General features: G+C 46.8%; 2 protein-coding genes and 1 long non-coding RNA gene across 4 annotated transcripts in view; 1 reads left to right on the top strand and 2 right to left on the bottom strand.

Annotated features, from left to right (window-relative positions):
- Positions 1-29,027: 29,027 nt before the first annotated feature.
- On the bottom strand, positions 29,028-34,387 carry LOC120837725. Of its 2 annotated transcripts, none has more exons than XR_005714969.1 (6): positions 34,364-34,387; positions 29,711-29,769; positions 29,529-29,587; positions 29,374-29,409; positions 29,179-29,237; positions 29,028-29,057 (listed from the first exon to the last, which is right to left on the bottom strand). It is a non-coding gene; the product is annotated as an uncharacterized LOC120837725 (long non-coding RNA). The 2 variants fall into 2 exon arrangements; XR_006077631.1 differs by lacking the exon at positions 34,364-34,387 and adding an exon at positions 31,918-31,995.
- Positions 34,388-44,961: 10,574 nt separating this feature from the next.
- On the bottom strand, positions 44,962-127,892 carry LOC115327354 (ficolin-1-like). Its single transcript, XM_040207280.1, has 5 exons — positions 127,664-127,892; positions 122,536-122,669; positions 118,775-118,880; positions 88,776-88,952; positions 44,962-45,269 (listed from the first exon to the last, which is right to left on the bottom strand). The coding sequence occupies exons 1-5, from the start codon at positions 127,890-127,892 to the stop codon at positions 44,962-44,964; spliced, it is 954 nt and encodes a 317-aa protein (XP_040063214.1).
- Positions 127,893-139,176: 11,284 nt separating this feature from the next.
- Positions 139,177-144,179, top strand: part of LOC115327355 — a 20,081-nt gene continuing 15,078 nt past the window's right edge. Inside the window, exons 1-2 of the mRNA XM_040207287.1 lie at positions 139,177-139,221; positions 139,666-139,681. Coding sequence (XP_040063221.1) covers positions 139,177-139,221; positions 139,666-139,681 — 61 coding nt within the window. The remainder of the gene's footprint in view (positions 139,222-139,665; positions 139,682-144,179) is intronic.

The raw sequence follows: 144,179 nt of genomic DNA, 5'->3' as shown, positions 1-144,179 counted from the left end.
CACAGACAGCAATCTTCTATATGTGCTAGCAGTGAGTAACCTTTTTTTGCTTTCGAATTTCTTTTTCCAGTGACTTTGGCGGGTTGCTCGTTCGCTCGCTTGACGAAGCAGTTTAAAAGTGCATTCAAATACTTGTTGACGTAGGTGTCCGTAGGTTGACGTAGGAAGCAGAAGAAAGATTTTTCACCACATCGCACAAACTTGTTCTGGCAATGGTAGGCACCACATTGCACAAACTTGTTCTTGAATGCGGCCGGTTGATCAACATACGATGACCCGTAGCAGACGTGCCGGCCGGAGTACACAAAAAAAAAATTCGAACAAAAATGGGTAACGAGCTTACACTTCTTAATATATTTAATAAATATCAAAAAGCACGTATGACGATTTTGGATTAGAAACTCAATCGGAGGCGAAAATAGGAGGTAATCGCAGACGACAGTGGAAGAAAACAACAACAACAACAGCAAAGTTGCAGACGGCCCTCAAAATGCCCGGGCCTAGCGCAGACGAACCGGGGGTAGTATGCGCCGAAGCGAAGGAAAGGGAGTAAAAACTAAGCCAAACAAAGCAAGGATACGCGATTGTTTACACGTCGGGCAAAAAAAGAAAAAGCAAGCAAAAAATATACACAGCAACATATAAGCAGGAGGAAGAAATAACGCGGCAGAGTGGCGTCGCCTCAAAAATATAAAAGAAAGAAGACTCAAAAATGGAAAGAGTGGAGACGGTTCAACGGGTGTTCGCCTTTATCGTAGAAGTAAAGAAGCAGCGAAGCAGAAGATGTTGGTCGTCCCCGCGCTAACAATCGGAATTTGTGCACTGTAAATAACGTGACTGAAATCATCTTTTTTCGCGGGGCTAGCTACGACGCTCTCCCCTTCTTTCTTTGCAAGCGCGAGAAGTCTGCTTTTTTCGTAACTCCGCTTTTGTTAATCTATAATCGCGTCAGATATGCATATGCACAACGCCTTCTTTCGGAGCATACAGACATCGCCGTAGCGTACGTGGTTCGAAATTGACTTCTGCTTTTTCATCCTGAGACGATCTTAGCGGGATTAGCCAGCTCGCCTGTTCGACGAAACAGTTATAAGCAAGACGCTCACGAAAAATGGGAATTGTAACGACAAAACGAATTGACTGATAAGAACAATAAAGCTGAAACGAAGCTATGTTCTGAGATGTTTGTACATTTCCCTTTTTCACGAAACAGCGCGAAGACATACATTCGTGTTTTGCTTGGCTTACATAAGTTGTGACAGAATGTTTTCTTCGGGAGAACCCCGAAATTGCACCCAGAATGCTGTAATATCTTTCCCACGCGAAGAGAATGTCCTTCACTCATGAGCTGGCACCTATTTTTTAACTTTCAAAGCAGCGAACGTCCGTGACAATTTTTTTTCATTGGTCACCTCGCACGGAGATAGGCAAAACCAATGCATTTTGGAGAATTTGTCTGCCAGCGGAGACTCCGAGCTCGCCAGGGGCGCTGCAATCACTTTTCGCCCGTTTTCCGCGGGAGTTGCCAGTATTGGCTTCCACGGTAATTGGCCTAAGCATGGGGAAGGAGTTGTCCAGGCTTTGACACGTTTCAAGGCGCGCGAGCTCGCAGCTTAGCAGTCGACCGAACACGCTAGTGAGGGCAGTCGGGACGAAAAGCACAATGGGTCAACTACTTCTGACTCCATCGAGATCCCTGAAGTGATTGAAGTTGCGCCCAGAGAGAGCAGTGACAGTGGGAGTGATCCGGCTGAGGATCAGGAACAAGTAGATAGACCAACTTTGGAGGAAGAGGGAAATTTTCTCTCGCCTCACTCATCGAGTTTTCAGAGCCTGGTGGAGGTGGACAGAGACACTTTAGCGGCCGAACAGGCGAGTGACCCCACCCTGAGCAACATGACAAACCACACTCAAAGGGAGGGAGTGGCTAAGCGGAACGTTTCGTTCCACACTCGTTCTGGCGTGGTTTACCGACAGTACAGGGATCGCAAAGGGGTCAGTTATGATCAGCTAGTAGTTCCGACAAAGTATCTCAGGGACCTTCTCTGTCTTTCGCATGGTAGCTCTTGGTCGTGTCACTTAGGCGTAAACAAAACCAAGGCACGATTGCTACAGGAATTTTACTGGCCGGGTTGTTTCAAGGAGGTGGAAGAGTTTGTGCGCTCGTGCGATGCCTGTCAACGCGTTGGAAAGCCAACTGACAAGCAAAAGGCGCCACTGAAGCTAGTACCACTAATCACCAAACCGTTCCGACGTCTGGTGATTGACGTCGTGGGACCTCTTCCGGTGACCGATTCAGGATACCGGTACATCTTGACCATGCTTTGCCCCGCGACTAAGTTTCCGGAAGCAATTCCCTTAAAAGAGCTTAGTTCCGCCGGGGTAGTTGACGCGCTTCTGTCGGTGTTTGCTCGGATAGGATTTCTGGCAGAGGTGCAAAGTGACCAAGGGAGCGTTTTTACTAGCGCCCTGACCACGACCTTTCTAGGAAAATGCGGCATTCGCGTAGTGCACAGCTCGGTTTACCACCCTCAGAGCAACAGCGTTGAAAAATGGCACTCAGTTCTCAAACGCGTTCTACGCGCGCTCTGTTACGAGCATAAGAAAGACTGGGAAGCCTGTCTGCCTGCTACGATGTTTGCTCTGCGGACGGTCCCGCATGAAACTACTGGGTTTAGTCCCGCTGAGCTGGTGTACGGGCGATCCCTGAGGTCTCCCCTCCGAATGTTACGTGAGGCATGGGAAGGCGAGGGCGAGCAGGTGACGGTAGTGGCCTACGTTTTAGAGCTCCTTGATCGCATGCACAGCACTAGAGAGTTAGTAGAGGCTAACATGAAAGCCGCGCAGACGAAAGCCAAACTCTATTACGACAGAACAGCCAGACGTCGCACGTTTGCCGTAGGGGACGCGGTCATGCTGCTCAGGCCCACTAAGAAGAATAAACTAGAAGTTCAGGGGGGGGGGGGGGGGGGGGCAGCTGAGGTAGTTGGAAAGTTGTCTGACACGAACTATGCGGTGAAGATGCCTGGCCGGCGTAGGGAAGCCAGGATATTTCACAGCAACTTAATGAAACCATACCGACAACGGGAGGCAGTAGTCAACCTAGCTCTAAACATGCCCGAAGAAGTCGAAGCAGACTTTCCCGCGGTCGGTAACGAGCCAGAAGGTGAGTCTCCCCAGCCAATGCTGGAGAGGGTAGAACGCGAGACGGAGTTAGATCCAACACAGGTAGCCGAACTCCACGCGCTGGTTAATGAGTTTCGTGACTGTTTTGCGGATAAACCAGGGAGAACCAGCCTACCCAAGCAGCACATAAACGTGAAGAAAACGTCGAAAGAACGTCGAAGACGTCTGTAACGTGACGTCGTAAGACGTCGAAGGTCCGGACGTTACCTTCCTTCGACGTCGATGAAACCTTTAAATGTCCGCGAGAAAAGGTGCACAAAAGGTCGAGGGGACGTTCCAAATGACGTTTGTTGCACGTCTCAGTGGGCCGTTGCGTCCTCTCTCGACGTTTATGATACGTGTGTTTACGACATCTGGACTGCCAACGACGTTCACAGAACGTCGAGAAAAGTTTCCAAATTACGTTCCCTAGCCGTCGTGGGAAAACGTTGTGCCCCCCCCCCCCCCTAAAAAAAAGTAATTTTTTAGTATTATTGCGAAGGCAAGTTGCTATCATGCAAGTACGAAGGAAGTAACTAAAACACAGGTTTGGTACGAACTGTTTATTTGAGCATTTTCAGACACGAGATGCAATACGGAGCGCCTCCAAAAGACGTCCCTGGATGTGCCAGCCTCAAAAGTATAAAAGAACAAACAAATTCACGCAAATAAATAAACATGAGACGATGTCACGCAGCACGGAATGTTCCACCGCTTACCTCTTTCTGCTCCATCGCACATAGCTGGTACTCTCGCTGCGTGCGCGGGAATGGTTTCAGAAGGGGGATTCCGTCCGCTGGGCGCTCTTGATTGGGATCGTCGAAGGCGTCTGAAGGGTCTTGATCCGAGACTGGACTTGACGCGCCGTTCTGTGCACCGCCACTTGTTTTCTGGGGGGCGTCATTCATATCCTCAAAGGCACCTTCATCCGAGCAGTAGTACGATTCAATGTGTGAAAAAGGTCCTCGAGTCGTGACTGAATACGACGGCTTTTTTGGCAATCACCGACTTCTTCATAGGGGCAACTTGAACGACTCATCCAACCGCAGCACTTACACTGTATGCGGACTCGAAAAAAAAATCACGCCGACACAGCAGCCTGCCTCGTAGACCCGTAGACGTGGCGGCCGGTGCTAGTGACTGGCTTTCGGAAAAAGCTGGACCGGGTCCCAGAGCTGTTCTCTCTGGGCGAATTCGAAGAGCAGAACATTCAATGAAATATTTTGGGAACGACTGAGAAAATACGTGCACCCGGAACTTCAGCTTGTCAATTGTTCGTCGTCGCTATCTTCCCCCACTTTTCTCTCGCCCTCTTCTTGCCGAGTTTCCCGACGCATCGCATGGGGCTCTATGGGGCTGCCACTGGCATCTCCTCTGCTTACCTTTCCCCCTCTCTCTCGCGCCGTGCCGGCTGTTTTTTTTCTTCTTTTTTTCTTCCTTTTTTGTGTTTTTTTTTCCCGGCACGTAGGTGCGGACTGAACTTGAACGCTTTTTGGACCCTCATCTGGGCCATTCAGGTTTCCACAAACCGTTGACAGTATCCACCAGATTTCGTCATTGCCGGGCATTTTAGTTTTTTTTTTTTTAGTCAACTCCAAAAATGCGCAAGCGTGCAGTGAAGTTGTGCTCTGATTAGTGTGTGCTGGCATGTGATTTTCGTTTCGGTACGTCACCACTGGCAACGAAAGCCAGATCTGTACTGACAGTCACGTGACAAGACTTTGCGCCCCGATCTACCGAAAACGCTAAGGCGCTGGAAGTTGGTCTTGTGGATGAACTGTGATGTTGATGCGAATTGTTTGGTAGTGCGCAGGTGAGCATGGGTTAGAAAATACGAAGAGAAAATGACGAACCTTAAAACAATCTCGGGTGGTCGCGGAGCAGTATGGATGCTCCTAGGAAAGGATGCAGGCCTGAAATCACCTGGAGAGGGGATTGTTTAGCGGCGCCCCTGAGGCGCGTGCCAGGGCCCAGGACCCATGGAAGACGACAACGCGCGTGCAAAAAGCAAATTGGGTTATGGGGATATTTATACAGCGTGTACTTGGTCAGCCATTAAAAGTTGCGACGAGTCACTCGCTGTAGATGAGCAATTTAGCCAGTGCAGTACAACCGCTAGCCTGGGGTCTTTAACGTGCACCACGTTGTAGTGATACGAAAGGCAAGAATTGCACTATTCGATCAGTTTTAGACGCTCCGTCCCCTAGTCGCAAAAAAAACCCGTAACAATATTTTAAACAAACCAAATTTATAACAAGCACATCTAAAACAAATCATATTCCCAACATGCTTTCAGATTATTTGTTTTTCTTCCGTGTACATTGAGTTTTGTAAATGCCCTCCCTGGCGTCATCGATGTGCAATCAATAGCATTTTGAAATATGCAAATTAATGTATAAATATTTAAATTCCTCAACCTCTCAAAAATTAAGTTTTGTTTGCGGCTCTTGAGCACTGTCACCTTGACCACAGTGATTCTGCGGCTGAAGATGGAGCTGCAAAATCTAAAAACGTCGAACAAAACTTGAGTGATCGACGTTGCCAGCACGTCTTGTATGACGTTTACGACATTTAGCTGTGAACGCGACGTCGCTGAAACGTCACTAACGTGGTAATAATGTAATGTCATCCTGGACCTTATTTTAACTTCAAAGAAACGTGAGTGTTCGACGTTGCTAAAACGTCTTGTCTTGACGTCGTGGCGACGATGACGACGTTAAAGTTGAAACGTGACGTCGCCAGCACGTCACGGACAGGACGACAGAGGAACGTCATTTATGAACTTCAGTTCAACGTCAAAGAAACGTGAGCGTTGGACGTTGTGAGAACGTCGTGCATCGACGTCGTGGGAACGTTGACGACGTTTGAGTTGAAATGCAACGTCGTCACAACGTCACTGATTGGACTCTAATGAAACGTTATATAAGGACGTCACCTCAACATCGAAAAAACGTGATCGAAGTCATGCGGGACGTCACGGACGTCCGGGACTTTTTCTCGACGTTTCCACGACGTTTTGTGCTGCCTGGGTAGTGGAGCATGACATCGAATTAACGACCGATACTCCGATCCGTTCCAGACCTTATCGCGTCTCTCCTAGGCAGAGAGAAATCCTAGATCAGAAAATAAAGCGAATGCTGGAGCTAGGGGTCATTGTACCAGCGGAGAGCGACTACACCTCCCCGGTAATCCTGGCAGAGACTCCTGGGAAAGGTCCTAGACCCTGTGTGGACTATCGAAAACTAAACGCCATAACGCGGGACCAGACTTACCCAATCCCTAATATTGAGGAAAGAGTCGAACAGGTAAGCAGAGCAAGGTTTCTGTCAACTTTAGACTTAACTAGAGGTTACTGGCAAGTCCCCCTAACGGAGCGGGCAAGCCAGTACGCGTCTTTCATCACTCCGATGGGAACTTTTCGGCCAGTAGTGTTAAGCTTTGGCTTAAAAAACGCTCCATTTTGCTTCTCCCATCTCATGAACCGGGTATTGCAAGGGCTGGAAACTTTTGCTCTTCCTTACCTCGATAACATTGTTGTGTTTTCTGAGAGTTGGGAGGAGCACGTGACAAATCTGAAGGAGGTTTTGAATCGCCTGCGCGACGCCGGATTGACCATAAAAGCGGAAAAATGTCAGCTAGGCCGAGCCGAAGTTAACTACCTGGGCCATATCGTAGGAAGAGGATACCGACGGCCGTCTAAGCTCAAAATCGCAGCTGTAGAAGAGTACCCGAAGCCACTAACCAAGACGGACATAAGATCATTCTTGGGTTTAACGGGATACTACCAACACTACATCCGAGGCTACTCCCAGATCGCTAGTCCGCTGACAGACGCTCTTCGAAAATCTGAACCTTTGCGGGTGGTGTGGAGTGATGCGAAGGAAGACGCCTTTCGTTCACTCCAGAGATAACTGTTGAGCCAGCCGATTCTTCGGTCGCCGGATTACAGCCGTCCTTTCATAGTGCAGTGTGACGCGAGCGACCGGGGCATGGGGGCCGTGTTAAGCCAGAGGGAGGACGATGGGAAGGAGCACCTTGTCTTATACGTTAGCCGAAAACTTTCTACCAGAGAAGAGTCCTACAGCGCCTCGGAAAAGGAGTGTGCATGCCTGGTTTGGGCGGCCGGAAAGTTGGATTGCTATCTGGCAGGTACGCGCTTCACTTTCGAGACAGACCACTGCCCACTCACGTGGCTCCAAAATATGTCCGCAAAGATGGATGGAGCTTAGCTCTACAGCGGTATAATTTTGAAGTTAAGTACCGAAAAGGCAAGCTAAACGGGAATGCGAATGGGCTTAGCAGAGGCTTTGTCGCGTAGGTTGAAATTCTTGATAATGTTGCCTTTTTCTTCTATTAGTATTTTTTTTTTTGCGTGTGTAATATGGTTCGATGTCAGCCTGATTTGGATAAAAAGCATCATCACATGACTTTCTTTGGGATCAAAATTGAATGAGTTAATCGCCTGCTTTCCGAGGCGGTATATCCTTCTGACCTTTACATTTGGTTGCGTGGTGTATATTTTCTAGATATTTTGACGTATCAGTTACGGGGTTGAGTGTATTCACATTAGTGGTCTTAATTGTTTGTCTTCGCTACGTGGTAAATTTCACTGGTGGAGTGTTGGGCACTGGCTGGGGTTACGGCTTCGGCTTTTTTGCGGGTTCTGTTATGCCTTCGACAGGTCTTCACCCACGTCTGCTCCACCCGGGGCAGTTCTTCGTTCGCCAACCAAGCCTACGGAGGAAGCGGAACTTCCTGGACTCTTCGGAGAGCAGCGGTGACTGCAACCCCTTCGAGTCCACTACCTGGCGGCGGAGGAGCTGTTATGAATGGCCCCCGGACCAGACCCTCTCGATCTAAACTACCCGGCACTGGGGAACCCCCTTGAGAATCGTCGCCATATGGTTCCGGTCAGTTGAGATTGAGCCCGGAAACGAAGCGAGCGGCGACAAAGGGATGGCTTTCGACGGAGGACCACCGTGTTGATGCCGCCACACCTAGGCGTGAAGCTGAGCCAGACCCTTACTTCTGGCGGGGATTACACTGGCCCGAAACAGGGTCACCCGACGCAGGAACCGGGGACTATTGTGCGAAGATTCCGGATGACGGTGCGCCAGCTGCGGGACCTCCGTGAGGGTGTGTTCAGCACGGATCGTCTTCGGACGCCACTTGCGGTTGTTCCGGCCCAACCCTTTTCGTGCCACAAAGCCGCCTAATGGAGAGATCGGCACATCCTCGGCCAGCGTCGTCTCCCAGGCGGAGAGTGGACCCTTTGTTGTCGCCTCCTCGGCGCGGCATTCGAGGGCGGGAGTGACTCGGCGCCGGGATGTGATGTCCGGCCGCTACTACGCTGGGGGCTTGTGCGTGCTAGTGGGCGGGGCCTGACCAGTTGGGGAACGGCGTCCTGGCCTAGAGACGTAGGGAAGGGGGACCTTATAAAAAGAGCGGTTTTACGCGCTCTCGGTGTGTTCTCACGGTGTTCTCATGCCGTACGGCAGACTGTACATAGAATGTAAATAAACAGTTTGAGAAGAGACACCCTGGCTCGCTACCAACTCTGCCCGATCTCCTGGGCGACGCATGGCTCCAGCGGAGATCGACTACATGGACAAGTCCCGAGTCACAACAAGACCCATGATGGAGATAAAGTCAAGTATATAACTGCCTTTCTTCGCGACATGGTGGCTAATCGAAGAATTAGTGTTTGTCTCCCAGCCAATACAAGGGACATTGAATAATAGTTTGTGAGGAATGAACATGTTAGCTGCGTCTCCAAGCCCGAAAAGGCAGTCATTAAACTCATTTCGACTAATGTATTGAGGGAAATAAAAAGCGCTTATAAGCATACGCTCTCTATCATCGCATTTCAATTCTCCCCACATTTATTCTGAATATGTATCAAGATCGGAACGCCTGCTAGAATCAAGTAACTTATTTAAGGCAATCAACACTCCCCCCCCCCCTCCCCCTCCCCCCCAGTTTTTCTTCCTGAAGACAATTCGCGATCAGTACGATGCGCCACATAATCGGAACAAAAATACTTTTCATACGTAGTTTCGGTACATATTCAGGTCTCGGTAATACAAAATATTGTTTTGTTTTTGTTTAAGACATATTTTAATGATTTTTAAACCATCTTGACCTCAGGTGGAACATGAGGGGTAAGAGATGGGGAGTACGATGATGATTAAATGCTTACACATAGGGCCGGATACCGGCTTTTCGGGTGAACTTTGGGAGAGAGTCTATCACGATCTTCCTGTGCTGCGTGTCGCCCCATGATCGCGTCCCCTCTACAAAATATTTGGGCCGATGGCGAGTAGGGAGGTATTAAATGTTGGCCCGCCTTGAGCGTCAGTGACTCTGAACTCCCAGAGAATATGTGTTGTAGTTACTGGATTCTTACGCATGCATCGAGTGCAGTCACCGGTGAAAACCGACCCGGGTCCATCGGGGTGTCGGACTCGCCTGGTTCTGTCCAGCTTAGCCTGCGGGCAGACGTTACTGCCGTGTTTGTGCTGATCTGGCGCAGGATAACACCGTCGCTGCCTCTGTATTCAGCGGGTAGTTTGCCATTTGGATCTTAAGGGACCAGATCTGTCAGTGTCTCGCACCTCCTTGTCCTTCCCAGGGGCAGGAACTCGTCGGGGTCGAAAGATAGGACATCATTTTTCGCCTCCTTGACTTTGTTCCTGCCGATCCTGGTCTGGTCTCGCAGGCACAGCTTCAAGCGCCGTTCTGGCAGCATTGTCGACCTATTCGTTGCCATATATGCCGGAGTGCCCCGGCACCCATCCAATCCGAAGGACCCGTCCTCCTCCAACTTGTTGGCCGAATTCTCGCAGCTGTCGGACGATGTTGCTATAGGTGGCGACGTTTTCTCATTCTGTGTGTGCCTCGCTACTGTCAGTGAAGACCCACACGTGCTTGTAGATTGCTTCTGTTTTGTTGCAGTGTGTGACCGCGTGTCTGGCTCCTGTTGGTATCGCTTGTAGCTCGGCTCCTTTGAGGCTACATTCACCGTGTAGTACTTGGCTGTATGTCGTCTAGGAGTTTAACATGAACTATCCAATGGCTCCTTTTCTGTTTCCTAGCAGTAAAGCATCTGTGTATACGTATAGGTTGGTGAGATATCTGCTGTACTTCGGAAGAAAGTCGATGTTGTCCATGGATATGTGGAACCGCTGCTCTTCGTGATCCTTCCCCATATAGCGAGCCAGCGGGGCAAAAAAAGTGAGCTGCATAATTGTGCTCTTGGTTTTGTAATGACGACCACCATAAAAAAAAGAAACATGCTGAAATTAAAAAAAGCAATCGCCAGCGAATGTTCACCGTCGTCGGACGACAATGTCCAACGGTAATAATCTTTTTCTTTATTCTCTTTTTCCGGAATGCTTCTTTCTAATTTTTCACAAAAACAGAGCTGGGACGAGACATTTCACAGGAATGCGTCCCCGATTAAAATGCATCTTTGTTGAAAATGTGAGCGTTCTACGTGCGAGCGCCCCATCTTCCAGTTTATTTTACATCGACATTATAGATCGATGCAACCGTGTAGCTGCTACTAACAATTGGATCAGATTGTGTCAACATCTCATTGCTTTGTGACAGGAATTTTGCATGATGTATGGACACATGGTAAGGATAACAAACCTTCTATAAATAGTACAATCTTTTTAATTTTTTTTATTTTAGTTTTTCATCGCCCCCCCCCCCCCCTTCCCACCCCTTTGATTCGGCCGCTAGCCCTCCCACGTAAAATACAAAACCGGGGTCGCTGCTACAAGTACCTAGCCAAGTTTCACAATGGCTGGATGGGCGATAGCTGCGTTTTTTTTATTATGGGGTGGTAGCTGGTGTCACCTACTTGTTGTAACGAGTATACCCCCCTTTTCCCCCTTTTCGGTAACGTCCCCCCTTTTCGGGAACGTTTCGTGGAAACGTTCCCGAAAAGGCAAGACGCAAGAAGGCGCGCTACTGGGTTATCGTGACGCAGCGCGGCATACATATTAGCTTAGGAAACACTTTTGTTACTCGTGATACAGATATTAGGTAAAGTAACACTAAATTAATCCTTGTTCGGAAAACTTCGAAATGTTTGGCTGTCTGAAGTGTAGACAAGCCTCTTTGAAATTTCCTTCGAAGTTCGAAAAAGGACGACGAAGTTCAGTTCGATCAGGAAGAAGTGACCAGTGAAAGGCGGGCGGTACACCGGCGGCATGGTTGGCCAGCATGTAAGAACTGTATATAGCACCATCATAAATTTAAAACCGTGTAATTCGGCTTCAGAGAAAATAGATTTATTACGAAATTTCCCAAGCATCGAGGAGAATGCTTTGAGTTTAATTCCACGCTCCGCGCGCGCCGACCTTGTTCGTATAAAAGATTCGAAGTAAATCATCATCATACGGTTTTGACGAAGGCGCGAGCAAGGCAAAGTTTGTTTTAGGCTTTTGCTTTAGAACAGTTATCACTGCAAATGCCAGCGCGTGCAGGGCACTACACTCGTAGAAAGCTCTTTGGTGCTTGAGTATTTTAGCAAAAAGGTGAATTGGGACGCTGTCTCCTTCTGCGTGCTATCAAGGGCCGAGCAAACTTGAAAAGCGTTCAAACCAGGTTGGTGATAAACCGGACGGATCTTTTTTTCCAGATTCTGAAGGGATGTCATAAGATAGATATTTCTAAATATATTACGATACCCAAGCCTATGCTGCAAAGAACAAAACAAAATCGCTGTATCCAGCCGTAGTGCTCAACAGATTGTGTTAAGTACAGGGTGTCACAAAAGAAAATTTACACGTTCTTTTTTACTGCAAAAATAAACTATGCATCGCCGAACGCTCATTCTCCGCCCAAAAGGAGCGCAAGAGGTCACAACCAGATGCCAAATTTTCAGCCCGATCCGAATCCTTAATCAAAAGTTAAAAGTGATTTTCTGAAAATTGCAATGGGAAAATGGCGGCCGACGGAGTTTTCAACCACTTGGGGTTCTATGGCACCAGAAACTGAAAACGGGCAAAAATGGGCTCCGTTTTCTCGTTGAAAGTTTCAGAAAATCACTTATAACTTTTGATTAAGTTATCGGATCGGGCAGAAACTTTGGCATCTGGTTGTGACTTAGAAGTCACAACCGGAGAATGGGCGTTCGGCGATGCCTAGTTTATTTTTGCGGTAAAAAAGACCGTGTAAATTTGCTTCTGACACCCTGTACTCATTTTTCGTTTGATGCACTGATGAATGGAACAAGCTACCGTCCTCTGTTGTTAACTCGAAAGATGTGTTGTTCGCCAAAGAACTAAATATTTTCTATGCCTCAAATAAATACCCTCATTGGATTTTGTATTCAATTTTCTACCATTCCTGCCCTGGCCTAACGGCTGGCAGAAACAATAGATAAAAATACAAAAAAACTGTCCACCATATGTTGTACCGCAGAGAACGCTAGAAGCGCGAGCTCATAGCGTTGGGTGCAGCTCTTAACGCACGAGAGCTTGTGCCGCCGAGATGTGCCCTCGAGCGAGGAGCTCGCGTTTGATAGACTTTCTTGCTGTACATCATAAGGTGAAACAGAGTATACACGCTTTCAGGCAGCTGTGCATGGGCGCCGCCATAACCGACCTTCAGTTTGTGTTCTCTCTCATTCCGTTCACTTCACTTCATCATTACCAAAGCAGGGAAGGTTATTGCCATTTAATACCCCTGTCAGACGGGCTAGTTTAGTGTCACTACAAGCGAGTGCACTTCAACCTGACGAAACACACTCCAAGTGTGTTGGGGCTACACGGGAAAACTTAGTGTCACTCCAAAATGATGGCAATGACGATGGGTAAGTAATGGGCACGCAAAATATTACAGTGCATACGCATTCTTTCATAAATAGTTTCGTCGTCTCATTATAAACACGTTACCATACATTGTTGCGCTAAGTCACAAGTTATAATCCAAATTTAAATCCAACTTGATCATTACGATCAGCCATTACAAGCCAGTGATAAACGTCCGCACGCCGGTTTCACCTTATAATGTACCGAAGGAAAGGCTACAAGCGCGAGCTCCTTGCTGAGGGCACATCCCGGCGGCACAAGCTCTCGTGCGTTAAGAGTAGCTCCCAACGCTATGAGCTCGCGCTTCTAGCCTTGTCTGTGGTACAATATAAGGTGAAACGGAGTATACACCTTTGCAAGTGGCACGGCCACTCGATTAGGACTCCCCTTGGGAGCGGCCTGCCGTATGCCTCACTCCGCCGGTGAGAGCGATAGTTCTACTTTACCCCGCAGCGCCAGCCGTGGCGCTCGTTATCGGTGAAAGATAGAGTTCCTTTCGGGGGAGCCTAACGAGGAACTCTACACTTCGTTTCACGTTAGTATGTACTTGTTAGCCGCGCATGTTAAAAGCGCGAGATAGTTACTTCGAAGGAAGCCTCGGCGGCTGCATGAGTGCTCGTGCAGCGAGTGCTCCAGTCAAGGCAGTAAAGGCTAGCCGCTCGCGCTAGCACAGCGTTCGCGGTTAGTCCATGCTAAGGTAAGACGAAATAGAGTGAGAGAGGAGCAGTACGCCCGGCCCGGCCCAGTGTGGCTATTTACATTTTTTTTTTCGTGAAGCCGCGAGTCTCAATTGAAACGAGTGCCAGATTGCGTGAATGATGTGACAAATCTGTGTAGAATAAAAGCACATGATTCTTTCTGCGAAAAGCTCACTCAGCTGCAGGCTGCGCGTTAAAGCTCCATTCTGCTGGCAGTATGAGCGAATTGTCGTTTTCTTGTTCCCGTAGGTGTTGCCCCGTTTCTATTACCACTTTAATATAGGAGTTATAGTTGGATACAGCTAGGCCGTGTGATTTCCGGTTTTAACTGATGCTCGAGCACGCGCGAGCTGTGCCATTTATTCATCTGTGAAGGACAATATAAAATCGGATTCCGCGTGCGTAACTTCAGCATTATAAACTTCATTGTTCACAAAAACAGACCAAGGGAGTCATTTAGTTCACAAGCGGAGTACCTTTCGGGAAAGAGGCTTTCGCGAAAGCCTCAATATATTCTCTAGTGGGCTGTTCAGGTCACCAGCCCAGTTTGCCAAAAATGTCTGAGGAGTTTTCTGAGAAAGAGCTCGCAGAGCTCTTCGCTGTGGTAGGGGTCTCGGCAGTTAACACACCACATCAGCGGGCACTCCATAAGGTGTGGAACCACAGCGCTCGAGAGGACCTTGCAAATCCTTCCACAACCACGAATCTCTCCCGACTGTAGAGCCCTCTCGACAAAGGTGCAGACGAGCTTGCACAGCCAGACAGCTTCAGGTCGTGGATAGCTGAGTCCTCCTTGGTCAAGGCTAAACATGGACAGATATGCTCCGTCATATGATGCATTTCCGTTAAGTTGCGCTTGCATTCAGGACACGTCACCTGCAAAGTTTAGCGGGTTCTACACATTAGCCTTCCTTGCTTTCACTGAGAAATTCTTATTGCTTTGCTAGGTTGAATGTTTCAGCTAATTACTTTGAAATTACGACAATTTCTACAAATAAAAATGGTCACCTTTTGTTCGCAAACGAAGGCCAAGTAGCCAGCCATTTTAGTCAGTGGTGCGAACTCAAGTTCGGAAGAGACTTTATTGTACTTCATCAACTGCAGGATTTCCTGTTTCACGAGTGGAGTTGGCACATTTAATCGCCGCCTGGCACTCAGAACTAGAACGCGCATTTACATTTCCGGCAGCTTCCAAAATGCCAACACAAACCACACACGCAAGCGCAGAGTGACACTACGATATTTTCGCCGAGCACAGCGGTGCATAGGTGGGAGGAAACCGAGTTTTGCTGCCTTCTGCAACCGCGGCAGCGCCTCGGTATCGGCGAAGCCAATGACAGGCAGATATTAGACCGCGATGCCCCCTCCGCTAAGCGTTCCGCAACGAAGAAGTTGCTACTGCGCCTGCGCTCCGATAGCCTTCACTGTGGAGTTCCCGCTATCGTAGCGGGTTGCGGAGGGCCTTGCGGGACGGCGAGAACAATCTACGAAAACCCCCTATTCTATCTGGGTAGCGGAGCGAGAGGTTGGGCGCCTTCTCTATACTCCGTTTCACCTTATGTTGTACCGCAGCGAAGGCTGGAAGCGCGAGCTCATAGCGTTGACAGCTGCCCTTACACTCTAAGAAAGGAGGGGAGTTCGAGGGAGTTAGACGGCGTGACAACACCCACAGCGTGCGCTAGCACCCCTTCGGAAGGAATATCCTCTCTCAAATAGAAGGAGCGAGCAAGGGGAAAGAGAATAGGGTGCTACAAGAGTCTCCTGGGGATTCGAAAGGATTATGGGAAGGGGAAGCCTGCCCTCGGGCCAAGCTTCCTTTGCGAAGGGGTAACGTGGATGACTAGCCTTGAGAAAGTTAAATCCAATCCTGGAGTTTATGCTTTTACTTTACTTCTTTTTTTCTTTTTTGCTTCACAGATCCTTTGATATAGTTAACCTTCCCTTTTCCTTCGTTTTTCTTTTTTTACGTTTTCCTATTTACTTCCAAGTTCAAAAAGTTACCTGACTGTTTCATAGAGGGCGCTGGCGGGCAGGTCAACGCAGAGGGTCAACGTAGAGTTCTTGTATACACGATTGCAAGCTGGGCGACTGGCCGCCGCCATGTCTCTGCTAGAGCAGGCACGCCCGTGCGATTACGAGCTTGCCAAAGCTACGTTCACCCGCGCGTTGCACGCGCTTGCACGCATGGGGCACCACTTGTGGCGCCATGCTTGCAATTGTCTATAGGGTCCCTACGGGAGCCAGAGTTGCACGTTCATGCATGGCATGTGGATACAGCTCCTCACGTGACTGAATTCGGCGAATAGCAGCGCCGCGCGTTCGAGGCGCGCTCAAAAGCCAGGGAACGTACGCCGGGGCGCGTGCAACGTCTACTTTGCTGCACGACACTTGATACGGCTCCTCACGTGATCGGATCTCGGCGAATAGCGGCGAGGGCGGCACGCGCCACGTGGAATCAAACGCGCAACTCTGGCTCTTGTAGGGAGCCTATACAGGAACTCTAGATCGACAGACCGACACACCATGCCGTGGCTTACATTTTGCGAGATCGAGTTTTTACAAGCTTACGGTTGAGCATGTAACCTTCAAAGGAGGTTTAGATTGGTCTTGTTTACGCTTCTGATACAAATGTCTTTGTCGCTGGTCTCATCCGGTAAGATAGAGGACACAAACCAATGTGAGACAATCTGGGTAGCTAAAACGAAAATAAAAATATCTCGCCATTAATTTGTTTAGCGGTGGGAGACACTGAAAGTTGCATTCCGGTGACAACCAATTTAGTCAGCTGCACGCGCTGGCGACCGAAAAACTTTTAACTTAGGAAATATATAGCAAAAAGATAAAATCGTGGAGAAAGCGTGAAGACAGCATTTATTCTAGATTTGAAGTTCCGCGGGCACGACGTTTTTGCGAACTCTCGAAGCTTACCCGATATTAATTTATGCCGCGTTTTATATATCGTACAAATAAATTGTGAAATAAAAAGCCCGCGACCATACTCATTCAGAGCACAACTTTTCACAAAGTTTTTGTTACCTATACCTCGCCCAACCGAAGTTATTAGTGCTGAGGAGTCAGGACATTGTCGGAATTTTTCACTTGGTATGATGACCCTCTCTGTTCGCGTTAGGATATTTTAGGGTAAAAACTTCTGGGAGCCATCCTTTTTTTATTTTGTCAGTTTGAGAAGTTTCTTGACTGCTTCATGTACGGCGCTGGCGCACTGCCTGGTGGGCCGAGACGCCATTCCGTAAATTACATTTTGTGTGTTCCAGTTTCGACAAGCTTACGGCCCTGGCGTAAACTGCGAGCGGATTTTAGGTCGTTTTCGTTTATTATGTCCCTGTTATACGAGGGTTCCGACCGAATAGAGGTAACGTTACAACGTGAGACGGGCTGGGCGGTGGATCGAAAACAAGAATATTTAAAGGGGCAATGGAATGGTTTTAATGCTGAAGGAATTCGCAGCTTGTAATTTTTGTATCGTTTATCTTAAAAAAAAAAAAAAAAGATAGAAATCACGTTTATTTTTTAAAATAAATATCCCGATTCCGTTTCGTAAAATGCAAAGCAAAAAACGGCAATATCTCGGGTCTTTAAACCACGCGCGGCGGCTGGAGTGACGGATATTTGGGTACATCTGGGTGAGTTTTCGCGACGCCATCTGCATGAGGCGCACAAAACCATTCTCTATGATGCTGTGGTGAAAGAATGCGAACACACACACGTTCAGACACAAAAGGGACGATGAAAGGGGGCTCGACCTTAAAAAGACTATTTACAGAACCCAGACACACAGGTTAAACCTGTGCTCCTGCTTTTATGCGAATGACTTTGGTGTGTCTATTTCCGCTTTCAAGTCCAACAGGATGGCGCCATCCCACGCGGGTACGAATGAGTGCAAAAGGGTCATCTTGAAAAATCAGTTTGTTGGAACAGTGTCGTGTATGAAATATGTGTTTCGCTTGCAGGTCTACGCATGTAGGTCAAACATAAAGACGCATTAACGAGAGATTAAATGAGCATAAAAGGAATGCCAAGACCCATACAACGACCTCTGAAATAGCTAAACGTGTTCGTGAGTAACTCTGAAGTTGTGGTTGGGGCCCTTTTTAGGGAATAAAATGTACAAAATGCAGAACATGACCTTTTTTTTTTTTTTTTTTTTTTTTTGCAGGGTTGTGTTTTTGTATTTTGCTTCACGATTCCGGGGTCTGTAAGGGATTGTCTCTCTAAGTTTTCGATGTGTCACGGTTAGAAAATTGGCTTACAACGTGTTGTACTAGGTTTAGGGTTTCATGACGCAAGTTATCGGGATGGGGCGCGGCATGGGCAGCACAGGGAGGGCGCTCGTGAACGATAGAAGGTGGCCTGCAGGCGGACATTCCCCAAGAGAAACAAAGCTCCCGAGCCCCGCAAGTTCACTTTTCCCCTCTTCTCTGGCGTTCATGTCCGCCCATCGTCTTTTCTGCGTCCCGATTCATATTATAACGTTAACAGAACGCCCTTCCACATTTCGCGTTAGTGCGACGACCGGCTATTCACATGCTTGTTTTACAGCAATCTAGGAATCTCACGCATTCATCGAAAGTTCGAAACACATGCTCCAAAAACAAAACCAAAACAGCACCGTGATTAAGTTTAACAAATTCAGTTTATGTTTTCGGGTGTTTGCGGCAATGCACTCTATTTGACGTACATGTCACAAACTCAAAGGTATGTACATATCTTCTGTGAGGAGGTCTACAAGTCAAAAGTTGTTCTGGATTGAAACTGTTCCTACTGTAGACGGATATTTTTGCCACCGCAGTGCGGAAGCTAACGTGGGCTCTTAACGTTCATCATGCAAAAATAATAAATTTTGCCATGAAACGATACTGAATTTAAAGATTAAGCACTTCAAAAAAGAATGCTGACAGAAGTATGTGAACTTCATGCTCTCATGCAATGCCTCTGAACTGTGCGTTTCTTTCTTTTTTTTTTTTGTATAGTTTTAAAAGCACAAGCGAACTCCTCTTGCAGTCGCTCTTACGCAAAGCTTGCTGACGCAGTTTCGGGAAACCACGACGTTGATATACCACGGGTATACCTTCTGAACTGTCGTGACTGATATTTGAATGGGGTTCATGTGTTGGACTCGAGCACTGCGTTGGCACTGCACTTAGGCTTAGCCGCAATTGATGCCTTGCGGGACATTCAAATTTTGGCTCGAGCTCAATCACTGCAGTGACCGCCGGAACAGCCAAATGTACGAAGTGGGGAGTGCGTACGGAGTGCGGAGTGCGGCGCGTGCACCGTTCATTGACAACCGCTGCGCATTGCTGTAATGGTCATTCGCGGCACATCATCTGCAAGAAATACATAGGGCAGGCGAGCTGGTTGGAAAAGAACATGCTGTATTTGTAAACCCTAAGACGGAGAGAATTGAAAAAAAAATAGACAACACAGCTCATTGCCTCAAACTTGTGGCCGTTTTTTCTGTTCAAAGTGCAAGAGCAAGTTGTTTTTATTAAATATTTTCTGCGACTACTCGTGCGCGGCCAGAAGTGCTAAGTGTTTGATAGGTTATAAACTGGAGGTATCTGACGATAGTGGAGAACAGTTTTATTGTCCCTTTATCGCACTCCTGTACGATGATAATCCGAATCCAATGGGGCAGTGGCCGGGATCTAAATCCGTAATTCTACAAAAATTCACAACCTTTTTTCCCATTATATAAGCAATATTACGACTTAAAGTGAGAAGCTAAAAATAATTTTAAAAACTTCCATAAATATTCGTTTCTCGAAACGAAAGCTTTTTTTTTTTTTATATACATAAGACGTGGATACAGGACGTCAGAACAAGTCTGGTCAATGTTTTATTAATTGCTCTGCTCTCCCATAAAATCACGATGGAGAATACAGAGCGCGGCCTAAAGAAGACGAAGTAATTACGAAAACTAACGTCAAGGTGATCTCTCCCGAGGCTCTGAAATGTTTTCGCTGAAGCTTTCCCAGCGTACGCTCACAATGGAGGCAGGTGCGCCAGCACCCGGCCGCTTCTTATAATCCCTTACGTCCTCCAACCCGATTTCGCTAAGCTAGGGGAAGGACGGACTCGACAGGTTTGTTGTTCCCTTCTGCCCTTGGATGAGCATTGACTTTCCTCTAAACTCCGGTTCACAGCCGTGTCATCCCGTACCCTTATGGCGTCACCGGCGACGTGGTACGGCTACGGGTGTTGTAAAAAAAGAAAAAAAAAGTTATAAAAAATAAAAAAGCAGCAACTAGAGGTTCAGGGCGAGGGAAAAGTACGCTGGGGAGGGGGAAGCAGGCGGAATGGTGGATGGAAGGGATGTTCCTTCCTCTCCGCTCCAGCAATCCGTCTGCTTCCTCCTCCCGTCCTACCTTCAACGGCGTGCACCAGTGTCACTTGTTCGTGACTTCCAAGACATCTACAAAAATTATCGTTGTTGGTGGCAGTCGAACAGAGAAAGGAGTGCCCCAAGTGTTTTTAGAATCGGCCCTCAAGGTGTTTGTCAACGAGACTGATGATTCAGGTAAGATGTGGTTCTTCATATTTCTCTTATTACAAATTGCTTAGAGCGCACTGGTTCCGTCAAATTATATTTAAGGCCATCGGAATAGTCTGCTGTCGACTGGTGTTATAGTCGAATAATTCGTGCTAGAAAACAAAAGTCGCATAGTCAATGGCTTGCCGAAATTGGCGAGCTCATGTTGTAAGCAGAAATATTCTCGGAATATTTATTTAAGTTCCAAAATGTTAAATACCGAAATATCGACATAGATATTGACTTGTCTAGAAAATTCTTGCCTAAATAAAAATACTACAAAATGAAAGAGCTCTCAGGGGAAATTCAGTAAACCATTCATGTATTAGTCTTTCAAAGCATCTCAATCGCTTGGTTACAAGTAGGGCTAAACGTCGGTAAAAAAACATGTTAGCACGATTAAATTTTTTCTCTTATTCACTTAACTAATTGATTAATCGGTTTCGTTTATTACCATGAATAATAGGCTAAAAAAGTCAAAATGGGATATTTTGCTTCCGCTGAATATTGTTATAAATGGCGCAATATACAATTCAGGACTTTAAATCAACCTTGATGTGTAGTTGAAATCAGCCAAAAGGCATTCACACTCCCAATTTATTACTCCAGCCGCGGAGGCAAAGAGGTTCTTTCATATTCTCCGGCAATAGCGAACTGCTTTGATTATGCGCTAAACGGACTCTCGCCAGGCGCTGAACGTTACTGGGACACGTATAACTTCCACTTGCATTACGGCGAAGACGTGTTTATCGTTGGTGATCTGTTCAGGACTTTGAGGGAATGCGAAGAGATTGTTGTTTTATTCACTAGGTAGTAGGGTAATTGTTTTATCTATGCTTAACATCTACTATATTCAACCTTTTACGCTTCTTCAGATTTATACTAATTATTTCCAAGAAAAATATTAATTTCAGACAATCATTTTTGTTTCCACAGATTCTCAACAAATTTGAGCAGAGCAGTGATAAGGTGCCTTATGAAAGCCTCACTGTATTTTTCGAGCCAAAGTCCTAGCAGATCCTTGAACTGACATGGAGAAGGTGGGCTCACGAAGGACGCCTCGCTATTCCTCAGACATGCGCAGCTGGAGCAGAATATTGGGGAGGAGGACAGACCGTTACGCCCCAAGCGGTTAACTTATCAACTACACGGATGGGGACAACAAATACAATGACGCAGCGCTCGGCCGACACAACCGAACGCGGCGTCAGCGTTCGACTGGAGTTCGTGTTCTCCGGCGAGGGGGAGGAGGGGCTCTTTTGTTTCCACGACGGCCTGCATGAACAATGCAGCATGCACGATCCCAGCTTAGCACAAAAGCCGAAGTGGGTCAAGCTTGCATTCTCAGAAGATAGATCCGTCGCTTCGTCGATTGTTAGTATTTTTTACATTAAACTGTGCCCCGCGCTCTATTGTAGAAGATGACATGGCCATGCCTATAAGGCCTGTTGGCATGTGTACAGGCCTTGTGTTGAGTAAACACCGAGCGTGGGGAAAATAAACGGGTCAGAGCGCCCCCTATAGTTCGATCTCCTGCCCAATAGCTAAAGCCACCGATCAAGAAAACCTACCCATCACAAAAATGCAGCGAAACTCGTGTCGATGTTCTCACAGAATACGCGGTGGGTTAATCACTTTGATCTACAGAGCTCTTCAAGCGAATGACGCAGCTCATAACACTGTTTACATCGAAAACGCGATCTGCGCAGGACAATATTTTTTTTTTCCTGTGCGTACCTGGCGGGGTTCCTTACGAGTCCTGACAAATTACGAAGTTAAACTGGCCCAGTTTTCTAGCTTAGTACATGACCAAGTCGTGTGCGACGTTTCGAGAATTGGCGTTGCACTAATTGGGTCCAAATTGAGCTAAATTCATATTCGAATTATATGCATCCCCTAAACATGTGCCCGCTTCGTACTAGGCACATGAAGGTCATATGTATGTTAAAATAATTTAAACACTACCTGTTCACTTCATCTTGTGATATGTGAGCATTTGGTGAAAGGCCTCAACAGTCTATGCAAAGTTAATGGCTGCGAACATCGAAATCATTACGTGACATTAAAAGAAAAATTATGCACTCACACAGCATACGGAAGCAGGCAATCTCTGATTATTTAACTTTCAGGGCGCCGAAAATACACAAGGACGAGATACAAGAAAGGAGACGTGAACAAGGCGCACTCGCAACTAGCGTTTATGAAAAAAACACTCTCTTATATACTCATGGAAAACAACACAGTCATACTACACAGTCATACTACACAGTCATACTACGTCCGGTGTAGCCCCCTTCGTAGAAAAGTGTGCTCTTTTGGCGATAGTGACACAGACGTGTCACTAATGCAGTCCTTGCCCTTTTCTTTTATTTCGAAGGCCTCGTGCAGCTCCCTCGATATCCGATCAGCGTATCTGGCCAAAAGAGCACACTTTTCTGATCGGATATCGAGGAAGCTGCACGAGGCCTTCGAAATAAAAGAAAAGGGCAAGGACTGCGTTAGTGACACGTCTGTGTCACTATCGCCAAAAGAGCACACTTTTCTACGAAGGGGGCTACACCGGACGTAGTATGACTGTGTATTATGACTGTGTAGTATGACTGTGTTGTTTTCCATGAGTATATAAGAGAGTGGTTTTTTCATAAACGCTAGTTGCGAGTGCGCCTTGTTCACGTCTCCTTTCTTGTATCTCGTCCTTGTGTATTTTCGGCGCCCTGAAAGTTATCATGAACCAACTAGCCCAGATTGCCATTCTGATTATTTGAATATGAAAAATAATAGAACGTATAATCATGACCCATGTTTGCATACTTTTTTTAAGTGCGGTACTTTATTATATTGCAGGTTCCAGGAGAAAGATAAACTCATCTGACGGTCCTATTCTCTACAGATGACGCCTTCTATCCTGCAGCTGTCCAAGTCCAGGTGGAGGACCTTTCGGTGGATGTTGGCGACGTCATCCATGGCTTCAGCCTCATAATTTATTGAACTTTGGATATTCAATATGCAACGGGGATCAAGTCCGCCTTGGCTCTCTTTGAACGTACGATCGGGCTGAAAGAAACACCACTGGAAAAGGTTGCCCTGAAGCTTCTTGGCAGGCTACAAGCTTTTAGTAATTATTTTTTAAGCTTTTGACCTGTATCAAGTTTTTGATTTTACAATAAAAACGTGGTTGACAATATTGTTGGCTGACATGACTGGCAGGACTTTTTTCAAATGTCTGGATTGTGTGTTTCTAGAAGTTTTCAGTTAAATTTTGATGCCGGCACGTTGCCCGTGGGTATTATTCTCTTATCCCTGAAACCTCCTCAAAGTGCCTCTTTAAGGAACTTGACACGCAAAGAATTCAGAACTCTCTCGTATGACAGCTGGCCTTAGGAATCATCGCCACTCCGGCACACCTGAACAAGCCAGTTAGCTGAGTTTCGGGGTCTGAAAAAGTGCCTTCACTATTTGGAGCTCCGCGAGACCCATGGTGTACAAAAGCGGCCCCAAAAGTGGGGAGTCGCGGAAAACCTCGAAGGTTGTGTATAGTGTCTGACAACACTCGCAATTAGGGGGATCACGCGAGTCTCTAGGTATAAAAACGGGCACCACAAAGCACCCAATTTAGGGGCGATCAAGTGATTCCCTGAGAGTTGTAAGCGGTACTAAATAATGCCTGGATTTACGGGTGTCACATGAGTACCTGGGTGTCACAAAAGGCGCCAAAAAGCACCCTATTTAGAAGGGATTCGTTGACTCCCTGAGAGTTGAAAATGGTTTCATATAATTCCTCTAATTAGCAGTGTAATATAAGTACCCGAATGTAACAGAGGGCGCGAAACAGCACCCGAAGTAAGGGGTGTCGGTTGAGGCCCGTGGACTTTGAGGGGGGTGCTAAGTGATCCCGTATATCTGGGGAGTACTTGAATTCCCCAACTTGAGAGGATACCGCAAACACCCCAGGGGAGTCACATATGGGACACGGTCTAACTCCCCTGAGGGGAGTACCCGTATACACCCTTTTTTCTTAGAGTGTACTGCACGAGAGCTTGTGCCGCCGAGATCTGCCCCAGAGCAAGTAGCTCGCGCTTACAGCCTTTCCTGCGGTACAACATAATGTGAAACAGTATAGCTTTCAGCTCACAAGACCGCTCACTAGAGTGCCTTCATACACACGCGCGTTTTTGCTTGAGTGGTGACATCTCAGCCATTTTCACGCCCAATCGTTTTTTTATGCATTTTGAAGTGCGCGCACTACGGTGTTACTCAGCTCGAGCGCGCAGCTTTGGCTAATGCATAGACGCCATTTTATCACCCAAGTCACGCAGCAAGTGCACGAGAGCGTCACGCGCTGGCATATTCGTGCAACAATGGATGTCTTCACCCTGAGACAGACAGACATGTAGGCACCCTACCGCTCACCGATGTGCAGCGCGCCCACGGAAAATGGGAGAAGTTCTCCTCTCACGCGCGCTCTTTTGTTTTCGGAAAGACATCGGCAGGCCGCACCAACAGGGAGATCGAGGGGCCGTGCAAGTGGGATCCCGGCTAAACCTCGAACCGCGCGCCAAGGTGAGGCGGACCTCCTCTCCAGCCAGGACGTTCGCTGGTTGTCGTACAATGTTGCCAAGCGTCTCTCGCCGAAGCGTACACCACTGAGCGCAGAAGGAAATTAAAAAAAAAAAAATTATAAAACGTACACGTGTCGTCTTCGACAGCGAAATAGCAAGGACAATTAAATAAAATGCTTAAACCGGTAACAAATCAAAAATTTTCAAAAACATCTAAAGTCTCAAGGCGCTCTCTTCAGAATGCGCCAAAAGTCGCATGGCCTTTGCATCAATTACACTCTAAAAAAAAGGGGTGTAGTACTTACACCCAGTGGGGTGTATGTGACTTGTCCCATATACGACACCCCATGGGTATATATGCGACACCCCAAAAAGGGGTGCATGCATGCACCTCATTTTGAGGTGCACATGTGCACCTCAGCGGGTGCATAAGACACACCCCACCCCGGGGTGTACATATATTCCGTTTCTCACTTACTGGGAATAATGATACACCCCATTTTTAGGTGTACATATATTCCGTTTCTCACTAGCTGGGAATACTGATACACCCCATGCTTAGGTGTACGTGTATTCCGTTTCTCACTTACTGGGAATACCGATACACCCCATTCTTAGGTGTACGTATATTCCGTTTCTCACTTACTGGGAATACTGATACACCCCTCTTTTAAGTGCACGTATATTCCGTTTATCACTTACTGGGAATACTCATACACTCCATTCTTAGGTGTACATATATTCCATTTCTCACTTACTGGGAATACTGATACACCCCATTCTTAGGTGCACAGATATTCCGTTTCTTACTTACTGGGAATGCAGTTGCACCCCATTCTTAGGTGTACTTTTATACCGTTTTCCACACCCTTCTCACTTACTGGAAACCGATAATCCCCACTCTTAGGTGTACATGTGCGAAGTCAACAAAACTAACACTAGAACATTTTCCATCAAATTGACAGGAAATGTCTTTGCAGCTCTTTTCCAAGCTTTTAACCGTCAAACGACTCTGTTTTGTGTCATTTTCATGTCCCATTTGTCAACCCGAAAACAATTAAGCTGCCAATCCCACATTCTATCGTAATTTCATTATATGGCCTGGCATCATTTTGACGTCCTAACCTTCAACCTGAAATACAATTGAGAGCTTTTGTGTCACTCCTGCAAATATAACATTGTCAGGATCATGCAATATTTTATAAAATAAGCTACGAAAATTGGTATCTGTTCCTACATATTTATTGCTCATAAACACTGGGTGAAACATATACTGCAAAAATACACATTGAATGCCTGCACCAGAAACGTCGCTTGTTTCCTTTCTTCTTCTTTTTGCATGTCTTATTTTTTAGTCTTGTGCCTTGGGTGTTGACCACCAAAAAGAGCCATGGAGCATTCCTGAAAAGCAAAACCCAGTTGTACACCATGATTAGATACATATAGGACACTGTCAAGGCCCCACACGTACCTTACTTAATGAGCATTACCAAAAACCAGGAACTCAGCCAACTTCATAAATATTTTGCACACCATTGAAGAATAGTGGGGTGAAAAGTTTACCACTTTAGATACAGGTGCAAGGCTGGAAAACCGAAAACACAGATAAAAAGCATGTGTTTTTAATATACTTAAACAACTGATTTTGGCGGTTTTCAACAATGCCAGCCTGTTTCTTATTGCAACTGTGTTTATTTTTTACTAATAAAATGCACAATTAGCCGAAAAATGCCATAAGCAACCTTGTACTCAGTGGCGGCTAACCAGATAAACGAATGCCAACATCAGAGGTGTCCTAATGCAAGCTTCCTTTAACAAAATTTTGGACCATCTAAAACAGTGCTCTCAAACACATTTGAGTGTAGAGGCCAGATAGCCCACCCCCAAAAGATCGAGGGCTTCTGTAAAATAGGGGGGTCAAGAAATTTGTCAAAGGCACCTTGCGCTCTCCACATTTTGTAACTTGCAATCTTCACAGTGACATTTTTAGGCGTGATTCATTTGTAGTGCTCCCCTTATCCCTTTCCTGATGCAATCACAAGAATTAAAGTGGTACTGCCGCCAACATACTGGCATTTTGTAAGAGGACAAGAGAACAAGTACACTGTTGTTGCTGTTGCTTATTTCACTCAGGATATATTCAAGCTCAACATGTCTCGAAAGAATGCCTTTTGCTTTTCTGAGAATTTCTGATAGCACCAGTCTGAGCGAATACTTGTAATTTAATGGTGATATTTTCTGAGGGCGAGAATCCAGAGTTCATGAATTTATCTTTGGTGGTTGCTTCTGACAAGCGAGAGTTCATGCATTTGAAGTGCATCCTTGGGCAAAGAGCTCGTGGTTGCAGCCTACCAGCGGAATTGTCGTGCAGGTGCTAAATACTAAAAAAAAGACGGGAAGGAAAAATAGAGACTAAACACTTGAAAAATAAAAACGAAACTACATTAACTATGTGGATATGTTATAAGGGCATAGCTACGTTTCCAGCGTAAATGAATAGACCGATCCCACCAAGCGTTCCATGCATGCGTGACGCCGCCATAACTGTAGTTCGTAGGAGGCAGACTCTAGTTCACGCGACAGCTCATGCTGCCTCGTGGTCTGCTCGCGCAAACCTCCAGCATGGTTGTCGCGCGTGTAGAAAGACTACAGCTCCCACGATGCATATCGGCAGCGGTGGCGTACTCAACCCACTGGTGAGATCGGTCTATTAGCGACATATTATAATGCATGCCATTTGTTATGCTCGTTATGAGAACGGGAGCTTGCAGCTGGTTTCCTGTGGGCCGTGTTCAAGCAAGTCGCGAGCTGCGCCTTCAAGCACTGAGCAGATTATCTTTACCCAGTTATCTATTGCCTGCCAGTGCATCATAATCTGTACAATGGTAAATATATTCCGAGTCACTACTTGCGCTCAGCACAGGCTAAGGCAATGCCCGAAGAGGGGAAAGGGCAAGCGCTAGAAAGGCGGATGAGGAGAGTAACCTCCTCTCCTATCTAACATTCGTAGTGCTTTTCCCCTCTCCCCCAGCCCTGCCCTCCCCTCCCATATGCCTTCCTAGTGCTCGCCTCTTCTCTCTTCGCATGGCCGTTTCATTCACGCCCTAAACTCGTCGAACACAAAGTTGGAGCCGAAAGTTCGCGGAGTGCTCTGATTGGACGCTGACGAAAAAAAAACGCGAATCATCGTCGGCATAGTCCAATCGGAGCGCTCCGTAAACTTCGACCCCAACTTTCTGTTTGACGAGTTTAGGGCCCCTGCACTACACACAACTAGTGACACGGAGTATGATTGAAGGACGGTACACTCACAGATGTTCACTTGAAGAGTTCGCAACTTCGGTGCAATGCCACTGGTTGCACTTTTTTATCGCACTTCAGATGGGTTGATTTGCCCGAAGTACCTGGAAAATAATAAGAATGGTAGAATAAATTAATGTGCCATAAACCAGGGCTGGGCAGACACACTCCAAAAAGTATTCGGGAATACTGAGATACATTTGTTTTAAGGCCAAAAATACAGATACTGAGATACATTGTCTTTTATGCAATGCTATATCCCCGAGACACTTCTGCGAAACTGGTGAAAAAGTATTCAGGAATACAGATACAATGTGTAGTTGTATCTGTATTGTAGGGGGTGTAGTTCGTGGGGAATATGTACGGTCAGTGGCGTTCCAACTTGTTTTCGAGACAGGAAAGGGGGGGGGGGGGGGGGGAGTGCTCTTGGTATCCCTTGGGCGCTGCCGGCCAGTCTTTAACCTGCCTTGTGGCGGCTGTTTTAGGGGGGTCGCAGGGGGGGGGGGGGGACAACACATGCCTTGCGCCCCCCTTGGCCCCTCCCCCCACACCGGTTGGTATGCCCATGCGAATGGTATCTATGCTTTGCTCCTTTTTTGTGCCATTTTATATGCTGTCCTTCTTACTTCGAACTCTATCATTAATGCCGCTAAAGAAAACATGTCGCCCCCGTTGAATCAAATAGTTACAAAATGGTAAAGACTGCGTACCATGCCTGACGAAAGGCGTCTGCCAAAATTAAACCTGTTTTGCGTTGAGGGCAGCCTGTGCATCAGAGATTTGAGTCATCAGTACATGTAATCTAACCAAGTACCAAGCCTAATCACACAATATAAGGGTAGCAGACTGACAAGTAAAGAAGAAAAAAAAGACAGGGTCCACCGGATAGTCAATTGCTCACCTTGCCAGACGGTGCCTCGGGACTATTGCGGCATCTGCTAGGTGCAGAGCTTCTGGTCTGTGCATCAGAGAATAGGCATTAGCAAACATGATCTATCCAAGCACCAAGCCTAGTTTCACAAGATACGCTAACAACCTGAGAAAAAGAAAAACAGTCTGCAGCATAGTTGATTGCTTACCTTGCCAGACAGAGCCTCGGGACTATGGTAGCGTCTGTGCTACAAGCAGAGCCTCTCGCCTGTGCATTAGATTACTCATTAGTATACGTGATCTAGACAAGCACCTAGCCTAGTCACACAATTTTACTTAGCAGCCTGACAAGTAAAGAAGAATAAAAAAAGAAAATAGGGTCCGCAGGGTAGTGAATTGCTTACCTTGCCAGAACGTGCCTCGGGACAATGATGGCATCACTGCTAAGTGCAAATAGTCATTAGTAAACGTGACCTAGCTAGGCACCAAGCCCAATTTCACAATACATGCATTACAAAAAAAAAAAAAAAAAAACAGTGCAGGATAGTTGGCTGCTTACCTACCCAGAAAGGGCATCGGGACTATGGTAGCGACTGTGCTACAAGCAGAGCCTCTCGCCTGTGCAGTAGAGATGAAAGTCATTAGTACACGTGATCTAAGCAAGCACTTAGCCTAATTTCACAATATATGCTTAACAATTTGACAAGAAAACAAAAATCAGCAGGCTAGTTGATCGCTTACCTTGCCAGACGGTGCCTCGAGACTATGGCGACATCTGTGCTAGCAGCAGAGCTTCACTCCTGTGCGTTAGAGATTCGAGTCATTAGTACACGTGATCTAACCAAGCATCTTATGTTATCCCACACTTCACAGGTGCGTGAGATGACTTCCCTATTGAAAATCGCTCTGATGGGACTTCAGGATTTTTTTAAAGGGTGTGAAAGGGACTTCAGGAATTTCTGAGATGTTTGACGGGGGCACCGATATTTCCTGGTGGGTTCACTGGCCCCGTCAGAGGCTCTCCTGAAATGTCTAAAGTCCCCTTTACGATGCCTTGAAATGTTTGAAAGCCTGTCAAGAACTTTTCTAATGGGGTCGTAAAAACCTTCAGGCCTCTTGTGGAAAAAACACATTTCGCAGAATTAATGAACATAGCTGCTTATTGTACGCTACGGGGGAAAAAATAAGTATTTGGAGAATGCCGATCGTGTGTGAGTACGGTCAGATTTTTATTACCGCTCTTCTATCAAATACGAGTGGGCTCCTGGACCCGTCTGTCACTGTCCGGGTGTTCGGTCGCGAAAGAGCTACTGAGGGCGACCGCCCATGTGGAGAATTGACCAGCCGCGGGCCGAGTGGTGTTGGCCGATCGGCGTTTTGAGGCGAACGCAATCTTGTCCGCTCAAGGCGAAATACGTGCAACCATGTAAAAAAAAAAAAAAAACAAGAAAAAAAAAAAGAACAAGCCGAGAGCAGTGCGCGCTTTCCAGAAACAGGGACGCACGCGGGAGCGACTCGTTCCGGGAACCGGTCTTCCACGGGGGACTGTCCCCAAAAAGCAATCGCCTCTCTCCTCCCGGCGATGGGGAGAGGGTGCAGGGCTGCCAGGCCAGCGGTCGGGGGGAGGAGGGTGGTGTGTGCAAGCGGGGGAGGCCATAGCCATTTTCTCTCTGCTCGTGTGCGGTTCCGGTTACCCACGAGCCTGGATGTTTGGAGCGGACCAATTTCCTCCAGGAAGGTGAGCATGCATGGTTTTGAGGGCTCGCCCCTTGGTCTGTTTTGATCCGTGCAGTTTCTTTCTTGGTACCGCAGGTGAACCATAGTTCGGCGCAGGCCGCCTTCAGCACCGCTCGGGCGCCTTTGTGTTCAGCGCATTCAAGGAGATGGTGGCCGGTGTCGGCTTACTCGCTGCAAAGCCTGGCAGTCGGGGGTCAGCGTCCCACCGCATGTTGTGCCTGCGCACCGGGATTATGGCACTGTGGGTGTTGAGACAGTGGATGACGGCCGCTGTCCGGACTTGTTCCTTGCGCCTCTTCGTCCGTCCGACTTCAGACCAGCGAGCGAAACATACGCCGAAGACTCCGACGCGATGTCATCATGGACGAAACCGTGACTGTGCTCGGGATTTCTCAACGGCGGCGGGTGCTGCTTACGAGTTTGTGGTTTTCGCTAAACGTGCTTACTGAGACTGTGTATGTGTCCGTGAGGTGTACCTGCTCGGTTTTATTAGCTGAACTACCGTACATCAGGAATATACCCAGCGGCATTGTGAGTACTTTGAAAGGTATTTTTCTTTGTGATAAGGATGTCAGTTGTCCCTGTTTGATGTGATCCCTTTCGTGTACAGCTCCTTGCGCCGGATTTGAACAAGCGTTGCTTTTTGAGTTATAATATGCATGTAAAACTAAATGTAGGCAATAAATTTTCAGTGTTTTGACCTGCATTTTTGTCTATGGTTCACAGTCATTTGGGCGTCTAAAGGGTTGATGGGCTAAAGGGCCTGACGGGTTAAAGGGCTGTGGGGCTAAAGGGTTTTTCTATGGGGTATCCTTGAAGGGTTTTTCTGTGGGGTATTTTTGAAGGGCTTTGAAGGCCTGTGAGGTCCCATAATCCTTCAAGGCTGACGGGCCCTTTAGAAATATTTTCAATAGGGTTGCAGACTACAAGCACAAGGAGACACTCGCGTTTTTGAACCATTAACACTGCGACGCCTAATTGTTGCTGTAGTGTGACAAAGTGTATGCTTCACAAATGAAAAATGCAATAAAACGTGTAGTCTAATTTTACAAATTTTGCCCAAGAAAGAGTTTGACAAGTAGGGTACCAACATGACAATTCAAAGCTAGCCAAACTCGAGGTTCACAAAAGTTAGCATCCGTGGGTACAGCCACTGCACATGTTTCCGAATAGAGCTCTCAAAGTAACGCCAAACTGAGCACCACACACACCGAAGCTGGTGAATGCTGTCCTAGAGTTCCTGCATAGGCTCTCTACGGGAGTCAGAGTTGCGCGTCTGTTATCCACACGCTGACACGCCGCTATTCGCCTAGATCCGATCATGTGAGGAGCAAAATCCAAATACTGTGCAGGAAAGCCGCCGATACGGCCGTTTCGCCGAAGTTGCAATCTCCGCAGCGTACGTTCCCCTGCTTTTGTCTCCTCCTCCTTTCCTGTTTTTCAGGAAAGGACAAGGAGCACGTTGCTATTCGCCCAATCCAGTGAGATGAGGAGCAGAATTTCGTCCCCTGCAGGAAAGCCGGTGCTCCGGGGTGAAAGCGCAGCTCTGACTCAGGGTTGTCAGGTTGGGCTATAAACAGCCCAATTGGGCTACTCAGTTTTGTAATAGGCGGGAAAATCTGGTGGTTGGCTATTAAGCTATTTCATACCCGATATTCAACAATTTTCAAAGCCTTAAACATGATATTTCTGCGCCAGGTAGAGAAAAACAATCAACTCAAGAGGTTAGGAAAGGAAAATATCCAAATCACAAGCGTGCAAATACAATATGTGGACCCTCATTGGTGTTGGTTGCGGAGGTGCAATATTGTTTTTCTGAAGTTTTTTGGCACGATTTAATACCGCAGGCAGGGGTGGATGCACGTGTTTCCAGAAGGAGGGAGTAAGAGGAGTGGGGGCAGCTTAACGGATGTTTGAGAACCCCCTTCTTTCGCTGCACTAAAATATACATGGGGACGCTTTATCCTCTTATTGCCTTCTTCTGCAAATAATTGTCTTATGTCATGTATCATGTTACCCGTGTTCCAAAGAGATGTAAATACCTTGTATGAAATTTTGTGTTGGGCTATTGTTATAGCCCGACATTTGGCTATTCTTGGGCACAATATCAGGAAATTTTGACGGGTTAATCTGCAAATACCTGGCAACCCCGCTCTGGCTACCGTAGGGGGCCTACGCAGGAACTCCATGCTGCCCTAGAGTTCCTGCAGAGGCAGCCTACGGGAGTCAGGAGTTGCGCGTTCATCCCAGTAGCTCCGGCTGTCCTGCACTTCAAGTCTGCTCCTCACGTGACTGAATTCGGGGAATAGCGGCCGCCGCGCTCTACCTCCTCATTTCCTAGAAAGCAGGACAGGAGAGGCAAAAGCGGGGGTATGCACACCGCACACGTGATCGGATATCGGCAAATAGCGGCGCGGCGGCACGTGGAAACCAGACGCGCAACTCTGGCTGGAGCCTATCATCTCAATGCTGCACTAGAGTACCAGTTCCTGTATAGGCTCTCTACGGGAGCCAGAGTTGCGCGTCTATTTTCTACGTGCCGCCGCGCCGCTATTTGCCGAGATCCGACCACGTACCGTGCAAGAAAGTAACGTTGCACGCGCCCCGCCGTACGCACCCCTGCTTTTGAGCGCGCCGCGCGCCTCGTCGGTTCGAGAGTCAATGGTTCTAGTACCATCTCCCTCTTCGAGGTGGCCGAGCAGGGAGGGAATATGGTTTCGTTGTGTTGACCTCGGGGGCGGAAGATTACGCACGATGGGGACAAAGGCGAGTTTGGGGGACCAGTATCTAGGTCACAGCGCCTCAATGGTTGAACAGGATGTAGCTGACGTTTTGGGTGTGGAACGGGTGGGAGAGGCCTTGGGCGCGCGTTATTTTCTCGACACTTAGCCTCGTGTCGAGGTGGCAGCACATATTCGCCAAGAGGTCCAAAAGTCGCGTGAGGAGCTGGATCAACATGCCGTGCAGGAAAGACGGCGCTACGAAGATGAACGCGCAACTCTGACTCCCAAGGGAACCTATAAAAGAACTCTAACTGCCTTGTCCCGAAGCGCCACCTTAGTTCCATCATCCCCACTGAAAATCGCATTGCATAACCATACGTGCGAGCGAAGCCGGTAACAAGCGCGAGCATGTTGCTCTGCAATCGAACTACGTTTCACCGACAGATTGTTTTATAGATACGCGATGATTCATCGCCAGAATGCTTCATCGACAGCACAAAACTACCTTTTTTTCTGTAAGACGCTGCCTCACACTGTTGCCACAAAGCGGATAGTACGTGCAGGATACACCCGCGACGAAATGTCCCTACAACGCTAAATCCGCGTAACGACTGTCGATGGAACGGTAGTGTCGACGAATGAGAGTCCATGAAACATCTGTCCACAAAAAGTGTTTTTTTTGGCGAAACGATAGAGACCCGTTGTTCTGAATGACGCCAGCTCTACACGCAAGAATAATGTCTCGAAGCTGCGATGTCGTGCTCGTTTGTACACTCAGAGAACCGGGCACCGCCACCGCGCACACATGCCACAAATACAAAAGCGAAGAAACTCTGACATAAACAGGAGAAAAAGGAAAGCACGTCCCCAGCTAGCAGGCCCCATGCCTCGCAAAACGCAGCATCCAACGAGTGCATGTAAACGGCAGACTTACCTTTATCGGGCGGGCACATCTTGGCTTGTGACTGCAGTGCAGCTACGTGCAAAGCATCGCTTCGTGAACACGATCCGCTTTGTCCAACCACCTTCTAAAAAACGCGCAATTCAAAATAGCGCGAACGAACAAAGGCGATGTCACCCGCCAGCCGAAGCAAAAGTATGGCCGCCGAAGAACACCGAGATGGAATGCAGGAGGTGAGGAGGTCAAGTCTCCTAGCAACACGAAGACCAGATAACGCGCGAAACGCGATCGCTATCGCTATAGGTTGTCAGTCGGATGACGTGTAACCAGTGACTGCTAATCAGGACGCGCGCTCTACCCTATTACTGCTCGCATTTTGTTAGTTTTCTTGCGCTCTCTCGATAGCACTCCCTCTCACCTTTTTGAAAAAGGAAAGGGGGGGTGTAATGGTGCACCTGGCAACACCCTCGCCTCGCCCGCCGATTCCTTTGGGAGAGGAGGATTCGCATGATGGGAGTGCGGTTACGCTCGCCGGGTGTCTCCAGTCGAAGGGGGGTGTAAGGGTGCGCGATACACCCACATACACCCTTTTTTTCTGAGAGTGACGATGGTTGCGCTCGCGGCAGCTCTGGCTTCCACAACATGCAGGAACAGAGGCGGCGATCGTTTTAAAGTCAGCTCCAACCCTGAAAGATGCCCCGTCCTACAATATGTGACGCTACGATTCTTTGTGGATACCTCCTCCTGCGTTCCGAGACAGTAAGTGTGCCGCTAACTTAAGCCATCGGCGATGCAGCAAACGGCACCATCTTGTCATCGCGCATCCCAATGACGTGCCCCTGGCGCACCCCAGCATAGCGGAAACGGTACGGGGCGCCAGTATCGCTCAAAATGGCAGCGCACAGGAGCCTTTCTTGCAAACGTGTATAAATCGAAACGAGCAGAAGTAGGGATTGAACCCAGGATTCCAGGGTTCTGCAGCGCGAGCTTTCGCTCCGCGTGCTCCGAGCTGTTGTGCGTGAGCCCACTTGGCCACTCGCACGGTGGCCACTCGCCACAACGAAACATCATGGAGCGTGTGGAGGACGAGCTGGGGTGCTATGTTGCGCTTTTTGGACTCCCAGGAGACTAAGGAGAAGGAAGTGACGTCAACGACACAGCAAACGCAGATTGGGTGTTGATTTCGTTTTCTTCTGTCAACATCCAATCTGCGTTTGCTGTGTCGTTGACGTCACTTCCTTCTCCCTAGTATCCTAGAGTCCAAAAAGCGCAACATAGCACCCCTGGAGGGCGATATCCGCGATGTTGGACAGGGGAAGCACGTGACTGGGGTACTTTTCTCCGTCAGAGCCCAACGCCTTTCAGATGAGAGACAGCTGGACCTGGATGCCGACGCACAGGCAAGAATTTCAAGTGACATCGATCAGCAGCTACAGGCCAATGCCTTCACAATAGCCACTCGCATGACCGACAACCTACCCGTGATCAGTCGAGAACGGTGGACTTTCCAGAAGAACGAACGGTGGTTCGAAGACACCTTGGCCCATTTGGGAGAGTTCCATTTCAAGCAACCCTTTCGCGTCTCTCCTGCCATCTTCAGATTCCTGGTGGAGTCTCGCAGGTGCCTCCTGGCCGTCGCTGGCCGTCGCGCAGGGGTCAAGGCTGGAAACTAGATTAGCCGCTTGTTTTTCTACAATGTACTACTTTCCTGCCAACAGAAAACAAGTGCGCATCTAATATTACTCCTATAAAAATAATACTAATTTTACGCAGCGATAATTTCTTCTATTATTTTTACTCCTTGATTACTGCTATCGAGATTACACGCTCGGTTTACCGGAACCAGCGTGATGTGCTCCCCGAACTCACTTCATTAATGAAAATACAGTTAGGGCGCAGGCGAGCTGGTGTAAGTTTACCATTTTTACCACCTGAGACTGGGTGGAAGATACACGACGACGTCTCAAATGAAGTCTCAATGAAGTGACGACGTCACTTATTGGAAGTGTGTTCTTCGGGCAGGGCTGGGGATTGAGCTCAGGATCACTGGGTTCTCCAGCGCGCGCTTTCTCTCCACGTACTCCGATCAGGTGGGCGCTAGCCCACTCGGCCACCGATACCCTTTAATAAAGACACGTTAAAAAAAGACTTTTACAATTCTCTGTAATGCAGAATGGGAGCGCAGCTCTTGAGAGGAGGGAGGAAGGGTACGAAGGGGAGGGTATGCCAGCTGCTCCCCCTCCGAACATCCTATCCTCCTCTCCTATTCCCATCCCACTTAGCGTAAAAAATTCGCTAAATTTTCCGCTAAATTTAGCCGGGAAATTTTCCCGCTGAATTGACGTGTGACGTCACATGACACGTCATCTGAAATTTTAAATGTGACGTCAAACGGGTAAAATGTTTCCTCTAAATTTAGCGGAAACATTTTCCGCCAAACTTAGCAAAAACTTTTACCGCAAAATCTGGCGGGAAAGGTTTACCCTCGTGACGTCACACCTGACGACGCATGTGACGTCACGTGTGACGTCATTTTAGGAAACAGCCTTTAATGCAACGCGCGGTTACGCCGACGCCGCTTAACTCGGAAAGGGGGGCCTGGGGGCTGTGCTCTAAAACAACGTTGCTTTAATGAACGATTTTTACGCCAATTGGATAATTCTGATCGATCATCACAAGCCAATATGAAGACGAAGCACATCCAACTTTGGCGTTCCGCTTCGTTCTACGGAAGCCTACGAGGAGGCCCTGACACAGCCTAATCAGATCATAATTATCGCGTTGTCTCGAATAATTACATGCTGAAGCAAAAGTAGACTCTATCATTCTCTGCTAACCAAGACAGCCGTAAATGACTGACTTTGTCGTCGTCTTTTATCAATTCACCGCTGCGCTAATCTTGATTCAGGTAAGCCTAAACTCCAAGTCCACCCCATTACTTTTTTTGCAATGCCACTATTCTACTCGCTCGTGGAAATGGAGCGTGCTGGTTAAGTTACGGTGTTTGTGGAGAACTACATAGAGGACGAAAACAGGACGACACGTTTTTCCAACTGGCAGCATACATTTATTTTGACGCCCGTCACCAAACGCGACAGTCACCGCGCAGAGTTGGAGGGGTTGAGGAGGACAGGGAAGGAAGGGAGGGTGGGGGTGGAGAGAAGATGGAGATGGAGGGAAAGAGAAACATGTTTCTTAGCCCGCAGCGCACGCCTCGCCCCCATCTTGAGTGAGATCTACTTGTTCTTCGTGGATAGGCGGGTTTCCGAGGCCCTCACAACTCTCGCCCAGGGCACATCCGTCTTCCGATATGTAGATGACTATCTTATCGTTCACCAAGCCACCTCAGACCCTAAAAATATTGAGCAGATATTCTCAAATAATTCGTTCGGTCTCAAATTTACCAGCGAGGCCCCCACACAGAACGGACTACAGTTCTTGGATCTTCGCCTTCACCCCTCGGATTACGGCATTTGCTGGTCCTTCCAGCAAAGATCATGCAAACCAGTGATTCCCTTCCACAGTAACCATTCAATAAACGTCAAAAGCGGAATCGTTCAAAACCTCCTGACCTCATCCCGATCCAAGTCATGCTCTCACCTAATCTCGACGAGCTGCACCCTACAGCTCACCCGCCTCGTCAAAGCGGGCTACCCAAAAGACTTACTTGAGACCCGATTAAAACGCATTATGACAGCCCAGGCCACCGGCACACAACCTAAGAGCAGGCCACGCGCATCCCGCTTCGCGTGCATTCCACACGTGCACAACGTCTCCCACAGAATCAAATCGTTAGCACTCCGACATGACACGCAGGTGTTCTTTTCATGTCGCCTCAGGCTCTCCTCGCTCTGCAGGAAGGTTAACAACCCAACCGCCCCAAAGTCGTGCCCCAAAAAACACGCTACCAAGTTCGTTCCTTGTAGACAGGCCAGCGTCTACTCGATCCCGCTCGGGTGCGGCGCGCAATACATCGGCCAGACAGGCCGATGTCTAAACGACCGCCTGAGGGAGCACGCCAACGAGGTAAAACAGGCGGCTTCCAACCCATCCCTCCACTCCCTGCACCCAATGGACTTCTTCCAAAACCGACGCGCCCCATCGCGGCGAAATACCACGCAGTGCACTCTGGGAACTAGTTGGCCACTCAGTTTCGGTTTCGACTGAGCAGCTTCATCTCATGCTATCACGCCGCGACAGAACGCGCTGCTTGCGTTTTCGATTATCTGACTTTTCACGTACGTACAATACACTCATACTCGAGCGATACAAAACGAAGACCGGGGCACTTTCCTTGGTTCCCGAAACACCGGATATTGTGCGTGCGTATGCGAACGTAGTAAGTCGTGGCTTAGTCAGCTCACCCCACGAGTGCATCTTTGAGCTCAATGTCAGTAATCCCGTCTAGTACTAGTGAACTACAACTGAAATTTGTTCGTCTGGAGCCTTACACGCATTTTGTTTGCCAAACGTCCGCTTCTTGTTACTTCATTGGGCGAGAAGCAAGCCGCATCCTCACAGGGTATCAAAGTTGAGGCCAGCGTTTACGCATTAACTTTCAAGGAAACGCAATAAATTCGACCTCACTTGCACAAAAGTTACTATGATGTCTTCCTCGTGTCATCATATATCTCCCACTCAAATTTTATGCTGATAGAAGATTAACTTTTCGCAAACGCTGAGATCGGCTAGCTACGACGGAGGCCCTAACAAGCGTCCCCTACTAATCGCTAAGCCTTTTTGGACGAGCTTTTACTGACGCCCGAGATCTGTGCCGGGAACGGTATGTCTGAAATTATCTCGGCATACTCAGGCAGGAAGAAAGCAAACACATAACAAATATTATGGCCATTAGCAACCGTCAAATGCGCTTTGAATTCGTTCGAGCACTTGTCTGAAGAATGTCGCACCGTGCGCCGGGCGGGCATGAACCCCAATGCGATGCGCATAGGGGTTCATGCCCGTCTGACGCACTTCCGGTGAATGGAGCGACATTATTCACACAAGTGCTCGACTTTTGCATTCTTAAAACGGTCTGTATGCGCGAATGTGCCTATATGATTGCAGGATAACTTTATGCGCTTACGCGATGTTGAATATTAGTGAAATGCAAGCGGGTGGGGACTTCACTTCGTGCAGTGCTGTGGGTCAGTAGAGATAAGAGATAAGAAGTGTGTTAAAATTGAGCTTTTCAATGGCACCTCCGAGTTTTACCTCACATACTCAGGCACATTAAGAAAAATAGTAATTGCAAAAAGAAATATTTCGTCTATGGACGCACGAAGCAAACAAACTTCCTGATCAACAACACTAATGTAAAGGCGCGAGCTCGATGTATGTTTGCTACAGCTTGTTGATTCGTACACAAGCAAGATCCCCGAGCACCCGAGCTTCACAGCGTCGAGACTCCCAGCACTGGCTCGTCCACATATACCTCGATTGGAGCGCTAACAGGAAGGCTCAAGTACAAAAATACAACAAGCATGTGTTAAGAACTCGGGCTTGTGCTAAAGCTTCGAGGTCTGGCCATTTAGGTTAGTTTAGAGACCACAAATGACGCTCTCGGGACCAGAAAACAATCTCTTGTCGACGTGTCGATCGAAACCGAAACCTTGCCACCCTCCTCCCTGGCCAACTAGTTCCCAGAGTGCAACGCGCGCCGTGTTACATGCAGGGCTTTATGGAAGTAGTCTATTGCCCAGCACGTCGGCTCTTGCCCCTCCTGCGAACCAGAGTTTTCGGCCACCAGGACAGTGGGCACACACAGGTCAAGATACGGCCGCGAGATTATCGAAGCCTTCGCTATGCGCCATTCACCGCAAAACATCGGGTCCCCATCGCTTTGTCTCTCCGACGCCGACGTTTCCTTTCTGCGTCCGGAAATGCGACAAACGTAGGCGCCTTTGAAGTAGGGTCGCCCTTCCCTCCTCAAGGTCACTTCCCTTATTATCCCCCCCCCCCCCCTTTTTTTAACTTCGGCGTGCGCTGCCGGCTAAGAAACATGTTTCTCTTTCCCTCCATCTCCATCTTCTCTCCACCCCCACCCTCCCTTCCTTCCCTGTCCTCCTCAACCCCTCCAACTCTGCGCGGTGACTGTCGCGTTTGGTGACGGGCGTCATAATAAATGTATGCTGCCAGTTGGAGAAACGTGTCGTCCTGTTTTCGTCCTCTATGTTGTTCTCCACAAACACCGCCACTCTTCTACATGTCGTCTTTTTCACGAATTTCTTTTTCTTTATAAAATAAAACTTACGCCACGCTTTTAGTTTCTGTGTTGTTATGTTTTACTGTTGAAACACTCCTACTGATTCCACGCGCTCGATCGAGCGAAGTGAGTTCGTCAAACTCACTCCAAGCCAAGTGTGTTCCTCAGGAAGGAGCCGTGTGGCACACTACAGAAATGACACTAAGGGCGAAGTGCACTAGAGTGCCTTCATACACACGCGCGCTTTTGCTTGAGTGGTGACATCTCGGCCATTTTTCCGCCCAATCGTTCTTTCTATGCATTTTGAAGTGCGCGCAATCCGGTATCACTCAGCACGAGCGCGTAGCTTTGGCTAACGCATAGACGCCATTTTACCGCCCAAGTCACGCACCAAGTGCGCGAGAACGTCACGCGCTGGCACATTCAGGGTAACAATGGATGTCTTCACCCTGAGACAGACAGACATGTAGGCACTCTAAAGTGCACTCGCTTGTAGTGACACTAAACTAGCCCGTCTGACAGGGGTATAAGTGTTACTGTTTCCTTGTCCCCAGCATAGGCCCTTGTGGAAACTCGTCAACGCCCGCTTCAGTGGCTCGGCATCTCGATACGACAAGAGAAGGTCGGCTATGGCGGTTCAATCTGGCGCGTGTTGAAAGCGTCTATAGAGTATTTCAAAGATGTTGCCATGCCCACAATAACCGCGACCATTTAGGCGTAGGTTTAGCAAGAGTCGAAAGACTATCTCAAAAGTTTGGCAATGTCATTGCTCATGCTTCGCGATTTAAGTGAGGTAAGGAAAAGCGAACGCCTCCTGCACCATTCATAGCTGACTAACGCGCCCGATATTACTGCTACTACGACATATTAGTTCCAAAGCGAGCGACGCTCGCTCGCAGGGGCGCCGTCATGTTTTCCCGCCATCCTTGCTCTGCCGGTCGCGTGACCTAAAATCCCCCCTCGTAGAGAAATGCGGTTAACTTTTTACCGCGGTTAAAGTTAACCGGCTTCGAGGCAAACGGGCCTACAGATTACAAAAAAACATCGCGCGTATTCAATGGCGGCCACAGCTGTGTCTGCGACTGCTGCGCGCCTGCTGACGGCCAGCTCCCACAGCCCTTCGGCAACGTCAGTTCCGCACCATCAAGACTGCCTGTCTTAGCAGCCTTTAATGTGAGCTCGTTCTGAGCATGCGCTCTAAGCATCGCGCTCAAATATGGCGTCCACTGAATACCCCTACACTAATTAGCAAAATATTTGACCAAAATTCACTCATAAACTTTTTAAGTAGTGAAATAAACACAGTGTTTCAATTAGAAACTTGCTGAGAATCATAATAAAAAAAATCCTAAATCAACTCATCTCTAGAGAGATGTAACACAGTTACAGGGCATTTTACGGCGCTAAAAAAAAGGTGAAATTTTGACGCGTTTGTAGACATTGGGTTTCTTGTCATCTGAGCGAGGGTTCTGGTTCGGAGCATTACCGAGCGCACCTCGTGTATAGACTAACTAAACTCTGTGACGTCATGCCACTGCGGTGGCGCTGCTGTCGGTGTTGAGCGTGCGCACACGCCGTAGTCAAAAGTTTAATTTCGATTTAACATTCGTATATGATTTTTTTTTTCTGGGACAATGTTATCTGCGTTCTTGGGGATTCTAGGGCAGGCCCTAGAATCCCCACTTGGGGAATGTTATCTGGGTTCTTGGGTTAATTATATTATTGGATAAATACCGAGTAATTATTGCCAGGTGCATCCCACTTTTTTTATTCGATGTTAGCGTAAGTGGCTGATACTTTTACGCCGAAGCTAAATATTAGAATAAAAAAGTGGACGAGAAGGTTTTTTAATATTATTTTGTTTTAAATTTTTCATTATTGTTTTTACAACTTTCTCATTTGTCAAAAACGGGCTAAAATGAGATTTTAGGAAATTCATCGTGCACCTCTATATTTCAATACCATACTACGCAGTGTAACGTTCTCATATCAGTATCGGAGGGAAAAATAAGATGAACGCGGTGATATTTACTCGGTCATTAAATAATTAAGCCATGACGATATTAGCTCGCATATGAAGATGTAGTTTTAGATTTCTTCTAATGAATTAAAAACTGCTTTGAACTCATTCATAGAATGCACCATAGGACATTTTTTTTTTCGGAGAAGTGCACATGAATGGATTAGCCTTTTTGCTGTCTTCTGTCTTCTCGCCAACTTCGCATTTTTTAGAGCGCAGCTCTTAGGGGCCCGTTTCCGGCTTGAGCGGCGTCGGCGTCGCCGTCGGCGTCGCCGTTGGCGTCGCCGTTGGCGTCGCCGTTGGCGTAACCGCGAGGTCACGTGACCCCCCCCCCCGAGGTCACGAGACCCAACCAGGTCACGTGACCCCCCGAGGTCACGTGACCCCCCAGTGGTCACGCGACCTCCTGAAGTCACGTGACACCCTTGAGGTCACGTGACCCCCTGAAGTCACGTGACCCCCTTGAGCTCAAGTGACCCCCTGGTCACGTGACCCCCTGGTCACGTGACCCCCTTGAGGTCACGTGACCTCAAGGAGTCACCTATCCCTCAGTACGCTTCCATCTTCCTCCTCAAGAGCTGCGCTCTAACGGGCGTTACAGGGAATTGTAAACGGCTTTCTTTTTTTTTCTCTCGGTTCCCCAGAGCTTCTTTTTCGGGTAACTGTCAATTTGTGAATTTGATTGCTGGTGAGCTTGCCGATTTGTTGTTTTCTTGTGAATTTTCTGTAAAGTCATTATTTTTATACCTAAAGTCATTTGAACTTTTTTTCGAATCATAGACATATTTTCATTGTATACTTTATATTTTATATGTATTTTTTGTATCGCCTTCCTCCTGCAGTATTGCCCTGATAAGGGCGATGTAGATAACTGAATGAATAAATGAATCGCTGACCCTTGCGATCAATTATACTAATTTTTCAACGTCATGTTCTGTCGGGAGGAAACTGTTCTGATTTCATGGAAGAACTGGCAGCAGGACCGGACTGGCTGGAAAAGAATATCCTATGTGAGGAGGCGGAAATGTTCTAGTACGAAGTGAAATAAAGAGACGATCGATGCAATGAAAAACTCCCACGTCGCGGAGAATAAAAAAGAACTGTGACCAAGACAAAAGAGGAAACGGCGGCGCTGCTGATGACGTTGATACTTGACTTGCATCATTGTTTCGAAAGACAAAAATATCCCTCCCCCCTCCCCCCCCCCCACCCCCCCCCCCCCCCCCCCCCCTTATGGACGCTGCTTTTTTTTAAGCGCATAAATGAACTTTACATCGCCGAACGCTCATTCTACGCCCAGATGTATCGCTAGGCGTCCGAGCTACAGCGAACCAAATGCCAACGTTTCAGAACTTACCTTTTTTCATTCAAAAGTTAAGATCGAAAATCGGCGCAAAAAAAAAAATGAGGAAGGACAGGTAGAATGAGTAGACGCTTGACGTGTCTACTCCTTTCTGTGCTTCATAAGTTTTCGCGCTGTTTTTTTTTTTTTTTCTTCTTTTTCTGTTAGTAATGCATTATTACTTAGGCCAAGTTTATACTCTTAAACAAAAAGCAACGTGATTTCCTGAAACTTCCGCCGTAAGATGGATCCCGTTGCCGCCATTTCTCGGTAACTGCCGCTTTTCAGCTCCACGCATTCGAGAGCTCCGTCGGCCGCCATTTTCCTGTTGGGAATTTCCGCAATCGCTTACAACTTTTAAACAAGATGACTATGAGTTCTGAAACTCGGGCGTCTGTTGGTTCGGACCGTTAGGGTTACATGTGAGCGGCGAATGAGCGTTCAGCATCGCGTTACTTACCAGCCAGGCCTCGCAAGTCGTTCAGCAACGACCAAGTCGTTCTTTCACAGCGCAGACATATACGGCTCAAGAGGCCGCTGCCTAAACACAACTGTCGTTTCCGTAATTCGGAACGATGCTCATTTGGCTTCGACTAAGTCGGCGCCAATGGTGCGCAGTTGGTGAATGTAAGCCGCTCTCAGACTGCTCATGCATCATACAATAAACACGGGCCGCAGACCTGATGACCGAATAATCTGCGGTCACGCCTCAATCATGTTTCAAGCGTATTTGCCTCGTGCATACGCATGTTTTTAACATGTCTAAGAACGGTTTTTATTTCGCCAGTGTGACGGGACCCTCATATACAAGGAAGGCCTCAGACCGTGACTGCAGACTGTCTTTTGTAAGATGTATAAGAAGTGAGACTGCCGCTTTAGAGTCAGACCTTGGCGGTATAGTTGGGAGAGCCACGACAAGGGAGCTTTGCTCTATGAATATTTTATTTCCAAAGTTCGCAGAGAGAATTAAAAAATTCAGAACTTCATGGAGCATACAGTAAATAGAAACTTCCCCGCGATTTAGTGCTTTTTTGCACCGAAGCGGGGATCAGAAATAAGATAGGTTAAGATTTTTGAGAGCCCGTGCAGAAACCATAGTCGGCGTCCCTGATCTGCATCTCCACTTTGTGGTAGATGTAAGAGTAGGAATCGGCTTCGCCATCTATCATCCAGGTAATACCGGGCTTCTTTAATGTTGAAAGGCCAAATTTACGTCCATTAAGATTTGCCCGATTGCAATCCTTGAACCACCAGCCACCACTTAGAAGTTCCTTTTCAGTGAAGCAGGAGCCTCGGTCGGGATTGGCCTTAGAGCTCTCCTTGATGGTGAAGACGGATCTGTTGTGGCCGGACAACGAGTCGTATTTTTTGCCTGCCAAAAACCAGCAGGAACCAAGCAACGGTGTTGAAGGATCTTGCACTATAACATACTCGCAAGCCGCAAATATACAGTAATATGTTCTCTTAAAGAAAAACATCTAGAAACATTTTACTGTGTCAGTGGAGGCAAAATGCACTTATTCACTTCCAAACTGATTTGCCTCAAAATTAGTTTAACACATTAATTGACACAGCCGAATTAATAACCTAAATTACATGTCACAATACTTTTTGTGGAGCTCTTGAATTATAAACTTCGGGCTGAAAGGCTTCACAGTGACACTGGCAATACTGAAAACGTGCCGTCAAAAACTTGACGCTAGGTGGAGCAAGCTACCGCCCGTTACGAAGGCGCAGCCGTTATCAACCAGCCATTCATACATTGTTGTTGAATGGGGGCAGCACAGTTTTTTCCTGTCTGGTGCTGTGGAATGAATTCCGGGGAAGCTCACATCGGCAAATGAAAAACAACAGACACTTAAATTACTGTCTTTTTAGGCTGTCTGCTCGACTTTCAAGTAATAAAGCATGTGACATCACCAACGAGGTAGAGGGGCTTAGAGTGATAAACCTTAAGTTCGGAAGTGGCACCCCCCCGGTTGCCGCCATGTTTTACGCAAAAGTGACTACTCGTCACGTGACCTATTAAGAGCCGTGACGTCATAGGTAAGACGGCAGCGCCCAGAGCTGGCGGATGCGAGCTTGTTTGGTGCGCGGTAGCCGTGATGTGCAGCGGCTTTCCGACGGATTCGCGCTTTTTCGAGCGCGCTGACGCAGGTATAATGTGAAAATATGAAGGATTGAGACTTATACCCTTTTTGCGCAAGATCGCTCTGGATCATCTGGGTATTAACACCTGTGCGAAAGCATCAGCCGTATCGCCGTACCCGTGCTCGGATTTGGGATCTGTTCGAGGATCGATAGAATTTTGAGTGCTTAGTTAGCATAAACTTTTCGCATTCTCTTAGCTTTGTTTGAACGTTGGAATGTCTGAAAATCGACGCGAAATGTATGCGTCGGATGTAGGGCCGAGGGGAATTTGTTTCAGCCCGAGGTAACTGCATAATCACAGCACCTTTTAGCGAGGAAGCTCCTGCGACCCTTAGGTTTTGCACTTATTAACAATTTTACGATATAACTGCAGGCATGGAATATTCGCATTTTTCTAGCTTCGTTTGAAGGTTGGAATGTCTGAGAATCGAAGCGAAAGGTGTACGTCGCGTTAGGGCCTAGAGGAAGTTGTTTCAGCCCTGCGTCAGCGAATAACCATAGCAACTTTTTGCGAGGAAACTCCTGCGATCTTTAACCTTTTGTGCTAATCGGTGATTCTACATTTGATCGATTTTCTTCCTTTTTTTGTGAGTGTGAAGTGCACACTCATTTCCAGCAACGAGGATGGCGTTTTATTGAATGTGGGGATGAACAAATTGTTGCAGATACCTGCTTCAAAGCTTTTCGACTTGCTATAAGAACAACTGTTTTGGTGTATGCATGGATTAACTGCACTTCTTTTCTTTTGTAAAATTTATTGCAGCAATACTTTTTTTTTCACCAAGAGCATACTTGTTCTAATTACCTGGATAAGATTATTCACATATGTGTTCATCCCTTGCCTGAAGAGCAGCCTTGTTGAAAAATGTTGACCATTCCTTTCGGTCTCTTCAATAGACTTTTTTGAAAAGTGTGGGCTGCATATACTTCTTATTATTGTAACTTGGAAAAGGAAAACCGCCAAAGCCCCCTCGAGCCAATCAGACCCGTACGAAAATGTCAGATTCAGGCCGGAATGAAAAATGCCGGTTCCGCCTAGACCCAAAATTGGGGCACCAGCCTGTATCCAGCCTGGAACCGCGCAGTTCCAGTCCCATTTTTAAACCCAGGACCGTTGCACCGCCGGAATTCCCTCTGCGCTCACCACTGGACTCTACAAAAGAATTTCGTGTTATGCCCTTAGCCGTTACAACCGAGAGATCGTCGTGATTTCAGACCCAGGCGGAGTGGGTCTGAAATCGCGACGATCTCTCGCTTGTAACGGCTTAGGGCATCGTACGGAAGACTTCTGTAGAGTCCAGTGGTGAGCGCAGCGGTAATTATGGCGGCGCACACGGTCGTCCAGGCGTCGTCGCGTCGTCATTAAACAGCGCACGGAACACACACACACAGCACGCACAAGCACAGTATCCAGTGTTGAGTGCGTCGGGAAGTTCCGGCGGGCAAGCGGTATCCAAGTTGCCCAAGTATTGTCACCAAGCACACCAGCGCAACCAGGTGCCGAGCCAAACTGCAATGGGTCGGCAGCTTCATACTATATAAAGATTCAAAGCCGAAGTCAGTGGGTATCCATCCAGGGCAACGATGGGCGCGTCAGTATCCGTGCGCCCGCAGCGTGAACGTCGCCGCCGGCCGGCAGTCCGACGGGAGCGGAGAAGAACCGAAACTGTCGAAGCGCTGCCGCTGACTGCAACAGACAATGAATGCAAGGCGCGCGTCGTCGCCAAACACGGTGCACGGAACACACACACACACAGCACGCACAAGCACAGTATCCAGTGATGGAGTCCATCGGGAAGTTCCGGCGGGCAAGCGGTATCCGAGTTGTCCTGTCACGAAGCACACCAGCGCCAAGCGCATCCAGATGCCGAGCCAAAGTGCAATGGGTCGGCAGCTTCATACTGAATAAAGATGCAAAGCCGAGGTCAGTAGGTATCCATCCAGGGCAACGATGGGCGCGTCAGTGTCCGTGCGCCCGCAGCGCGAACGTCGACGCCGGTCGAGCGCCGACCGACCATGCAACGAGCGCGAAGAACAAAACTAAACTGACTCGCAGACAAAGCCGGGCGCGCGCGCGGAGAACGCCCGCTCGCAGCGCCCATGTAGGGGATGCAGCGGAGGCGCCTGTCCCTAACACGTGACACGCGAGAGACCGCGAAAGTGGCGAAAGTTCTCCGCCATCCCCCCCTCCCTCCCCTCCTCCAGTCACGCATATGCGCGCCCACAGTATGCGCGCCCGCTGGCTGGGAGCCGCTGGCTGGGAGCAGACCCTACTGGAACAAGGGGAGCGGATCAGATTCACCGATCACCGTGCGATTCCATCCAGTGCGTTGCGTCTCACTGGATTCGACTGGTTACGCCCAGAATCGCGCTGATCGGAACTGTCCAGAAGTCCAAAACTCCGCGGACCCGAACTGGGACCGGTCCCATCTGACATTTTCGTACGGGGAGACACGGAGCGAAGGTGTGTGACAAATCTGTGCAGACGAGCACTCTGAATGACATGTTGTCATGTGCCTCTCTCCAACGTGCAAATTGGCTCACCGAGACTGTAGCCTTTGCCGTTTGCTAAATTGTGATGAAACGAATTACACTAGCTACTATTCTAATTACCCCAGGCTTTCATACTTTGGGCATTTGTTCGACAAGAATGTTATGTCCGCCATCACTGTGAACTCGGCTCAGCACCTATTGGACTGGAATGCTGCATTAGCATTCGACGTGGACTGGGGCCCATTCGTGTGCTTTACGCCGAAAAAAATGGCGACAGTCGTGTTGCTTGATGGGGTTCTGCAAAGGGTCTAGTGTGTCATACGTATAGGAAGTGTCCTGCTATACAACAATGCATCCATACTATTAAACTGGATGCTCAGAGGTGTGTCTGTTTTTGCACTCAACAAGTTGCAGCAATAATTATTTCTTACTAGTGTAATATTTATTTTCGGTAGCTGGGCCTGGTTTGTGCTCAATAATGTCCGTGTGCTTTGATGTTATCACGTGTGTAGCTTTAAGTATCCTCTCTGCAATACCTACAGAGGCCCTTGGAGGGAATAAATTAATAAACAACATTTTCACATCACTGGAGTTGGTTTTCGGATGCGTGGAGAAGTGGAACGAGTGCAGCCCAATGCAACCAGTCTGCCAGTCTGGTATGTCCCATTAATTAATATTGAGGGGTCAGAGATGCGGGTGTCCTCAAAAGGTCCAGCAAATACCGTGAATTTAATTCTTTGTGTAGAGACTCTGAAGGCGTATAGGCGAGCGGAAATATCTTGATCTGATGAGTGTATCAAATATGTTTATTTCCACATAATTACATAATTATTGATTCTTAGAAAATGGTTCCATAACAAGTTTTTTTCTGCGACAGCCTTGTGTCAGGCGTCCAGTCGTAGTACCTGTGCTCCTTGTTGTCGGATGACGCTCCTGGCACGTCGGTGTTCAGTTTGGTCGAGTGGCAGCTTTGACCGACATATGCCGTCTTGTGATCCTACGCCGTGTGCGGCAACTGACATTTGATGCACTGAAGCTGCAGAGCTGGCCTCTAGTCAGCAAAGTTTCGTGGTAGTTCTCTGCGTTAATGCAGCAAGCTCGGGCATGTAGTGCTTAAATGGCTGTGCCTTTTGCTGTAGTGTGGACTTGATGGCTGGCAACAGGCAACAGTGTTTGTTTGCTATCCAAGCCATTTCACTTCCATTTTGTAATGAAGATTTTTTTTTTTCTGCATCCCGCGACCACTGCAACTTGTGTAAGTCTCGTGTGGCAAAGTGAAGTCGGGTGTTGCTTGGCGTCCACTTATGAGAACAACCAACCCTTCTATTTCTTTAATTCACTCAGTTTCATTCTCCGTCGAAGTTTGAAATTGTGTGCTTCATTGCATGGACACAGATAAATGATGTCGGTAAATTATTAGGTATTGTCCTTGGACAACAACCAAGACCAAATCAACTGTCCTTGCATTGCCGCTCACCTGCTTTGTCCTGCTTACCTCCTGTCGAGGTAATGGGGATCAGGAGCCTCGGGGTAATGTCAGCACCAGAAGTAAAGGTCACGGAAGATAATCCTCAATGTCCTGCAGACGCTCCTCAAGACGTGGCCTAAGGTCGTTCGGCACAAACTCTTGCAGGCCAATTCATTGGTACCGGCACCTCCAGTAGACATGGTTGGCCTCATGCAGTGGCAGCAGAGTGGTGTTCGGTCGACCATTCGCAGCACCTCCGTTTTCCTCGGTGTACTTTGTTCAGCAAAAACCTACAGTGGTTCTTTCCGATATTGGGAATGCTTCGGCGTTGGGGTGTTTCGTTGAATTACAATTGCATATTAACTGGTAGCCGGTGGTGGACGTCGTGACTTTGTTGCATAAGTCGCCCTCGGTTCGTCAGATGCAGGGTTGTAAAGTACCTAGGTACAAGTAACTGGAAATCGGTATCTAGGTACTTTTGTTGTACCTGAGGTACAAACTTAGGTACTTTCATTTCTCGGTATCTGTATTTGTATCTTAGGTGCATTTCCCAGTAACTTGTAACTAAGTGAAGCAACTTTTTACAGGTACTTTTCTATTAATTTCGTCAAAAGGGTAGAAACTATAAATCTTGATGTATTAACCCACTACCATGTGCAGTGATTAACATTGAGTTGGGTACGGCATTGGAGGCACTGACTTGATCGAACGACGTTTTAGTGAACGAAGCCCCGCCTATGATGTTTCATCGAACGACACACTTTAGTGAATGTAGGTGTTCATTTGAGGGAACGGCGAATTAGCGATGCCGTTCTAGCGACACCAACTTATTTAATCGCTTCGGAACTCCGTTTTGGGAAAATAGCAACCTACTTTCTTCGTCTCAAACCAAAATCGACTTCATTGCGTGCTTGAATTGCTCCTCTGACTACCATACAAGAGAGGAGATAACTTGAACGATGTGCGCAGTTTCTGTTGCCCGTATTTTGTCCTGGTGATGGCACTGTTCTGCCATAAATACAATATAAAATATAATTACAAATAAATTATAATTACATTCGTAAAGCAATGTAACATTGCTTATATATTACAGTTTCCACTCAATAAATCGGACTTAAATTTTGCAGTTATCAAAACTAATAAAGTTCCGAAAAAAAAGTGAAAGCCGTTTACAACTCCCTGTAACGCTGAATTTGAGCGCAGCTCTTGAGGAGGGGGAGGGAAGGGTAAGGGGGGTGGGTGGGTCACGTGACCTTGGGGGGCCACGTGACGATGCCAATGACGTCATCAGTGACGTCACTGATGACGTCATCAGTGACGTCACTCATGTGACGATGACGATGCGGATACCGATGACGTCATCAGTGATGATGACGATGACGATGCGGATGCCGATGACGTCATCAGTGATGATGACGATGACGATGCGGATGCCGGTGACGTCATAAGTGACGTCACTGATGACGCTATCAGCGATGATGACGATGACGATGCGGATGCCGGTGACGTTATCAGTGACGATGACGCCATCGGGGGGGGGGGGGTCACGTGACCTCGGGGGAGGGGGTCACGTGACCTCGGAGTGGTCACGTGACCCCCTCAGGGTCACGTGACCGGGGGGTCACGTGACCTGAGGAGTCACATGACCTGTTGCATGCAACCTGTTGCATTTCCTCTGAGTTGCTGCATCTCAGGTTGCATGCAACCTGTTGCATCTTCATCGAGTTGCTGCATCTCAGGTTGCATGCAACCTGTTACATCTCCTCTGAGTTGCTGCATCTCAGGCTGCATGCAACCTGTTGCATCTCCTATGAGCTGCTGCATGTCAGGTTGCATGCAACCTGCTGCATGTCAGGTTGCATGCAACCTGTTGCATCTCCTCTGAGTTGCATGCAACGCGCGGTTACGCCGACGGCGACGGCGACGGCGACGCCGCTCAGGCTGGAAACGGGCCCCTAAGAGCTGCGCTCTAAAAAAAATCAGAGTTCATATGCTTTTACAAAAAAATTAAAGCCGTTGTTTACAACTCCCTGTAACGCCGAATTTGAGCGCAGCTATTGAGGAGGAGGAGGGAAGGATACTGGGGGGATCAGTTGACCTCGGAAGGGGGGGGGTCACGTGACCTGGGAGATCACGTGACCTCGGGGGGAAGGGTCACGTGACCTGGGGGTCACGTGACGATGACGTCATCAGTGATGATGACGATGACGACGCGGATGCCGATTACGTCATTGGCATCCGCATCGCCATCGTCATCATGACTGCTGACGTCATTAGTGACGTCACTGATGACGTCATCGGCATCGTCATCGTCACGTGACCCCCAGGTCACGTGACCCCCCCCCTAGGTCCTCCCGAAGGAACCCGAGGTCCTCCCGAGGTCCTCCTGAAGGAGCCCGAGGTCCTCCCGAGGTCCTCCCGAAGGAACCCGAGGTCCTTCCGAGGTCCTTCCGAACGAACCCGAGGTCCTTCCGAGGTCCTCCCGAAGAAACCCGAGGTCCTCCCGAAGGAACCCGAGGTCCTGGGGGGGTCACGTGACGATGACGTCATCAGTGATGATGACGATGACGATGCGGATGCCGATGAAGTCATTGGCATCCGCATCGCCATCGTCATCGTCACTGATGACGTCATCAGTAACGTCACTGATGATGTCATCGGCATCCGCGTCGTCATCGTCATCATCACTGATGACGTCATCGTCACGTGACCCCCTCCCCCTAGGTCCTCCCGAAGGAACCCGAGGTCCTCCCGAAGGAGCCCGAGGTCCTCCCGAAGCCCTCCCGAAGGAACCCGAGGTCCTTCCGAGGTCCTCCCGAAGGAACCCGAGGTCCTTCCGAGGTCCTCCCGAAGGACCTCGGGTTCCTTCGGGAGGACCTCGGGAGGACCTCGGGTTCCTTCGGGAAAATTTACCCATAATGCACCGCGCGGTTACGCCGACGGCGACGCCGACGCCGCTCAAGCCGGAAACGGGCGCCTAAGAGCTGCGCTCTAAAAACTAATTTTAGAGCGCAGCTCTTAGGCGCCTGTTTCCGGCTTGAGCGGCGTCGCCGTCGGCGTCGGCGTCGCCGTCGGCGTCGGCGTCGCCGTCGCCGTCGCCGTCGGCGTAACCGCGCGGTGCATTATGGGTAAATTTCCCCGCTAAACCTAGCGGAAAAATTTCCCCGCTAAATCTAGCGGAAAAAATTTCCCCGCTAAATCTAGCGGAAAAATTTCCCCGCTAAATCTAGCGGAAAAAATTTCCCCGCTAAATCTAGCGGAAAAAATTTCCCCGCTAAATCTAGCGGAAAAAATTTCCCCGCTAAATCTAGCGGAAAAATTTGCCCGCTAAATCTAGCGGATAAATTTTCCCCGCTAAATTTAGCGGAAAAGATTTCCCCGCTAAATTTAGCGGAAAAAATTTCCCCGCTAAATCTAGCGGAAAACATTTCCCCGCTAAATCTAGCGGAAAAATTTCCCCGCTAAATCTAGCGGAAAACATTTCCCCGCTAAATCTAGCGGAAAAATTTTGGTCACGTGACCCGGGGAGTCACGTGACACCCCGAGGTCACGTGACCTCTGAGGGGGGCACGTGTTTGCCCCCACGTGACCCCACCAAGGTCACGTGCCCTCGGGGAGGTCACGTGACCCCCCCCCCCCCCCCGAGAGCACGTGGCCCTCAGTACCCTCCCCTCCTCCTCCTCAAGAGCTGCGCTCCAATTCGGCGTTACAGGGAGTGGTAAACGGCTTTCACTTTTTTCTACTGATTAACGAAAGAAAAAATAAAACGAGGAAGCTTGAAGCCTTTCGCTCGTCGTCCCAAAGATTAGGTGCATATGCACCTAATCTCTCTTCATGCGGCCGATCTCTTCATGCGGCCGACGTCTTCTGGGCCCGTCGGCGTCAGCACCGGCTCTGAGACCAGGAAAGTCAATAAGCGAGTTTTGGCGGTTTCGGTGTGACATGGTAAACAATAGAAGCTGTGGCCTCGGTGAACCAATTGGAGCGTGGGGACAAGGCACGTGAGGACTCAACACCGATGTGTACATCGCAATGACACCAATAAAGCGCATTTATCGAACTCGTTTTTTAGTGTATCCTTAGGATAAGGAGCTCTACTTCCAATATATTTTTACAAATTTGGGGAATATAAATAAAGACAGTATCTTTAAAGTAACTGTACCTGTACCTAGGTACATCTTTAAGCAAGCGCCTAAGTGCGTACCTGAGTTCCTTTTCGTGAGAGTTACTGTAACTGTATCTTAGGTACATTTTTTAAGTAACTTTTACAACCCTGGTCAGATGCCTCTTTGCTTGAAGAAGTTTTCAGTTGAAATGCCTGTCGAACTTGTTCCGAAACAATCTCAGCAATCAAAATAAAAGCTAGGCAACTGATGGCAGAAAGTAGCTTCCTGATATCCTCCCGGACAACAATGTGGTTGATGTTACAGATGCCTCGGAGTCTGGCGTCGAAGTTGCAGCTGGATGACTCGAGTGTCGAGACGCCGGGGAGTTGTTGATAGTGGCAGGCTCGGCCTGCAGCGTACATTCAATGTTGGAAGTCTCGGTGATACGAACCCTTCGACTGTTGTCGTGGGGTTGCGGACAAGGCTGCCAAAGGGGCTGTCCCTAACCTGAGGGGCTTGGGATTCTTATCTTCTCGTCTTCTGTAGCACCAGGGTTGGCGTGGGTGCTCGATGAGGCACAAAACATCTTCCACGAAGGCAGCGACGCTCTTGTTGGGGTCGTGTTCTGGACGGAATCAGGAATTCGGCTCTCTCGTCATTGTTGGCTGATGAACGTGCACTTCAGCTTGATCTTGCAAACTTCCCATGACGTTGAGGAGGATTTGTGGTTCTCAAACAAGTGCCTGACAGTTTCTTCCACAAGAAGTAGAGGTTCTGCAGGAGCTGGTTGTCTGTCCACCCACTGTGGCGGGCAACACGGTCATATTGTTCAATCCAGCCCTCGACACCTTCATATACCATGCGTGAAAGGGCGTCGGAGTGTGAGGTGCGACGGGCATACAAACAATGGTGGGAGTGGACGCGGTTCACTGCTACAAATTTGTTATTGTTGGCTTAGTCAGCTTCGGATTTTTTTCGGAAACGACCGAATTCCGGTGGTTCCTGCTGGCAGCAGTGACCGACTCAGATTTCAGGTTCTTCGTGGTGTATTTTCGAGGTTCGTCCTTGTGGTACTTGCTCGTCTTGCGGTCTTTCTGCCGGGATCGGGATAGTTATTGGTTCACGGCTCGCCAAGGGTTTAAGACGCGGGATAGTCCGCCACCCGTGTCCCGTTATCGGGCAACTCGGCTGAAGAGCCACCAAGGTGCACAGAGTGAAGGGCTATGGGTAAAGTACCCAACATCTCCACCAGAACATACGATGACAGCTGAACATGGCCTGGAACTTTCGAGAATAGTAAATATTGATAGAAGATAGGACTGGAGCAAGCACCCGTGAAAATATAACAAAACTGACAGAAGAGAGACTACCCTGACCACTAAAGAAGCTACATTGGTTTAGTGGCATTCTGTCCGAAAAAATTCTCTCCCTCGGGGTTTGACGACTGTCGTGGGACCACTTTTCTGGTTATGAGCCGCTGCAAACTGTTGTCGCAAAGCGGCGTGAATGCGTGGACTGGGTAGGTAACGCTCGCAATGGAATGTCCATACGGCTTGCAATTGATGAAACTTTTATGTCGACGAAGCGTGCGACAGACCAGCGGAATCAATATCAACTGCAACACTTGTGCTTCATGAAAGTGCACGTTTACGCCGGAGCAATTTGGGAAGCAGCACAGCATCACGTAAAGCATGGTACAGGAACTACCAGATTGAAGGCAGCTCTTCGGTACGCCGAGACACCTGTGCTCCGTGAAAGTGCACATCTACGCCGGAATAATTTGGAAAGACACACAACATCATTTAGCACAGCACGGTAACTAACAGCTTCAAGGCAGGTCTCCGGTGTGCCGCACAACCAAAGTGAGCCTTCGGGTATTTGCACGAAGCGGCACCACGATTGCCCACTGCCAAGCACGACTCACGCAATTTCCGTCGCTAAACTGTGTGTCCAGATATATTGCACATGCCTCACCGCAGACCTCGAAGATTCCGATGGTCATCCAGAGCACAGGAACTTCGGCTTAAATTTTATCCTAGCGGTATCCGAATCAATCCGAGGTCCGAGCAACGTAAGGCCGATTGTCTCCTTCTTGGCAATATCGGTCACTAGCGAAATGCACACCGTTCCTCCGTATTTTCACGTTATACCTACGTCGGACACCACGCTGAACTCTGGAGTTGTTTTCGACCGGCCTCATATGACGGCTTCCGCGTCTGAAATCAACTCGCCGAGACGAACGACAACCAACAAAGAATCCGACAAGCTCCGGCCCAGCTGGGGCCAGCCGCTGCATGGGCGCTGCCATCTTTCCTGTGACGTCACGTATTTAGTTTGGTCATGTGACGAGGGTTCAAATTTGCGTACAATGGCAGCCGCCTTATGGGGGTCACTTTCGCGTGCAGACCGGAACCCCGGTTTATCGCTCTAAGCCCCTCTACCTCGTTGGACATCACATTGCTGGAGAATGCGGGAAAATTTGAATGTTGGTTATTGCACAGGTTTTATTTGCTGCTTTCTCTATTGCTAATCTAAATCGAGAGATAATGAATATCATGATGGGAAGGCTAAAGCCTGGGTATTCATAAAAGGCGTTTAGTCTGGCTAGTTCAAAAAAAACCTAAAGTGTCAATAATTTATGTCCAAAATCGGGCTGGGGCTTCAACTATACCAGTCACTACGGATGTCTAAAGTTGAACTAAATGGTAAACAAAAGCTGGAAAGAATCAGCAGCCAAGAGTTAACATCATGGCAAAGGTGTGGCCAAACTCCGGCTCTTCGTGGGACCAAGTGCGGCTCCAGGCTCCCTAGTAAGCCTTCCCCCTTCTTCTCCTGTGTCCCCAAAACAAACAAAAAGTTCTACAATTTAAACAAAAAGCTAATTGTCTTGGCAGTCTTGTGCTACACTACCTATATACAGCTGGACTGATTGTTGACACATACTTGTGTCCAATGAACCCTGGTCTCTTTATTGTTTAGAAAAGATCACAAACCTTATGTATACGCGTAACGGGCGTCAGGGGCAGCGCCTGGTTGCTTCATCAACCGCAAAGCAAAAATTAATGCATGGTTCAAAATTGGCCAGCGCGTCGCCGCGCGAGTTCGTGCGTGGCCGAGTGGTTACCGTGCTTGGCATTCCTGCGGAGGTCCCGCGTTCGATTCGTGAGAGCGACGCGTCGTTTATTTATTCTTTCAATTTAGTACCCTCGTAAGTTCGAGAGCCTTGTCGTCTGATCGAGGTACAAATGTTCTACCATAACCTCCTCTATACTGACAAAGCCTTACAGTTGGACGACGGAGCCATAGAGCACCCGGTCGCAGATTTGGAGCGCGAGGATCTGGTAGCACAGAGCATTTCACGGGGAAGCTGATAGTGGGAGCACAGCTTTTGCAGCGGCGAGGACGCGCGAGGAACGCGAGGACCAAGAGCGGACATTCCAGCGCTCGGGACAAGTGAGTTTTGGAGTCTCGCCACACCGGGGTGGACATTACATGACTCTCCTCTCATTCGTTGTCTTCCGCTCTACCTTTTCACTTTCGGCGGCCGCGTCTCATGGTGATCTGTCAGGCTTTGTCAATATAGAAGAGGCTATGGTTCTACGCGCCGAACCTTCTACGCCGAATAATCCAGAAACCGACGTGGGTACAGAATTGACTCCACATGGAGAGCGGAGTTGGTCTCGCCGCACAGTTCGAGCCTGCCGTTTCGCCGCAATTCGACGCCTGCGAATCTAGCATTTTTATATTTTGTTTTGGCGAAGACTTCTATATACTGACAAAGCCTGGCAAATCGCCACGAGAAGCGCCGCCGAAATGGAAGAGGTGCAGCGGCAAACAACGGATGAGTGGAGACCTACGTGAGTGGCACCCCGCTGCGGCGAGACGCCGAAACAGACTTCTGCTGAACGAAAAAGTGTGTTTCCTGTCCTCGCCGCTGCAAATGCTTAGCGCTGACGTCCAGGTTCCCCGAGAAATATCTCTGATGCTCTGTGCAACTAGATCCTCGCGCCCCAAATCTGCGACCGGGCACTGTATGGCTCTGCCGTCGAGGTTTCAGGCTTTGAGAGTATACAGGAGGCAATGGTTTTGGTCACAAGTTCACCTCACCGCGTTTAGTTTGCTTCAGTTTTCATCGCCTCATCAACTGTCATTCGTGACAATATTGTCACGAATGAACAAATGAAACAAAGAATAACTGGGGAAACTGAAACGTTTAATGGGGCGAACTTGTGCTCAAATATAAAACGAAAAAGAAAGTTAACAACAGAGCGTCGCGGGCGTCGAAAGCGGCAAGGCAGCAAGATCGAACGCTGCGAAACTGACTCTGGCTCGCCATGCGAAGCCCCTTATGTACACGCGTGGGCTTCTGGAATAATCGGCGTAGAAGGTTCGAGGCGTAGAACATTCGGACTTGGAACGAGCCCCAACAGGGTTCTCGAATTTTCCAGAACACTAAATTGCAGGAAAGTAGTATTATTGTGATAGACAATGGAACAGGAAATAAACAAGGGGGCTGGCCCCGCCCCTTGTTTATTAAGGGGGCGGGGCCAGCCCGACCAATCACAGAGCCGCAGGGCGGGGCCTCTTCCCTCTCTCCCATCCCAGGGACCAATGACAGGGCATGGGCATTGGCCAGAGTAGTAGTAAAAGTGTACACGATCAGCCCAATAATCAATCAATACTAAAACATGCGTTTCCATAACGGTATGTTCCCGATATGTTTCCGATATCGGGGTGTCCGGTCTCTGACATCGATACTATCTATGGAATCGATATGCGGGTTATGTGGGTGTCTATTTCTCACATCGATCCTATCTATTCGGATATCTAAATGGCTAACTGCGCGCCCGCCGCTGGGTCTGACGTAGAAGTCGCGACCGGCCAATTAGCCAATCCTATCCTATCCTAACCTATTCAGATATCAGAAACGGATGTTTCTGATATCTGTAGGGTTGTGCGAATATTCGAAATTTCGAATAGTGGTTACGAATAATGCACTATTCGATATTCGCTTCGAGAAGAACTGCACTATTCGCGTTTTTCGAAGTGTTGATTGCGGCGGGTTTGCCCCGTTGAGTGCGCTTCTTATCAAGCCACAGTGCACTGCGGGGAAGCAATACCCGCGGAAGCAAGCTCCGCGGGTGTTGCTTTTCTGCATTACATCAGCGCTCGGTAAGAAGCGCACTCAACGGGGTAACCCGCCGCGATAAACACTTGAAAAAGTGAATATCGTTATTGCGGGCTTGGAAGAAAAGCATATATTTAAAGCGGGATGGTGCACCCGTGCCGACTCTATCTGAAAATAAATAGAAACTTTGTGAGTGTGTATATCTACATTGTAGTAAAAATTTCAAAATTAATCTGTTATGCAAGAGTACACCATGTCCGGCAGAGATGCCCTTACAACCTGTGTTCATCATGCGCGATTCATTCTTTTCTAACTCTAGATTAAAGAAAGAATATTTTATATAGCAAGATTTGTAAATTCCCTGAATCAGGTATAGTTGGCCATCTTTGAAGGATTCATTTTATGTCAAATCCGTCGTTTAATTGCCACCCCAAAACAACAGACCTTCTGAGGTCACAGTTCATAAATATAGATAGATTAAACTTAGCTTATAAATGAACAAGTGGAACAACCTTCACAGGTTTAGCTGGGTTTTCGTCTAAGCATTATGCAATGGCAGTGAAAGCACCTAGAAAAGCGCGAAAAAAAACAGAAGGACGAGGAAGTAGAGAGACAAAAGCGATCTGTCTATTTCCTCGTCCTTGTGTTTTTTTAGTGCTTTTAGGTGATCATGAACCAACCGGCCCAAATTGCTACCTTAGTGGTAGTGAAAGGCGTGGAAAAACTATTAGATATTCGAATAAAAAATATTCGGCCAAAACCACTATTCGCTTCGAATTCAAAATCCCCTATTCGCACAAGACTAGATATCTAAAGAAGATATCAGAAACGGATATCTTCTTTAGATATTCGTTTCGATAAACGAAAAGAAAAAAAATTTTCAGATATCAGAAACGGATGTTTCTGAGGCCAGATTCATAAAAAAACTCTTACCTACGACAACTTAGCTACGAAGTTCGTAAAGTTACGATCATCGTAAGATGAGGCGAGAACGGTATTCACAAACGCGTTCTTAAGTGAGAGGAGGAAAGTTACGACCTCTTACGGAGAAACGATGACTTCCGTTGCTGTTGCTATGGCAACGGCGTCTTCGGCAAAACGAACAACCAATTAGAGAGCTAGGCATAGTTCGGAGCACGTGGATTTTTAATAACAAACACAGGCTAACCGCTTGTTGATAGACAGCTGTGTGTATGTCCTGTCCTGTCTGTGTGTAAATGTTTAGTGTTCAAGCTGATTCTCATAAACACGGGCGGCCTTTCCACCACCGCTTGTCAGGGGTTCGTGTCAGTGCAGTGGTATATCGACGCTAACACGATATAAAAGCTTCGTTGACTGCTACAAAGTCGATCGCTACGAAGTCAACACAACTGTCATCGTTGGTAAAAGCCCCGTTCCAGTCGTTTGCAAAGCGACGTAGATGGAAACAAACCGCCGCGGCGTTTCTCGCGGCCTCGGAAATGCAGAAGTGAGCCGACGTTAAAAAAGATACGTTTGAACTACGAGAGCGTCAGCAAGAGTCGCGCAAATACCTGTTCACACCCAGAGCGGACGCGTGCGTTTGATCGAAGTGCTGGATTCAGACTGCGTTTCGGTAAGCGCTTCGGGACCGATCTTCTACGATTGCAACTCGATACTGACGTGACACTCGGCAAAGAAATGTTGGACCGGCATCGCGTAGCTCCCCTAAACTGATATAGCTCGACAGTTAAAAATGGCATACTAATAACAAAGTGTACATACCGTGTTGCGAAGGTAATCCATACGGCGTTTATTTGAGCTCTATATCACACAAAACAAGGAGATAGAATCGAGGAGTACCTTTTCGACGACAGCGTTCGTCACCGCTGCCTCGGAAAACAAGGTGATCGAGATAATAAGGGGAATCGGTTGACCTCTGAAATTTAGGTCAGCTATCGAACTATTCTTACGGGGAGGGTTCACAAGGGTCGCGCGGGCATATTCCATTCAGCAAGCCAGCCGGTCGTGGGCAGACGGTCTTGGCCAAGGACCGTCTGAGCAATGCTGCGCCGGAACGGGTCGGAGTGCCTGCTAGGCCTATATATTTTGCCGAGCTCGCTTGGTCGGTGGGATCGTCACCTTTGTTGCCTTTTCCGGGTGTCTGTGGATCCAGCGTTCATGTTCGTCGTGGTCGGTTTCAAGTACTTCTTCATTTTTTTTTCTTGCTGCTAGAAGTCAGGACGCGCAAGAAGAGCAGGTAGAAAAATAAATGTCCGCTGGGTCGTCGCGACCGAGCAACTGAGCGACGTTGTCGGCCATGCTAATTTGATCGTAGAAAGTGCGTAAGACAGCTTCGGAGCTGTCGTAGGATCTTGTCGTAACCTGCGCAAAAGTTACGACAATTTTGTTTCGAGAATACGGATTTTCTCTCAAAGTTGTCGTACGCATTTTTTTTTGTCGTAAGTTTGCTTTGACAATCCGGCCTCTGATATCTGAAAAAAAAATTTTGATTTTCGATAATCGATAATTGATCAATAAATTTATTATCGACCGATGATCGATCATCGGCCGATAGACGATCAGTGCCACGCAGTTGTCACGTGACAACCACGAATTTTAATTACTCCGAAAAAGGCTTTTAAAATACTTTCAGCGGGGCCGGTTTTGAACCAGCGACCGTTCGTTCAGTAGCCCGACGCAATACCTCTGCGCCTTTTTTTTTTTTTTTTTTCTTAACGCGGTACCTTTGCGTTACTAAGGGAAGTGAATATTCCATACTTAGACTTTGTGTGCAATCGGGGGTAGTGCTAGGGTTCGCCGCTCTGTTATGCTTTGTCAAGTTTAGTTTATAGTTGGTGATGCTTCCACAAGGTGGCGCTTGAGGTCGCCGTCGCCACACCAATCAGCGTACTCCCCGCCTACCTCGTTTACTCGTGGGAAAGTGTGGGGACACGCCGCTGGATGGCGCCATGTGTAGTGTGGTCGGTGGTATTCCCACAAGAAATGTCGCGAGTCGTGCGGCTAATCGCGTCATTTTTGCGGTGTTGCCACACCCATCAGCCTAAGGCATTTCTCTCTTTATATATATATATATATCTTTTCCATAAAGACCCCGCACATTAGTTATGGAAGTGACACGACCGATCGCCATGCATCAAATAGCTGCCATCGTGCTTTCCTTGCCAATCATCTACATTATTGTCTTTGGACTTGCCACGTCTCAACCAAACCCTTACGGCCACTGCACACTCGAGACAAGTTTGACGGAAGACATCAAAGTTCATCGATGTTCAGACTCTGTTTTGGCAATATGTGCCTGGATGAAAGTGTACTATCCCGAGAAAATTGGCGTAAACTTGGACAAAAAGCAGACTCGCAACCTAAAACAATGTCTTCACGAGGCCGACGTTCATGTCTTGCGGAAACATGGCCTACAGTGCGAAGACACTTGCACTATAAGTGAGTCGATGTATCTTCGTCGATGTCCATTCAATGTGTATCAAATTAGACGAGTGTTCGGTGGTAAACCCTCGATGTATGGGATAAATTTAGATCACGAGGCAACATTGCGTCTCTTGGACTTTTTGAATAAAGAGTAATAAACACTATACGCGTGTGTGTGTCTCAAACAAATCTGCAGAGTCTATTGAAAGGACTCATTGCAGTGTGAAGAACAACATCGTATACATATATTTTTTTTTTATTTTGTTTAGTTTTCGAAATCACCTGCCCTAACCCAACTGTTGTGAGAGGAATAATAGCCTCTCCATTTCACAAGGTATTGAAGATCAGGCGCACGTCGTTTTCTCAAAATTTTCTCGATGATCCAGGCCTTGTTTTCGGGGTTGGAAGCACGTTGCAACTCAGCTTCGTAGAAGGAACCGAGAACGAGCTCTTTTCTCACCATGTCGACGAGGTAATATGTTGTGGGAATACCTAGTCGGATTCTGTCGACGATAAATACCTCATCTGTGAAGGACTGTTTGTACTTTTTTAAAAAAAGGTGTCGTTCTTTGGATATGCGGGCATGGTCCTCGACGGATATGCGGACATGGGTGCTCCCGACGGAGGAGAGAAAAGATGAAGAAAGAAATCTGTCTGATTCTTTTCGGTGACGTCGATGGGTCGAGCACCCAGCGTTCTGTGTTAGCTGTGGTTGTAAGATTTTACGATTTTAGGAAGGATCTCTATTAACCGCCTCGTTCTTGCATACTCAAAGTATTTATAGATCCGACTCATAATGGTTTTTTGCACGCGTTCTACTATGAAAGCCTTTTGCTTTGAAAACACAGAATACAATTTAACTCCCTTTTTATTCAGATATGACACGACTAATTTCCCGTAAAACTCACGGCCGTGGTCCGTGCATAAAAGCCTACTTTTCTTCATCCTACGAAAGACGATTTTAAGTGCTCTCACGAACTCTTCTCCCGTCTTTCGAGCGATCGGAACGGTGGAGAGAAATCGAGAAAACGTATCGATCACAAACAAAATGTATCTTTTTCCATCATTATATTTGGCAAGTTTTTGGATTTCCACAAGCTCCGCCTGATAGACGTCTCGAAGTCCCAGGGACAGCGTTTTGCGGTATAGACGAGGGTGTTTGGTTTCCCTAAACAAGGTGTAAGCGCCGGATCCCCCTAAAAACTTTTCCGCCGTTCTTCGTCCCGTATGTCTGGCAAGTCTATTGACTCCACCGAAGGGTGCGGGATGGGCTGCTCTGTAGTAGACCGCTTTGCTTTCCTTCTCTGACGACGGCATCTCGACTTCCGCCGGTAAGACTGAGCGCGAAAGGCTGACAGGTCCAGGAAGTTATTAATTACGGCGGAAACTGCACCTCTCACCCAGGAAGGTTGTCTATTGTAGAGCTCGTAGCGTAGTAGATCGATTATGTTGGATTCCTCGATCCTCTTTCCGTGAACAACCAACTTTTCATCCGGGGTGTAGGCAATCACCGACGAAATGCTCTCCAAGAGCCCCTGAACCTTCTTTCTTTGATGCGGAGGAAATGAGGAAAAAATTAGCTCGTCGTTGAAGTCATCTTCGTCTAAAATATATTCCATGCCTTATCGAGCACTCGTTTAGATGTCAGTGGAACAGGAGCAGCACAGGCATCTGCAGCAGCAACAGCGAAGGTCGAAGGTGAGTGCTGCGATGATGATGATTCTTGCTGCTCCGAGGAACGCTTCGGCGAAATGTTCGGAGAGGAGGATCCTGGTCGACTGGTCGATCCTGCTTTGACCACTCTTCCTTTAAAGCGATCGTAGTTTACGATGGTCGTCGGCAGATTTTGTCTGACCAATAGTGTCGCGACACGTTCGAAATGAATGGGAACTGGCATCTCTTTCGCTCGCGAAATTAGATAAGAAACCCTATCAATGTTATTTGACTCATGGAGAGGCTTCTCGTCAATTATAATCTCTAACGGGTGTGGGTCCCATGCAATCACCGGTTTTAACAAATTTAGAAGTGATCGACCTTTTTACCCTATAAGTTGTGAGGATTGTGATCCCTCGGCATTCTGTCGCGTCAGTGTTTTGGCGCGCCGTGGTGGACGCGCTGGCGTAGCCAGAGGTGGCGCTGCCTACCACTGTGAGTGGCTTCTTCCTCTCCCCCTTTGGGGCGATTTCCGTAACGAACCCCCGCACAAAAGAGATCGACGTGTCGCTCCTTGATTGGCCACTTCGCCCCCGCCGTTATCTTAAAACCAGCGGACAGCAGTATCTCCGCTGTCTTCTTCCTGGGATTCGGCGGCGGCGACCACGGGGAACCTTCCGGCGCACCGGTGAGCGTTTACCCCGTCCTTTGTACCGTTGTGAACGACCGTTCGGCCGTGGGCGATCTCCACACCGACGGCGTTCACCCGCTTATAGCCGCTGTGTTCTTGTTATTTGTTTCATTGTAAATAAACAGAGTTTATCACCGTTACCAACGTGACTGGTGTCTGTTTGCGCTCAATGAGCAGCATGCCACGCGAGTACGAACCCGCTTCGCGGTAGAGCGTCTCGCCGTGAACGTGGTACTCCCAAAGGCAGTGGCCCTAAGGAGAACCACAAAGTTTTGCTCAAAATATTGACGACTCCATCGATGTCGCGATCTTCCGTGACATCATACGTCTGCGACATTTGATCTCTCGTAAAGGGAATCGTTTTCTGATGCATGACGTTGTTAATATCCGGATTGTACGGACGTAAACTTTTATGAAGCGTCTGAATGATTTTTTTCAGTTTGACGTCATCCGCTTCCCCGTCTTGTCTTAAAATATCAGGAATATGCTCTTCTTTGTAAGGTATGAGACGGTATTTCTTCATTTTCACACTCCGATGGCCTTGGCAATAGCTCTTCCTCCGAGCGTGGATAACAGACCCAAGAGAGCCGGAAGGATCAAAGGTAAAAAGCCTCCTTTCTGTATCAATACCCTTTTTATATTCTCGTGACCTTTCTTTCGGTTTTCCAATGATCTTCTGAGGGGTACAAACCTCTTTACCTTCTTTTTTATGATTGGTGTGAGTGGAACGTTTCCTGTGCAAAGGTTTAAGCGAATTTCGCGAATGATGTTTAGATGTCCCTTTTTGACGTCACGAAGAAGGACTTCTCTTTCTCTAGACGATTTAGCTTTGGACAAGAGGTGCAAAAACCGTGCATGTCCCTTCAAACGATTCATGAGGAAGTGTCATAGACGACTTCTGGTCCCTCGTCCGGCAAGATCCTTGTTCTCACGCGGAAATTATCGGGGCAAGTTTGCGACAGGTCGATCAGGATGTAACTGAATGGTGTTTTACACGCGTCCGAATATATACGCGGAGGGACATGGCCCTCTCTTCCCTCCAAAGAGCTGTCGAGATAGTACCTGGAGTTGATCGACAATCCTCACCGATCGGAATATTATTAGAGCCGTAGAATTTAAGCTGATTGTTCGAAAGTATGAATATTGGTGAAACATGTTCTGATCAATGAAAATGACGGAGGCGTTATAGTGCTGAGCAGCGCCTATGAAATACTCGCATATCTCCTTCAGTTTTGTCCTATTCGAGAGAAAGTCGTCGAAAATAATTAGCGAGTTTGTTTCGGGATCCAAATTTTGTGGAATGTCCTTAGTGAACACAGCGTCCGGGTGATTTTTAAATAACGTACACGTAGAAAATGACGTCCAACTTCTTATCAAACATTTCCTTTTTATAATGCAACAATTTACGAATATACGTGCTTTTGCCTGATTTCAAAGAACCAATCATTGTTACTGACGCGGGCGTCTCAAATTGGAATTTATTGAGAACGACCGTCATGACGGCCGGTTTGCAAATGTGAAAGGCAGTGTATCTACACCTTTCTATATACCCCAAATACATTTACCACTTTCCTTATAAAAATACACGATGAGACGACCCGCCAGCTTCCTCGCGCTGGCTTATCATAACCATAAACTCAGAAGCAACCGACCCTGGTGTCGAATTCCCACTTAACACGCGCAGCCGTTTGTCAGATCGTAAACAGATTGCTTTAAAGCGAAGAGCGAAAACAACAGAAACCTAATACGATGCACGGTGTCCAATTCGCGATTGTTCTGGCTGTCACTTCCAGACACGTCTCGCGGTGCCAATCGTTTCGTAAACAGGTTGCTATAAAACTGACGGACGTCCACCGTTTCTTCAGAGCGTGCCACTACGCGTGAGGTGAGGGGAAAAAATATATAAACGCGTTTATTTTGTTTTTTAACATACAGTTTTATTACAGGAGCCCACTGCCGCCACCGCCGACGCAATGATGGAGAACCTCCTGGACAAGCTTAACTCCTTGGAATCGCCGTCAAACTTTGTTAAGATGGATCTGATTCCGTCTGATGTCAATCTGCCTGTGTTAGGCATTGGGCGTTTGGACACACGTTACGGGCCGTCCGTCTTCGTATCCCTCCAGCTGCCAGATGACATTGTCAAGATATTTTTGCCTAAACGCTTTTCAGAGCTCAGTGACGAAGAGCTTGAAAGTATGCGTCACATGCCGGGATTTGTTCTGCAGAAAAGCAAGGGCGACGGACGGTCACCCATCATTGTCTTCTCGAAGTAGGACATTTAGGTGTCTTTTATTTTATTTCTCGGAAATGGTAGCCTGTCATTTGTGTAACGTACGGGAGAGGCAACAATATTTCAGCGCAGAGGCATTACAAGTTCATCTGGCTCTAGTACATAATGTTCCCTATCAAGATTGCGTTCCATTTTGTGAAGGCCTCTGTGCTTTCCGAAACTTTACAATGCGCTATGATATGCAGTTGCACGAGCGCGACGACGAGGCTCACGACGTCTCTACAGTGTTCCGTCATCACTCAGATGCAATGTCCAACGTGTTTAGACATTACGGAATGCCGCTGCGTTTTTTATCACGTTAACCGCAGAACTGACACGACTTAACTCCGAAGGCGAATTCGACTTTAGCGTGCATTACTTTCACTCTTTCGTTCACACGATCTGGGCCGAGGGTAACATCGCCAGCGCCCTGCAGCTTGCCTGCGGCGAGATAAACGCCCGTCTAGAGCAGTATCAGGAACGTGGGTCGGGTTTCGCGCTCGTCGCCATCCAGCAATGTAGCATCACAGTTGGACGTTTCGTTCCCCAGACGGTCGGATGTCAAAGTTTCACTTTGCCGAAGGAACTGGCAAACAAACAGTGTATTTTGTAAAGATGTAATTGCGGCAGTGTATTTTTTTTTCTTTTGGGAGGAAGGGAGTAATGATATGTTTCAAATCTTGGAGATGTCGCCCCCCACCCTATGTACTCGATAAAAATGTTATTCCGACACTGTAATTTTTATTATTTCAAAATTGTTTTTTTTTTCTATCAGACTCTTGAGATGTTGCCCCACGATAAAATGTCATTATGTTAATGTATTCTTATATTATTTTATATTGTAAGTGTGTATTCATGTCTGTTTTTTATGTATACATTTTTCAATGCGTATGAATGCATGCAATAAAACGATTCATGCTTTACTTTTTGTGTTTGTTTTTATTTGACTGAAAAGAGATTACAAAACGCTGCAGCAGGATAGCTCTAACTTGGGAGATGGAAATTGTTTCCGCACAAGTACAGATATCAAGCGATCGTTCCATCGATGATCGGTTGGCGAGAACGTCTTGGTGCATTCGCGGTGTGGTACACCACAACACAGGAGAGCGCCGACGTATAGACAGTAAAGTCCACACGTATTTGGCTTGAATCCTTGAATTCTCTTTTTGTTGAAGAAGAAGCTGGAAACATTTCCAATAAAGTCGTAAAATTCTTCGTGTATTGTAATCATACCAAAACTGTCAAAATAACTAATCGAATTGTCCTTTGGAGATATGAAAAAAAGAACCCAGTGTTCACCGGAAGATGATCTCGGTGCCGTGTTAAGTACGTAAAGACCCTGGCTTGCCCTCTGCTGGCCAATCTCGTCACAAGAAAAAATTTAGGTCCTGTTTAAAAGTCAGTGTGAGTCTCACATTGACTGTGAGGATCGGACATAAACTCTGCTCTTTTCTGTCAGGAGTCAAAGTGTAGTAAAGAGGAAGAGAATCTTTTGAGAAGGCACCTTTAGAGAACGGAACGTCTTTTCGATTGAGTCGATGCAGGAAGTTCATATAGGCCTTCATATAAAGATCCTGATTAAAATCGAAATTTTCCGTCTGCTGAGACCCACCAACGTCTAGTACGGCCGTTTTCAGATTGAAGTGTTCAAATTTGAAGGGGTCGTGTTCGCGACTTTTCTGAAACGATTCACTCTTTACGAACGCGATGACGAGCTTAGATGGAACCCGATGAGGATAGAGGTCGTCAGACGATATGTGACACACCGGGAGAAACGGTTCTGGTTTTGATCTCCACTCCACGTAACAGGTATGATGCGTGAGTAGATTGCAGTCGCCTTTCGATTTCGACAAGAACTATCGGGGCCACTTGGACTCGTCGAATGTACAGAACGATGCGAGGAAGCTGAACAATGTGCTTTTGTTGAATCGTCGAAGCAGCCAAAAGTCTGAAATCTTCGGCATTTTGTCCCAGCACGATGCGGATGTCCACGCCGTTAAGTAGGAGATTTTCTTGCTGGCAGCTGTCGCTGAATATCGGACAGAAGAGGTCGCAAAGGGTAGATCCCTCGGTACGCTTGAAGCGAGTGGCAAGTCCCTTGGCATCCGGCGTAATTTCCAGCTTTTCCGATGTATTGACTGGGTCCTTTTCGTAGAGCACCGCAGAAAGAGAATAATCTGTACTTACCTGGTTTGCATTAAGCAGAATATCAAGATATGAACGATAGGCATAGTTTTCGTACAGGCTGGCAAGAGTTTGATTCAGATAAACGTGTAGGCATTGAAAGAGGGAGCTTCCAAAGGACTGAACCGGAATCACTTTATCGTTCGTAACCGACTCGTCGACTGCAACAGTGCTCGCAAGATCGCCATTAGCTCGAACGATTTTAGATTGAATGTGAAGGAAGCTCGATTTCAAATCGTAAAAGTGTAGACCCAATGAAGAGACGTGAAATGCCAAAACGGACGTGGAGGTTGCACCAGCGACGGGAAAGAACTCAAGATATTCCGATTTTTCCATGGCAAACGAAGTAGGCGGCAGCGAGAAAAGTTCTAGTTCGCCGTTTGTACAAAAACAGGATCGTTCGTGGAGGGTAAAGATACCGCTCGACATTCTCTAGGTATCAAAAAAGTCTAGACCCTTCCGTCTCTTTTCTCGTGGGCAGATTGAGGAAGGTTTCTCGGTCTTCTTTCTTTTATGACCTGCACCGGAGAGCTTTTGCAGAAGCTCGTCCCTCGCGTTTCGGTACGTCTTGCCAATTCCTTTTTTGAGGGCATCCCGAAGTGAGGAACCTTGTCTGACGCGCCCTGCTACGTCTCTGCCGGTGGCCACGAGTTTTCGACCGAGGTACGGAGCTACTCTCTTTGTAAACACCGGTGATATTCTTTGATATATGTCGGACAGTAGAACACTCCCCACTTGGAACAAAGGCCCGGACACAAAATGCGGCAAATGTTTCTCTCCGGAACCGGAAAAATGTTCCACACAGCACGGTGCAGACTTTACGTGCATTTTCTAAAATTCAGGGTTGCTGCGACACGACCGGATTCGTCTAGAAATGGAATGTAAGTTCCTTTGTCACCAACGAGCTCCAGACAAATGGTGTTCACTTCCTTTACGATCACCCTCTTATATTGTAACAAATTGAATGAATACGATATCATCTCATTTCGCTTGGACACCACGAAAGGTACGACTCTCAAAAGAGGTGCTTTCACATCACCAACGTGTTCGGCTTCTGTGATATCGCAATACGTAAAATTGTAATTACAGTAAAATACCACTTGAACGAACGTCATTTAAACGAACTATTCAGTTTTACGAACTTTTTTAAATTCCCCGCCGAAGCGCCATTGAACCCAATGTAAACGCCCTTCAGTTTAACGAAATTCAGCGCAATGCGCATTTCACTTCTACGAACCTATTCCGCGGCACTATCCTATATCGTCCGGGTCATATTGCCGTGCGCGCGGCAATATGACCCGGAAGATATGTCAGCTCTATCTCAACCTCTTTATCGAACGTCAATTCCTGTACGGGACGGTCTTCCATAGACTGACCTATACCAAATATTTGCCCTGAAAAGCCAAGTTTTTTGGCTAAGAGAGACATGTGCAAAGCGTTGTTTCTCTGAAAGGTTATGGAATAAAACCTTTCTTTCCGATCGAGGCTCGCTTTGGGACCGAGCAATTCTCTCAACTAGTGCCAGCAGGTGAAACCGGTTTTGAAGATAACCGGTTATCCGGTTATTCGAATTAACGAATTATTCGAAGTTGAAAACCGGATAACCGGATATTCGAATAACCGAATAAACTTCTCAGTTATTCGGTTCTGTAAATATCAGAACATTCAATTATTCAATATTCAGTAGTGGAATCAAACTGTTCAGTCATTAAAATTATTTATCAAATTAGCTTTACGCTTTGAGGGTTTCCCTGTCTTCACAGTAGGATACCTATTGTGAAAATCAACGGGACTAAAAGGAGAAAATAAGTGTTGCATTTCGGACAGGCTGGTTGTTCTCAGGTCAGTACTCAAAAGCTTAATCTTGGTCCCCGGTGAAAAAAAAAAAGAAAAACTTTTACACCGGAGTGGTCCGTCCCCCGGTTTCTCAATGGCGTGAGCATAAACAAAAATAAAGCTTCCCCGCTAAGTTTGACGGAAAACTTAATGTATGTGACCTGACATCACGGGACCTAATAATTCAGGTTCCCCACTAAATTTAGCGGAAAGCTTTAACGTCAAATGACCTATGCATTATTTCAGGTTCCTCGCTAAATTTATCGGAAAATAGACATCACGTTACCTATGCCCAAATTCAGTTTCCCCGCTAAATATGGCGGAAAAATTAACGTCACGTGACCTGACGTCACGGGACATACAGAATATTCAGGTCCCCCGCTAAATTTGGTGGAAAAATTGACGTCCCGTGACCTTTGCACTAATTCTGTTTCCCCGCTAAATTTGGTGGAAAAATTGATGTCACGTGACCTGACGTCACGGGACTTACAGAATATTCAAGTCCCCCGCTAAATTTGGCGGAAAAATTGACGTCCCGTGACCTTTGCACTAATTATGTTTCCCCGCTAAATTTGGTGGAAAAATTGATGTCACGTGACCTGACGTCCCGGGACTTACAGAATATTCAGGTCCCCCGCTAAATTTGGCGGAAATATTTACGTCCCGTGACCTTTGCACTAATTCTGTTTCCCCACTAAATTTGGTGGAAAAATTGATGTGACGTGACCTTCCGTCACGGGACTTACAGACTGTTCAAGTCCCCCGCTAAATTTGGCGGAAAAATTGATGTCCCGTGACCTTTGCACTAATTCTGTTTCCCCGCTAAATTTGGTGGAAAAATTGATGTCACGTGACCTTCCGTCACAGGACTTACAGACTGTTCAAGTCCCCCGCTAAATTTGGCGGAAAAAATTGACGTCCCGTTACCTTTGCACTAATTCTGTTTCCCCGCTAAATATGGCGGAAATATTAACGTCACGGGACCTGACGTCATGGGACTTACCGAATATTCAAGTCCCCCGCTAAATTTGGCGGAAAAATTGACGTCCCGTGACCTTTGCACTAATTCTGTTTCCCCGCTAAATTTGGCGGAAAACTTAACGTCACGTGACCTGACATCACGGGATTTACAGAATATTCAAGTCCCCCGCTAAATTTGGCGGAAAAATTGACGTCCCGTGACCTTTGCGCTAATTCTGTTTTCCCGCTAAATATGGCGGAAAAATTAACGTCACGTGACCTGATGTCATGGGACTTACAGAATATTCAAGTCCCCCGCTAAATTTGGCGGAAAAATTGACGTCCCGTGACCTTTGCACTAATTCCGTTTCCCCGCTAAATATGGCGGAAAAATTAACGTCACGTGACCTGACATCACAGGATTTACAGAATATTCAAGTCCCCCGCTAAATTTGGCGGAAAAATTGACGTCCCGTGACCTTTGCGCTAATTCTGTTTTCCCGCTAAATATGGCGGAAAAATTAACGTCACGTGACCTGACGTCATGGGACTTACAGAATAGTCAAGTCCCCCGCTAAATTTGGCGGAAAAATTGACGTCCCGTGACCTTTGCGCTAATTCTGTTTTCCCGCTAAATATGGCGGAAAAATTAACGTCACGTGACCTGATGTCATGGGACTTACAGAATATTCAAGTCCCCCGTTAAATTTGGCGGAAAAATTGACGTCCCGTGACCTTTGCACTAATTCCGTTTCCCCGCTAAATATGGCGGAAAAATTAACGTCACGTGACCTGACATCACGGGATTTACAGATTATTCAAGACCCCCGCTAAATTTGGCGGAAAAATTGACGTCCCGTGACCTTTGCGCTAATTCTGTTTTCCCGCTAAATATGGCGGAAAAATTAACGTCACGTCACCTGACGTCATGGGACTTGCAGAATATTCAAGTCCCCCGCTAAATTTGGCGGAAAAATTGACGTCCCGTGACCTTTGCGCTAATTCTGTTTTCCCGCTAAATATGGCGGAAAAATTAACGTCACGTGACCTGATTTCATGGGACTTACAGAATATTCAAGTCCCCCGCTAAATTTGGCGGAAAAATTGACGTCCCGTGACCTTTGCACTAATTCCGTTTCCCCGCTAAATATGGCGGAAAAATTAACGTCACGTGACCTGACATCACGGGATTTACAGAATATTCAAGTCCCCCCTAAATTTGGCGGAAAAATTTACGTCCCGTGACCTTTGCGCTAATTCTGTTTTCCCGCTAAATATGGCGGAAAAATTAACGTCACATGACCTGACATCACGGGACTTACAGAATATTCAGGTCCCCCGCTAAATTTGGCGGAAAAATTGACGTCCCGTGACCTTTGCACTAATTCTGTTTCCCCGCTAAATTTGGTGAAAAAATTGATGTCACATGACATGAAATCACGTGACCGTCAGAGAAATTCAGGTTCCCAGCTAAATTTATCAGAAAAATTGTTATCGCGTGACCAATGCATCAATTCAGTTTCCCCGCTAAATTTGGCGGACATATTAATGTCATGTGACCTGACGTCATGGGACTTACAGGATATTTAGGTCCCCGCTAAATTTGGCTAAACCAGTATCCACACTAAATTTGGCGGAAAGATCGACGTCACGTGAGCTATGCGCCAATTCAGTTTCCCCGCTAAATTTGGCGGGAAAACAGGTCACGACATTAAAATCATTTATTCATCAACAACGTATCGACACTAAATCAAGGCAACATCCTTTCAATATCAGATCAACGCATGACTCAGGATCAGCGCAATAAGAATCGATCGTCATCGACATATCTTCGCATAAGCAGCACAGCTGGCGTGCTGCTTATTATTCGGCTGGCCGTTGGCCATCGTTACAGCGTTGTGATGAACGAAAGTTTTCGGCACATCTGCCATATTTTATTATTCCGTGGGGAATTTACGTGTAAGAATTTTTTCGTGAAGAAGTTCCTTCTGAAATACTCACCGACATGTGGTTTGTGGTACCTGCACGACACTGATAATACAAACGCGACATGGTGGTTTTTGTATCCTTAAAAACGATTTTGGATGACACTAAATATTTTGGTTTTGATTAAATCGCGAAGTCATTTCTTTTCACCACACAAGTGAATTTAATAAAAGCCTTAATAAAAAGAGGAAAAAAAGAAAATCCGGCGATTGATTGTTCGCGATTGATTGTTCGGTTTAGAGAAGCTCGTTTTAGTGAATGCCCTTTTACCGACCCCAGTTTATCAAATTTGTTTACAGAGGAACCCAGTTTAGAGAAAATGTCGATGAGCCCCCTTTTAGCGGATTCGGCCGTCGCGAAGTGGCGTGTGCGGATAAGTCAGCTGAGTTAACATTTTTGTAATAAACCGCCGCAGACTGCCGCCGCCAAGCGGCTTGAGCGCAGCGGGGGGCTTGGGTTAACACGCGCACCAGTGATACACGCGCGAAGTAGAAAACCCTTTTTTAAATAGCGTCCCCTTTTCGATAAACGGCATTTGTCTAAACTGAGGCTCTCCTTTCTCTAAACTGTGCTTCGTTAAAACGTGCCCGTTCTCTAAAACGTGCTTCGACGAAATGACATTTTTTTAACCGTAGTAAACCATACACTTGACATGGCAGCAGACGTGCTTGTTTCAATTCGTTTTTTTCTACGGTGGCGACTAGATTATTTACGGCCGCAAAATGACTATACATTTCCAAGGGGAGTATTGATTGTCGACCGCTTGCCAGCAAAATCACCTATGCTCAGAGGTCGTGCTTTTGCTCGATCGGATCACCTGCAAAATTAAATTCATAAAAGACTATTTTTCTCTAATTCACTTAGCCCATTACGTGTAAGAGCTTCTCACTTATTTTTATTTTGTTTTTGTTTGCGAAATATGCATTGATGCAGACAAATCCCCGCCAGTTCTTAGCAGTGTTGGTTGACCAGCGTCCGGTCTGCCGCGTTAGCAGACGAACTTCCGTTTCTTTGCTCGGGTTCGCAAACAAAGCTCCATTTTTTTTTTCGTTAGCAGACGAACCCCAGTTATTTTTTTTGTCGCTTTAACAAAACAAAAACTCCGGGGTTTTTTTTTTTTTCCTCCGCATTACCAGACGAAGTGTTGCTCTTCGCTCGAGCAGACGAATGCACGTTATTCGCTATTGTTAGCAGACGAACTCCCGTTTTTCGCTCGCGTTAGCAGACAAATCCCCGCATTTTATTCGCGTTATCAGACAAACCTCCGTTTTTTTGCCCGCTTTAGCAGACAAAGCCCAATTTTTTTGCTCGTACTACGAGACGAACCCCCGCTCTTCAGTCCTGTTAGCAGACGAATGCCGGTTCTTCGGTGGCGTTGTCAGACAGACATCACCTGCCATTGGCATTCCAGCTCGTTTTGAGACATCGAGTTTGAATTTTCGCTCTAACCAAAAACCAAGCTCGGTCCCTGGTAGTGATGGGCAAATTGCGAGGCTGGATATGGCAACACGCGACAAGATCTTTGAACGACACAACGGCGCAGTGCAATATTTGTGACGAGATTTTTCAAACTAACATGTCTACGTCGTCCGTCGCAACGCACCTGTCAAAGGAGCATGGACTTCAAAAAACAACAACAAAACGTCAATGGTAAGTAACAAAACATTACTTGTGAACACAATGGTATATTGTTTCGAGGTGCATCTTTTAGGTTCTCATGAAATACGACACGTAGAATCAGTAGCGTTAAAAAGAAACTGCTAATAAATGACTAACCGGTTTCGGGCGCGCAGTATTAACCTACGCACCGCATAAAGCCGAAGGTCCGCGAAAGTGACCAACTGGTGGTGATAAAATGCAAAAGTTTTAAAATTTCAGCTCATCACATTATCTAGATGAAAGGATGATACTGATCATCAAATTTTATTTATGGCCGAGCCCAGCTACACCCAGTATTGCTTAAACCATAAAATGGCATTCTTGGCGCCGGCAGCATTTATTTCAGTGAGAGAAGGTCTGAGAAAGAAAGAAAACAGTATTTACTTTCTTGCTAACATTATTTTTTTTTAAAAGTGTTAGTAAAGACCATGATGTCCTTTCTTTGTTTGAAGAATAATAATAGGTGGGCGACTGCCCATAAAGAAATGTTTAACGTAATTTATGCTTCAGACAACGCCATGACCTGAAACTTTTAATATTTCTAACCAGCGCTCTAATCACATTGGGAGCAAGTTCGATCTTTATGTGAGGCACAGCTTATTATTGCGGGTCAAAAAACAGTGTATCGATTTCCCGATCAGACTCAGTCGCTGCAATACTTAATAAACGAAACTACGCGGCGGGCCAATAAAAAGAGGAGGGGAGAAAATCTGTCTGCTTCTTGAACGCAGGATGCGGTGATGTCAGAGAGCTAAGCTCTCATTAAAAAGTGATGAGTGTGGACACGAAGGATGGCGGGCTTTCTATCTAGTATCGTCCGCTTCTCGTGCAGTGTGGTGTCAGGGTCAGGCGTTTGGGCGCCGAATGCCAGCTTCATCTGCTAGTCTTAACAATGGTTGCCTTCATTATTTTTGGCTTTCCGAGATCGCCGGCTCTTAACGGACGCAGACCTAGTCTTCAAGAAAAGGAAGAAGAAATGCCGCGGAGAGTACGCTGCTTGCGTTGGCTAACAATTAACGGCCAGACGCGCTGTACAACGCTGAACCCACCGCGTAGTAAATGTCCTCTGGAGGCCGAAAAGCAGCTGGTAGGCCGGAGCTTCGTCGCGCACGTGATTACGAACTCTAACCGTACCTTCTTTGCTACTCTGCTTTACTTTCGCCGTGTAACTAACTTTTATTACCCGCAAGCTGAGTTATTTCTGAAGTAGGCTCTTGATTAACTATGTTTGGTTCGTCATCGGTAGTTAAATATGGGCCTTACTTTTGATAGCATTAAGTTTACTATTAATAGGTGTGCACCACTTCTTGTAGATTTTTGGTAGTTCATCAAATGAGACAAACATTCAAACAAGATAGTCATAAAACAAGATTTGCAAAAAACAAAATTACTTCTCGATGAGGCGTTTATGACAGCTACGAGCATCTCGAAGCTTGACTTTTTAGTCAAGCTTCGGTTCTGTGGTTCTATCGGCGCTTGGTTCACTCCAAAGCAACTCGGTGACAACTTTAAAAAAGTTAGACTTGACGTGTTCATGCGAGTACTGTAATTTTGAGCCGAATATTCTTTTTTTTAATTTGCTTTTATTATTACCGTAAGCGAAGTAATTTTCGGTTATTGAGCATTAAAAAAATGAACTGCTCGAAAAGTGCTGTACATGGCAGTAGACATGCGATCTCACTTCATAATTGCCAAGAAGAAGGTAATTGTCAATTCCTGATTCAGGTTCAAGTGAATGTGCCTAAAATACCCACCTGTCTCTATTAAGTATAAAATGCCACTGTGTAAATAAAGATCTTGCAAAACTGTGTACACAGGCACGACTTGACATGCTGACTTTGTTTCTTATAGCCAGACTACCCTGGATGAGAGAGACACCGACGAGTCTACTACTGATGACCCTCCTGGCAGCACCGAGGACACCATACCTGCAACGTCTCAGTCATCAATCATGCATAAACCAAGAAGAAAGCGAACAAGATGCACAGAGAGGCAAGAGAAGATTGACCAGGCGCTAGCAAAAATGATAGCTGTCAACCTGTTGCCCCTGTCATTCACAACAAGTTCCGGATTCAGGAACTTTATGGAGGTGGTCGAGCCGATTTATAAAGCACCTTCGATAACTACGTTAAAAAGCCGTATGAGCCTGCTGCATGAGCAACTAAAAAAGAAGGTGACGTTTCAACTCAACATCTGCCGTAGCACTCACCTCTGACTGTTGGACGTCTAGGGCGCACGACTCCTACATTACAGTGATTGCGCACACCTTGAACTATAACTGGAAATTGCAATCCTTTGCATTGGCAACAGAGGAGATGGATCAGCGACACACAGCAGAAAACCTTATGATGCGCATGCAACGAGTAATTTCGCATTGGAACCTGGACTGCAAGGTTACAGCTGTAGTCACAGATAACGCAGTCAATGGAACAAACGCGGTAGAAGGCCTTCCGAGCCTTTAAGAGTCGAGGGATTTGACTTGTTCAGCACACAGTCTTCATCTAAGCGTGAACAAGGGCATGAATATCCACGAAATTGAATCCCTCTGCAGAAAGGCTGGGAAATTGGTGGCTCACTTCAAGCACTCAACAATAGCCAGTGACGGGCTCAGTAGAAGGCAGGAGCAGCTTGGATTACTCTCAGAGCGCTTAACACAAAGCTGCCCTACGAGATGGAACTCGACGTACCAAATGCTCACAAAACTGATCAAAAATAGACCAGCAATTCAGAGCGTGCTTGTTGATCGCACAGTCGTAACAGCGAAAGTAGCACAGAATCTTGAAATATGTGAGCAGGAGTGGGACACCATCCGCGAACTGTGTGACGTTCTCGAGCCACTTTACTTAGCTACTACAGTACTGTGCAGCGACACCGCATCCCCAGTGTCCATGGTTCGCCCTGTGATGAGGGCGCTCATGGTGAAGCTCGAGCCCCAATTTACAGATGACCCCCTGCTAGGAAGGTTCAAAAAAGTTGTTCGGTTAGAGATCATTCGCCGATTTTCCATGGAGTGGGACCCACGGGAAAGCGCAATGTGCGCACGTCAGAGGGCTTCGTTTTTAGATCCCAGGTATAAAGACCTGCAGTGTGAGGAGCCCAGTGCCAGGCAAGAAATCCGTACTAACATTATGAACTTGTTGAGAGACGCGACACCTTCGGTTGGCGAAGACGGGGCGAGCACGAGCCAACCGCAAGCAACTGCGCTCGACAGACTCTTTAACACCCAGCCGTCTTCCAGCGACCTTTCGGCCCAGTTCGAAGCTTACCTGTCCGAGCCACACCTGGGGCACAACTTGGATGCTCTCAAATGGTGGAGAGACCACGAGTCCAAGTTCCCAGCAGTCGCGCAACTTGCGATGAAGTACATGTGCATCCCTGCCTCGTCCGCGAGCTCCGAGCGGGTATTTTCTACAGCCGGAAATATAGTTACGGCTAAGAGAAGCTGCCTTCTGCCAGAAAACGTCAGTTCGCTGGTGTTTCTGTATCAAAATAGGTCGTACTTTGACAGCTAAAATGACGTATGACTCTTAAAAATCTACAACATTGATGAAGAACCGCTATGACAGTTTGAATACGTTTTTAATCATTTTTGTCGTAATACTCACGCTGGAAGACTTGCGTCCTTTTTTATAATTTTGTAAAATGCACAAGACATTTCATGAACGAAATAATTTGTTAAACGAGTAAGATAAAGATGGCGTTATAAACTTTTGCTTACGACAAATCGGCACAGTTCATTCCGCATTCAGTCTAGCTATAAAGATGCAGGCGACTTCCAGCCGCTCTATGAGAGAACGGTACCCCATGTACGTTTTTTTTTTTTATCAAAGGGATACTAATATTCAGCAGTACGGGAAAAAAAAACCTAGGAACCCACAAAGGACAGAAAAGGGTGACACAGTATGTGTTCTCTTCTCTGTCCTTTGTCGTGTTTTAGCGGTGTTTTTTTAGTTTTTTTTTGTTGTCATTTATAAATTATAATTAACTCGCGCATCTTTCAACAGTGATTCAACTTAAACTGGTATTTGTGCATAAATCTTGCTTTTTTTTGTACATATCCTAATTAACGCGATAATTACACAAGCTATATTCGTAGTATATTTATGTTCATCTTAAAAGGTTGGATATCTGATTTTGTGTGTGTGTACGATATTGGGTTGATATTAAAAATTGAGAAAACACTGAAATGACGTACTGGGTGAATGTATAAAAAATGGATGTTTTGTTTTCTATTTGAGCTGACCAAAACGTTGCGTCAATAAATTTCCATCGGAATATCACCGTTCTCTCCAGGAACCTGAATGGTGTATTAGAGATATTTATGTTTCAGGTAGGCATGATTTTTTTTCAGAACTGGTGCAGAAAACGCGGCTGAGACACCGTTAGCACGTTTTTTTTTTTTGTTTTTTTATTGAACGGCACACGGTGAACCGGAATATTATCCAAACAAAATATAGCTCTTACTTGTTTTTTCTTGTGCAATTTTGAACGTCATGGAACAAAACTGGCGGTTAGCTCTACGGCCCGCTACCTGTATAATAGCCACGCCTTCGCAACTAATCTCTGAAAGGCCATTCTGTATTCCCCAAAAGAGTTATGCAACCTCTAAGTTTTTTCAATGAACGGACGAACTTAAGGGCGATTTCTAGGACAACCTTCAGGGACTTGAACCATAGAGATTGATGTGGGATCACGTGATGTCAATTTTTTTACTAAATTAATCGGGGAAACTGAATTGGTATGTAGGTCCCGTGATGTCAGGTCATGTTGCATCAAATTTCCCACCAAATTTAGCGGGGAAACTGAATTAGTAATTACGTCATGTGACGTCAATTTTTCCACTAGATTTAGCGGGGAAACTGAATTGGTGTGTAGGTCCCGTGACGTCAGGTCACGTTGTATCAAATTTCCCGCTAAATTTAGCAGGGAAACTGAATTAGTACTTAGGTCATGTGACGTCAATTTTTCCGCTAGATTTAGCGGGAAAACTGAATTGGTGTGTAGGTCCCGTGACGTCAGGTCACGTTGCATCAAATTTCCCGCTAAATTTAGAGGGGAAATTGAATTAGCACTTAGGTCATGTGACGTCAATTTTTCCGCTAGATTTTGCGGGGAAACTGAATTGGTGTGAAGGTCCCGTGACGTAAGGTCCCGTTGCACCAAATTTCCCGCTAAATGTAGCGGGGAAACTGAATTAGTACTTAGGTCAAGTGACGTCAATTTTTCCGCAAGATTTAGCGGGGAAACTAAATTGGTGTGTAGGTCCCGTGGCGTCAGGTCCCGTTGCATCAAATTTCCCGCTAAATTTAGCGGGGAAACTGAATTAGTAATTACGTCATGTGACGTCAATTTTTCCGCTAGATTTAGCGGGGAAACTGAATTGGTGTGTAGGTCCCGTGACGTCAGGTCACGTTGCATCAAATTTCCCGCTAAATTTAGCGGGAAACTGAATTAGTACTTAGGTCATGTGACGTCAATTTTTCCGCTAGATTTAGCGGGGAAACTGAATTGGTGTGTAGGTCCCGTGACGTCATGTCACGTTGCATCAAATTTCCCGCTAAATTTAGCGGGAAAACTGAATTAGTAATTAGGTCACGTGACGTCAATTTTAGAGCGCAGCTCTTAGGCGCCCGTTTCCGGCTTGAGCGGCGTCGCCGCCGCCGTCGCCGTTGGCGTCGCCGTCGCCGTCGGCGTAACCGCGCGGTGCATTATGGGTAAATTTCCCCGCTAAATATAGCGGAAAAAATTTCCCCGCTAAATCTAGCGGAAAAAATTTCCCCGCTAAATCTAGCGAAAACATTTCCCCGCTAAATTGAGCGGAAAAAATTTCCCCGCTAAATCTAGCGGAAAAAATTTCCCCGCTAAATCTAACGGAAAAATTTCCCCGCTAAATCTAGCGGAAAAATTTCCCCGTCAAATCTAGCGGAAAATTTTCCCCGCTAAATCTAGCGGAAAAAATTTCCCCGCTAAATCTAGCGGAAAAAATTTCCCCGCTAAATCTAGCGGAAAACTTTCCCCGCTAAACCTAGCGGAAAAAATTTCCCCGCTAAATCTAGCGGAAAAATTTTCCCCGCTAAATCTAGCGGAAAAAATTTCCCCGCTAAATCTAGCAGAAAAATTTTGGTCACGTGACCCGGGGGGTCACGTGACCTCTGAGGGGGCACGTGTTTGCCCCCACGTGACCCCACCAAGGTCACGTGTTCTCGGGGGGGGGTCACGTGACCCCCCCCCGAGAACACGTGGACCTCAGTACCCTCCCCTCCTCCTCCTCAAGAGCTGCGCTCCAATTCGGCGTTACAGGGAGTGGTAAATGACTTTCACTTTTTCCCCTAGATTTAGCGGGGAAACCGAATTGGTGTGTAGGTCCCGTGACGTCAGGTCACGTTGCATCAAATTTCCCGCTAAATTTAGCGGGGAAACTGAATTAGTACTTAGGTCATGTGACGTCAATTTTTCCGCTAGATTTAGCGGGGAAACTGAATTGGTGTGTAGGTCCCGTGGCGTCAGGTCCCGTTGCATCAAATTTGCCGCTAAATTTTGCGCGGAAACTGAATTAGTACTTAGGTCATTAGAGGTCAATTTTTCCGCTAGATTTAGCGGGGAAACTGAATTGGTGTGTAGGTCCCGTGACGTCCGGTCACGTTGCATCAAATTTCCCGCTAAATTTAGCGGGGAAACTGAATTAGTACTTAGGTCATGTGACGTCAATTTTTCCGCTACATTTAGCGGGGAAACTGAATTGGTGTGTAGGTCCCGTGACGTCAGGTCACGTTGAATCAAATTTCCCGCTAAATTTAGCGGGGAAACTGAATTAGTACTTAGGTCATGTGACGTCAATTTTAGAGCGCAGCTCTTAGGGGCCCGTTTCCGGCTTGAGCGGCGTCGCCGTCGGCGTCGGCGTCGCCGTCGGCGTCGGCGTCGCCGTCGCCGTCGCCGTCCGCGACGGCGTAACCGCGCGGTGCATCATGGGAAATGTCCCATAATGCACCGCGCGAGCCCCCCACCAAGGTCACGTGACCTCGTGGGGGGTCACGTGACCCCCCGAAGTCACGTGACTCCCCTGAGTTCACGTGGCCCCCTCCTCGAGGTCACGTGACCCCCGCCGATGTCGCGTGACCCCCCGATGACGTCATCGTCACTGATGACGTCACCGGCATCCACATCGTCATCGTCATCATCACTGATGACGTCACCGGCATCCACATCGTCATCGTCATCATCACTGATGACGTCACCGGCATCCACATCGTCATCGTCATCACTGATGACGTCACCGGCATCCGCATCGTCATCGTCATCATCACTGATGACGTCACCGGCATCCACATCGTCATCGTCATCATCACTGATGACGTCACCGGCATCCACATCGTCATCGTCATCATCACTGATGACGTCACCGGCATCCGCATCGTCATCGTCATCATCACTGATGACGTCACCGGCATCCACATCGTCATCGTCATCATCACTGATGACGTCACCGGCATCCACATCGTCATCGTCATCATCACTGATGACGTCACCGGCATCCACATCGTCATCGTCATCACTGATGACGTCACCGGCATCCGCATCGTCATCGTCATCATCACTGATGACGTCACCGGCATCCACATCGTCATCGTCATCATCACTGATGACGTCACCGGCATCCACATCGTCATCGTCATCATCACTGATGACGTCACCGGCATCCACATCGTCATCGTCATCATCACTGATGACGTCACCGACATCCGCATTGTCATCGTCATCATCACTGATGACGTCATCAGTGACGTCACTGATGTCGTCACCGGCATCCGCATCGTCATCGTCATCATCACTGATGACGTCATCAGCGACGTCACTGATGACGTCACCGACATTCGCATCGTCATCATCATCATCACTGGTGAAGTCATCAGTGACGTCACTAATGACGTCATCGGTACCCGCATCGTCATCGTCACTGATGACGTCATCAGTGACGTCAGTGATGACATCATCGGCATTGGGGGTCACGTGACCCCCAAGGTAACGTGACCCCCCCCCCTGGTTAGTTTAACCCCCTCCCCAGTGCCCTTCCCTCCTCCTCCTCAAGAGCTGCGCTCTAATTCGGCGTTACAGGGAGTTGTAAGCGGCTTTCATTTTTTTCAGCTAGATTTAGCGGGGAAACTGTATTGGTGTGTAGGTCCCGTGACGTCAGGTCCCGTTGCATCAAATTTCCCGCTAAATGTAGCGGGAAAACTGAATTAGTAATTAGGTCACGTGACGTCAATTTTTCCGCTAGATTTAGCGGGGAAACTGAATTGGTGTGTAGGTCCCGTGACGTCAGGTCACGTTGAATCAAATTTCCCGCTAAATTTAGCGGGGAAACTGAATTAGTACTTAGGTCATGTGACGTCAATTTTTCCGCTAGATTTAGCGGGGAAACTGAATTGGTGTGTAGGTCCCGTGGCGTCAGGTCCCGTTGCATCAAATTTCCCGCTAAATTTAGCAGGGAAATTGAATTAGTACTTAGGTCATGTAACGTCAATTTTTCCGCTAGATTTAGCAGGGAAACTGAATTGGTGTGTAGGTCCCGTGGCGTCAGGTCCCGTTGCATCAAATTTCCCGCTAAATTTAGCGGGGAAACTGAATTAGTACTTAGGTGATGTGACGTAAATTTTTCCGCTAGATTTAGCGGGGAAACTGAATTAGGGTGTGTAGGTCCCGTGACGTCAGGTCACGTTGCATCAAATTTCCCGCTAAATTTAGCGGGGAAACTAAATTAGTAATTATGTCATGTGACATCAATTTTTCCGCTAGATTTAGTGGGGAAACTGAATTGGTGTGTAGGTCCCGTGGCGTCAGGTCCCGTTGCATCAAATTTCCCGCTAAATTTAACAGGGAAACTGAATTAGTACTTAGGTCATGTGACGTCAATTTTTCCGCTAGATTTAGCGGGGAAACTGAATTGGTGTGTAGGTCCCGTGGCGTCAGGTCCCGTTGCATCAAATTTCCCGCTAAATTTAGCGGGGAAACTGAATTAGTACTTAGGTCATGTGACGTCAATTTTTCCGCTAGATTTAGCGGGGAAACTAAATTGGTGTGTAGGTCCCGTGGCGTCAGGTCCCGTTGCATCGAATTTCCCGCTAAATTTAGCAGGGAAACTGAATTAGTACTTAGGTCATCTGACGTCAATTTTTCCGCTAGATTTAGCGGGGAAACTGAATTGGTGTGTAGGTCCCGTGGCGTCAGGTCCCGTGGCATCAAATTTCCCGCTAAATTTAGCGGGGAAACTGAATTAGTACTTAGGTCATGTGACGTCAATTTTTCCGCTAGATTTAGCGGGGAAACTAAATTGGTGGGTAGGTCCCGTGGCGTCAGGTCCCGTTGCATCAAATTTCCCGCTAAATTTAGCAGGGAAACTGAATTAGTACTTAGGTCATGTAACGTCAATTTTTCCACTAAATTTAGCAGGGAAATTGAATTGCTTCGTTGGTCCTCCGACGTCAGGTCACGTGAAATAAAATTTGCCGCTAAATTTGGTGGGGAAACTGGATTAATATATAAATCACGCGGCTTCAAATTTTCTGCTAATTCTAGCGGGGAAACTGAATTGGTGCATGGGACTACAATTTTCCCCCTAAATTTAACGGGGAAACTGCGAATTAGGAGGCCGGAAACGTCGGCCAGAAAGGTTCATGATATCGGGGGGGGGGGGGGGGGGGGGGGAGCTGAAAAATGTTATCGCATTAAAAAAATCGATCTGATGAGTTTTCATTTACCAAAAATACAGGGCACGAACTGCTGTTTCATGTACTGGTCATCAGGATGCATGAAATAAAACCGAATAACCGATTAACCGAACAACCGGTTTGCCAAACCGGATATTCGAATTCGAAAATCCGGTTAACCGAATAACCGGCTTTGGTAACCGGATTCGCTCTCCTCCGGTTTAACCGGATAACCGGTTTGACGGATATTTTCATGCACTACTCTCAACCCACTTCTCAACAACGAGAAGACGTCTTGTTTTGCAGGGATTCGAATCTTTTTGCTGGACTCCACTTGCCCAGCGTCCGTTGGTCTGACCAAATAGATCTCGTTAGATGGCCTCGTCACATTCTTGATGCTAAATGGAAAATTTAATTCCTTTAGCGCGACCTCACATGGTTCATTTAAAAGGATAGGTTGGGACAGCTGTACCTTAAACTTACTTAAAGTATTATCGTGAAATATTTCACTGGAGGCATTGGAGAAAAGGTTCACCTAAAATTGATCGCTCATTCCAAAGACCGATCGTGCACTCGGTCAACACCAGACTGACCGGACCGATAGCAAGGCCCGATCTTTTCTATCGGAGGAAATGAAAGACAAATAAATTAAGATGATAATTTATTTCCACGATTCCACACTATCCGCAGTGACCAGCCTGTAATGAAGAATATCCGTGGCCAGCGGATGCACGTAGGTTGCTTCGATGTGACACTTGCACCACACTGACCGCTTGATGGTATGCACCGTGTCCGAGAGGAACACGGTGCATAGCATACCCCCGTGTCCGAGAGGAAGCGGAAACCGCATCCGTGGTTTCCGCTTCGGTCACCCTGGACATCACCTTGCTCACCCATCCCGACAAGAATGTGAAAGGACTCTCGTGCGATGGCCACTCCTTGTCCTTTCCCTCGTAGTGCTCGTACAAGCGGGACACTACACGGAACACCGACTGGGTCCACTTCGTAGGGAGGTTTTCTTTCTCCAGGTCGATGAGCAGTTCCAGTGCAGTCACAAAGAAGTCGTTGTTTGTCTTACGGTCTCCATTGCAGACTTCTATCTCGCTCCAGCAAGTGTGTTTTCCCGTGCAACTAGTCAGACGTCCGCTCGCAAACATCTCGACAGTTCGATCTGCACCACACGAATGTCATAAAGAGTTCGTTGCCTGGGTCATACGACACCTTACGAACATGGCAACAGATTAAAGGGCACCGACGGCGTTAAGATAAGCCGCAGGACTCGCGACACCTTGTGGGAATATCACCAACCACACTGCACATGGCGCCATCCAGCGGCGTGTCCCCACACTTTCCCACAAGTCAACGAGGTAGGCGGGGAGTACGCTGATTGGTGTGGCGACGGCGACCTCAAGCGCCACCTTGTGGAAGCATCACCAACTATAAACTGAGTTTGACAGAGCGTAACAGAGCGGCGAACCCTAGCACTACCCACGATTGCACACAAAGTCTAAGTACGGTAAATTCATTTCCCTCTGTGGCGCAGAGGTACCGCGTCGGGCTACTGAACGAAAGGTCGCTGGTTCAAAACCGCTGATGGTATTTTAAAAGCCCTTTTCGGAGTAATTGAAATTCGCAGTTGTCATGTGGTTTTCACGTGACAAATGCGTCGCACTGATAGTCTATTGGCCGATGGTCGACTATCGGCCGATAATCGATCATCGGTGAATGATCGATAATCGGTCGATAATAAATATATTGATCAATTATCGATTATCGAAAATCCAAAATTTTTTCAGATATCCCTTTCTGATATCTGAAACATCCGTTTCTGACATCTGAATAGGTTAGGATAGGATAGGATTGGCTAATTGGCCGGTCGCGACTCCTACGTCAGACCCAGCGGTGGACGCGCAGTCAGCCATTTAGATATCCGAAAGACACCCACATCGATTCCATAGATAGTACGATGTCAGAAACCGGACACCCCGATATCGGGAACATATCGATATCGGAAACACGCAGTTAGCCATTTAGATATCCAAATAGATGGGATCGATGCGAGAAAAAGACACCCGCATAACCTACATATCGATTCCATAGATAGTATCGATGTCAGAAACCGGACACCCCGATATCGGGAACATATCGATATCGGAAACACATGTTTTATTATTGATTGATTATTGGGCTATCGTGTGCACTTTTACTACTACTCTGGCCAATGCCCATGCCCTGTCATTTGTCCCTGCGATTGGAGAGAGGGAGGCCCTGCCCTGCGGCTCTGTGATTGGTCGGGGCTGGCCCTCCCCCTTAATAAACATGGTCGGGGCCAGCAACCTTATTTATTTCCTGTTACATCGTGTATCATAATAATACTACTCAGGAATAAACAAAAGACACGTCGCTCCCAGGAATCAAACCCTGGCTATTCGCGTGAGAGGAAGGCGCAATAACCGTTAGGCCACGCGCGCACTGCCCACTTGGACAGCTGTGCGCGCGGCAAAATTAATCAGCGGTTGAAGAAACGGCCTGCTGCCTGGTGTTACTTCTTGTAGTCGACAATTACAATTGACCCTTTGGGAATCGACTGTTTACTTGATATCTTTTTGTTAGAAGTAGCCTCTATGTAACCCCGCCCCCATTTTTCTTTCTGCGGCTTTCTGAAGTTTTGTAGTTTTGTATGCAGCTCTAACCCGACGTCACCCTGGCCACCCCTTGTTGTATCACATTATTTTTCGCATTTCATAAAAGGTAGAATAAATCGGCGTGTTTCGCGGAACATCGGCAGAATTGTTCATGCGCAATTGCACGTCCCACAGAAGATTTTGATGACGAACTAGTCTTTTGAAAGGCTACATCCACAACAATTATTAACGCTTGCTATGACTAGGTCCTTAGTTATATATGGGTAATTGAATTATAAATTAGTATATTTAAATTTATTTAGTTATTTCTGGGCACCGTCTGAAATCACAAAATGAGCTCACTTTAAAATATAAAAAGCACGGGCAGCATTTACAGCCTTTCAAAAACACTCAGTTTCTACTCGTTTTCAGTGTTTGGTGTCTCGGTGGAGCCGCAGAGGTCCTGCTCCCCGCGGGCAAAGCGCGCAATAACATGGGCCATCACACATTGGTCGCGTGATATGTTCAGAGAGGCTAGCCGGCAGGACCGAAACCTACCTTTAGGACCGTCGTACTCGTCGATGGTCAACTTGTAACTCTCCTTTGCGGAGGCGACGTGAAATTTGTTATAGCGCACAACTATCGTATCCCGTCGTCCGTCAGATCTTTTCAGTTCGATTCTGAGAGCTTGTTGGTTGTTCGGAAAACTCGTAAGTGCATGAAGGTTTTCTAGTCCTGCAACGGAAGGTATAAGATGCTTTTAGAAACAAATCACGCACACCCTTTCCAAAGGTAACGCTAGTCATAAACCCTCCTTGACGTAGGGCCTCACTCATAACACGAGCTGCAGGAATTAGCAAGGCGCGGCCTAAAAGCATAGAACAAACCAAGCTGACGATAGGGAATTCAAGACAAGAAATACCAAGAAGAGTAACGATTCACATTTATCATTTCGCAACACTATATGGGTGATTTCATCTAAACTCACACTCTTAGAAAAAAAAGGGTTAGTATAGTCCTCCCTAAAGGGAGGAACGCTCTTGACACATATGTTCCTTCAGAGAGGGAGAAACTTTCATCCCTCAAGCAGGGGAGCAAAAGTTCCTCCGTCGACTGCATCTCATTATGGCGGCCACGAATCGAGCAAATCGAGCTCGATAAGGCTTAACGAGAACACTAAGTCTATTGTACGAAGCGAGAGGAGCAGCAAATAAAAAAAGTAACACGAGCTTTCCGCGAACTGTATTTATTTCCGAAGTTTCCTTACCCCTGCAGGTAAAGAAACTTACGTTTCGAAAGCATGCAGTCACTCAGTCTTCTCATCGTCAGCACTGCGATGTTCAACGGAGACAACCGGCACCCAGTTCGCGCACTTTATGCCTTACCTTTGCTATTCCTCGAGCCACAATTCCTTCGTCAACCGTTGCGTCAACCGCACATCAGGGAGGAGTGAAAACCATTCGCCCTCAAAACCAAAAGCCGCTCTCAAAAAAAAAGCAAATCCGTAGCAACCTCTTGGCTTATGTCAGCACGGTAACACGAAATTATGGCGCAGCCGCGTAGCGTAAAAGGATGTTAGTTAAATCGCTTGCCACAAGATGCCAGGGTCAAACAGAGTAATCGCAAGTAGCTAGGCTAGGTGGCGCTAGGTACCGCCCAATTCATGTTTTACAAAAAATATTTTTATTTTCTTACGCTACAATTGCCTTTCCTTTTCTTCGGGAATCTCTAACACATGTAGACACGTTACGTACACTACAAGCATCAGGTGAACATATGTTGAGCGCATACACAGGCATCGCACATACAAACATCAATACAACAGTCACAACAGCACACTAACCCGATCACTACTCCCGACCCCTGCGTTTCCGTCTTTTATACTGGTCGTTTTGAACGTGCGGAATTTTTCGGTGACTCCCTAAGCAATAAAAAATAATCCGAACATGCTAATTTTTTTTCAGCAATGTCATACATCTGAGACTATTTTTAATGGCTCAGGGGATGAATCTCTTATTAAAACGAAAACGCTCGATCATGCCGTAATTATTTGAAAGCCAATAAATCGAGCCGCTCCAATGTGGTTCCAAGCCATGAGTTTGTTTTCCCGCACGGCCCTTCGTAGCCAGTATTTATATTGCAGTGTTTGTTTTTCTATTTGTGGTGTTCGCGCACGGCTGCAATTGCCGTCTTGAATTAATCCTTGTAGAGCGGATATTCACTCAGCTGGAAGTGATGCTTCACGGGCAGAGAAATCGCTTTTCGATCAACTTGAATGCAGTCAAAGCCGCGACTTGCGGCAACGGAGCTACGCCGTTGCGAGCTCCAACACTTCTAGCGCTCATCCCAGCGCGCCACTTGGAGGGCAGTTTCTACAGGAACCGTAATATATTTAAACAGCAAAATAAAGGATAGCGTTTGGTTTTTTTTTTCTCGATTTTACCTGTTTTTTTTTGTTTTTTTTTAATGCTAAACTTCCGTTGTAAATATACGTAATTTCCGCCATACTTTCGTACTGTTCAGTCTTTTCCCCAGAGCGCAATCGCTCTCGGGGACCGACAGTCACATTGGCCACTGTACATAGGAGCCTACCGTTCAGACCAGCGTTCAACATGACTATCCACACGTCGATCGACTGCACCTAATCCCTCAAGTGGTTTTAAACTCTTTAATGTAAAGCGGAATGTCATCCTGCGACACCCCGCCCCCTCCGTACACGGCCCGAACAGCGGCATCAATGCCCGACAGTTTACGTCATCTCATCTTGTTGTTACACCACTGATACGCGAACACACGGTCACATCGGCGACAATTCCAGTCTTCTGTTCACAACCCACAACACTGCCATCACGATGTCGCTGACACGCAGAAATACAGAACCACGTTGACGATGTTGCTGACACGCAGAAATACAGAATCACGTTGAACGCCGGTTGGCACTCGGCACGGGACAACAGAACCGAACTCAGCATGGAAGGCACCCAGGCAGCCGGCAGGAAAACCTCCCTTCCTTGGACGCAGTTCCCGCGATTTCCATAACGTCGAAAACGTCGACACAATTCCTCGTGGTTTCGCTGCTGTAGTGGCTGTAATTCTGCGTGTGTCCCGCAAATCGGAGACGGCCGTCTTACCCTGTGTATGTAGCGCTGCTGGCACTGCTCCGGAACTTCGCTGTTTCTAGCGGCTTCGTTAGATCGTTTGATAAAACAACTGGTAAAAACGTCAATGCAACCGAAATGTTCTGCACGTTTGGACTACAAGACGGAATTACAGGTGGCCTTCGCTGCCGCTGAAGCTCAATCAACTCAACATTAATTTATCAGACAACGTGCGCGATGTGCTCGAAAAACGAAACCGAAAGATGAGTCGGGAGGGCGAAAGCTTTCTCCCGTCTGCCTGGAGGAGGAAAACGTCTCGGTGAATAATAAGGACTTTATTTTCTTTTCCTCGGTGTGGATTTGTTTATGTGTGTTTTGTTAAATAAAAAAAAAAAAAAAAAAAAAAAAAAAACATTTCAAAAAAAAGAAACCCGCTCCTCTGGGGATCGAACCTTTGACCACTTGGTCAGAAGCGCGATGATTTACCCCTGCGCCAACTGAACAAGGAGTAAACTTGCCCTCCTCCTTTCATCTGAACTGTCGTTCCTCCCTTCTCTGGGCAACTTGTCCGCAACAAGGAGGAACATGTCGCTGTTGCTACCTTTCTCCTCCTTTTTTTCTTAGAGTGCAGGCACAAATTTTCGGTCGAATTTTCGATTTTTGTAACAAAAAATATGCTCTTGGGCAATTCCTATAATAAAAAAAGACGCAAAGGGCGAGTTTGTCGGGTTTCTTGTTCTCAAGTCATGTACCTTTGCAGCCGCCAAGGTGGAAACTGACGTTTCTGCAGCTTATCGGGGGTGCCATAGTTCACTCCATTAAATTTTCCTACTTTTTACGCTACATAAATATAACTTTTTGGGAAGACTCTAAACATATGCTTTTTTTTACGCTAATTAAGCGTCTAGGTCATAAAATCCTTTATTTTTTTTTTAATTGTCAAACCGCTTCTCTGCGGCGATAGTAATACGAAGTTCAGGAAGCTGTGCTGTGTGACCTAACACATATTCTTATGATCTTTACATCACCATAAAGCTCTAATTAAGCTCCTTCTTTGAGTATAATTTGAATATTTCGCGATAAGTATATAATGCGCAACATGGTGCCTGAATAACTAATATTTCGAAAACCTAGCTAGTTTGGCGTTGATTTTCTAAAAAAACACGATTTATTTCTTGTATTTTTTATTCACAGTTAGGTAATATAGCCTAAAAAGAACTACCAACAGAAATTGTAAGGTATTGTTTGTATGGCCGCTATTAAGACTCGAATCTCGTGCTATGAGCGTTTTAAATGGGACTTCGCACAGGCGCTCTGTACAGCAGAATTTTGACCTATGTAAGGTTTTCTATTTACCGTTAGCAGTTATCTCTATATCCAACCATAAACATTAATAAAATTTGGAGTAGTGCACTAAAAAAAAGTTTAAAAGTCCGTATCCGCAAGTGCGGGCACAGCGCTTACTTCTCCGAATCAGGGGAATGCAGATCGTTAGAGAATTCCTCTGGGGCCTTTTTTTTTTCTGCTTTGAGTTTGAAATAGTTAACTTGATATATAATTGTCATATTTTCCTATGTAAAACAGATATTTAGTGCATATACATATGCACGATTTTGTATCTGCCCTACTGAAAAAACCCGTATAAAAATTCATACTGGTTGACCCGTATATCTCATACGGTGTTATGGGATACGGGTCTCCCGTATGCTACTGGGAATCCGTACCTGTACAGGTTGACCCATTCAGATACAGGAACCCGTTCAGATACGGGGCCCGTACCGGTACGGGTTGACCCGTTTAGGTAAGGGAAACCGTGCCTGTGCGGGTTGACAATTTTAGATATCGGAACCCGTACCTTACAGGTTGACCTATTTAGATATAAGAACCAATATTTTTGCATGTTCATCTTTTCAGATAAGAGAAACCTATATCTTTAAAGGTTTATCCGTTCTGATGCAGTAATAGGAATCAACATAATGTCCAACGTTTGCAAACGGATGGATGTATTTTTGCAGGTTTAACAATTCGCATGCATTTGTCATGCAAAGAATGAGCATGAGCCAGGTCATTTCAGGTTATGTATGTATTTAGTGAACGCAAATTGGCATCTGCAGAACACCAACAAGAAGCTTAACCTCTAAGCAAGCTTAGAAGTCAAACTTCTAGTTAATATCCTGCAGTAGGATATTAACAAATTTGCATACTGCAGTAGATTCACCCGAGCTGTCCTCTTCCTTGGAGAGGCCTCTCGAGGATGCCTCCATAGGTACTCGTTGAATGCATCTGCAGGGGAAAAGAATACAACAATAAGTCATGTATAATCTACAGTTTCCTGAAAAATTGAATATTTTACTTCCTGCAATTATAAGCAAGCAATTTCCACTACAATTTATGCTTTGTTAACATCTTGTGATACCATGTAGACCCCAAGAGCAGGCATGCATGATTCGGCCCGAAAGTTTTGAAGATGTAGACCCAACAGTAGGCATGCATGATTCGGCCAGAAAGTTTTGAACCAGTTCAGACCGAGCTCAGAGGAGTGCAGAAGCAGTGCGCAAGTCGGGCTACGGCTGCGTGAACTTAAGCTGCAGCGTTACAAACGACCCTGTAATTGGTTTCCGAAAGACCGAAGAGTTGCCATCTGTTACTGCATGAACGCTAAACTGCCTTCGGCCAGCGCAAGATTCTGTGGAACTGAGGCTGAGCTCGTGCAGCACTGGAATAAATCGAACAGGCCAGTTCAGCGTCCATGCAACTTCCGGTTGAATCTAATGAGTCAGTTCTGACACTATTTGAACTAGATCGGCCAGTTCAAGCAAATCGAAAAGACCTAGTGTGACTTTCCACAACTATGCACTTAAAGTTTGCTTGCAACAGTGTGTTCCTTTCATTTCAGTGTTTATGAAAATTATAGACCTTGGAGCAGGGGACAAAAAGGAACGGAAAGACACGAAGCTCTGGAGCTTCGTGTCTGTCTGTCCCTTTTTTTCCCCACGTTCCCGGGTTACCACGGCTATCCTCAACCAGCTCGCCTGCCTGTTAACTAAAATAAAAGTATGTTCTATAAATCTAAATATGTATTTTCAATTATGAACATGGGCCTCTGATTGCCTACAACCTCTAACTTATTTCATGCCCAACAATGTCACCATGGGAACAAGTGAAAGGAACACGGAACACACAATTCTCGACCGGCAGTTTTTGTGCGAAAGAAAGATTTTGACCCGCAATTGTTGTTCTGGGCATGTATATAAATTGACAACACAGATTTGACATCAAGAATCATTTAACTAATTTAATATCTGTTACGACCCTTCAATGGTCTATTCATACGAGATAGTTCCCTGGTAAGAAAACTGAGCACTAGAAAGGAGGAACACCCACGATGAGAAGGCGGTTCAGAAAAAATGGGCAGTATTCAAAGGACAGAGCCAAACATAGTTCGGTTGCAGCAGCTCTAGTGAACAAGCAGACTCACTTTTACAACTTTGCTAATGCCAGCTTTTCGTTTAAAAGGAAAAATGAGTGCCTCAGCAGAAGGTCCTGCGAGCAGGCCACTGATATCATGGACCTCCCCCAAAACTTGCAGGGATTAGCAGATATTTGCGATGCGGAGCATGTTACTGTAAAACCTCCTCAGGGTGAATACATCAGAAAGCACCAAGGGACCTAGATGACCGTGACAAAGTCACTTTAGTTTTCTTCATATATTAAAAACAAAGAGGGAGATAGGGCTTCTTCATTTTGGTTTTGCGCTCGGAGCTTCACGTTCCTAAAGCTCGAACTAGTCGAAGTGTGACCCTTCAACAGCCTATAACAGTGAAAGTTCTGAAAGCCTTGGAATATTTTATCACATAAATTTTGACGTAGCAGGTTGCAACTTCAGAAGCCATAAGGTTTGAGTGACTCACCAAGTATGAGACATCTCTGAGAAGTGGGCACTTACTGCTGCCAACTTGACTGGAGTCAGGGCCCTCTTGGCGACGGCGCCCTTGAAACGCCGGCATGGCACCCCAGTCTCCGCCCTTGCAGATTCTCCCTGCCGAAGATCAACTTCGTGGCCTCTTTAACGAACATGGAGTCTCCCCGGGCTCCCCTCACGTAGAACAGTTTTTTCTTTTCCACCAAGACACCATGGCAAAGGTGAACCTAGAAATAGATAGAAATGCTCTACAGGAAATGCAGCCAGCCATTGGTCCCGATCTCATTGATCTTTCGGAAACTTGTGCAGACGTCTGCCGCACAATGCCACTCTTTTTCGGACGGAGGACAGGCGAGGCAGCTCTTCACGCAACATCTTGGGGGTATTCTTTTCGGAGCCGATCACAGAAATTCACCACGGGCACTCACTACTCATCTCCAACTTCTCAATGTAAAGAACAACTCATCTTGAAGTACAGAACAGACAGTGGAACAAACATAACTGCAAAGGAATCACATAGCAAACAGTTCCAGCCACGCATGTCGTCTGCTATGCACACAAAAAAAAACATGGAGGGGAAAACAAAAAAGCTCACGGTCGAGTGTAGCCACGTTACTTCCGCCGACTCACTCTCTCCTCTCCACTTCTCCGACCTCCGTGCGCGGGTTTCAGTTTTGGTTCTGAGCAGTTGCGTTTTTTGGCTTTAATAAAAATATATGTGACTGTTGCAAAATATTAATTTGGTAGTCTTTCATAACCATAATATATCGGCTGGCAAAAAATGAAAACTTTTATTGGGGGGTGTAAGTGTCCGTTTAAGTAAGGTCAGAGTAAAGAGAGAAGGCGAAAGAAGGGTACCAATTATAACACAATTTTAATTAAGCTACTTGGTACATGATTTATGAAAAAGCTCGAAATAAGACAAGGACACTAGATTGAAAACGTTTCAGAAAAGTGCCAATTAATTGGGAAGAAATATCTTATCAATGCCCGGCCCTCCTATTTACATTCATCAGCATTTTGAAGCAGCCTGATGGTTCAGTTTAAGGAAGCATACCAATAACCTCATTCAAAGAGCTGTGAAAACAATAAAATTTAGTCACTTGCCCAATATCTGGAATGAATATTCCATGAAATTCTGAACTTACCTCGTCATCAACCAATGCAAGCGCTGGCACACACTCGGGAAATGCCTCCGGCGGGCCTGCTACAAGATCCGCTGCTGGAGCAGCAGCATCAGCGGCCGGTACAAGTTGGGCGTGATCCACACCAGCTCGCACTACGTGAACTGAAGCAGGAGCGCCAGCTGCAGGAACCACTGCTGGGCAAGCTGGAGGACCTGACCCAACACCGCCAGACGGGACATTGTCACCTGCAACATAATAAAACACTCTTTAGAAAGAAGACACGGTACAGGAGTCAACCGATTTTTCGGACGCCAAAAATTCAGACAAGCTTGATTATTCGGACCTCAGGACTTTCCTATTTCGTTGACTGCATGAGGGCTTCATAGTACTTCATGCCACAGAAGACTACCGGCAGTGTGCTTATTTGTTTTTTCCGTAACACAATGGGACTGGAAAAGTAGCGCGAGCAGGACACAAAACAAAAGGATGAGAAACAAAACCAAAGAAGAAAAAGAGGAAGAAAAGAAATGCGCTCAAGTTCGCCGGCAGTGGGCGGCAGAGAGGTTGTTTACAAAAAAAAATACCGGTGAATAGCTAATGAATATTCATGCCAAGCATTTCCAACGGTTTGCGAGATATAAGCTCAATCTTTCTGACGAAATCCAATGCTGTTTCGAATCGTCTGCTCACCTTTTAACCAGTTGCACAGTTGCGTCGCTAGGCACAACTTGCCGCCCGATTACAGTTCAGCCTTGTTGGTGCTGTGGTCAGGCCAACGACCAGCTTCCTCACTCCCTCCTCTTCAACAAAAAGAACTCCTTTCTCCCCAATCACGAAAGGATGTGTGCTGGCCGGGCTCATCGGAAAGTGCATATTTAAAATGTTTTGACCGACAGAACAAACTTTCACTTCAAGCCTCATCAATGCGCACAGACCATGGTGTCTTGGTGTGAACATGATTGTTTGACAAACTGCAGAAAAATATTTCTTCAATCAAAGCAAAAGTGCTGCCGAGCAAAACGGGTTCGTCGCCATCAGCAACAAGAAACAAACTCTCAAAGCTCCATTTGCACCCTAAGAGAAGAAAAGAGAATTATAGACACCTCTTAAACTCCTTGATACATTGAGGCACCCCTGTAGTATATGCTTACTTCTGTTTGCGACAAAAAAAAATTAAAGTTACTTTTGATCCCTCAGATAAAGTGTGAGCACATAATGTGTAGTGTGTGAGGTGAGCAACTGAAAGTGCCTCCATGCTTACCTAGTAGTGCCAGCAGCTGCTTCTTGATAGCGTCCTCTCTATCTGGGGCTTCAGCTCCAGGTTCAGCACCCTCTGCTCTGCCGACCTCAGCTTTTCAACCAGTCGGGCATGCTCCCCAAGCGACACAGTGAACGTCCTGTCCTCTGTCTTTTTTGTTTTTTCTTGTACTTGCCACCCACTGCAGGGAATGGCGACATCTCAATCTGGAAAAGAAAAAGGTCAGGTGTTTTAATATTCATTTAAAATAAACCCCAACACATAATTGAGACACACATAGTTCACATGAAATTGCCCCCCCCCCCCTCTTTATTTTTTGGGTGTAGGTTTCAGCCCTATGACTGTGACTGCCCCCTCCCAGAAGAAATGCTTCCAGACGCCCCTGACAAGATATCCGGTATTCACTGTCAGTACAGGAAATAATTGGTATATCGTCCTTTACATACTCTAGTGTGTAAAGGACGATACCTGTTGGCAGAAAACACTGTGTAGGTAAACGAAATAGTGTGATAAAATATTGTGTTAAAAGGTACTTCTAAGTTAGTTAGAAAGTAAAATATGATTATACTACTTTGCACCCAGTGTACTTTCTATGAGGAACGTAAACTCTCAGTTGCTTTGTACTTGCAATTCAGTGCTTTTAAATACGATAGCATCTATAAGCAAAGCATATGCACTTTAGGCATCCGTTGGTCCGAGGATTTGTAACTGCTTTTGAAAACAGCATGTGCCGGCACATTATAATTCAGAAAAGAAAAACATGCCGCCGGCACTGCGCCTCAAACCCACAACTGTTGGAGTCTAAGCCGGGCATCGTATCCGCTTCACTACGAGCATACATGGGTAAGCATTTGCGAAAGAGCTACTGGTTGCAGGCAAGAGCGGCGTTGATGCACGTGCCAGTGACTCAACGCGGTTGTTGCCATAGCAATGTGCGCCGCATCTGGTCGTAGTCGTACATAGCAGACTTGTACCGTACGCATTACAAGTAATTAAATTACTTGTAATCGATTACTTTTTGGAGTAATTTTGTAATCAGTTGATTACTTTTATTAGGCAGTAATCACAAGAGTAATGTGATTACTTTTTGAAGTAATACAATTACTTGTAACCGTTACAATTTGTCCAAGGCCCCCCCCCCCCCCCCCCCCCCCCCCGGGCACACGCCTTTTTTTATGGAATAACAAAAATAAAATTTGCTTTTTTTTTCGATCGGGAAAAAGGAAGATTTTTGCGGAGCTGTCGAAAGCGAGGTCAATCTCTTTCTATGTACAATTTCTGTGGAATGTCCTTTTTTGTTTTTTTTGAGCTGGGCGACTGGGAGTGGGAAGCCCCAGGGAAGCCACAGTGCGTGACAAAGGCCATTCAGGGCGAAGTTTGAGGAAGCAGAATGTAGCTTTGTGAGTCCTTCGTTCAAACTAGCCCCCTCACGCACACACACACAGAAATAAAAAAATAAAAAAAATCCTCCTTAGGGTACCTACTGGGAGCCCGCAGGAGAACCAGAACCAAAGAATGCCTAAAGCGGATGCAAAATATAACAAAGGCAGTTGAAATATTTCCCCATTTCCCCTACGTGGTCTTTGTGACAAGCAATGTTTCGAGTTGGAGAAGTGGTCGGGGCGATCTCTTCCGCTAATGGATACTACACATGATCCGTTTCAAACCCTGGAGCTGCTGGTCTTTTGTATAACATGCGAGCTCATCCACATGTGAATAATAGAATGACCCCACACACACACACTGGCGAACGCCCAAATCATTAAACGTCTTCAAACGAATTATATGCTTGTGTCCGCATTGTGAAGGTGCAACGACCACGAAGAGGGAGCCAGTTTTTCTCCAATACTTGTGCAAATGTGAAATATAGTTTGGAAGCAGGGGCGGATGCAGGAATTTCCTGACGGGGGGGGTCAGGTATTGGTCAGCGTACCATATGTTTAGAAACCCCCTCTCCCTCTCCATCGTTTAACGCCCTAAATTTTACCCATGCGGAAATCTAGAGGGGGGTCAGGACATCCGGACCCCCCCTCTAAATCCGCTCCTGGTTGGAAGTAGTTTATTGTTATGAGCGCTAAAGATGTGTCTTCACACAATAAAGTAATCGGAAAAGTAACGATTACTTCTTTAAGTAATGTCCAACTACTTTTGCCGTCGAGTAATCAAGTAATCTAATCGAATACTTTTTAGCCAAGAGTAATAGTAATTGTAATCGATTACTTTTTTTTAGTAACGTGTACAAGACTGGTACATAGCCACATCTGAGGAGAGCTCTGTGAACCAGACTTGAGTATCATCTTTCGTTGTCGGTATGCGAAAGCAGGTCTCACCAGAGGAACATTACACAAGCGTGCTGAGGCACAGTGAAAGCAAAGTGCTTAGGATACTTCGGAACAACATAAAACATGTTTGTTGAAAGCTGGAGAGGCAAGTAGGAACAAGAGGTCCATTGAAGCGGATGAAAAGATTAAAGAGAGGAAACTTCGGCTGCAACGCAAGCAGGACGCCAAACAAATGAGGACGTCTTGCGATAGTGGAGAAGAGATGTATAACTTCGTGTACAGCGAGATTTTGAGTTGACTTAGAGCAGGTGAGCACATCTCGTAAGACTGAAGGGTGTCGAATTCAGATTTAATGCGGTCGAGGAACAAGCAGGAGAGTGTCTCTTGAAATTCAGGAGGGACAACTGTGGCTACAGCACAGTTGAGACCAGGAGTGGCCAAGCTGCGGCACTTTGTGTGTTAATTTACGGCTTGTGGTCCACTTTCATAGAGCGTATCTACCCGCCAGATTTGTGTGCCAGAATAGCAAGCAATTTAAAAAGTGTCTGTACAAATAGTCCTGACCAGCCGTAATGAATGGACACAATTACTCGTGAAGCGAACAAAATGCAAGATATTCTTTAGCCTAACCGTTCAATTTTACCCACAATTACTGCCCACTGGTAACGGAAGTGAAGTATGCTGCTGATTTGAAAAAGGGAAACAAAAGACGAACCCCCTCCTTCTCAACAGAGTCGAAGATGAGGTAAGAAAAACAGCCTAAAGGCACACATAAACCTCGAACCTTGAGTTCAATACCATAGGGATGGTCACGTGCTTCTTTTTCAAAGCAGCAACCAGCTCAGCTCGTGTCTCTGTAAAACAAAACATGCACACTGAATTACATCTCAAAGTCGTCGTGTTCGTCTCCCTTTCCCCCCTTGTATCGGGGTTTATAAATATGACCATTAACAAGCTAGCCTGCGCTATAACCCTTGTTTCAAAAATTATTTTTTTCGATATTTTTACACATTAAATGCACCACCTAGTCGAACTTATGTGGTAAATTTGTTGTAGCATACAAAGCCAATTTGTTGCGATTTATTTTGAGTGTCGTGGCTACCATCTGGAGCGCCTTGTAGTTAAACAAAGTAAAAACCTTTGCTCTTGCCGCCCAGTTCTTCACAAATCGGGCGCAAGGACATATTCGTGCCCACCACATTTCGCGAATTTTAGACGCCGGAACGGGGGACGCCGGAACGGGGGCCCACGAAATTTCCGCTTTCCACGTGTCGTTAAATTTCGCTAAATTTTGGACGCGTGGAATTTGCAAAAAAATCGGGGGCTGGCGAACATTAGGGAGTGTTCGTAGACCGCGTTTCCCCCTCCGCAACGAAGATGCGCCTGCCCGCCGATAGCCTTGACTGTAGAGTTCCGGGTATATAGCGAGTTGCGGAGGGCGTTGCGGGACAGCGAAAACGATCTATGAAAACTCCCTATTAACGGTTTGCAGTATACGTTGTGCTTCGAGCCCCTGATGCGTAGAAAACAACTTACCATTCGCCGGCGCACGCTCACACAGCCTCCCAGTAGACGCTTTTCGGCACGTCGGGGTCGAAGTCGCCAACGCTCGCCGGTTTGAACTTCTTGATACGGTTCACACTAACTATTGCCTTCGTGCCATCAACATAAATCACGTACAGTGCTAATCACACTTGTCTATAACGCGCGAGCGTGCTGCTTTCTCCGGGGAGCGCTAGACTAGTGGCATTCGTGGAAACTAAGCTAGTCACGTGGCGCAACATGAAACGGCCCGCTCAATGGGTGTCCTGCCCACTCTATCAGCTGGCGGCGTACGCGGAAGGCTGCTCGCACGCTTTTTACAAACGTCATTGCTCGTACAATAAACAAACTAAAGCATGAAGGCGTATCAACAATGTCGTCATCAAAAAACAAAAATATGTCATAAAGCACTTTACTTTTTTCTCTTATCAAGCTGATAGAGTGGGCAGGACACCCCTCGAGCGGGCCGTTTCATGTTGCGCCACGTGACTAGCTTAGTTTCCGCGAATGCCACCAGTCTAGCGCTCCGCGGAGAAAGCCGCACGCTCGCGCGTTATAGACAAGTGTGATTAGCACTGTACGCTTAGTACATATCGACACCGATACACACCAATCGAGATAGCCCTAACGTCAATGCGGCTTTGGTTCAGAGCACTGGCTGGCAGTGCTGGTACGTAAGGATTGGATTGGATTGAAGAAATAATCTGCCTTAATTTATATTAGTACTATTATTACTCAAAACAGTTTTAGAACATTTAAAAGCATAGAAACTTACCATGTTAAGTTTATTTATTGTTAAGAAAAACATTGTTTGTCCGTCGTTGGTTGTCTTTCTCCACTCTGCCTTGTACGAAATCCAATCCAATCTGACGTTAATAAACCGAAACCGAAACTATCGCGGTACAGGGCTTAAAGCTATGAAGTAAACTCTCGTTTATCTCGGCCTCGCTTCGCATGGATTTGGTTTTCTCATTTTATGACGTTAAATATGCATGTCATAAAATAGTTGAGCTTGATAGCTGAAACTGTTAAACTGAAATGACCTAATATGTGATTTTCTGATTAAAATTCTTTATTGAAAAAAATAGCACAGTTTAGTTTCGCGGTGAGCGCGTTCCCGTCGAGGTCTGATACTTTCTGGTCGCGTTAAATAGACCGATCTCACCGGCCAGTTTGACTACGTCACCGCTGCCGCAATGCAGCGAGGGAACTTTAGTCTTTGGGCACGTGCGACAACCTTGCTGGAGCTCTTCGCGTTTAGAGCACGAGAAGGCACGAGCCCTCGCGTGCACGGCCGTCTGCCTCCTGTGAACTAAAGTTATGGCGGCTTTACGCATGCGCCCAACGCTTAGTGGGATCGGTCTATTGTGTATACCGGTGAAGCCTGTACAAGGTTACCGACCGCCGGTTTAACTGCCGGCGCCGGTAAGGCGTTACCGGTCGCTCCGATACGTGGTTGCTGTTAGCCGCGTTTCGATTACTGGCCACCGGTACGTTATTACGGCCCACCAGTGTGGCGTACCGGCTTCGCCTGTAAGTGCTCACTCGCCACCTGTACGTGATATGGGCAACCGGTACGGCGTATCGGCTTCGCCGGTACGTGGTTACCGGTTACCGGTGTGGCCTACCGGCTGTGCCCGTACGTGTTTACCTGCCGCCTGTACATGGTATGGGCAGCCGGTATGGCGTATCGGCTTCGCCAGTAGGTGGTTACAGGTCGCCGCTACAGAGCTACCGGTTACCGATATGAGAATACAGGACTCCGGTGTGAACCGGTATAGGCCGGTATACATTTGTACAGGTTTTTTCAGTAGGGTGACGCTTAGGAAGTACGGTTTATTTTGGGCACATACGGACTCTTTCGTAAAATAACGAGCATCTCGTAGCGTGCAAGGCTTCAAATGTGTCAGTCATGTGTTTAGGTTTTATTACTATATTCAGTGACTCATGCCGGGTCACTTAGACTTTTCCCTCTTGACTTAAGTTTGGGGGGGGGGGGGGTCTAGATGTTACCGTACTTCTCCGTCAATACATTGAGTAATGCTCACACGCCTTGCAAATCACCCCAGTGCCAAGTAAGTAAATATTCTTGCTTCACTGGCTTTACGCTCAGATATTGAGGTACGTACTGACATTAAATAGAAAACCTTACATAGGTCAAAAATCTGCTCACCTTAGCATCTATGCGAAATCCCGTTTTAAACGCTCAGAGCACGAGATTCGAGTCCTAATAGCGGCCATGAAAACAATAAATTACAATTTCTCTTGGTAATTCCTGACAAACAACTAAATCACCTAACTCTGAATAAAAAATGAAAGAAATAAAAGTTTCTTTTTTTATAATATCGAATTCAAACTTGCAAGTTTTTCTCAATATTCGGTTTTCAGGTAAATGTTCTGCGTTCTATGTTTAGCGCAAAACATCCAAATTATACTCAAAAGAAAAAGCTTAATTGGAGCTTTACGGTGATGTAGATAACATGAAGTAAATTGATTAGGTCACACAGCACAGCTTGCTGAACTTCGTCAAATATCGTTGCAGAGAGGCGGTTAAACCATTAAAAAACAAAAATGAAAGATTTTATGACCTAGACGCTTTCTTAGCAAGAGTCGCCTTTTGCATTTTCTTTTATTAAAGGAATTTACAGATAGCTACTAAAAATTTCAAAGGAGTTAATTATGAGTTAGCTTAGTTTTGTGAGCCACTTGTATTACTGGGCGACAAGTGAATGAAAACCAAAATGTGAGCTTTTAAGCACCCATACAAATATAATATTGCATTTTCTGCTTATTTTACTTTATAAAGTAGTGCGATCTATGTAGCTAGAGAAAAACAATTAGCCAAATAACAAGTTGGCTTTTAAGAAAATCGACCTCCAATTTTTGAGATAGTCCTTGCTTACGAGAACATACTTCTTTTTCTTTTTTTCACACAATATAAGATATATTATCATTAGAAGGAGTATACTCTAAGCTTTCCGAAAATGCTAAATATGGCAAGACACCTCATATAGATCACCGGAAGCGCTGGCAAACTTTGACAAATATAGTCCAAAAACGTAATATTTGCAAATTTCCTAAAGTATAATTTATATCAATAATCATGTTAAAATTATTCATCAGAAAATAAGTGTGTTCACAGGTATCTAATAAATAAATAAGAGACTCCAATTTTTAATTAGTGTATTTTTGCGAGTAAGTGGATTTACTGACAAAACAGTCAAACAAAATCAGACCAAGCTTTTATGGCTGTCATGCAAACAAAATATTACATTTCCTATTTATATTACCTTAGAAAGCACTGCAATGGCTAGCTAGAGAAAAAAATGAGCCAAACAAAAAGTTTTTTTTTTGGGGGAAAGTCGACATCCAATTTATAAGATATTTTTAAATAATCATTGTTTTACGAGTATATACTGCCCTTTCTCTTTTACACACAACATTCAATTTGTTATCCATAAAAAAGTGAACTTTCAGCTTTATGAATACAAATATGTTACGATATCTCAAATAGGTCACACGGAAGAGCTGGTCAAATTTTGTAAATATTGTCAAAAGGACACAATTTGATAATATTTACAACAAAAGTGAAGATAGATAATCACAATAAAATTATTGTCCATAAATAATCTATATTCTGGGAGTGGTCGAAAAAAGTTACATTGCACCACTAAAAGAAGGCAAAAAGTTCAAAGGAGTGAAACATGACACATCCGACAGGCGAGAGCAAGGTCAGTTTCCGCCTTGGCTGCATAAAATGTTCATAACTCGAGAACAGAAAATCGCCCGAACTTGCGGTTAGCACTCCCTGTCACAGAAAGGTTTTCCCCGAAATATATATTTTTTTCGTCAAAATTAGAAATTCTACTTTAAATCCGTGCCTGAGTTGAGATGAAAACACCCATATAGTCTTATTCTTTGAGAGCAAAGGGTGATGCATTATATTATTATACTTGTTTATATTCATGAGCAAGCTGAAATGCTGGCAAGAGAAAATTGTTTGTGCGAGCTTGTTTTCTATGGCTAATCAAAGCTAATCGCAAAGCAAATAAACGCATATAGGCTACGTCACCTGAAGGTACCTTTATTGTCTGGTTTTGTTTTAAATGTGGAGCAAATTAATATAACTACTACTGGTGTTTTCTGTTCAGCGCAAGAAACTTTTTTTTGGCTCGGGGGAGATATTAAAAGGAGGTTTAACGTCACTGACAGATTTGGCATGGCGCACGGTACATGTAGCCCACTAAAGTTTGCGGGAAAGATTACCAAATGACGTGACGTTGCCGCATGACGTGACGCCAAGGTGTCACGTGACATCTGCGACTCCAACTGACTATAGGTCTTTCCATCGCTTATCATCCGGGCGAAAAGTACTGAGTCACTGTGCTGTGGACGCATGCGCAGCGTCTGATATACAGCACAAGAGAGCTACAGGGCATGCTCAGAAGGCGTTCCACAGCCAGCAGACAAAGATGGCAGCGCTCAGCCGGCGATTTTTACAAAGGTCTATAGGTGGCGCCACTCGTTTATCAAAATGGCGGCGAGGATTGGAGATAGTGAGGGTTGGAGGTAAGCCTTGGTGTAGCAGTGGCTGGGCTTTTCTCGTGGTGTGCCGGCTTTACTGAGCGATACGAACTAGTCCCGCTCTTACGAGGTGGCTGGAGTGTAGTACACAGGCAGGTCGAAGTTTTCTCCCGGAAGCAACAAATATGTTTAGCGTTATATTGACGCCGTGATAGTTTTAGAGCGCAGCTCTTAGGCGCCCCTTTCCGGCTTGAGCTGCGTCGCCATCGTCGTCGGCGTAACCGCGCGGTGCATTTTTTGGTAGATTTCCCCGCTAGACTTAGCACGGAAATTTTTCCACTAGATTTAGCGGGGAAATTTTTCCACTAGATTTACTTGGGACATTTTTCCGCTAGATTTAGCAAAAACGTTTCCGCTAGATTTAGCGGAAAAATTTCCCCGCTAAATCTAGCGGAACGATTTCCCCGCTAAATCTAGCGGACACATTTCCCCGCTACACCTAGGGGAAAAGTTTGCCCGCTAAATCTAGCGGAAAAAATTTCCCCACTAAATCTACGCTCCTGGGGGGTCACGTGACCCCCGAGGTCACGTGACCCCGCGGTCACGTGACACCCCCAGGTTACGTGACCCCCACGTGACCTTGGGGAGGGGTCATGGGACCCCACCGAGGTGACGTGACCCCACCCCCGGTCACGTGGCCCCCCCCCCCCCCCCCCCCCCCGAGAATACGTGAGCCTCAGTACCCTTCCTTCCTCCTCCTCAAGAGCTGCGCTCTAATTCGGCGTTACAGGGAGTTGTGAACGGCTTTCATTTTTTCTTTAAAGGGATACTACAACGAAATTTCGGCGCTCATTTTTTGGTCTATATGTGTTCAAAAAAGCACCATCAAATCGAACATACCAATATCTTGTTAAAAAACTCACGAAAAGGAATTTTAAAACGAATTAAACGATTAGCAAAGAGCACCTGATGGATGTCGCTAACGCCTCGCTTGTAATGCCTGTCTAGCAACCTTGGCAGCTAGTGACGGAGGTTGTCTCGACTCCGGCCACGACGAGAGAAGAGGAACAGGAGAAACTCCTCTCTTCCCGAGAATGCCTTTTGTGTGTCACAGAAGTCGCTATTGTCCCCCTAAAAGATTATAGAAGATTAACCCGTCACTCAAAATTTGTACAAAAGCGGCCGGTTCGGTAACTGGAACGACTAGGCCATCCTCTCGACGTCAGCCTCGCCGTAGCTTTGCTCGTCTTAAGACGACCTACGTCACGATTGCGTTGGATGTCACGTGTTCTCCGCTGGGCCTTCTCCGAGCGCTTGCCAGAGTGGACCGTTTATAACGAAAAATACAGCCACCAGGCTCAAAATACCAACGTGCGATTGTCATTTACGGATTTTGTGGATCGTATTCAACCTATTTTTGAACACGACAGGAATATTTCGAATTTCGTTGAACTATCCCTTTAAAGTCAGGGGCAAAACAGAAACAGAACAAAACAGAAACCAAATTTATAAAGCAGTCAGGCTCGTAGAGGTTACACGTGATTCAATACCGGAGAAAAACAGACGACAAGGGAACAAACACACACGTCTCTAAGCTCATCTCTTTGCTTCACTCATAAAGATTGAGACCCGTGTGTTCGTCCCCTTGTCGACCGTTCGTCTTCGGTTTAGAATCGTGTGTACCGAAACTAACTTCTATTTTCGAGTCAGCGCCTCGGTATAGACGTTAATGTCGGTTTCACTCCTACCGCCAAATCTGTCTCACAACGAAATTAGTGAGTTAAATAAATAATTTCAGGCACTTAAAGATGTGTTTTTGACAGCCACGCCCCTTTAAATGGGTTAAAAGTGAAGAATATTTTTTGAAATCGAATGCGATCGTATGTTACATTACACACATTGAGTTTCGCACTTTTTAGACCTCAATCCCTACCTCAGAACCCGCATTAAAGTTACGTTATCTGGATTATGACACTGGAAATCTATCTGCTTTCTATCTAGATTTTAGGATTTCAGAAATTATTCATTTTGTATCACGCTGCTGACTCTTGATCACGTATTTTTGTGGCCGTTTTTCGGGCACAACTACAACGCCGCCGACGCCGCTTGTTTTTCACGTATTCGCCTCGAGATCGAACCGTGTCGCCACCGTGCGGCCGAAATTGGAAACGCGCGAAAGCGGGGATACCGCCGTGCGTCATCTGCTACGGGCGCACGCTCGGAAGCATGGATCTCGACGACGCAAGCCCGTTTCAGGCTGAGCTTGACATCCCTTACTAATTTTTTTATGTTTTTGGTGCCGTTTCTTCTTACTAAAGGTTGTGTTGTATCGTTTCACATGCGTAAAAATTCCGCAAAGCGATTATTATTAAGTCGGAAGCTTCCATAATCTTAGTGCGTTGGTTTGTATACAATCGCTGGTCACACGTATTTTTGTTATCTCGCACAAAGCGTGGCTTCCATAAAGCATTGAATGTCGAGTGAATCTGTGCTTTGATTCGAAAATTAACCCCAGTGATCGCTATCCTTTAATAGACTAATCAATCAATACATCCGTATGTTGATTTTTCGCTGGTAATGTTGCGTGAAAGACGTTAAAACTACACATTTTTTCACTGGTTTTACTATGTCATAAATGGCATATTGCACTCCCATTCTAAACTTCACGTTGTGACTCCTACAGAAATATGAACACTTTCCGTGTTCATATTTCTGTGCCTTTTAAAGTGAAGTATTTTTTAAAGTTATTATTTAAACAGTATAATCACCGTCGGTGAAATGACAAGCACGCTGAAGTGGTTTACCGTGCAAGCCAGTCTCACAAAAGAAATAAAGACGTCAAAAATATTAAAGCAGGCATTTTTTTTACTCCTTGTTGACTTTCTCCAGCACAAGACTCCAATTAATCGGCAAAAAAATGCAATTAAAGCATTACTTGAATAATCTGAAATTTAATCGATGAACTGCCCAGTCCCGATATACGTTAGGTGAGGGCAGAGGATGATCGGAAAGCCTCGTGAATGTCGCTAGCCCTCATCAGTAAAAGAGTATCACTGCGGCCGATGCTGTCTGTGTCGGGGTGCGCGTCGTTTGTTGGGGTTGCAGAGTCTACTGTGTTATATTACAAGATTATTTAGCTAGAAATTTTTAAGTAGTAGCCTCTTGACATCCGCGGCCCTCACCAAGAAAAGTGAAGCGGGTGAACCCACACTACCGAGGACAACATTGAATAACAGGAACATTGCTGCGTTCCTTGGTTACACTCGTCTATTACAGTCACGGCAGATATATTAGAACAGTTTGTTTCGCTTGTTTCAGTTGTCCTGTCAACCGTGCAGTTTGCAGAGGGGGCTATGTTCAACAAATGTTTTTTTTTCTAAAAAGAAACGTAAGTGACAGAAGTGATGATATCGCGTCTGATTGGTTAGAAGCTCAAATGACGAAAAAGGAAACTTTCATCATTTGAGCCTCTAACCAATCAGACGCGATATCGTCACTTCTGTCACTTCCGTTGCTTTTTAGGAGAAACAAAACATTTGTCGAACATAGCCCGCCAGATCTTAACTAGAAGAGATACACCCTCCTCATCGCAACGCAGTATATTTGTTGAGACTCCAAAAAACTTACCCACACTACGGCACAGTAAAAGGGCAGAGGAACTCAATAGCATGGTAATCTCCAATACAGCGTTAACTTATCTTCATTCCAAAATATTTATATTACTGCAAAAGCTAGAAGTTGAAAAAAAGCATAGAAACTGCGATTTCACAGCCCACAGAACCAGTATTATGTAATGTGGATTGGGATTGATTGTTTTTCTTTCTTTCATTCCCACGTTGATAAACCGATACACCCATTTTAAAAGAAACAAATATTTAACACAAATATTCCTGTTCAGCCGGAGACAGGCATCAGTCGAGGTGATTCCTGCTGTCAACGTCTGCTTAGAGCAGACGACGCACCCACAGAAGCGATTATATAAATTTAGGCTGCACGCTGGCAGCACGATTCGATCTTCACTGAAGCACCGAACAGTACCGCATCCTTTTCCGCTAGAATTGTTTTACTACCGATAGTATGCGACAAAATAAACGCAAGAACCTATGCCGTCTCGCGCGCGAACGTGGAGAGCCCATGGGGCGGCCGTTCTCCTATCCCCGCTTTGATGATGATGATAACACGACCGTAGCGCCACCTCAAGGTCGGTCTCGAGGCCAATTGTATCTAGGGAGGTTGCCCCAGGGGCATAGGACCACTTGTAGAACGACTGCAAGGACGACGCCAAGATAATGGGTCTAGTATGGTCGCCCATTGAGCGGTGCGCGCCGTTCCATCGTATATTTATCGGTTTATACGACACTTTTTCGCTCAATGGGACAAGTAAGGCTTTCGCCTCAAGACATGTTTTACGCATGCCGTTATTAAACATCATAAAAATGACGTTTACGAAGCTCCTAAATTTCATACTTTTCGATGTCACAAATAAATGGAAGTGAGGGGGTGAGAAGAGGGAGAGAAGAACGCCAAAACTAAAAACACGACGAAGATACTTAAGATTGCTTACGCGTAGGAATGCGAAAGCGCTCCGACACACAGCGCATTCCTAAAAGCAGCGCGCCACGTCTTCCTTCTTCACACGGCGCTCTAGCGGTGACATCACGCACCCCCCCATTGCGCCGGCGCGGCGAGCCCCGCCGGCTCCACGGCTTCCGTAACGACGCATCTGCCGTTGCGATGCCTTTCTTTGTGTTTTATCTCTAAGGCACGTCCACTTTGAGCTTGAGCGGCGCGTGCCTGATGGCGTATCGGTGTGACCATCTTTCGGGCACAACGCCCGAAGTAAAGCTTTCGCCTTAAAGGACACATGCAAAGGGAAAAAAAAAACGTTTTCTTTTTTTTTAAAGAGGCTAGATAGGAAAAGAATATTATAAAACGAATTTACAACGAAGAATCAAAATATTTAGAGCTATATTTACGGCGCGAAACAAATTTGAAGTTGGCGCCCGCGGAGCCGCCGCTGGTCACGTGGTAGGCCCGCGCGCCGCCACGCTGCGTCGCCGCCACCGCAAAGTCATGCCGCCGCCGCACGCTGAGCGTTCTGCGACGCCACTTCGACGCGATTCTCCACGCTGCCGTCGCCGTCGCCGCCGCCGCACAAGTTCGTCTGCTTCGTGGCGCCGCCGCCCTCATCTGACCGGCGGACAGGTATATCACGTCTGCTTGCGCTTTTTCAGGAGTTTCGTTTGGGCTCTAAAGTTCCTTATTACCCTTAGTATTTTGTTATACTTCAAACAAAGATGAATAAGTTACTTTTAGAGGCCATAGGAAGCTCCCGAAAGAGCGCAAGCACCATGTGATAAATAAGGGCCAGTCACATAATAAATAAGGGTCACTTTGCCACGGCGCCCGCGGGCGCCATCTACAAATTCGTATAGAGCCGTAAATATAACTCTAAATTTTTTTTCTTCGTTGTAAAATCGTTTTATGACATCCTTTTTTTCATCTAAGCTGTTCAAAGAAAATGCTTTTTCCTTTGCATGTGTCCTTCAAAAAAAAAAAAAAAAAAAACGCGCGCGCGCGCGTGAAAAATATCGTTTCGCGTTGTTGTATATTTTTTGTGTCTATAGCTATATTCCGTTTTACGACAACTTGGCAACCTGAGGAGGCTAGGGCCCCGACACCCAAAAAGAGCGTCGGAGCGAGGAGCGAGGCACGTGAGACGACGTCACGGGATCATTTGTTTCACTACGCCAAATGCGAGGCACGACGCCCGGAGGCTGTCGTCTGCAAGCCAAGAGTCGTCTGCTCCGAAACCAACCAACTTCGCATGAACGTCCACTGCAACACCATTTCCGTCTGCTAAAATAGCGAGCATTTAGTGAAATGAACAATTCATGAGACAGCTCTAAGCTCAATTTAGCCATGAATCTGTGACGGGTGCGACGGTTTTGAGCGGAAACGGATGATTACAGGGATGCGACCGCCAGTGATCGCCAACGGCCACGGCGCTACAAGGAGAAAAATTCGGGAGCGGACGTGGATGTGCCGTCACTTTTTTTGGCTTAAATATTTTTGTAACTCAATTTATTTTTTATTCTTCATATCTTCTCTTTAGTGAAGGAATCGCGCAAATTCAATTTCCATTAAAAAATTTTTTAACGGCGCCATTTTTCAAAACAAATTTTGCAGGATTATAGGAGCATACAATGGGCCCTAGCAGTGCAGTTTTTTATTTAATTTTTTTTTATTTTCAAGATACTGCCAATCCTCATTGAGGGATTATAGCAGGTATGGTACAAATAAAACAACACACACTTTTTGAGGCGCGCAGTTATCTCATATCTTATTTTTGGCATGTCATAACCTCTTCAAGTCATGAGAATCCTCGACGTGTGTGTGCGCACCTTTCGTCACGATGACCAGAGGTCACGACAAAAAATGTGTTTCGTACTTTTGTTCAAAATTATGTGTCACGTCTGTGTCGTGTCCTAAGCAGCTTCGCTGGTCATCAACTTTCCCAGAGTAGAATGTTTTCATGGCAGGAAGGAGTAGACAAGCGATTTCATTGTGAAGCCGATTATCCAGGGGCTAGGGAGCGCGGTTCTCACACCGCGGTACCACGATCACTGAGAGTTGCGAATAATCTATTTCATACTTAGTGCAAGCTAAGCTGGTGACGCCAGCATGAGGTTTGATCTTGTTGATCATTTGCAAGTGTTCTCGCGCCACAGAAACCACAAACGAAGCCACGCGCTTGTAAAAAAACCTTGCTTCTACTAAAAAGCTTATACACACAAAAGAAATCTATGTCTAATAAACACATATGATCAAATAAGATTATATAAGAACATACAAGAAACTTAAGAGAAAATATAAAAACAATATAAGACTATATAAGAAGTTATAAGAAACTTCTCATCAATTTCTAATAACTTTTTCATTGTCTATATAATGATAAAACTTGCATCAATAAAGAAAATTACATCCGACGTCCTTTCTACGTGTCAGAAAGAGTTGACCATAAATACAAAGTTGCAACCATAAACTCTTGTTGTAGATAATTTTTTATTCGAACTGCATTAGAATGGAACATGCTTAATTCCTACCCACCTATATAGGTTCAGAGTAGTCATGCCCACACACAGGATCCTCTATAGGTATACAGGATCCATACCCACCTCAAGGATCCTGTATAGAAATACAGGGCCCATAACAGCGATGACTGTTATGGGCTCTACCCACTAGTGGAAATGACGTCCGTTATTGATGCAGTTGTATTAGTGTTATAAGCTTTCCCGAGTAATCGGGGGACAGGAAGAAATGGACACCATCGTTCTCAGCGTGCGTGTGCAGGCAGCTCGAGATGCCAGACACTTCTTGTCTTTATTCTCGCGCCACGGATGCATGGCGCCGCTAGCATCATCATCATCACACTCCTCCCCTTTTTATACGAAGGATCAACAATACTGTCTCAAAACCTAGACGTCAAAGTTCGGGTCTCTATGGCCTAAGGCTTGTAACGATCTACGGGCTTTTTTACTCTCGTAGAGCGTAGCTTTTGGGGACTACTCGGAGTCTGGACGGTTGGCAACGTCTGGCATGAAACTTCCTGAGTTCGAGGAGGTCCTATGTCATGGTGTGGTGTTGTTGGTCCATGATGATCTTCGTTCCCGGAAGATCCGGTTGACCTGTCTCGTTCAGCTGTGGAGTCGGTTGCCCCGTGCGCTCTGTAGGGTGTCACAGGTGGACGATGATGTTCTCGAAGATGGTCACCATGACGGTTCCAACGAGTCCCATCTCTCAGTTGCACCTGCACAGATGATGAACTCGATGGTTGTATAACAACCCCAGGAAGCCATGAAGGCCCTGACCTGAAATTTCGGGTAAACACTTTTTGACCATGCTGAGGTAGAGGGCCTTTGCGTGCTCCTTGGTCATAGCGTAACTTTTGCTTCAGCTGCTTCCAGAGTACTTCACTCCGCATGTCCGGATGTAGGAGGTCTAGGGCTGTCTTTAGCTTTCTGCCCATTAGTAGCTCAGCTGGACTATGACCTGTTAGTGAATGCTTTGTAGTTCTGTATGTCAGAAGCATCCTGTCAATTTTGGTCTGAAAATCTCCAGATGACGCTTTCTTCAGCATTCCTTTCACGGTCTGCACGACGCGTTCCGCAGCTCCGTTTGATGCTGGGTGGTAAGGGGGAATCAGCAAACGTCGGATCCCATTGCGGCTTAGGAATTCGCTGTACTTGTCGCTTACGAAGGCCGGACCGTTATCCGAAACGATATCCGAAACGACAATATCTGGTAGACCGTGTGTCGAAAAGATGTTCCGAAGGCATTTCATCGTAGCATCAGCAGAGGGTGACGATACCGGTATGACCTCAACCCACTTCGAGTATGCGTCGACCAATACCAGGAAATAACGTCCTTGGAATGGACCACCAAAGTCAACATGTAAGCGGGACCATGGCCGTTCTGGAAAAGGCCACGGGGTTGACTGTATTTTCCGGTCTGAACGGTGATGTTCTTGGCATTCACGACAATCTTGAAGCTTTGCCGTGATACTGTGGTCTAGCCCATCCCACCACACGTGACTTCGTGCAATGGACTTCATCTTCTCCACTCCTGGATGGCTTTCGTGCAGTAACTGAAGTACTTGTTCTTGTAACCTGAGTGGGATGATCACTCTTGATCCCCACAGTAAACAGTCTTCATGGACGCTGAGTTCTGTCACCTTTGTTCGAAAAGGCGACCACTGTGGTCCTCCTGGGAGATCGCTAGCGGACCACAGTGCTTGTCTTACTCGTGACAACACTGGGTCAGTCGTGGTATGCTGTGCAACGACTGCGGCGGAGAGAACAGTAGGGTACGCCGCTTCCAACATGAGTACATCAGCTGGCCGCGGAAGTTGGAAGTTGTCCACTGGTAACGGTAAGCGACTCAACGCAACGGCGTTACCTATGCTCGGGCCGGGTTGGTAGACCAGCTTGTACTTGTACGCTGCTAGTGTAATTGCCCAACGTATGACTCGAGGTGATCCTCTCTCTGGAATGGCCCTGTCAAGGCCCAGAAGTCCAAGGAGAGGTTTATGGTCAGTGACGGCTTCAAACTGGTTACCCCAAAGGTACTGATGAAACTTCGTCACTCCGAAAACGAGTGCCAAGGCTTCCTTATCCAGCTGACTGTATTTTGCTCAGCTGGTAGGAGGCTTCTCGAGGCGAAGGCTATGGGACGTTCCTGTCCCCTTGAATCTCGATGGGCAAGAACAGCGCCGAGTCCGTCAGGAGATGCGTCACAGCTGAGGATGATCTCTTTGTTAGGATCAAAGTGTTGAAGTACTGCTGCAGATGTCAAGAGCTCTTTGCTCTTGTGAAAAGACTTCTCCTCTTGTTGCCCCCATCGCCATGATGTATTCGCAGCGAGCAGGTGGTACAACGGTTGAAGTACTGAGGACAAGTTGGGAAGGAAACGCCGGTAATAGTTGACGAGTCCAAGGTAGCTTTGAAGCTGCTTGAGGTCAACTGGTCGAGGCGCATTTAGGACAGCTTCTACCTTGCGTGGCGTTGGCTCCAGTCCTCCGGCTTCAATCACATGCCCAAGGTATTCCACTTCAGGGGCCATAAAAGTGCATTTTTGAAGCTTGAGCTTGAGACCTGCGTCCTCTAGACGCTGCAGCACTTGTTCAAGATTTTTTAGGTGGTCTTTGTCATTGAGTTCAGTCACGAAAATATCGTCAAAGTATACGACGACGTGTTGCATATCCTGTAGTAGGTTTTCCATTTCTCTCTGGAAGGTTGCAGGAGCCGAGGATACTCCAAACGGTAGTCTGGTATATTGAAAAGTCCTTTTGAAGTGTTGATGGGGACAATCTTCTGACTCTCAGGCTCGAGCTCCACCTGTTGGTATGCGTCCTTCAGGTCCAGTTTGGTAAACTTGACGCCTCCTGAAAGTTTGGCCCACAGATCTTCCAATCTGGGTACCGGGTACTTCTCGAGAATGGTTGCAGGATTTACAGTAACTTTAAAATCACCGCAGATCCGCACGCGGCCGTCACGTTTTAGAACAGGCACGATCGGTGCTGCCCATTCGGATGTTCTCACAGGACAGATAATTCTATCGCGCTGAAGTCGTTGCAGTTCTTGAGCAACCTTGTCCTGTAGCGCAAACGGAATCGTGCGAGGCTTGAAGAACTTGGGCCGCGCTCCCTCTTGGATGGTGATCTTAGCTTTCACACCTTTCAGCGTTCCTAGTCCGTCGGAAAAAAAACGTCCTTGTGACTTTTCAGAATTCCTTCCATGCTGGATGCAGCGGTAACTTCTTTCGCATCGACCAAACTTATTCCAAGGGCGTTGATCCAATCTCTTCCAAGGAGTGTAGGAGTCTGATCAAGTGCGACATACAAAGGAAGCGTTGCTTCTTTGTTTAGAAATCGAACAGGTATGACAACCTTGCCTTGAACCTTAGAAAGGTCACCGCGATAGCTTCTTAGGATGACATCCGAAGGTTCACATTGAAGCTCTGGAAATTCTTCTACGAAAGTTCTTTGTCCGATGATGGAGACGCTGGCTCCGGTGTCCACTTCTAGCCGAAGTGGTTTCACCGCCACTTCTAAAGTAGTAACATATGGAGGTGATGATATGTAAGATTTCAGTGACCACATGTTGTACGTCCCGGGTGGCTGACTCGTGGACGACTGTTCGGAATTGTCAACAGCATAGACAGGACGCTTGTGAGCGTTTTTCTTCTGTCCAGAATTGTTGGATTGGCCTTGCTGCTTCTTTGATTTGCACACACTGGCAAGGTGTCCCGTCTTGTGGCATGCGTTGCACTTTGTTTTCGAGTGCTTGCACACAGACGCATAATGAGGCCCTCCGCAAAGATAGCAAGTGATGTTCTTCGATGAAGCTTCTTTGGCCACGTTGATACCTTCAGACGCCGCTTGACATTTTCCTTGTTTCATTAGCAAGTTCGAATCGTTCTTGGCAGTTTCTATCGCTAGTAGAAGCTGTATCGCAGACTCGAACGTGAGATTGGGCTCTTCAAGCAACCGTGTCTGCATTGTGGAGTCATTGATGCCGCAGACAAGTCTGTCGCGAAGCATGTCATTCAGGAATGTTCCGTACTCGCAGTGCTGGGTTAGTTTCTTGAGTGCGGCAACATAGTCGCTCACAGATTCTCCCGTGTGTCGACATCGGCTGTTGAACTTGCAGCGGGTGACTACCACTGAGGGTTTTGGGGTGAAGTGGTTGCTGAGAGCGCCAAAAATCTCCTCTATGCTCACTTCGTTAGGAGCCTTGGGGGTCAGAAAGCTCCGCAGAATGGAGTACGTTTTAGCACCACAGGACGTCAGAAAAACTGACCTTCTTTTTGCAGTAGGAATGCTGTTGGCCTCGAAGAAGAGCGCGGTGCGTTCCATGTGCTCTAACCAGTCCGCTGGTTCCCCGTCAAAGACTTCCAGGGTCCCGTACTTCGGCATGGTGGAGCTGAACACGGCTAATGCTTGCCGTAAGGAGATAATACAGGTTTTACCCTCGTCGCCAATTTGTTATAAGCTTTCCCGAGTAAATCGGGGGACAGGAAGGAATGAACACCATCGTTCTCAGCGTGCGTGTGCAGGCAGCTCGAGATGCCAGACACTTCTTGTCTTTATTCTCGCGCCACGGATGCATGGCGCCGCTAGCATCATCATCATCACAATTAGTAGTCGGTACTGATGTTGGAGTTGATGGTGTAGGACGTCCGGTCGTCGATGCTGCCAAATGCTTGAAAAAGATCGCCCGCCACAGCGTTAATAACCCGCTCTATACTTAGACTTTGTTTAGTACCCGATGCCCTCTCCAAACTAAATGAGTTGGAGCATCATATGCATAGAAGTAAAATATGGTAGAGCAATTTTGTAGAGACCAGGATTGTGGCTCTAATGGCTGTTATAGGAACTACAATTTATTGCCTCTTTGACTTCTCTTGTGAAGCCATACAGGATTTAGCTACCTATATCGGATTCCTATATGGAAGCGTATAAGGGAAATATGTTTTGTAAGTCTTCCTATATAAAAAGCAAACGGGGAGTTCCTTCCTGTAGGACGTCCGGTATAAAAGTTTACAGGAAATGCCTTCTTGTGAGACTTTCTGAATGAATTGATATAAACTTTTCCAGTGCGGTTGGGTTCGTGTTTGCTGCTTTCCAGCTTTTGTTGTCGCACAGCTCCTCCTACGTAATTTTAGAACAAGAGAAAGACTCGTGCTATTGACCTTCGTCTTTCGGAAGCGTACAATGAAAGAAGAGTCGCTACATTGGGGCTGACTCACTCGAGTTTTTGCGGTTCACTATGCGTACCTGCGAAGACAAAAGCCGTGGATTTGCTATCAGATCGAGTTCAGTTTTGGGCTTCTGTTCAAACAGGGATGGTGCTTGTTATAGGGAAATTAGTACAATTTAATAGCGCTGATAAGAGCCACCGTAGAGACCTCCGTGTTTCTTTATCCATGCCCTCTACCGCGAACCAACGTTACACGTAGCAAATCTAGTAACGTTGCCGGGAACTGTCGGGAATAGACGGGTACGTTTTTTGCAATTCCCACAGGAACTGTCGGATGTCCGAGGCGCCGATGACTGCGACCCTGCGACCGGTCCGAAAAATCAATCCGGAAGCGACTGCCCCGTCCCTCGTGCGACAAAAAGCTTTCGCGCGACCGTTGTAATTTGCAAGAGCGCCATTTGAAAGCAGTTGTTTTGTGCTCCAGATATAAGGGGCTGCCTTTTCTGAGATGCAAATACGTAAGGATTGATATATTTGTACTTGCCTATCCAGAAACTTTCCCCGGGAGTTCCAAATCCACGCTCATATTCTGTAAAGTTTCTTTCAAAAAAATTGTCACCCTGTTCGTTTTCGCTCCGACGTTGAATCACCTGGAAGTCGATAGATGAGTCAGCCGAAGGGAATCAGAATGTACCCGCATTTGTTCCGCCGGGCTGGGGTAGCAGCTATTCTCCTGCTCACTATACTTCGTTTCAGCTTCGGTCCGAGCGCGGCCGATGTTATGAGCCGAAGGGTCAATCAAACAGCGCCAAAGCGCAGCGTCATGGCGTGCTCTCTACGCTTAATAGGACTAGCCTGCGGAGGAGCGCGCACAGAGAGATGGCGAATATTGGCTGGTCCTATAAACCGCAGAGAGGACGCCATGACGGTCTGCCTCTTTCGCTGTTTGGTTCACCCTTCGGCTCATGACATCGGCCGCCCTCGGACCGAAGCTGAAACGAAGTATAGAACCGAGCAGCACAGCCAAGGCTACAGAAGAGAGAGTGTATCCCGACCTGTTCAAGAGGAGGGAAAGGAGACACAGCCCTTCGCTACCGTTTATCCTTTCCCTCCTCTTGAACAGGTTGACATACCCTCCCTCCCCTCTGGCTTTGACTGTACTGCACGGTTTTATTTAGAGGGAGTATAGACACGTTTCAAGGTAATTTGGCAAAAGGCGAAGCCTACGCTCCCAATAATCCAATTAGCCTATTGGGGAGAGACACGTGGCTTTGTTCTATCTCACTAGTTGCGCTTTCTCCTCAAAATAAAAAAAAAAAAGAAACTTTTGTGCCTTGTTCATACGCCGCGCTAAGTTCTTACAAGATTTGATCGTCAGTGCAGAAGCGACGCTTTGGGTGCCTGAAGCGTGCACGTCTTGATAGAAAAATGTACACATAATCTTAAATGCCCCTCCGTTATCGTAATTCTCCACAGAAAAGGGCAAATGAAAAATACTCCGGGAAAAGCCGGATTTCTTTTTTTTTTTCTTTTTTTTTACAACAGGGTGTTTCTACATCAGATCGTACAATGATGGTCTGGGTCATATTCGTTATGTTTACATAAAGAATATATATATGCGAAAGCCATGTTCTTGGGAGGCGCATTCAGATATGTGAGGACGGCGTAGCTAATTTTCTTCCGGAGATATAAAATTTCGAAGCTCGAGGCGTGGCGAAGGTTTCGCTATGGTCCATTGCACAGCCTTCAATTTCACAACGAAGCATGCACGTAGTAAAAAGTTTTTTAATGTATTTTATGAAAGGTTTACGACGTGTACATTGAACATTAAAAGTTAAAATAAAAGAGTTCCACACAAGAAAAGTTACGAAACACGTCAAATAAAAAACGTTTTAGAAAAACACTCACAAATTGCTTACCAACGAAATACTGCGAGTAAAACGACGCAAAAAATATCGAAATGAACACATTGAAATGCATTTACGATTATATAATGAAACTATGTTTAGCGTTTACTTAGGTTTTGTTATTAATGCAAACACTGTTAATTTCGCTAAACGTGTCAAACTTCCACTTTAATATTATAAACCTCAAATTTGTACTTTCTTAAACTCAGTTTACAATGACTGAACAAACAAGTTATGGCAAAACCATTTAAGGGAAAAACGACAACAAACCTTCACTCAAATTGAGCTAGCTGTTGTCTTTAAAGAGGCTTTGTCGCCGGACGTCGGCTTCAATGAGGGATTTGCTAGAACAGACAGAGGCTGTACAGCGGTGTTGCTCTATCGTACGCCGTAAAAAGTTGTGGCGACCCTAGTTTAACTTCATATTTTTGTTTCCTTGCGTTGCCTTCAAAAACCTCCTTCACCCCTCGCCCCCTTTTTCAATACACATCAAATTGAGTGTTTTTTGTTTGTTTTTTACGGAGCGCCGTAAAAGGCTGCGCTGCCTCATCTCTATAACGCGAAATATATGCCCATTCTCCTATTGGCTGAGCAAAACGGCTCCTAGACAGCCATTGGTGGCCGCTTCACGAGAGCGCGCGCTCTGGGCCGCTGCTCTCGTGCCAGGCGTTGCGGGAGGGGGGTGGGTGGCCCGCGGCCCCTTCTGCTCTTCTTGGCGCCAAGGAACATGACGGCGCCTGATGCATCTATACCGTCGGCGGCCGCCAAATCGGCAGTAGCGAAACGCAGCCGTCCACGCCAGTACACCGCAGACGAACTGAGGGAGCGGAAGATGACATCGATGGAGTCGCATTCACAACTCATAAGAAGTGCTTAGGTGTCCTCGAATTTTTTTCTTCTTCTCTCGCTTCCTTCTCCCGGGTTTACTTCTTCATTCAGAGGTGTGTTTTTTTTCTTTTTTCCGATAGATTTTTGGTTCAACGCTCTAAGATAAAGGGTGTAGCCCTTACACCCCTTGTCACATATACGACACCCACAATCTTCAGTTCGCCGTACACCGCACTGAGATCAAGCTGACCGCCCCAACGTTTATGAAAGGCTTGATGACGGTGATATATAAGATATTAAACAGCTTAAATTAGCATCAAAAATCACATAAAGAAAACACTGAGGTTTTACAGAACGGCCAAGAAAACCCTTATAACTTTGTTTACATGCAGTTACACTTACGTAAGCTATTTTGATAAGTAGTACAACTCAGCCATCAAGCCGCTCGTGAATGTTAGTAGCGTCGGCTGAACGTCAGCGCGCTGTACGCCCAACTGAAGTATAGGGGTGTCGTATATGTGACAAGGGGTGTAAGAGCTACACCCTTTTTTTAGTGCGAAGGAAGATAAGGGCTGACGCATTGAGGCTGGCATCGGGGGCATCATTAAATGTCGGTTGCTAGTTGAAAGAGCCCTTCTACACTGAGCTATAGTTCACTGTTACTGCACTGTCTTCGTGCCTACATGTTTTATTGTTTCTTGTTTTTCCAATCATCTTCACCAACCCGCTCAAAGTTTCTTTCCGTTCTCCTGTGGTTCGAAGGTTTCCGCGTCGGATTCACACACTTTCAAAGCTTCGGTTTGATCATGTTCGAACATCACAACCAGTCGGCATCGCTGATGTTGGCCGCCGGCAGTCAACTTCTGGCGAGAAGAGGCGTAAACACGCGCTTCAATTCGTTCTTTACGAAAACAGAAAAAAAAGGGTTGGCTTTCTATGTCGAATAAGATGGCACTAAAGACGCCCTGTTTAGTGAATTTTGGGAGGGGAAACGTTCTTGGCACATTTGCTCACATGCAAGCTTTAAACTCAGCAGATAATTGCAAAAACTGCTGATTCGTTGCTATGATTGCTTGGTGGAATCGAGATATTCTAGGAGATTGCTTTTTTTTAATTTTTCGAAGATGAACGAAATAAAAGTGACACGCTCCATATCCTTGCAAAAACAACATTTTAGTCGCGACGTATGAACAGTCTTTGATTAGTCTGCCTGAGCATGGCAAAATTGTTGCACTCCGTAGATCAGAAATGTTTACGGTGCGGTACGATTGTCTACGTGGTGTTTTAAAGTGGACCATGCAGTACATAGCGATACATGGCCTCGTGCAGGTATGATGATAATCTAGATTGAACAGGCTGAGGTGGAGGCTAAATCCAGGATCTTCGGGCTTGTGCAGATCGAGCCTCGAATCCACGTGCTGCGGTGCATTAACACAATCGGCTACTGACACCCCTTTAAAATTGTTGCGTTACGCCTTTTCGACGACCTTGCCTCTTCAACAAAATAAAGAGGGCAAAGTTATCTATAAAAACGCTTTTTGTATTCGCTGCGTTATGAGGAGACACTTACTGTCCATCCGCCGCCATCGGACGTCATGTCACATGTTACATTTACTGGATCGTTGCGAATATAAGTTTCACATTCACCGCTCTCGCTGCGGTCCCTCCTTTTTTTCTGGGAACAGTTTCTCGTCCGATTTCCAGCTGAAAAATAAAGGTGCGTGAAGCAGACATTACTTATCAAGGTTCAAAGAAGAGGGACTTCTCAAACATCCGCCGGCGTTTCGGCCAGCGGTGCGCAACATCGATTGTTAATTTGTGACACACGGTCAGAGATGCAAAGTAAACGACCCAAGAGAACTTTGCTAGATATGCAAACATAAAAAAAAACAGTCTTGTATGTTGTTTCTCTCTGCGTTTGATTGAATGAATGAGCGGCTGAGCGCTCGCAGAGAGACGGCGGACGCCGTGACGTTGCGCTTTCGGCACTACTTGACTGGGTCCTCGGCTCGTACCGTCGGGCACGCTCAAACTTCACGTTTCTTTTTTTCTTTTTGTACAAGGTTTTGGGAGAAAGTACAGAAGGCAGTTTCACTCAGCCTGTTTGAGTTTCTTATCTCTATATGTTATTACCTCTCGATTAGTTTGGGCTACTTAGAGAACAAGAAGTGGGCCACAAAACATGAGCGCATCATAACTTAATTCGATGGGGCAAAACAGCTCAGCGTCCGGTGGCGACACAGTGTGTTGAAAACAAGCGACGAGTGTCATCACCTGTAAGCATTTTGTGATTGGCAGTCGGCAAGAGCAGTCAGAACATATTTTATGCAGGCTAAATAACGTATATGACTTCATAAACCATCCTTAATCTTTGAAAAAAGCGTTTTTATTGAGCGAGAAATATGAAAAATACAGAAAAATATCTTTAAAATGAGCGAGAGCTGCGGGCGTCCCATCGCTCTATCGGGAATCGGCGTGTCGGGCTCATCGGAGCGTGTGCGCGACGCCTATTTTTGTGATTTGAATCTGCCCTGTGTCGTGTGCTGCTCTCGCCGTTCAGTGTGGTGCCTTCGGAATTGTGTGTTGGTGTGCACAACACTCGTGTGCTCAATTAGGCAAGTCTATAAGTACGCGGGCGGCTCTCCTCGCTAACTGGAGAAACTTCGTAGGCTTAATAAGGTGGACTATCTTCACGGGGGGCCAGAAAGAGCTTGAAGCGCCATGACGAACCAAAGTTACAGTTAATTAGAATTCAGGACGACTTCGTGTATGAGCTATCTGTAATCACGTCCTCACCGCCAGCCGTATACCCGCTCGAAACAACGAATGCCAAATGTAGAAGCGGTGCGCAATGAAGACGAGTTCGAAGCCAGAATGTTCATTCGGAGTGCGCTGCCGTTTGAAACTCGTAAACAGCGGAAATTAGGGATCATCGGCTTCTTCCCTGGGAGTTATAAGTAAGGGAACGTGGAAGGCTGCTGTGAAACGCGAGCGCATCAAATCCGTCGAAGCCGGCCGGCAAAAGCTTTGACAAACACGACACTTTTTTTTATACAATGGATTTTTTTTTTTTTTGAGCCGTTGCTTTGGTTACATGACGCTGCATTCTTTGACGGTGCGCGGCGAGGTGGACGACGACCAACGTTCTTTGCCGGTGCGAGTTGCGTTTCTCAACTCCGAAGAATAAACGGCCCAGGTCCATTAATAAAGCCGATCGCGTTCAAAGGCTCAACTTACGACGATGCAAGGGGCTCTATAGCTACAAGGCCAACTATGCCAGCACGTTCTCGGCGCGACAGCCTTGAGCCCAACCCGCAGCCGATTGGCCAGCCGTTTCGCTCCAACTCCCCCAATCATTGATATTTTCTGGCCGTGGTGGCTGGAATGTCTGACTTGGTGTGCGGTGGAAGAGAAAGGGAATCAAAATGCATGTGTATATTGTACAGTGGGCTGGATTTCGGAAAAGGGGTCTGAAAGTCAATAAGCCTCCCCGCTGGATGTGCCCCCCCCCTCCCCCCTCCTTATCTCCTGAATTGTTTATTTATTTATTTATTACATGTACCCCACAGCGCCCGTGAAGGCATTATAGTGGGGGAGGGGCAAAAAGAAGAAAAACAAAGGGCGTCACAGAACATTAAGTAAAAGCACTCGCAGCCGACGCCTCTAAGGGCATCTTGGAGAAACTTTTTTAATCGTACTCGAGCCTTCGCTGGCAGGTGTGAAACGATTCCCGAGGAGGAGCGGATGAGCACGACCGACCCCGACGAGTCCTGACTTTAAAATACAAAAGATCGGAGGATTGAAAAGTTCGAGGCGTGTCTAGTTACTCTCTAACAAATCCATTAATCAAGGATGACGCGAAGATTCACCAATCAGTCCCCCTTTTTTTTTGTATTGTTGCTTTACTTAAAAAAAAGTGAAAGCCGTTTACAAATCCCTGTAACGCCGAATTGGAGCGCAGCTCTTGAGGAGGAGGAGACAAGGGTACTGAGGGGAGGGTAGACCCCTCCCCCTTCTCCTCCTCCTCCCCTCATTCTTTAATATGCTCCGGGGGGGGTGTCACGTGACTTCGGGGAGGAGGTCACGTGACCTCGGGGAGGCGTGACCTGGGGGTGACCTCAAGGCCACGTGACCCCAAAGGTGACCCCCACGTGACCTTGGGGTCACGTGACCTGGAGGGGTCACGTGACCTCGGGGGGTCACGTGACCTCAGAGGGGTCACGTGACCTGGGGGTCACGTGGGGTCACGTGACCTTGAGGACCTTGGAAGGGGTCACGTGACCTTGGGTGTCACGTGACCTCGGGGTCACGTGACCTTGGGGAGGCGACCACGTGACCTCAGAGGGGTCACGTGACTTGGGGGTCACGTGACCTTCAAAGGGTCACGTGGGGTCATCTTGGGGTCACGTGACCTTGAGATGACCTTGGAAGGGGTCACGTGACCTCGAGGGGTCACGTGACCTTCAGGGGGTCACGTGACCTTGAGATGACCTTGGGAGGGGTCACGTGACCTTGGGGGTCACGTGACCTTGGGATGACCTTGGTTACGCCGACGGCGACGGCGACGGCGACGCCGACGCCGACGGCGACGCCGACGCCGACGGCGACGCCGCTCAAGCCGGGAACGGGCCCCTAAGAGCTGCGCTCTAAAACGTTTTAGAGCGCAGCTCTTAGGGGCCCGTTTCCGGCTTGAGCGGCGTCGCCGTCGGCGTCGCCGTCGCCGTCGGCGTCGGCGTAACCGCGCGGTGCATCATGGGAAATGTCCCATAATGCACCGCGCGAGCCCCCCACCAAGGTCACGTGACCTCGTGGGGGGTCACGTGACCCCCCGAAGTCACGTGGCCCCCTCCTCGAGGTCACGTGACCCCCGCCGATGTCGCGTGACCCCCCGATGACGTCATCGTCACTGATGACGTCACCGGCATCCACATCGTCATCGTCATCATCACTGATGACGTCACCGGCATCCACATCGTCATCGTCATCATCACTGATGACGTCACCGGCATCCACATCGTCATCGTCATCACTGATGACGTCACCGGCATCCGCATCGTCATCGTCATCATCACTGATGACGTCACCGGCATCCACATCGTCATCGTCATCATCACTGATGACGTCACCGGCATCCGCATCGTCATCGTCATCATCACTGATGACGTCACCGGCATCCGCATCGTCATCGTCATCATCACTGATGACGTCACCGGCATCCACATCGTCATCGTCATCATCACTGATGACGTCACCGGCATCCACATCGTCATCGTCATCATCACTGATGACGTCACCGGCATCCACATCGTCATCGTCATCATCACTGATGACGTCACCGACATCCGCATTGTCATCGTCATCATCACTGATGACGTCATCAGTGACGTCACTGATGTCGTCACCGGCATCCGCATCGTCATCGTCATCATCACTGATGACGTCATCAGCGACGTCACTGATGACGTCACCGACATTCGCATCGTCATCGTCATCATCACTGGTGAAGTCATCAGTGACGTCACTAATGACGTCATCGGTACCCGCATCGTCATCGTCACTGATGACGTCATCAGTGACGTCAGTGATGACACCATCGGCATTGGGGGTCACGTGACCCCCAAGGTAACGTGACCCCCCCCCCTGGTTAGTTTAACCCCCCCCCCCCCAGTGCCCTTCCCTCCTCCTCCTCAAGAGCTGCGCTCTAATTCGGCGTTACAGGGAGTTGTAAGCGGCTTTCATTTTTTTTTAGCAGGCAAGGCTAACGTTGTTCACTCGGTGGCGTCACTAAGGGCGGGGTCGCGATGGGTCACCGCACCGAGTGCCACTGTCTCTAGAGACGCCCACTGTATGCGCTCATTCACTTTTGGAAGGGAAGCACAATTACATTGGATACACAAAAAAACAATGGCAAGCTTGAAATATTCTGAAAAAGGATAGTGGACGTTATTGGCGGCGAAGTGTTTTGGTGGCGCCCTCCTATGGTTCCCTCTCGTGACGTCATTACCTTGCGAACAACAAGTTCGATGGTGTTTGTAATGAGCATGGCGGAAGCTTGAAATGATTGCGCTTTGAAACCAACACTGCCGATACCGTCAAAATTGAAGTTGGTAGGCTACTCTCATTTTTGTCGATGAGAAAACCTTTGCCGATGTCATAGTCAGCATTCGGCCAATCGCTGCAGGTCGACCACAGTGACACTTTCGATGGCGCACGTCGCCATTACAGTATGTACACCACGGCACAATGCGCGTAGCGCTAAAAAGCAATTCCCGGTTTTTTCTCCATTTCTTTTAAAACCTAAGAAAAGTAATACAAGACTACTATGATGGTGGGAAGTGCTCACTTCGGAATCCAACTTAGCACGTAAAACTTCGAGCTCGGCAATAACCTTTCGAAATAAAACTAAAAGCAAATTAATTGTAGATATTGCTTTTGCACGAACAGTAGGGAGTTTTGGTGGACCCTTTCCGCTGTCCCGCAAGGTTCTCCGCAACCCGCTACGAGATCCGAGATTTTCCATGCAAGGCGCAGTAGTAGCGTCTTCGTTCGGAAGGGCTTAGCGGCAGGAGGAAAAAGGCCTACGAAAACTCCATAGTGTCGCCTAGTGTACATTGTACCGGGCGTGTCACTGCCAAGGACCTAATGATTCCCCCTGAACATTGTTCGGTCTACGTGGATCGATGAAAAGGTGGTCTCACGTTTGTTTGTATTGCAGGGGTCAAATATCGTGTAGGTTTTTGTCGACGTGGACTCTCTTTCGGTAATTTCCGGAACATTCCGAATATTGCCTTCCATAAAGACGTTCCCGGCCACAACAGGTATGAAGAGGAATGCGACGAACATGTTGAGTTCTTTGTCGATGGTACGAGGGTTCTCGTAAGTCGTAACCACTGCTGCTCTCCCTGTATCGTTCGCTCTATATAGCATGAGGACATCACGTGGATAATTCGAATCAGCACCTGCATCAAAAAAAAAAAAAATTATTTTTTGTAGGCTCGGGGAAGAGGTTGGCTGGTGAGATTTTGTCTTTAAGAAAGCAATGACACTTTTGCGTCATTGCCTTTTAGAAATACACTTCTGTGGATTTTTTGTTTATTTATTCTTAACCTTCTCCGCACAGGCAATTGACCCCACTTAAAAGTCAAAGACATCGAGTGGCAATCTAAGCAGCTCCAATACTACCGATCTAAAGGTTGCATTCACCCCTGGCGTTCGAATCGCAACCGCGAAGCGGATCCGCTCGTTTTCATCATGGCACGAGCGTGAAATTGTAATGCATCCTTAAGCAACCGCGTTGGCAGCCGCTTTGCGAACGCGGTTCAACAGCCAGTGTGAATACGGTGTAATGGTCGTGATAAGGAAGCAATCTCGCCTGTGTCACGGACCCTCGACCTCATGAATTCGAAGGCGGCGTCAACGACCACCTTGCTTGAATAAGGAGTATTCACTGGCGGCCATAGCTGTGGGCGCGACTGCTGAGCGCGTGCTGACGCCGAGCTTTCACAGTTCTTTCGCCGCGTGCATTCCGCACCATCAAGATTGCCGGTCTTAACAGCCTATTCATGGGAGTTCGCTCTGAGCTTGCGCTCTAAAGAGCACCCACAAATAAGGCGTCCTGTGAATACTCCCTATAGACCAATCTCACAAAGTGTTCAGCGCGTTCAGCCGCCCTAACCTTTGTTCACAGGAGGCCTGACGGCCGTGCATGCGAGGGCTCGTACCGTCTCGTGCACCACACGCGAAGAGCTCCATCGGAGTTTCAGCACGTGCAGAAAGACTAAAGTTCCCTCGATGCATTGCGGCAGCGATGGCGCAGTCACTGTGCCCGGTGAAATTGGTCTATTAATTCCCCACTTTCAGTTCTTCGCTTTTGGAAGACGTCCGCTTTTTCCGCTGTGAAGAAGCTGCGTAGATGCCGCCATGAGAGCGTCTGGTTTGACCACTACCACCTAAAAGACAGGGCCTGCCCGTGACGTCATCGTGAGAAGAGCCCCGACCCGCCCCAAGCCGCAAACAGGCTAAAGCTAAACGAGAATTCGCCGCAATGCGAGAGACGCGTCCTTCTTGCGGTGGAATCTTTAGGTAGATTTGGTTTTACTTTGAACAGGGTAGACGGACTGGTTATTCAAAAGGGTCTCTTGAATTCTAAAGAAGGGCAAAGTTGTCAGATTGCGTTTACGAAACAAACGGCCGGTGCGTTGGCAACAGCGGAAGCTTTGACGTAGCGTCGTGTAAAGAGAGCCAAGAGAGCTCTCGTCTGCTCCGCTCCAGCACTTCGTTTGTCTGCCTAAAGCCGCGGTCTCACTGCCACCACATCATAGAAAAAGCGGTCCGCAGACGCTGTCTGAAGCGTGAGTCTTCATTGTATTACGGTCCTGTCATTTATTGGACACAAAAAAAAATGCCTGCCGACGTGCTCGAAGCCAAAACAGTGACGTCTCGTTGATATGAAAAGCTCCGTTAGCCCCAAAACAGTCATCCATAACGTGAGGTTTCCCGAATAACGAGACAAAAATGCATGTTTTTTTTTTTCCAGTTTGTCCCTGAAAATAGTTTCGATATAGCGGGGTGTTCGTGTTAACGGGGTATAGATTAATATGTATGAAGCACACATGCTTCGAGCATTCTTGAGGCGTGTTCACAAGCAATTGAGTTATTATGTCCGCAGCAAATAACGTCTTTTGTATAATGTATGAGCAGTGTGGATTAGCCGCGATTACCCGCTCTATTGGCCGGTTCAGCAGTGTGTATCCTTCCCTCACAGCTGAGGATTTCGTCTAGCAAGCTGCAATACTGCGAGTTAGCTCCTGCAGCCAAATAAATTTCACAAGAACTCATGGTGAACAAGTGCTTTTGTTGTTGAGTCTGATTCCGAATCGCCGTCTGAATTTTTTTTTTTATTTATTTGAAAGTTTTCGTGGCTCCACTCAAGGACCCTTAGTAGGAGTGGGTACACCATACGACAAAAAAAAGTAGAGTCATAAATAGAGACAGGAAAAGAATTAACTGCAGTAATTAAAATGTCCGCAGCAGTAATGAAATTTTTAGCAGGTGTTAAGGTGGCAGTATCGTTTGGGAGCTCATTCCAATCCTGAATTGCGGGAGTAAAGAAAGAACATCTAAAACAATCATTTATAAACCTGTATTGTTTTAACGCTCTAGTATAGTTTAGGCGTCGGGACCCTGTCGATAATGGTTGTAACTAGCGAGATCTTTCGATTTGAATAGTGCCGTTAAGAATATATTCGCCCTTGTTTCCAGCGGCTGAACTTGCGCCCTGAACAGCAGATCTCTAGATTAGGCAGCATTAAACGATGATTTTTAGTTTTATTGATCAAGTTTATGTTTTATTTGTGACATTGCGGTATAGTTGCGGAGCAACGAAATCAATGCCCGCGACGCGTGACACCTGTGAACACGATAACTCCGAAAAGGATGAACGTGAAGGTGGCTTCCTCGAAAACAACCCGGACTATGGATTCGGCTAAGCCCCTAGTTACGACCTCGACTATAACATGATGACGACATCGACGACGACACTGATGACGAAACGGATTATGAACCGAGAGACAAACCCTGGCTACGACGTCAACAACCAACCGACTACGGCCTCGACGACAAACAGTGTCTTCGACCTTGACGACGAGACTTACGACGGCACCTACCATGACACAGGCGACGACTCGAACGACGAAATCGATGACGATCCCGACTACGACTTTGACGGACACCCTGACGACGACTTTGACAGCGACGCAAGGACGACCCGGACGATGACTTCAACAACAACCTCGACCACAACCTCGACGACGACTTTGATATCGAACCCTATGACGACACCGACGAAAAGTGTGATGTCGATCACGTTGACGAACAGGACGACGACGCTCGGTTTGTCACTTAACGAGCGGAGGAAGTCCTCCATCTCGGCCACATTTTTGATTCAAGCCGAACAACTTGCTGACGATCGCCGGTACAATCTTTGTTGCCACGAAGTCCAGTTCCAGTCTGGCAACCAAGTGTGCATCTGAACACCAATTCATCGTCGAAGCGAGTAACTTATTAAAGGGGTGCTTCGGCCTCAAGGTTATTCGCTATCTGAGGGACCTAACTGCAAGCCCTTGCACTGCGGAACATGAACGTTGTGACCCCGCACTCTACAACCCGAAGGCGATTCACGTCGTCCGACTTGAACTGAACTATGCTCGATAGGACTCTGAAAATTTGTGTTTTAGGTGGTTCTGTAGTTTTGCTCTTCTCTTGTTTTAAATTGTCAATTTCATTTCGTGTTGCATCGGGACGATCCGTCTTTTCCAAGATGGGAGTAATGCCGCGCGCGAATAGGTGCATTAGCAGCGTGCTCGACTCCCACGCTGCTGGCTAGGGCTTAAACCCCGCTAGCGCTTGTGCTTTTTTTTTAATTGTTTGCATGACTGGAATTTTCCTTTTGACTCGAAAATCTTGTTTGTTTGACCTCAGAAACTTCTAGATACCCGCGTGCTTTCAAAAGAAGCTTCGCATGCCTACTTGAAACAGTAGTTCTTCCGTTAAAACATGTTCGTTCTTTGTTAGTCTGTGTTTCTAGGCTTAAATTCGCCGCATTATACGTTTTTTTATGTTTTGTTAGTCAAGTTTATGCTTTTATTCGTGACAAGCTTACCTTCTGGATGTCAGACACAAGCATGCATGAACCCACTGAAAAAATAGTCCAAGTGCAGGCGTGCTGGTGTACGCTGAACACAATGGTAAACCTGATATTGGGGTAGGAAAACGGAAAAGGCGTAGGAAGACAGAAAAAAAAAAAAACGGGCGATGTGTCAAGACGTTGCCAGCTCTTCTGTCCTCCTTTGCGTTTTCCGTTTTCCTAAACCGGTTTCAGGTTTACCATCATGTTCGGACCCAGTTTTACCATCATGTTGGACGCACTGAGTTTGGTAATTTAGGTGCTCTTTGTCCGCTCGCTTTTCGATCCATTCTGAACACTGTTTTTCAATCAGTGGTTTTGTTTGAAAAATTCTATAATCCAATTTTTTCTGCTATAACTTGTCGTGTTAGGACGTGTAGATAGATACCTTGGTCAAAGATCCGGTGGCCTCGCGGGATGTGATCTCGGTGCAAGACATGGGACTCGAGGCGCGTGAAACCGAACAGGACAGTGCAGCCATGGCGGCGTGAGCCGCCGAACACCAGGCTCGAGAACTGAACAGTCGTAACTATGACTCGGCCCCTTTCTCCGGACAAGCGGTGAGCGCGAAGTTTACATTTGGCGTCACAACGTAAGGCTCGCCACTTGTCTGAGGTTTGCTTGTTCGTGGGCTATGCTGTTGAGCTAAACCTGGCGGCCGTGCATGGGGAAGACATCTTGCGAACAGGAGATCGGCCATACCTGAGCTTTTGGGTCTGGTTCAAGCGCCGCGGAAGCTAGTCTCTGCGACCTGAAAGCTGCGAGGAGCGCTCTCTTCCTGGAGCTAATAATCTTCCGGTACTCGAACGGGCAGGCCTCGGAGACATTCATACCATCGAAGAGAGTGAGCGCCACCGCTTCCTTTCCTTCGTTGTCTAAGCTCTTCAGTGGCGTCGGAAAGAGTAGGCTACTCCCATTGCAAATATGCTGTTTGACACGATCGTTAAGAGCCTCATGTTGCGAGACAAGATAATATCAAGCTTGTGGACTCTGAAAACGGAGAGAGGTTTTATGTCACTTGCGTTCATGAAAAAGGTATCGCCGTGACGCTTTGTCCAGATAAAAGACGAAACCATGGAGACGCACCATCAGCTGATAATTCTCAGTCTTTTTCTGGTTCTTTAATTATTTTGATCCGCTGAAAGGTTTTTAAAGTTTAGGTTAGCTGGGGAGAATCCGGGTTTTGAAGAGTGGAACTAACAGAAGGAGGGAATTCATTCATGATTTTTGCAATGCATCAAGCTAAAACAATCATCCTAACAACAAACAAAGCCCTATAGGTAGTGCCAGCAGCCTGTGCTACGGCCCTGCACAAAGACCTCTTGATCTGAGGAAGAACGACGCCACAGCAGCACGCCATAGGCAGCCCATTCAAGAAAAATGCTGAGGTGGTCGCAAACGCCGAAAAGTCTCGATAATGCCAAGAGAAGCTGGAGGACATAAAGACGAAGATGGTCACGTGCAGCGGTGCAGGGTGGCAATATGGGAGGGTGTTTCATACATGCTTGTAATCATGGCAGTGACAACAACTTGTGCTGATTCTTTCATTTTCAGCAAGACCCTAAATAGCAACAGAACTGGGTAAAAACATCAGATATAGGTCTGCTACAGAGTTCATTTCATCATGTACTGAAGAATCCTATGTGCAGTCATAACTTCTTTAAACGTGTGCTGGCCGGCGCTTCGACGTTGACACACACCGCGTCGTCGTCTTCTTATCATTACGTTTCACCCTTCTCGCTACTACAAACAAACGTTCGCATGCTCGCGCACCTCGAAGGTTGATCAATGCTGTACACGGGCACTGTTCGCTTTCAAAATCCCACGGAAACTTGAACCCGATAATGGGGATTTAGTCGTTCGTCACAAATGATTTCAACATAACTGCCAGCTTCACCAGAAAGAACCACTGAATTCCCGGAGCCATTTCGTCGTCTGTTAGCAAGGCAAAATCGGTTGAGATGACAGGAAGTCTTCATATTAAATGTTGAGAAGATATAATGACTACAAACGTTATTCACTGTTTTATCAGACAAAGTTCTAACCTGCCGTCGAATACCAATGCATTTGTGCCTAACAACGTCCCTAACAACGGTTTGTTTAGAATACAGCACCATGTTGTGACGTTATCATTCGCTAATCAATTTGTTCTGCGACGGATATTGCGTGGAGAAAAAAACGTGCTTCATATGTTATGGATGTCAAAGAAACATTCCAAGCGGTGTTTACTGAAAGTAAATCAAATTGTTGCATCGTCTCAAATTTTGCCATGCGGCAGGGGTACGAAATTCGGGGCTACGCGTTCGATGGATAGTAAATTTCATTTTTGCGTGTGGCAACTGCATCGATTGTTTTCTACCACACGGAAACATTTAATGAAATCAACTGGAAATGACATTTACTATAGAGTCTGGTCTTCGGGAGAGCACACATGTGCCGCACGGCAAACTTTATTGTCACATCCATTGAAGGTTATTCTAACCAAGGTGTGCATTTCATTTTTACGTGTGGCAACTGTATCGATTGTTTTATACCACACGGAAACACTTAATGAAATCAGCTGGAAATGACATTCACAATAGACTCTGGTCTTCGGGAGAGCACAGGTATGCCGCACGGCAAACTTTATTGTCAAATCCATTGAAGGTTATTCCAACCAAGATGTGCACTTCATTTTTGCGTGTGGCAACTGTATCGATTGTTTTCTACCACACGTAAACATTTAATGAAATAAACTGGAAATGACATTCGCTGCAAACTGACCTTCGGGAGGAGATACCTCTGCCACACGGAAAACTTTAATGCCAATTCCATTGATGGTTCTTCCAGCTTCGAATGACGTTAATAGCGACCCTTCGTAGATCGCTCCCCTTTGCTAGCAGGAGCTCGTGCCGCCACTTCGAGCGCAGATTGAGTATGCGACCGCAAGGCTCGAAATTCTCAACATATCGATCTGCAAAATATCTCTTAGCGTGCACCCTGCATAATCTTGCCACACTCATTGTTTTCATAACCTTTAACTCCCTGGTGGTTGGCTAATTCGCCAGAGTAAACTACTTGGGCTCCGCATATAGGAAAGGAAACGCGTTTTAAAGGCTGACAATGTTTGCGACATTAATCAAATGTAACAGTACTCATACTTTAGTGTTCAAACTTTCAATACTCCTTTCGTATTACAAAGTTACGGGGCTATGCAACAATAACATTTTGAAATAAGCTGGGGCCAATAAGCTTTACACGAGCTTATTGGCACTAGTGGGACCCAAGTATGTTCGCCAGCAACGCCACTGACCAAGAAACTTCTTCACTGCGGTGTAATTTCAATGATTAAAGCGAGCGTTTTCCTTCAATCTCTCTTTCGCAAATCTTAATGATGTAGCTCGGAGGTCCCAGTGATTGGAGCAAGGTTAGTTGGCAGCTCCCCCGAGTGACGATATTTGAACGCGGCTCATTGATTATACCCAAGTATATCGTGAGCATTGGAAAAGGGTCTTGATAATCAAGCTCGGCAAACATGCGGGTAGTGACCAGGGGGCAGATTTATGGGTGAGGCTCAGGGGACTTGGATCTGCAGATTAAGCACGTTCATCGGCAAAAAGTGATGCAGCAGGCTTTCGCTTCGCCTTACCTCATTTAGCCCGCGTTCACAGTTGCGGAAATTTCTCCTGCCGCCTACCGAATGTACTAGGCGGGAAAAGAAGGCACCGTTCACATTTCTTGCCGCTCGCTGTGTTCACACGATTTCGGTCTCTGGCATATCTCAGAGCAGACTTGCCCTGGCCCGAGTGGTGTTCAAAAAAATGATCTCGCAGACTTTGTCTGGCAGTTAACGCTAGCACGCAGTGTCGAGAAAATGCTCAACATTCTCTCGGCGATACAAAAAGGCAATACTAATATAACGAGCGAACGGAAACGTCGTGTGTACGTACCAATCACGCCAATTTTATCATATAGATCTTCTTTGTGGGCGCTGTCTTCATTGCTAAGATACCTCTTGTCAAACGGGGTTGAATAATTTCGTCTCGATCTACCGGCAGAATGACGTCAGCGAGGCGGCGTCATGCACAACTTGGGAACTCCGACAATTCCGGCGGCAACCTCAACAACTCGGGCGACTATATATAGGTCAAGATGTGACGCCCGCAAGCTCCATTTCCTCCGTGCGTTCCAATTAAAGCCGCCGCAGCCGGGAAATATCGGTAGCGGACCGATTGCTCCTGCGGCCGATTATTCGTCGCCGGCGAGGGGATTCCCCCTTCCGGCATCCGTTTCGCCGAAGATTTGCCTGCGAATCCGCATGTGTGAACGAGCCATAAGATCGGAAAGTATGAGCCATGATCCCGCCCTGTTTTCTAAATCGTCTTCTGATTTTGGCCGTTCTTAAGCCTGAATGGCCGGCGGCAACGGTTGACAAGACACCGCCTCTTGAAGGAAAACGACAAAAAGGCATATATGTGGTTGAATCGTATTCATTTCGACTTGACTTCAGATATCTTTGCAAGTATTAATTTGTATAAATACCAAAACAAAAACGCGTAGATTGGGTTTTACCTTAACTAATATTTCTAACACGAGCGGCGCAGTGTTTATTAAGCCCAAGCATATTAGGCTGAATTTTCACTTTATTATTTTCGCTTGCTGCCTGTATTGGCGCTGCAAGCTGGAAAACCAAGCATGTCACTCTAGGCATAAAAAAACCTATTTTACAAGGTGTCACAAAAGAAAACGTTTACATGTTTTTGTTTTGTTTTTGTTTTTGTTTTTTTAACGCAAAAATAAACTAGGCATCGCCGAACGCTGATTCTCCGCCCAAAGGTACCGCTAGAGGTCACAACCAGATGCCAAAGTTTCAGCCCGATCCGACACCTTTTTCAAATGTTATAAGTGATCTAAAAAGTTCATTGGAAATTGATGACCAACGGAGTTTTTGAATACATGGGGCTCTATGGCACCAGAAACCGAAAGGGGCAAAAATGAGCTCCATTTTTCCATTGAAATTTTCAGAAAACCACTTATCAGTTATAGCTGGGCGGTTTCATTTGGATTCAGGCAACGAGGGGCAGCCGCATTTTTTTTTTATTTTGCTTTAAATTTTTATATTTCGTGGTAAATGTTCCAAGAAGAACAATCCTATTTTATCTTAATGTCTTGACATGTTTAGTTTCTGAGAAACAAAAATGTCAAAGAAGCGAAAAAGAACGACGAGGTTTTGACGATTGTTGTGTGTGGCGTTTTTGAATCACTTGATTGCATTGATGCGGGTGGACTCGGTGGAGCAAGCGGAAGAACCATCGCCCTCGACGTCAACTGCAACTCCAGAGCCACAATGATGACCGACTCGCAGAAAGCCTGCATGTAATTACGCCCGAGGTACCCTTGGACGGCCGACGTTACGCATCCTAAAAACAAAAATCAATCATAGAGATACATGTCGTTTGGGCCCCGGGACACATGGGGCACACAGGAAACGTGGCGGCAAATGCCGCAGCCGGAGCAGTTCTCAACCGGGACTCAAATCCACGCCCTGAGAGTTCATCACCAGACATGCCTTATAAAACGTACTTAGCGACTCAACCTAAAGCGAGGCGGGAGTTCCCACTACCACACAAAAGCTTCAACAAAGAGGAAGAACCACCCCTTGAGAAGATTACAAACGGACGCGATCATCACATCAGCGAAACTTCACACATGGTACCCAGAACGCTTTCTCACGCCGAGATGACCCTTCTGCGACGCACCATGGGCCGACGTGCATCACCTAGTATGGGTATGAAAGCAGATACCAGGCCTTAAACCAACTGAAGAACCTTTAAAAGAGGAGTGTGATGCAGGATTGCGAAGCGAGGACGCCGACAAGGAACACATGCTTGTACGAAGAACTGTCATAGTTACCACTGCAATTCGAGCCCTGGAATAAGGGCACCCACCTATATTCTCTACTACTTGACTTCCATATCCCCCCTTTTCTATTCGATATATCGTTCAACAAAGTTTTCAACAACAACAACATCTCTAAAATCGAGACAACTATGGCCACAATCATTTTAATACGTGTAGACCCGCTACCCTGTGGGGAGGGAATGGGGAAAAGGAAATAGGAAACCGGTTTTCTGCCCTACAGAAGACAGTACTGTAGGTCGGCTTTTAAGTGTGAGCTCTGCTTTAGTATGCACCAACTCAACTCTGCTAAGTTACACCGCGGTGCAGCGTGTCGGACGCACTTTTGGTCTGGGGCTTTGGGCGAAACTCACCATGCCGGACGGGCATTCCTGTGGTGTTTTGGAAGCAACCATACTAAAACTAGCATTCTCTTCAAAACACCTCAAATGCGCCTGTACTAAAAGAGCCGGGAAAGGTTTTAAGATCATTTCCCACGTGTTTTCTGTGCGCTAGGTTCGCCCGAGATTGCGGTTAGGTGCTGTGAAAGGAAATCCAGACACCGTCGGAACGCGATTGTTTGCGCGCAAAGCACTTAAGGGGGAAATTCACGGATACTTCTGGTTGTCAGATATATTTGTTTTGTTCCAAAAGAAGCCCGAAAAAACGTCAAATCGTCCGGACCACTCGCAGACCCCGTTCAGTGCGACTTCACGGTGAAACGGCCGTGGTATCGTTTAAACGGTCGTATTCTCTTTCAAACTCGTTCAAACTGTCGTCTGCTCATTCAAACGACAGCCGCCAGTAGACCAAATGTAGCGATAAGAAGTGCATGGCTCAAAATACGTTTAAACTTGAAGGTTGTTTGGTGTAAATAGGCTCGGTGCAAACGGTAGCTACAAAAAAAAATGTTGATCATTTTTACCACTGGCAATCACCGACTCGTACTGCATGATTCACATGCCCCGATTCTGCTTGCGATTTTCAACATCGACGTCTAGCATCCCAGCTACCTTACACACTGGTGCAACTCAAGTGACGTCGCGACTGAAAATTGCGAGCAGAATATTATCATGCAAATAACGCTTTAAGGTACATTCTGCGGCGTTCACCCCGAATGAATCGACGTACGTCACATTATTTACACGAAGATTTGCGATGTAACGAGCCTCGTTAATTTTGTTGAGGCTACTAGAGTGGTAAGACATTAGCAGGAAGACGTAGAATCAACACTTGCAACGCGAAAGAGAGCACGAAAACTCAAACCGACGTCGACGACATCAGATTCTTATGGTTTGTTGATGCGGGTTGTGGCGCTTCTTGCCGACACCCCATTCCTCATGCGAGGCGCCAGTGCCGTACCGCTTGCGGCGCTCTGCTTTGTTTGTAAACGTGAGCTGGTGTATAAGGTGTGCATAGGCACTCAATGTGGCATCCGGTAAATGCCCCCTGTTGAACCTCGTCCTTTCAAAAAAAGCTCGAACATTCCCCTCAAAATTAAATTTTCTTTACGTTTAATTTTTGCTTTATTTTTGTAAGCGCACTCGCACTCTCTTTAAAGCTCTTTTTTGTATAAAAGGTGGTGACGGGAAAGCATTTACGCAGAAGGAAGGGGCACCTGTTTATTTCTCAGCTCATTAAGCAGACACTATGGCTCAAAGTTTTCAGTTTTCGCTCCTCCTTTTACTCTCCCTGGTGAGTGTAAAACTGCGGAAATTTAGATGCCAGTTGCTCAAATAATTATGGATATACTAGAATCACTAGTTATGATTCGCTTTGGCAAAACGACACTTCAGGCATCTTGGGCATTAAATCCTTGTTGCCACTTAACTGTCGCTCTATACAAAATCTCAAAAAAGCCTTTTCGTTCGCGAGAACATACTATAGCGATGGCTTTATGTGTTCCCGTAAATATTTAAAGAAGAAAGAAGTAACATTTATTTCTGCAAATTTGGTAAATTGAGAAATATTGTTACATCCGTGTGTTCCACACGATTGTGACGATGTCATTTAACTCGCCTGTCTTGCTTGTATAAGAATAAGTTAACACAGTGTTCTCTGCCAAACTTGAAATGCACGCAATCTTGCAGTCATGTAATCGAATATTAATTTGAGCGTTTTTTTTTTCCTTCTTTACAGTATTCCGTACACCAAAGTAAGTACGCTCCCTCAAGGCACTTTACAGATATTTTATCGTTTATTACTGTTATGTCATTTGTTTCTGTTTGACTTGGTCAATACCACTTAGAGTACAAGGCCTGCGCCCTTCTCCCTAGATGTCATCAGAAGTGGCCCCCCGCGGCTCCGCCTAGCTTGCGTCAGCGTCACTGTCAGCGCGTCTCACTGCATCTCCCAACGAGCGCGACGCTGGAACGCGGCGACGCCAAGATGGAGGCGTCTGCCGCTTTGCTGTGACTCTCGCAAAGCTTCAGCGTCTTTGCCGCTTGGGGTGAATTGGGGTTCCACTCGTGATGACGTCATGAGCAGGCCTTGTCTTTTAGGTGGCCTTGGCTCAACTAACTACCTGTTGAGAGGGTGAATTTTCGTTTCCAAGCACGGTGTCGCTGAGCTCGGGAGAAATACAGCGCTAGATATTAATGGAGATGGAGGGCTAACGATGTTGCAGTTAAGGGCCTCATCTCCGAGCGCGAGGGAACGGGGATCATTTATTCTAACCTGTTTAATATATGAGACCTCAATGAAACTTGGATCGCCAAGCATGCAGCTGTTATTACTGCTGCAGGTTTCAGGGCGAGTGCATATCGTGAAAAGGCCAATCTGTTTCCAGACTCGGGCGGAAACATTTTCGCTTCCGAAAGAAACTACGAAAGTGAGAAACGCTTTATGCGCGAAAGGCTGAAAATTTGGATGCATTCGAGCTGTACTTGTACATCTGTTCGGAGTCCGGGGCTCCGTTTGCTGTTTGATGTGCAGACCATTTTTAATTCCGAGCTGCCCGACTTTCTTCACCACGCTCGACCTTTTTCATTAAAGGAGAGGAAAAGAAAGCGTCCAGGTACATAAAAACAGTGTCGAACACAGATACTCCGTCACAGTATTAATATCGCTGGAGTACACTTATTTTTGACGCCATTTTCTCATTTTCTTTAGAATAACGGGGACGGAGCAGGTGCTTATCGTTTTAAGGCCTTTAATTTCTTGATCCGACCCTGGAAAAATGTCTGGTGTTAGGCGTGACACTCAAAAAGGGACTGTGAGGAACCTAGTGGCGACTCAACGAATTCTGGGAGACAGGTTCTCAATCGCGCCAGCTCAAAAGGCGAGAAAAGACAATGCTATGTCTTAGATCCCTGTCAAGTTACTGCTTATGCACGCGGCAATCTCAAATTTTCTCCTTTTTTTACGCGGCAGTTACACTGCTCATGCATCGTACAAAAATTACAAGAGGTCTCTTAAGCTTCGCCTTAAAGAGTGGAATGCGATGGCTAAATATAAACCACCGCTCGTTCTCAAGCCGTTTAAGCGTTTCTGCGTGGCCCGGAGAATGAAGAAGACGCCGTTTCCAACGGCTGAATTCTCATGTTTTCCGTACAAGAAAACAAATCGGCCTCCGGCCTTAGTATTGCGTACACTGCTGCTGCTGCTACCGTTTCCCCAATGGATAACTACCGAGTGCTGATGCCACGTCCACCTACTTGTAACCTCGTTCCTAATTCAGAATTCCTGCATGGAGCTCTCGCTGTGCGACCCTACCGAGCTCCAGACTTCTGAGACGCTCCCAGTGGCATAATGGACCGAGAGGACATTATCGCCATAAGACAACGCCAAATGTCGCATGTCTAGATGGTCGTATCTGTGACTTCTCTCGCGAAAAGCATGCTCGTCGCCTGCGAAGAGTTAAAGGTGAAAAGACGTAAATGCCTCGTCGTGAACCCAGATTTGAAAAAAAGAGAAACAGACACTTTTGTGGCTAGACCCGCACATGAAAAACCGGGAACTTGTTGAAGCGCTGGAACCCTTCGGTACCGTGAGCTCTATCGTACAAGAGAAGTGGAAATGCGAAGGAATGAAAGGCATCACTACCTTCAACAGAGAGGTGCAACTGATATTGAGAGACGACACAAGCGTGGGCAAAATTCCGCACCTACTAACTATTTATGGGTGCCAGACCTTACTGATCCCCGCCGACCCCCTTTGTGTTGGCGATGCAATCGCGTTGGTCACATCCGCCGCCATTGTAGGACTCCGATGTGCACAAAGTGCCAAAGGTTCGATTACAAACTTGCTTACCGCGTCTTCACCTACGCCGACAGGCTTAGGATCGGAACAGCAGACGACTCAACCACAAAACACCTGATGGATGCAAGCGAGGTTGTTGAATCGAGTGGGGACATCCCCATGATGACTGAGCCTCCAAGTTCAACGCCTCAGCCACCCCCGACAAAGCCCCCTCTGCCTCTCCTGATGTGAGTGCATATGGACCCGCTAGTACCCCTACCATCTAAGAAACAACGCTGACACCTTCTCATACGTCAGGACACGGACGTACTTCTACTGAAATTCAGCAAAGCACAGCAACCATCGCGATTGAGGAGCAAGGTAACCCAACGCAAGGAATCGATGATGCAGATGACTCCATTCTTGCAACTTAGGCACTTACAAATGCGACATTGACCAATGGCCTCTTATCTAGATCAAAACTGTCCGACAGAAAACAGGCTGGAAGACGGCACAAGCCGTATTTGAAGCCATCTTCTGGCACTAAATTTGTCGAAGACAGGCCACCTGAGTAACGCTCAACCATAAACGATCGCATATAAGGCGCCCCTCAGCTTTATGTAGCTATATCAAAACTTGAGAGCTAAACAAAAGCAGTGCCACCTTCTTCAGCTTATATCCATACGGCAGGTATATCTATTGGCTGTAGAAGTAACGAACTTGCCTGGCGAGGAAGAAACCGAAGTCGCGTTCAAACCTTTTATTAATGATTTCGATGTCTGTGTCACCCATGCAACGGAGACGTCGGCCGGTTGCTTTTTGTAACTGAAAAGGACAAAGCGTTTGACTGCTAATGCTCTCACCACCGATCGGGATGGGCGCTTTATTGCATTTAATCTTACTAATGGCAACGACGAAGGGCGCATAATGTGTGTGTGTGCGGTCCATACGCTATGAATGCACGTAATTACTTTTTACTTATAAAACCATATATTAGAATCGATAGAAAATTACTTCTGCTGGAGATTTTAACTGTGTGTTAAATATGAAAGACCGTTCCCAATTCATGATCAGATTTGACTCTACTGCAGCCGCTGCAGTCCTTTATTACCGCAAAGAACTTAGATGACATTGGAGAACAGAAGCAGAGTACATTAAACACATTTTAAGCGCTATTCTCACGCATGACTGGATCGAATATACGTCTCTGGAAAACTTTACAAGGTTATTTCAGATTACACGTTTAAACCTACATTTTTTTTCACACCACTGTCTTGTGTAAGTTGCCACTGGCGAAAAGAAAAGGCATTTATTACGTCCCGAATGGAGCCTATGAAGACTGAACATAACCCACCTAGTTGACGAAATATTTGCCGATCGTATCCCCAAAATTGTTTTTTGCACGTACAACAGATACCCTCTCTACACGTGTTTTGAAATGGGACATGTTCAAAAAGAGGTTGAAGATTGGGCAACCGAAAGCGCGCGCTCTATCACGTTCGAAAAAAAGGCGAGAACTGAAGAATCTCTTGAATACGTTATCAACGCTTTGCGAAAGTTGAAAGTAACAATTCCGGTGAATACTCAAAACAAATAAACACGGCTAAAACACAACTCCAGCGATATAATGCGAAAAATATCGAGGTGCAGTGATCCGATCGCGCTACCGAACATTTCAACTTTGAGAGACACCCAGGCGGAGATTCTTAAAAGATGAGCGAAGGTATGCTGTAACAAAAAAGAAGTAGTTGAGATTGAACATTACGGTAGTACCAGAATGGATACGCCAAATATTAAAGCGCAGCTCTTAGGCGCCCGTTTCCGGCTTGAGCGGCGTCGGCGTCGCCGTCGCCGTCGGGGTAACCGCGAGCCCCCCCCCCCCCCCCCCCCCCCCGCAAAGCTCGGGAAGACCTCGGGTTCCTTCGGGAGGACCTCGGGAGGACCTCGGCGAGGGGGGTCACGTGACCCCACGTGAACCCCCCCCTCCGAGGTCACGTGACCCCCTCCCCGAAATCTCACAAACCCCCCCCCCCCCCCTCCGAGGTACCCTTCCCTCCTCCTCCTCAAGAGCTGCGCTCGAATTCGGCGTTACAGGGGGTTGTAAACGGCTTTCACTTTTTTCAGAAGCCTTTGTGAATTATTACACTAATCATTTAGAGAAAGGCATCCCAATTGAAAAACAAAAATTCAGATATGAAACACCTTGTATATGTCTTGCCTTTCTTGTGAGATGACGAAAAAGAAATAGTCGAGGGCCCTCTAACATTGCAGGAAATTTAAAATGTCATAAATCCTCTGCCTTCAAACAAGACACCTGAACCTGATGGCCTAAGCACTACATTCTACAAACTATTTTCTGGTATGCTGAGTCTATTACTACTTGACGTCTTAAAAGCCGGAACAAGAAACACTACAGCTAACTTTTTATTGTGGTCACATTGTACTAATTCCTAAAACAGAAGACACAATAGCTT

Source organism: Ixodes scapularis, unplaced genomic scaffold (genome assembly GCF_016920785.2).
Source record: "Ixodes scapularis isolate PalLabHiFi unplaced genomic scaffold, ASM1692078v2 PGA_scaffold13__105_contigs__length_92229423, whole genome shotgun sequence".
NCBI lineage: Eukaryota > Metazoa > Arthropoda > Arachnida > Ixodida > Ixodidae > Ixodes > Ixodes scapularis.
Note: the sequence above shows the minus strand (reverse complement) of the source record. Positions and strands in the feature narration are given on the sequence as shown.

Excerpts from the sequence above, each read along its gene's own strand:
- LOC115327354 (XM_040207280.1), bottom strand. The coding sequence starts at position 127,892 with ATGCTATATAGAGCGAACGATACAGGGAGAGCAGCAGTGGTTACGACT. Across the intron at positions 118,881-122,535 it reads CCGATGGCGGCGGATGGACA|GTGATTCAACGTCGGAGCGA; the intron begins GTAAGTGTCTCC and ends ATCGACTTCCAG. Across the intron at positions 45,270-88,775 it reads CGAGTACGACGGTCCTAAAG|GCAAAAAATACGACTCGTTG; the intron begins GTAGGTTTCGGT and ends GGTTTTTGGCAG.